Source organism: Rhinolophus ferrumequinum, chromosome 9 (assembly GCF_004115265.2).
Source record: "Rhinolophus ferrumequinum isolate MPI-CBG mRhiFer1 chromosome 9, mRhiFer1_v1.p, whole genome shotgun sequence".
Taxonomy (NCBI): Eukaryota; Metazoa; Chordata; class Mammalia; order Chiroptera; family Rhinolophidae; genus Rhinolophus; species Rhinolophus ferrumequinum.
In genome coordinates, this window is record NC_046292.1 from 15,963,111 (window position 1) to 16,104,842 (window position 141,732).

General features: G+C 48.8%; 4 protein-coding genes across 11 annotated transcripts; all 4 read right to left on the reverse strand.

Moving 5' to 3' along the window:
* Positions 1–2,226: 2,226 nt before the first annotated feature.
* Positions 2,227–36,028, reverse strand: TCEA3 (transcription elongation factor A3). 2 transcript variants are annotated; one of them, XM_033113635.1, is made up of 12 exons: positions 36,011–36,028; positions 35,230–35,352; positions 30,128–30,190; positions 29,263–29,368; positions 28,622–28,766; positions 24,033–24,095; positions 14,265–14,428; positions 14,042–14,098; positions 11,056–11,210; positions 6,337–6,483; positions 4,605–4,676; positions 2,238–2,345 (listed from the first exon to the last, which is right to left on the reverse strand). In XM_033113635.1, the coding sequence occupies exons 2-12, from the start codon at positions 35,296–35,298 to the stop codon at positions 2,337–2,339; spliced, it is 1,050 nt and encodes a 349-aa protein (XP_032969526.1). In that variant the 5' UTR covers positions 35,299–35,352; positions 36,011–36,028; the 3' UTR covers positions 2,238–2,336. The 2 variants fall into 2 exon arrangements, with proteins under 2 accessions (XP_032969525.1, XP_032969526.1); XM_033113634.1 differs by lacking the exon at positions 36,011–36,028 and having other exon boundaries at positions 2,227–2,345; positions 35,230–35,464.
* Positions 36,029–39,156: 3,128 nt separating this feature from the next.
* Positions 39,157–82,390, reverse strand: ASAP3 (ArfGAP with SH3 domain, ankyrin repeat and PH domain 3). Of its 5 annotated transcripts, none has more exons than XM_033113628.1 (26): positions 82,041–82,390; positions 58,985–59,057; positions 58,744–58,889; positions 57,229–57,303; positions 56,141–56,190; positions 50,613–50,762; positions 50,288–50,399; positions 49,975–50,060; positions 49,436–49,511; positions 49,169–49,255; positions 48,891–49,006; positions 47,911–47,980; positions 47,496–47,583; positions 46,370–46,418; positions 46,071–46,261; positions 45,847–45,980; positions 45,519–45,613; positions 45,110–45,287; positions 44,055–44,140; positions 43,772–43,887; positions 43,119–43,186; positions 42,918–43,025; positions 42,588–42,783; positions 41,533–41,758; positions 40,872–40,962; positions 39,157–39,971 (listed from the first exon to the last, which is right to left on the reverse strand). In XM_033113628.1, exons 1-26 carry the CDS (start codon positions 82,167–82,169, stop codon positions 39,897–39,899), a joined length of 2,871 nt encoding a protein of 956 aa, XP_032969519.1. In that variant the 5' UTR covers positions 82,170–82,390; the 3' UTR covers positions 39,157–39,896. The 5 variants fall into 5 exon arrangements, with proteins under 5 accessions (XP_032969519.1, XP_032969520.1, XP_032969522.1 ...); XM_033113629.1 differs by having other exon boundaries at positions 48,891–49,000; positions 82,041–82,389; XM_033113631.1 differs by lacking the exon at positions 50,613–50,762 and having other exon boundaries at positions 82,041–82,389.
* Positions 82,391–97,196: 14,806 nt separating this feature from the next.
* On the reverse strand, positions 97,197–118,781 carry E2F2 (E2F transcription factor 2). 3 transcript variants are annotated; one of them, XM_033114650.1, is made up of 7 exons: positions 118,143–118,781; positions 112,421–112,526; positions 110,086–110,299; positions 109,125–109,283; positions 107,911–108,025; positions 105,056–105,248; positions 97,197–100,591 (listed from the first exon to the last, which is right to left on the reverse strand). In XM_033114650.1, the coding sequence occupies exons 1-7, from the start codon at positions 118,392–118,394 to the stop codon at positions 100,326–100,328; spliced, it is 1,305 nt and encodes a 434-aa protein (XP_032970541.1). In that variant the 5' UTR covers positions 118,395–118,781; the 3' UTR covers positions 97,197–100,325. The 3 variants fall into 3 exon arrangements, with proteins under 3 accessions (XP_032970541.1, XP_032970540.1, XP_032970539.1); XM_033114649.1 differs by having other exon boundaries at positions 109,125–109,280; positions 110,080–110,299; XM_033114648.1 differs by having other exon boundaries at positions 110,080–110,299.
* A 17,704-nt stretch (positions 118,782–136,485) lies between these two features.
* On the reverse strand, positions 136,486–138,114 carry ID3 (inhibitor of DNA binding 3). The gene is made up of 3 exons (XM_033113284.1): positions 137,720–138,114; positions 137,524–137,606; positions 136,486–136,971 (listed from the first exon to the last, which is right to left on the reverse strand). Exons 1-2 carry the CDS (start codon positions 138,017–138,019, stop codon positions 137,547–137,549), a joined length of 360 nt encoding a protein of 119 aa, XP_032969175.1. The 5' UTR covers positions 138,020–138,114; the 3' UTR covers positions 136,486–136,971; positions 137,524–137,546.
* Between the last annotated feature and the right edge of the window lie 3,618 nt (positions 138,115–141,732).

A 141,732-nucleotide genomic window follows, 5' to 3' on the forward strand; every position in this document is an offset into this window, starting at 1 on the left:
GACACTTGGACAGAGGACTAGATAATGCAGAGAAAAAACTGGATCACTAAACCCTTACTCCTCAGTGTGGTTGGGGGCCGGTGACAGGGGCATCACCTGGGAGCTTCTATGAAAAATATCAGGCCCCACTCGAGACCCACTGAGTCAGAATGTGCATTTTAAGACCCGCCCCCACCCCCAGGATTCCCACCCATATTCAAGTTTAAGAAGCTCCTGGGTATCTAAGCAACATCCGGGCACACTTCTGTGGGCAATATTCATACCTCAGGCATGTATCACATCTTGTCTGCTGTGGAAGTGTGTGCCTGTGGTTTCTTTCCCTGCGGGCTGAGGATTCTGGGAAGGTAGGGGCCGAGCACCGTGTATGGCCCTGGATCTCTCATTCCACCAAGCACAATGACAGGAAGCAGAAGACCTGGGTTTCAGTCTTGGTTCTGCCATTTATGGGCTATATGTGTTGTATCGTCTGTGAGAGGATTTTCAATCCTTCCAAAAGACCCACCCCAAATCTGACTGTTGAAAAGCTGAAGATGGTGGCAGATTTCTGTACACAGTTTATTCATTGGCTTCATCTACAGGAGGAGGCACTTGGCGGGTGGAAGCGGGAAAGCAATATCCAATTCAGAGTGGATGATGTCCAGGGCATATAAGGAACTTGGGCTAAAGTTACCCCGAACAGCTGCTCTAAGCGTGAACCAAGGCAGACGGAGACCCAGTGGCCTCTGCACAGTCACCCTATGAGGTAGGCACTAGTACCACTCCCATTTTTACAGGAAATGGCTCAGAGAGGTTAAGTGATTTGTGTAGGCTCCCAGGAGCTCACAGGCTCCTGTACGAGGTCTGACAGTTAAGTTCGCGAACTCATCCTAGAGGAAGTGCTACATACCTCATTGCTGAATATCACTATGGTCACCTTCGAAGTACTCCCCTTGGGAAGCTATGCACCGACGCCAGCACCTAGTCCACGCTTCAAAGCTATTTTGGAACTCTTTTTCTGGAATGGCCATCAGAGCTGTCGTCGTATTACCCTTGATGTCCTGAATGTCATCAAAATGTCTTCCTTTCAATATTTCCTTTATCTTCAGGTAAAGAAAGAAGTCACTGGGGGCCAGGTCAGGTGAGCAGGGAGGGTGTTCCAATACAGTTATTTGTTTACTGGCTAAAAACTCCCTCACAGACAGTGTCGTGTGAGCTGGTGCATTTTTGTGATGCAAGAGCCATGAATTGTTGGTGAAAAGTTCAGGTCGTCTAACATTTTCATGCAGCCTTTTCAGCACTTCCAAATAGTAAACTTGGTTAACCGTTTGTCCAGTTGGTACAAATTCATAACGAATAATCCCTCTGATATCAAAAAAGGTTAGCAACATCAGTGCAACAAGTTCACGAACTTAATTGTCAGTCCTCGTATGTCAGTCATTTTAGGAAACAGAGTCCAGGAGCTCAGTCTGGAGCCGCCAGAAGGTCAGGAGCAGTCAGAGACTGAGATCAGGGTGGGCCCACCAGGACTGCTCCCGAGGCTTTTCCAAACGGTTCCAGCTTGGTCTAAAGTTCCTATCAGCTTAAAAAGCAAACCGATACAGTCATGGGAGAAGCACGAGAAGGCCCCTTGCCCTGCAGACTTCCTCAGAAGCTCAGGCCACAGATGGAGCTGTGAAGAACACATTGCCAGTGCCTGGGCAGGATCTGAGGCTCAGCACCTCCCAGGGTCCACAGAACTGAGTGGCACCACTGTACCCTTCACCCAGAAAGCCTCGGCTTAAGACAGTCTGTTCTCTGCCAGAGGGACCAGGTCTGGAGACTCCCAAAGCCAGCTATGAACAGGGAATAGCAGAGAGTTTGGAAGGAGATGAGGAATAGGGAAGAAGTCTTTCCACCCGGCATGGAAGTCATATCTGCGTAAGCCAAACCGTGTGCCAACTTCTGCACATGTGACTCTGGGGTGGGGTGGGGTACGAGTTGCGTGAGTCTGTTATTTTTCAATTCAGAAAAGGCTGAGAGGTTCGGATGTGAGGGAAGGGACTCAAAGCAAAGGTCTGTCACTGTCAAAGATATGACACCTCAGCTATGAGGCTCTGAAGTCTCTGAGTTTCTACAAGAGGTTTGTCAACACGGACTCTTAGCATCGTATCCCAATTAGGCTTCCCCCATTAGCCAATCATTATTAACAACTGATAATTAATTTGCAAAAGAATTCTCCCCTCTGCTCCCTAATACCCCATTCAGAGCTCAGCATTTTTCTTCATTTTAATTTTTATTTTTTCTCCAGTTATGACGGCTTAGTGCTTTCTCTTTGTTCTTCTTCACCTTGTTCACTGAAATCCTGGCTGGCAGTTCTATCAGCAGAACTACAAAACCAAAAAGGCAACAACATTTTAGAGCTTTCCCTGTGTCACCCAAGGAGGCTAGGGACAGGGGGAGCGGACATGAAAAAGAAAGCAGGGTCTAGAGCCACACAGACCAGACTCCAAATCCTAGCTCTGCCATTATTAGCTTGTGACTTTGAACAAACCATTCATCTGTAAAATAGGGTAACAATGCCAGCCAATGCACGAAGGCTATTGGGTACTGAATGAATGGAAATTTGATATCAGACATGTGGTGAGCTCTCAATTCATAGTCAAGCTATCCCTGGGATTATTACTAATCACCTGAGTGGACTTTAGGACTTCCACGTGGCATTGGACGCTACCTGAAAATGTCAGAAGCCATGTAGCTGCCACCTCTAGTGGGCCCTGCCTCTCCAACTAATAGGAATGAGGGAGGAAGAGTTGGGTTTGGAACAGGCGGAATGTCCTTTTCCCAGTAGTAACGATGAGGCTACCGTTTATTGAGCACTTATTCTAGGCTAGGCTCTATTAACATGCATTAACTCATTTCATCCTATCACCCTAGGAGGCGCTGTGTCAAAGGTAAAGAAGCAATGTGGAGAGGTTAAGGGACTTGCCCAAGCTCCCATAGGTGGGTGACAAACTCAGAATAATAATGGTTTCTATGTAGCAGAAACATATGTACTTCAGGGCTTTTATGGATGGTTGTACAGGTTGTTCACTGCACAAGAGAGCCTGGCCAAAGGGACAAATTGGGGCTGAAACTCAGCCCCTGCTCTGTTTGCCAAGCTCTGCTCTGTACCCTGGTGCAAGGCTGTGTCTACCTAGAGGCAGGGACACCTTTTTTCAATTTGACGAAGATACTATATGAGCTAGAGACCATGTCAATTAATGCTTTATGTGTATTACCTTCCCTAATCCTTAAAACAGCTCTGTGGGCTACATAGTAATACCCCCATTTCATAGATGAGGAAATCCAGGCCTAGAGAGTTCAGGTCACTTAGCTAAGTCACTTTGTAAGTGATAAAGCTAGGATTTGAACCTGCTGCTGAAGCCATACTCTATACTACTCTGTACTGGCGCCATCCCTAAGTGCTCAAAAGATGAATGAAGGAAAAATGCATACTCGTCTGACTTTTACCTTTAAAAATATGGCAGTTCTAATGAGGCCCCAGGGCTATCAAGGTCCTCAGTAAAGCTGTAGAAACAAAATCGATCAGGAATTTGGAGCATTATGTTTCAGTGCTCCCAACTGTGTGACTTGATGCTCATTAAGTATTTTGGTAGCTCAGTTTCCTTTTTTGAAAGTACAGTACTAAAAAGGAACGTTTCTCATAAAGTGTGTGGCATATGTAATAACCTTCACATCAACTATGGAAGAAAGGCATTATTGTCACCCTTTTGCTCAGGGAGGTGAGTGACATGCTCAGGATCCCCCGGCCAGTAGTGTAGAGCGGAGACCTGAAACCGGGGATCCCGACTCCCAGTCCCACGCTGAGTCTTGGGCTCCCTGCGAAGTACCTTAGAACACTGGGAGTACCTGCTGCCTGCCTGGTGGCCCAGACATCACCCAGTGCGCATGCAAGGCAGATGGTACTGGAAACTGACATGAATCACATGACCACACTGAGTTCTTTCAGAAGAAGCCGTGGCAGGAAGGAACAGTCTGGGAGGAGGCTTTGCTTGGCTCTTATGCCTCAAAACCAAACCTCTGCCTTTGCAGGAACTGGGGCAACCCAGCTTACAGCCTCGGGTATTGGAAGCTTTTCCAGAGCTGCCTTGAGAGGGGAGAATGACCTGGGAGCCCTGCAGGGGGAGGCCCCTCTGACAGGGCTCAGACTTCCTCATCCCTGGCTGTGGCCAGGTTCAAAGGAAATACCATCTGGGAAAGCATTTTCCAAAGAGGTGGGGTCCAAATGCAAAGTGCTATTGTTTTCCTCCCCTCTGTGGATCTGGGGGAGGGGGAACGACTGAATCCATCTGTGCTCAAATGACTGACTTGCCCTCCTCTGATAAAATGTAGGCTGCTATTCCCACCAGCTGGGTGCCTTCCAGAACGAAAACATGCACGTGTACTCTCCCCCTGCCTCACCGACCACGACCTGCCATGATCTCCAACTCTGCAGACCCCTCTGCACGGGCTGGTAAGCCCCTTTTCCACCCCCACCCCCGCCTCCCACCCCATGTAAGAGGCCCCTTCTTGGTTGTGGGCACACTACTCCTGTGGGATAGGATCTGTGGATGACAGGGGAGGGAGAAAGACACAGACATACAGACCTTCCAGCGATTGCCGCATTCGTTGCACAAGACAAAGGTAGTCATGGGCTCATCAGCGCTGCGTGTCTGCACCTGAGAGAGGACCGCTCATGAAGAAGTCACTCCCCTGCTTTAGGACTGCCATAGCTCCCACTGTCTGTCTGAGTAGGTCCCGATCCCAGAGCTTGGCACTGTTATTCCCACCCCACTTTGGCAATTCCCTTATCACTGAGAACCCCATAATATGTATTTTCCTTTCCTCTTGCAGGTCTATCAGCTCACTTCAGTATCTCACCGGCTCAGCCTGGCTTTTGCCCTTTCTTTTTCGTTGATCCTTCTGAACTGATCTCTCTTCTCTTTCCTCAAGTCTCATCTCCGACAGGAAGTGGTCCCTGACTTACCTCTGAACACACCCTATTGGATGTGCCTCGGTGATCAGAACTTGCATGAGCTGGAAGCATCCTTAGAGATCACCTTATTTTACAGGGAAGAATTGAGGCCCAGAGAGGAGACGAGTTTTGAAGATCATTGGGACTATTTAATGTTATGTTTTCTAGTTTCTCATCCCCTTAACCAAACCATTCAGGTGCAGGAACTGGGTTTCGCACAGCAAGTCCCTGGCATTTCCAGATTTAACAATTGCTGTTCTAATTTTCTACAGCCAATCCTGGATGGCCATAACATACAGCATGTTGTTACTCTGCTGACACGCAGCTAGGAATGATGTCAGCTGCGAGTCTGTGGCGTGGGAGGTAGTCCCTTGGCTAATGAGTGAGCCAGGAGGACACAGCTTAGCACAGCCTTTTCACTGAAGAGCAAGGACACCTGAGGAAGGATAACACTGGGGTTGCCCCGTGCAGAGAAAACTTTGCTAATGGGCAAATTTCTTCTGGTGGGAGGCGAGGTACAGGAAGCACATTCTTCCACGTGGAAATGTGCTTGGAGGAGAGCAGGAGTTTACACAAACATCTCCAAATTCCTGAATGGGAATTGTCCGAGGGACAACTCCTACTGGCTAGGCTGACTGTTGCTGATGCCACAGATCCCACCAGCAGGGTGCTCTTGAGAAATCTTTCTTGCCGAACAGATGGAGGAATGAATAGAGTTCTAGAAAGACTAGGTGCCAATTAGAATCCAAGAATGTGGGTGCCCCAAGGGCATAATATGTATGACCCAGAAACAGGACATGGTTCTCTGGTTTTAAGTCTTCCAGAAAAGGGGCCTTCACGGCTTTCTGTGTCACCCCACACTGGGCAGTGGGCTTCACCCTTAGGACTCGGGGCTAACTCCCTTAGGCTTGACACACGACGCTGCCTGTATTGCAGGCAGAAAGGTCTGGGTCTGGACTGATTCCTACCTCTGCCCTGATCATCTTTGCCATCTTGGGCAAAGCTGCAAAGCTTGTTTCCTGTCTGGGCCTCAGTTTCCCTGTGTGTCACATGAGGGAGCTGAGTTTTATATTGCTACATACCTTTCCAACCAGCTGTGTCTCTACCGTTCTGTGCCCTGTAAGCCTGATTCCTCTTATGCTTGCTTCAGAGCCAGCCAGAACGTGCTGGCCAAGCCTCACAAACACAATTTTGGGTGCTTGTAGATGCAGAGGAGCATTTTCTGGAAGCCACAGGTGCATCATACTGGTGACTAAGACTTGTCCTTCTGTCTGCAGCCCTCCCCCCCTCTGGATCTTCCCTGAGCTCTCTCCCTCTCTCTCTGGGTCTCCACCTCTCTGCCCCTGTAGCCTCCTCCACCATACCTGGTTATAGGTACAGTTCTTCTTCTTGCATTTGCTGCACTGGAAGAGGTCAGTGGTGGTGCCGCCTGTCTTGGCCATCTGGTGCTCACGGATAGCCTCCTGGGTCATGGCATTCCTCAGTTCCCGCAGCTCGTCACTGGCCATTTCCTGCAGAGAAACAAGTCTGCCTTTCAGGGCTGGGGAGTCACAGGGGCCCTGCCCCACACCTAGTTTCTAGAAAGCTTGAACAGAGGAGAGGGGAACATGATGGACTGAGTACAAGAAGCTGGAGGGAGGCCTGGACTCCTGGGCCTGCCCCCGTTGGGAAAAGGCTATACCCAAAGAGTCCCCATTCTGGCTTTGGGCGGAAGAACAAACTTGGAGGGACTCTGGCTGGGCCAAGCGCAGAAAGGCGTGTATAGGAAAGCAGAAGGCAAACAGCTTCTGCCCAAGGAGGATCACCACTCTTAATTTACTGTGTTAAATTCAAGGACCAGGTCCTCGGATCTAGTGCTCGCCCTGCCTGTCAGGACCTTAGGTCCTGCCTCACCCTTCCTGCCTGAGCTCACTTGACCACTGACCTATGATCTATGACGTCCCCCTTATGCTTCCGTTCTGGACTTGACCCAGGGCTGGTCCAAGCTGTGATCACCACCCAGCCCATTCTGCCTTGTAGGAACCTTGGTCTCACTATAACTTGCTGCTGCTGTGCCCAGCACGCGGGACCTGAAGCTCCTGGGTTCCCACAACTAACTGCTCAGCTGTGAGTGCATCACAGAACCTCTTTTTCCGTAAGTTCCTACAGAACAGAGTGGACTTGTGTCAACTCACCACAGACATTCAGTGTCTGCATGATGTAGGCCCTCCCCGTGAATCATCTCCCTGGCCATTTGACTCCTCTTCAACCTCTGCCAGAGGAGAGCAGAGACGGGACGCTCACACTGGAGCGAGCTCTAGTTAAGGTTGGTGTGGAGGGAGGAGGATGGCAGAAACTAACGTTAAAATGAGGATTTGCTACTGGCTAAAGCATTTTCATTGTTGCTGTCTATCCTGACACCTTAAACCATGGAGAACAGAGTTGGCACAAAGGTCAAATGATTTTAGTGACCACTAAATGTAATGCTGACCACTGTATTATAACCACTTGGGTTTGTTGAGGAAATACAGATTCCTATGAATCCAAAACTTGAAGGGCAGGCCCAGGCATATCCATTTTTACTAGTGTCCACAAATTATCCTGGTACTCACGAATGTTTAAATCCTACTGTGCTAAATTTAAGGACTAGGTCCTAACCCAAGGCGGGGGTATATAGAAAAACGAGTCAACCCAAGGCCATATAAGCAAAGAGCGGCTGACTTTAATTTGGGGAGATTTTCCAGAGCATAATGCGTTCGTTCATTCAGAATCTATTGGATGTCAATTTACTGAATGTCTTTAACTGCATTAGTTTGCTGGTAAACTGGCTTTGGCTGTAGGGTTGGCTGATTTTGTAGCATTTACCTATTTCCATGGTGTAAATACTTCCACCATAGCCAATTTCAAGCTCCTAACGTGGTGTAACTGAAGGCAGAGTTGGGACCAGCTACACATAATCGTCTCTCGAGAGCCGGTAGGAGCTGCTGGCTCCAGCACACCACTGACTCGAGGCCCTCAGCATTCAGAGAAGATTTGGTTCCTGTCCGCAGGTAATGGTAATCTGGGGGAGTAGCCAAGCATTTATAAACGATTGCAAGGTAGAGTTTGAAGTCCCAAAGCAAAGCTATACAAAGTACAGGGAAATCCCCCGAGTGTGGGCGCAAACTGCGTGGGGACAGGTGAAGCTCATTAAAGAAGCTGACACCTTCACCAGTCTTGAAAGATGAGCAGGACGTCCCAAGGGGGATGGCACACTCTGCACCAAGAGAATGGTGGAAGTCAAAGATCAGAGGACAGAAGAACATGTTTGGAGACAGTATTTGGAGTGGGTTCAGGGAGAGGCGTGTGAGAGACATGGCTGGGGTCAGATTATGGGAAGAGAGTCGTGGGTGCCACCTAAGAAACAGAGCACAGACAAAAATCCATTTACCCAGCAATCCACTTGCCTGTCTCTGCCCTGACTCATTTAAAAGGTGTCAGCATCAAAGGCACATGGAGTAAGTACCGTGACATAGAAAATACGGTAGGAAATGAGGAAAATAAAGGTATGGGATGGCATTGCTCACATTGTATGCAAAGTTAGAGAAGGGCCCTAAATGTGAGTTCAATAAATCTTCTTGGAGCGCTTATGGTGTGCCAGGCACTGGTCTCAGTGCTGGGTGAACAGCAGACAAAACCCCTCTGTGTGTGGAGCTGACAACATGTCCGCTCAGCAGCTCTAATGAATATCTCAGAATCTACTCCATTCTTTGATAGAGAGGAACAGGGAGAAGGAAGAGTGAGGGCATCAGGTGGACAAGGAAAGAGACACTAAAAGGGAGTTAGGGGAGCTACAGAGATGCAAATGGGGACACCCATCCACAAGGGCTTCCACTGCCTCGGGCTTTGCCTGACAGCAACTTCCTGTCCTCTGAGTCACAGCACAGCAGGAGGCCCCACCCCAAGCTGTTATTTTTCTTAGTGCAGCAAAAATGGTCCTATATTTCTTACAGAAGCTTCCTGCATGGGGCAAAGACGACCCCAGGACGAGGATCTCCTTGGCATCTGTTGCCTGGGTTGCCGGCAGTGGGGTCCTCGGCGGCTGGCCCTGGCTGGCCCTGGGGAGGGCCTGCTACACTCCTGGCTTGCTCCCCTTGGTCTCGTCAGCCTCGTTTTGGACCTGGGGTGACCAACCCATTCTCTTGCCCTGTTCCAGTGAACAGTCTTTGGGTTGGGGCTTGACTTCACACACCTATCTGGCATGGCCAGTTGCTTTGATGGGACTTCTGGGGCCTGTCTTTGTCCTGATCCAGACCTCCACCTGCAGGGACTTTGCTGGGTTTCGATCAACCCTGTGTCTACACCTTGCTCTTGGTTCTCCCAGGCCTGGTTTCTCAACATGGCTCTGGACTTGCTTGTAAGACAGGTCTTCTGCTAACACACACACACACACACACACACACACACACACACACACGGGTCCCAGAGCCACATAGTGAGGGACAGAGAGAAACACTCACAAGTCTGAGTTTCCATACAGTCACGGCTGCACCTTGCAGGGAAAGAGAAGACACTGGAAAGCCAACTTGAAATTTGTAACTCTAGGTATATACTGCTATTTGCTGGAAAAGGTCAGATGTTTTAATTAAGCAGCAAAATAACCCTGGTCCACCTGTGCCAAGTTCCCCATTTTATCCTAAAGCCAAGGATTTTATCTGTCTTATTTTGAGTATTTGAGGAAACCAGTGAAGCCTCCGCTCAGAAGAACGTACATACACACCACACATCCCACACCTACATATACCACACATACTCTAACCACACACACCACGCACACATACACTAAATACACACACAAGTCACACGCTTACACTAAACACCAAACATATACCACACACATCATACACATACACACACCACAAACGCCCAGAGGCACACTCTTGCCAGACAGTTTCAGAGGATACCCGACACCCTGAGGTACACACAGACTCCAGGATGTCACGCCTTTTCCCTCCTCTCCTCTGGGCCACTTCCTTTAGCAGTGCCATCTCCAGGTGCTTGTGAGGAATCCCTCTGTTAGCCCTGGCAGTAAAGAGCTGCTGAGTGTGTACAAAACGTCTTTCCAAGATGTACTCTGAAATAAACAGCTCTCAGTTCAAATTCTCATCTGTAACTTACAAGTTGTGTGTGGTCTCAGTTTTCTCACCCATAAAATGGGGACAGCATTTCCTCTTTCATAGCATTATGCTGAGGATTACATGAAATGGTTGGTGAATGGGCCTATCTTATGCTAATCCTGGGGAAGACTTTTCATGTATTAACCTTCTAAACACTTCACATATATGAAACTCATTCAATTTTTCATGAGATATCTGTTGTTATTTCCATTTTACAGATGAAAAAACTGAGGCACAGAGAGGTTAAGTAGCTTGTCTAAGATCACACAGTTAAGTAGCAGAGGCAGAATTCAAATTCAAGCAGTCTGGCACAGCCCCCAAGCTTCTAACCACTACACTATACTTCCTCAGACAGGCTCATTTCGTTTTCCTTCCCTAACTGCCCCCTTCAAGCGGGGTCAATCCTTCCTTCCTATAAGTTTCCATCATGGCTCTACCATGACACTTCCCACCTCTGCTTTATACATATCTGTAAGCATGTCTCCCTCCCCATTGTGACTGTCTCCATGGAGACAGGGACTCCTGTTCTGACTTGGGCCCAGAGCTGAGTAATGGGACACAGGACTGCACAGGGCAGAAAAGGGAGGCAGATAACAAAGCAGTGAAGAGCAGGTGCTCTGACGCCAGACAGCTTGCCTCCTGGCTTCAACATTTTCTAGCTGTGTGTATGGCCAAATTAGTTAACTCCTCCGAGCCTCCTCATCTGTACAATGGGGATAATAAACATCTCTTCCTCAGTTGGTGTGAAGACAGAACTAGCCACTGCACCTAAAGCACTTAGCACAGTGCTTAGTACGTATTAGCTGTGTTCACTATCCTGAGGGTCCAGAAGCCTTGAGGGACGGAGAGTCTGAGGTCTGGCTGCAAGAGCCCCCTGGCTCATCTTCACGGAGTCACAAGCCAATGCCTCCCACCCCACCATACAGAGGTCCCGGCCCTCGCCCTCACCTCTGCTGTCATCTTGGCAATGAGCCCGGCAGAGATGGCCCCACTGAGCACGTTCCGCCGCAGGCCGGGGTTCCTGGGGTCCTTGAGGTTGCTGATTCGGCTGCGCACGCGGTTCCGATACTTCATGTCTGTGCTCTTGAGCTCCTGGTAGATATGTGACATAGTCAAGGGCCAGCCAGCCACTTATGGAGGGGCACAGGATGGGGAGCCTCTCCCTGAAGCCCAAGGGGCCCCAGGGCCTTCTCTTCCTGTCCTTGGACCTATACAGGGGTCGGCACTTTTGTGACCTCTGACTCCCTAAGTATGGATCTCTCTTGGATATTTGGGGTCAGCCACATATCAGGGACAGGAAACAGCCTCCACGGTGAGATCAGGTCATAGCACTGTGGTGTCATGGACCCCAGGTTTGTCTGAGCCTCTTGTGTGACCTCAGGTGAGTCACATGACCTCTTTGTGCCTCAGTTTCCTTCTTTATAAAATACAGGGGCTGTTATGAGGATTCAGTGAGCTAAGCTGCATGATGCACTCGCGTGGTGTCTGGGACACATCAGGCGCTCAACAGTTAGGGGCTGTTAAGATGATACTGATGAAGAGCACCTGTAGTAACCCGGAGGTTGAATCCAGCTGGCAGAGGAAAACAAGATTAGGAGGCACATGTTTAAGACTCTAAGAAGTACTGCAATAAAGAAATCGCTGACTTTTGTTTATTCTGGTGCTCCCACTTCTCTGGTGATACATCCTTTTCTCTAGTAACACCTATGACCCTCCCCTGGAAGCTACTTTGGGAACTGCTGATCAGACTTCTGTCTCTCATTAATAGATGAGGAAGCTGAGGCTTAGAAAGGGTGCGGGCCCTTGCTCAAGGTCACAGGGCAAATTCCCGGCAGAGACAGGCTGGAAGCCAGAGCCCCCCCCACTAACGGTAATGCACTCTACACTCACCCAGCAGGAAGTCACCCCTGGCCACGGACCACAGTGAGTTCTCTGTCCAGATGCTGCATCCCAGACAGGCCTCCCACCCCCACTCCCCCTTCTGCATCCCTGGAGGAGCTCAGGGAACACAGCCACATTTTCTTGGTTTCCCAAGCCAAGCAGAATCAGGAAGACAAAGCCTTTGCTGGGGAAAGCCATATACAAGAAAGAGACTGCCGGGAATGTGGAAAAATGGAAACAGCTGACTTGTTAGAAGTGGTGGGAGGGAAGGTAGTAGTTTTTTTTTTTCTTTCTGTTACTGTGGTTTTAATGTTGTTTGTGCAATAAAAATGTAAAAAGAAATATGCCATAATATGCATTTGAAAGCCAAAACGTTTGTTTAAAAATCTGTGTTTGGGATTCCTGAAGGTGTGTGTCTGCTTGATCTCTGGGGGGATGGGAGGGCTGGCAGTACTTCATCAGCCTCTTCCCCACTCTGTCTCCATTTCCCGAGGTCATAGGGGAGGGTGAGGTGCAGCACAGAGCAGGGGGTCACTGACCACTCAGAGGAGCACATGCTAGCATCCCTGGCTGCCATGTCACTCCAAAGAGGATAGAGCTTTGTTAGAACACAGAGAGTTCAAGCCCCCAAACCTATCCTCCCCTGACCTTCCATCACCTAAGAACAAAGCTAAAGGATTGATGCAGCTCTGACTTTCTCTCCTTCAGAAGAGGGACACTCAGTGGAGGAAGAAAACGAAGAGGAAAGGCCGGGAGTGGGAAAATGTCGTGGATCATTCACCTTTGTTTCCAACTGGGCTCGAAGGTGGAAGGGACCAGCTTGGAGGGATGAGTGTCCCAGAGAAAACAAAGATGAAGCTTGTGCTTTTTGTTCCGAATTAATTAGAAGTTGTGAAAATGTACTTGGTGAGGTGCTGGATAGCTCAAGATATGCTGGTTAATAATTAAATGATGATGGAGAGAAAATCCCAGAAAATGTGCCGGAGGATATCAGGGTGGGCCGCGCAGGAGATGGAAGCAGGTAAGTTTATTGTCTACAGATTGGCTCCTGCCACTCCCCAACCCCAGCTGAGCTCCCTAGGTAGAGCCAAAGAGTCACTCACACCTCCGTGTGACACTCTGACCCCCTCTTTCCTGGGGATTCTGTTCCCCTTCCTCTACAGCTCTTTGACATGCAAAGCTTTGTTTCCAGTAAAAGAAATTCTAGCACTCACTCAGGGGGACACAGTGCTGAGGGATTGTCTTCCCCAAGACAAAAATCTTTTGGTGCAATGGGCCCATATCACACAGGTGGTCACCTTCTCTGTCTTCACAAGGCTGCTTTCAGATAGTGGGAGAATGGGGTGTATAAATAACTCAGGACATGGAATCAAAAGACCAAGGTTTGCAGTCCAGTTCTGACACCCAGTAGTTCCTGAGCCTCAGTTTCTTCATCTGTGAAGTGGGAACAACAGCCCTTGCCTTACAGAGATTGTGAGAATTAACAAAGGTAGGAAGTGTCGACTGCCCGTTACAGTGCCTGGTACATGCTAGGGAGTAAAACAATGGGAGCTGTTATCTCCAGAGGCTGGAAGAGGGGAAAAGGCTCAGCATGAGATATGCTGTCCTCCCTATCTACCCAACTACTTGACGTCAGAACCTAGACACACTATGACACAGTCTGTCTGGCACAGCAGTTGAGCCATCAGGATCTGGCATCACACTTTCTGGGTTCAAATCCCAACTATGCCATTACTATTCACTGTGTGGGCTTTGGCAAATGACTTAACCTCCCTGAGCCTCAGTTACTTTACCTGTAAAATGGGATTAATGAGGGGAAACTACCTCGTGGACTGCTCATTGAATGAGGTACTGCTCATAAACAGCCTACATGAGGCTGACAAGTGCAAGACTTAAGTGTTAGCTAGAATTAAGAACTCTGATTCTGGGGCAGGGCAGCGGCTGTCCCCGGAGGCCTTCCCCTCCCTCCTCACTGTCCTGGGTCCCCTGAATTTGGAGGACCTGCTGCTGGACACCCACAGGCACCCACAACCCCGGCACAGCTCAAGGATATGATCTTCAATTTCTGATGCCATCTTGTCACAGTTGACCCCATAGTCCTTGTAGTCGTCTAAAAGAAATTTGGGGAACACAGGAATCAGCCAGACATGACCTTGGCAGTGAAGCCTGCTTGTACCAGGGACTGGAGCGTCCTGTACTACTTCCATGGCATCGAGAAAGACGCCATCTCATCGGCCCTTGGGAAGCCCTTCCCTCCCTGGCCCAGGCCCTCTCACCATCCACCTTCAAGGCTGCTGAGAGCATCTCCACACACTTGTCCCGGACGGAGTCCCCTGTGAGATAGCAGGGCGCCAGGAGGCAGACGGACGGGGCAAAGGTGGGGCTCGTGGGGCTGCTGGGTGTTTTGGGCGTCTCCGCTTTCGATTTGCTGCTGTTTGATCTGAGGATGACAATCGGTAACCAACATTTTGACATGGAGCAAACAAAGCATTTATTGAGCAACATTCTAGATGTTTTTAGAGATGATCTCCTTTAATTCACACGACAACCCTGTGAGGTAGAGGTGCTATTTTAGGCACGTGGTATGGATCATCTCATTTAATCCTCATTAACGACCCCATGAGGTTGGTGTACTATTCCTACTTCCATTTTAGCACCGCATTTTAAAGCGCATTTTAGAGATAGATGCATTTTAAATAATTTGATTCATGTCACACATCTGGAAACTAGGAGAACCAGAATTAAAACCCAGGCAGTTGAACTCCGGTATCCACGCTCTTAACCAACCCCTGTGCCCTACTGGTTACAGAACAGTGTAACAAAGCCGAAGACTCCACTCTGATCCAATAGGCACTGTGCTGGCTGCTCTCTCTTTATGCTCTCATTGCACCATTAATTCACTCATTCAATAAATATTTATCAGGCACCCATTCTCCAGGTACTGTGCAAAGAGCAAAGGATAAAGCAGACAAGTCAGAAAACTTTCCTCCGTCAAGGAGCTGACAGTCTAGCAAATACTGAATGTCCCACCATTTCAGAGAGCTGGCTTTACCACAGTGCCAGCCACTGTGCCAGGCTCTGTAGGAGCATTTTCTAATTTAATCTTCACAGCAGTCCTAGGAGGTAAATACTGTTATCATCCCCATTTGCAGATGAGGACACAAACCTATAAGGAGTTACAGTGCTGAGATTTGAACTCAGGTCTGTCTCATTCCAACAATGCTTATGCTCTAATTCCTACGATATACTGCCTACGAATGATCCCATTTTGGTTTTGGCTTTAAAAAGACAAACAAACTAACAAACAAACAAACATATATGTATATATAAGCACAGATGATTGGAGGGATAACTGTGTGTCTTGGTCTGCCTGGATTGCCGTCATCAAATACTAGATTGGGTGCCTTAAACAACGGTATTGATTTCTCACAGTTCCGGAAACCGGGAAGTCCAAGGTCAAGGTGCTGGTCAGTTTCGTTTCTGGTGAGAGTTCTCCTTCCTGGCCTGAGATGCCCACCTTCTCACTGTATCCTTACATAGAGCGCGAGCGAGTGAGCGCTCAGGTGTCTCTCCTTTTAAGGACCCTTCTCCTATTGGATCCAGCCCCCCCTTATGACCTCACTTAACCTTAATTACCTCCATAAAGGCCCTACCTCCACATACAGTCACATTGGGAGTTGGGGCTTCAACCTATGAATTTGGGGAGGGGAGGCACAAACATTCAGACCATAACAGCATGTTAATAACAATTATCTATCTGAGATGGGATTACAGCAGATTGTCATTTTCTTCTTTTGCTTATACATATTTTCTTAATCTTCTATGAAGAATATATCTACTTTTATCATGAGAAACACTTTTTTTCTTTAACATTTGACAATTATGAGAGGCAACTCCATGCTGAGGGCTCAGACAGGCTTCCTGTCTTCCTGTTCTCAAGGAGCTGCCAGCAAAAGGTGGAAGCAACCCAAGTGTCCATTGATAGGTGACTGGATAAACAAAATGTGGTGGACACGTACAATGGAATATTATTCAGCCATAAAAGGGAGTAAAATTCTGAAACATGCTACAACATAGATGAACTTAGAAGCCATTATAAGTGAAATAAGCCAGATACAAAAGGGCAAATGTCGTATCATTTGACTTGTATGAGAGACCTAGAGTAGTCTGATTCATAGAACTAGAAAGTCAAATAGTGGTTTCCAGGAGTTGAAGGAGAGGAAACTGGAAGTTAGTGATTAACAGGTACAGAGTTTCAGTTTGGGAAGACGGAAGGGTTCTGGAGATGGATGGTGGTGATGGTTGCATAATAATGTGAATATACTTACTACCACTGAACTGTACACTTAAAAATGGTTAAAATGGGTAAATTTTATGTTACGTATATTTTACCACAATAAAAAAAAAATCTATATAGTAAGTTCAATGAATGAAAGTAGCAAGAAAACCTGAACTAGGTAATGATAACTAATCATTATGTTTAGTTTTATGTATGTGGTAAATTTTAATCCATTTGAAAATGATAAAATATCTCTTTTTCCCTCATGCTAAAAAGAAAGGTTAACTCGGCAAATTTTATTACATATATTTTACCACAATAAAAAGTTGAAAACAAAAAGCAAAAAAAATGAAGTACTGATACATACAGCCAAAAAACCAAGCCAAGGCTCAGACTCCAACAGCTTCTTGTTCCCTTTTCGGTCCTCGTGAAGAGGGTGCTGTATGACGCAATGAGAGGTATCCCCCAGCATCCCATGGTGGCCCATGAAAATCAGCACCGTGACACCAGACCTTACCACATGACTCAAAGAAGGTCAAACGGATCACACTGCAGTGTAATTTCGGTCCAAGAAATTCAGCAAGAGATGGGGAGTAGGGTTGGCCACTAGAGGAGTGGAAGGGAAAATACATTCTTGGCAGAAATGCAAGGAAGAGTGAAAGTCCACGTTTGCATGAGTAACGTTGAGGGGCTCAGGGCCGCTGGAGGGTGAGGGTGAGGGAGCTGGAGAGAAAGGATCTGGCCAGACTCTTGGGCTTGTTAAGGATGGTAATAACAAAAGCTACCATCACTGCCTTTTTTTTTTTTTTCTTCAGGACTTTATTGGGGAACAGTGTGTACTTCCAGGACTTTTTTCCAAGTCAAGTTGTTGTCCTTTCAATCTTAGTTGTGGAGGGCGCAGCTCAGCTCCAGGTCCAGCTGCCGTTTCTAGTTGCAGGGGGCACCTCTAGTTACAGCCCACCACCCCTTGGGGGAGTTGAAACCGGCAACTTTGTGGTTGAGAGGACGCACTCCAACCAACTGAGCCATCTGGGAGCTCAGCGGCAGCTCAGCTCGAGTTGCCGTGTTCAATCTTAGTTGCAGGGGGCGCTCCCCACCATCCCTTCTGGGACTCGAGGAATTGAACTGGCAACCTTGTGGTTGAGAGCCCGTGCTCCAACCAATTGAGTCATCCAGGAGGCAGCTCAGCTCAAGGGGTCATGTTCAATTTTAGTTGCAGGGGGTGCTGCCCACCATCCCTTCTGGGACTCGAGAAATTGAACTGGCAACCTTGTGGTTGAGAGCCCACTGACCCATGTGGGAATCGAACCGGCAGCCTTCGGAGTTAGGAGCACAGAGCTCTAACCGCCTGAGCCACCGGGCCAGACCCCATCACTGCCTTTTGCTATTTATTCCTCTCCATAAGCCTCAGAGTCACAAGTTACTGGCTCCATTTTACAGATGAGAAGATGGAGTGATAGTTGCACAACTCCCTCCCTTCAGAGAAGTTTGTGCACTACCCTTGGGGTGGGAGCCAGGCAGTCAAGATGTCTCAGCCTTCATCTCTTGGCTCTGCCCAGTCTTCTCGTTCAGTAACCCATCAGGATCCGTTAGCTAGCCCTCATGCCTCCTAGGAAAAATTGACTCATCAGAGTTGAAGAAATCAGGGTCCCCTCCTCCAGGGTCTTACCACACTGAACCCTTGTGGAAGGTCCCAAAGGACAGCTGCGTTTCCTTCCTGCAGGGGGCGCCATTCACATTGTCACCGGGGTACTTCCTGGCGTATATACCTCACAGCAGGGGCAGCTGCACCAGGCAGCTCTGGAGCTACAGATGCACTACAGATCATCTTCAGGAAGGTGATGTTGGGCTTCTGAAAAGTCAGGCCCAGGGTGCTGTGTCTAAGAGTGAGGCTGACTGAGCTGCCCAGGCTTCCCAGCATTAAACATCTGGGGTTACGAGAGAATCCCATCCAACATCCCGCTGAGCACTCTTCAGTGTGAGTTCTGCTGGCGACCTTCTCGTCCCCGGTCCTTGCTGCTTGGCCTGACCTTGGATCCCTTCTGTCACCACAGATATCCTTGGGTTTTTGTGTGCTCTCGAGCCTTGAGGTTCCTCAGAGGTATGTCAGTTTTGCCATAGGAGTGGGGTGGGCTGGGGAGGGAAGGCTCTGCTCGTATAAAGTTCATGTTTTGAATTTCCAAAACTTTTATCCAAAAGGATTCCTAGCTTTTGTTTGTTTGTTTGTTTTTAATGCCATTTGAACCTTACTGTTCTAGACTAACTTACCCTGGACTCTACCCAACCCTGCCTGACAACTGGGTGGCCTGGCAGCGGGGCACAGGGATGGAGGAGCTGTGATCCAACCAGCTCTCTCCTGGAGTCAGATTTCAGCGGGAGGCAAAGGTGTGGGCGAGGGACAGCTGGGAAGGGTATAAACTGGAGTCTAGAGGCTGCCTGCTGCCAAAATCAATCTCCCTGCATCCAACCCTTGGTCCCAGCCACTGGGCTCTCCCCTGCACCACCATAAGACCCCCGAATCTGGTCTCCCAGCATCCTCTTGCTTCCCCCTACAATCTATCAGCCACACAGCAGCTTGGTGGGAGTGGAAGGGCTTTCAAAAACTCACAGCTGATCCCATCACTTCCCAGCTTCTGACCCTCTAACAGCTTCCAGTTATTTTCAGCATGAAGTCAAACTCCTCACTGTGGCCTTCCAGCCCCTCCACACCTGGCCTCTACCTCCCCTCTCACCTGATCTCATGCTACGCTGTACTCACTGTTCACTGAAGCCCCCACTGCCCTGCTGCTTTCTGTTCCTTAAACACACCTGTCCGCCCACCACAGTGCCTTTGCACAGCTGGCCTCTCCTCCTGGACGGCTCTCCCTCCTCCAGATTTTCCTATGACTCGTTCTTTCCACCACTCAGGCCACGGCTCAAATATCACCTCCTCAGGGAGGCCTTCCCTGACCACCCCAGCAGCACATGACCTAATTTCTAGCATTCATAGCACTTATCCAAGTCTATTATTAACTTGTTTATGTGTTTATAAACATTGTCTCCATCTCCAGATTACAGGTTCCACAGTAGAGGGACTCTATTGGCTGGTTCATCGGTCTTCCAGCACCTGTAACAGTGCTCTAGGGAGGTACTTGATGAATCTTTGTTGATGAATGAATGTAGGATAAGTTGAGGGAACTGGCTACAAAGAGTTGAAAGATACACCCAGGGGGTCTAGACACAGCTGAGTTATGTGGGGGACAGGTCCTCTTGTGAAGGCCAGCGGCCCCACTCCCTGGGCTTTAAAGAAGAATCTCTTTCTGAACCAGCGTGTGTCAGCTACGACCTGGGCCAGCCCATCTCTACTGCTGTGATGGAGCCCCAGATTCTTCCAGATGCTGCCCCTCGCTGGCTTGTGTGCCCCATCACCACATCCTCAATGTCTAGGACTCAGCAGTGGGGAACCACTGGGGAGCCTGAGGATGCTGCTTGGAAGAAGGCATAATAGCAAACAACAACAATAACAGTAATTGTCATTTAGGGAATGCCTGCACTGAAGTGATATATTTATTAAGAACCCAAGCTCCAGAGCCAAACTCCCAGATTCAAAGCCTGACACCACCACTTTTTAGCTATGTGACCTTGGGGCAAGTACCTTCACCTCTAAGTGCCTCAGTTTTCTCACATGTAAAATGGGGATAACAGTAGTACCCACAGAGTTGTTGAGAGGATTGAAGCACCTAAGAGAATTCTAATAAGGAAGTATTAGGCAATTTATATAGATTACCACATTAAGTGAGAGTATTAATGAACTAAGCATTGTGCACATATTGAGCACTTATGTGGGTTGGGAACAGTAATCTCACAATAACCTTGAAAGGGGGTCATAATTACTTTACAGATCAATAGACTGAGGCTCAGAGAACTGATTTGTCCAAGGTTATCCAACTAGCAAATGGCAGAGTCAGACTACAAACCTAGGTCTGCCTGCCTTTCAAATTCTTTTCAACACATCTCACCGTGTCTCTAAAAGGCAGAGTTTTCCAGAGACCCCTTCCTGGAAAACTAAACTGCTTGTTGCATTTTTTCCGCACCTTCCTGGCAGTGCACTCCCAGCCCCGGTCCCACCTCTTGGCTAGGAGCTGGCTGGCTGAAATTGGTTTCTAGGTGTTTTTTTGGGCAGCCACGCTCATTTTGCTTTCCATGCATAGAACTCGGAACCGGGTCAAATTGCAGAGAGGGTATCACTGGCGAGGGTGGAGGAGTTGGATTGATCACAGCTCCCGTCTTCTCCCCGGATGTGCCAGCGCCAGCACCATCCCGTGGTCTGATACCACTAAGCGCTTAGAAAATCCTCCCAGTCCAGATCAGAGCTCAGGCAGCAGGAGGCCCGGCTCGCTGCTCCTGCGCGCCACCTCGAGGACATTTAAGTTACTGCACCGCCAAGTACGCGTAACTTCTAGGCGAAAACAAATCAATTCCCACAGCGGGGGCCTAGGACAGCTGATAAAGTGCAACCTTCTTAAAAAAGACCCCCCCCCCCCCCAAAAAAAAATGCAACCTTCCTTCCTGATACATTGGTGTCCTTCGTAATCTGCTCCCTGGCACTCCAGCTCACCCATACTGCCACACCTTTATATGTGCCGTTCAGTCCCCTGCCTAGGATGCTCTCTCTTAGCTTGTCTACCAGGCAAACTCCTATTCATATCTGTCAGTTCTCAGCACAAATACTCTCTCTTCCATGAGATCTCCTGTAACTTCTCAAGTCATAAGGAGACAGTCTTCCTGTGTTCCCATTGTGTGGTATATCTTTGAAAAACATATTTTGGTGTTTGCTTCTACACCAGTGATTAGCTGTGTGAAAGCAGAGATCATAAACTTAAATCTTTGCCTGGCCTTAGAGGTTGCAAACTGGAGGGCTACAGATACATTTTGTTTGCCCTACTGTGTCTTAGAAAAATATGAATATGTGGCCAATGTTTAAAATTGGGAGTTTCGTATGAAAATCTAGGTTTCCTTAAAGAGCTAGAAGACATGGCCTGCATTTCCATAAAGGGACAACCAGCTGGGGCTAGGTAGAGGGTACCCTCTATAGACGGGCAGGTCCTCGCCATTTTGCCATGGTGTATACTGTTTACCCAGTATGTACACATGCCCTTGACTCCTGCAGGATGTTGTTTGCAAGGAGGTGTTCAACAAAGGAGTTCATCGAATGAATGAATGAAAAGATGAGATAGAGAGGTAGAGAGTGAAGGAAACAGTCTGGGTAGTGGCTAAAGTAGATTTACAAGACTTGCTTCTGCCCCTTTGGGTTGCCCACCCCCAATACTGAACCAGCAGGAAGGGGCACAACTGCTGGAAGGACAAACATTCTGCTTGACTGACCTTCAGGAAAAGAGGGCATGATGAGAGGGAGCCAGGAGACTTCAAGGCCATAGGCAAAGTCAGGAGAGGAATCTGGAGGTATAAATCCTTCCACAAATGTTGTATGTTTACATTACAGCACCAAACACAGAACTGGATTAGTGGTCAGTGTTTCATTTTGGGATAGGTCAGTCCTTTATGCAGGGCTGCCCTTCACAGTCCAGGACATTTTCCGTCTCTGACCCTTGCCTACTAAATGCAGTAGTGCTCCTCCCCTACTCCTGCTGCAGACTGAATATTTGTGTTCCTCCCCAGTCCACATGTTGAAGCCCTAACCACCAATGTGACAGTATTTGAAGGTGAAGCCTTTCAGGGTTAATTAGGTTTCAGTGAGGCCCCAGGATGGGATTATTGTCCTTGTAAGAACCGGCTGGCACCTTGATCTGGGACTTTCCTACCTTCAGAACTGTGAGAAATAAATGTCTATTATTTAAGCCAGGCCGTCCATGATATTTTGTTATAGCAGCCTGAGCTAAGATACCCCCCAAGTCATAGTAACACCCCAAAATGCCTCCACACATTTCTAAATGATCCTTTGTTGAGAACCACTGGTCTAGAACCAGGACGATGCTGGGCCCTCCAGGCCTAGGCCTCACTTGTGGCAGACATTGCTAACTGATCACAGAACTCTTTTCTTCAGAGGCAGGATGCAGCCTCAGACGCCCTCTCCAAGCAGCACTCTGACAATCAGCCTCCACTCGTCAGCTGGAGCTGGCACTCAGCTGCCATGTTGGAATTGGACAATACAGCAGCCCCGACAACACCTCAGACCTTTTGTAATCTTCATTAAGCATTAAACAACCTAATTTTTGTGCCTCTTGTTTTCTCTCCAGTGGCAGTCTTACTGGTATATTAGACCTAAGATAGCTGTGCAGCTCCCAGCCATACTCACCTATAGCCAACACCCTTACTCTCCCACCTGGTTGCCCCAGCGTGCAATATGGCCCCTGGACCCCAATCATTTGCCTCGATCCACCTGTAAGCCACTTCCTGGCCTGCCATGCTCTCCCTGGCCCTGTTTCCCTGCACCGACCTCTGACCTCCCTCTTGGGCCACAATTCACACTTACTCCTTTATCCACAATCTCTCCTTGGTGGTTTCATCCAGCTTCAAATGCTAGCTACCCACTAATGACTTTAAAATTTATATTTCTGGCTCAGACTTTCTTTCTAAATTCCAGCCTGGTATAACCCAACTGCTTATTTAACTTCTCCACCTTAATGACGAGTACACCCCTCAGATCCAACATGTCAGAACCTGAACTCTGGCTCTCCTGCCGCAGCCTGATTTAGTCTTCCCCCTACCAATTAATGGCAGCTCCATTCTTGCACATGCTTGAGTGAAAAGTCTTGGAGTTACCTTGACTCTTCTTTTTCTCTCATACCCCACATCCAATCTGTTAGGAAATCCTGTTAGCTCTCCCTTCAAAATATATCTGGAATCCACCACTTATCCCCACCTCCACTGCTGCCATCCACATATCTTGCCTGAGTTTTCTAAAGAGCCTCCTGGCTGGTCTGCTGCCCCAATAATCCATTCTGGGCACAGCGTCCAGAGGGTTCCTGACAAATTTGGTCATATAATTCTTGCACTTAATACCCTCCAGTGGCTCCTGTTTCAAGTCCAATTCCCCCCTCCTTTATTCATTCCAGCCCCACTGGCCACCTCCTAGCTCCTTGGTTTGGAATGACCCCAAGGTCAGCATGGCTAATTCCCTCATTTCTTTCCAACTTTTGCTCAAAGGTCACCTCATTGACGAGGGCTCTTCTGATTACCCGGATGACCATTTTTTCCCAATACCCCTCACTCTGCTCTATTGTTTTCCATAGCACTTGTCACCTCCTGAACCTCTGTAGAGTTTACTTACATGCTTTGCTGTCTTCCCCTATTAGAATATAGGCCTCATGGCTGCAGGGATTTTTGGTTTGGGGCACTACTGTAATGCTTGTCACCTAGAACAGTTCCTGGCACATAGTAGACCCTCAATAAATATTTGATGATGAATGAATGACTTGATGATTTATGCTACTAAGGGATAGATACCCTAACCATTTCAGCCCAGAACCAGAGATCCCACTCCAGGTATAGGCTCACAGGAAGTCTGTCCTCACTGGGTTCAGTTTGACCTTGAGAATGTTCCCCAGACAGTGATAGGGCAACAGTGATGGGTGAGCCACCCCAGTGAAGGAGCCACAGGTGTGATTGTGGGGTCCTTGGTCTTACTGTGTGGGTCCTAGAATTCAGAGGCAACATACCGTATGAGGTCTCTTTCCTTCCCCCGCCTCGGGCTTCCTCCATTAAAGTAGAGAAAGGGACACATGCTGAACAGGATCTCTGCGGGGAAGTCCGTGGCTTTCCTTACCTTTCCATCGATGGCCTTTTTGGAGAGGAGGTAGCCGAAGACTTGGAGTCCACAGAATCTCTTCTGAAAGGAGAGAAATTGGAGATGAGACTGTCTTGTAGGGTCACATAAGTACTGATCGAGACAGATCAGAGACTGGGGAGACAGCATCCTGGAACCAGGCCTCCTGGGCTGAGGATGTCAGAGCCCATCTGGAACCACAGCTGCCTGGGAGAGGAAGCTCCAGGCAGTGCTGGCTGGTCACTGTCACCTACCCTCCATCAAATGAAGCATCACAAGGGAAGGAAACCGAATACGTGCCAGATATGTTACATGTGTAATGTCATGCATTACTAATTATGAATAACTAATTCTCAGCAGGCCCCTCTCCTCCTTGCTGTCAGGCAGGCCTTGGCTAGCTGGAGTCCATGGAGAGAGGAATTCCTAGGATTGCCTATTCTCACGAGGAGCTGGAGAAGATCAGCTTCAGCCTCCCCTGCAGGTACCACAGGAGGAGGGGAGCACATAGGCCTTAAAAGAGTTGCATTAAAATGGCAAGTGAAAAAGCAGAGTACAAAATTAGATGGATACTCTGCCTAAAGTGTTGAAGAAAACTAATGCTGAGGAGGAAAAAAAGATGGAAAGAAAATACACCCAAATGCTAACCATAGTTATATTAGGGTGATGGGATTAGAGGTGGAAAAATTTCCTCCATTTTCCAAAATGCATGTAGCTACATTTTTTATACAGAATGCATTTTTCCCTTTTATAGATTTTTATAAAATTAATGTTTGTAAATTGCACCCCCACTCCCCATCTTACTTACCCTGCTCTCCTTTTAATTTCAGTGCAGATGTCACCTTCTAACAGACTATATCATTTTCTTACTTATTATAGGTATTGTCCAATCACATCCCCCCCATGTAAATTCTGCAAAAGCCGAGTTTGGTGGGTTTTGTTCACTGTGGTGGACACGTCCGAGCTGAGCCCATATCCCCTTGGGCACTCACTGCCAATGAACTGGGACACAGGGACTTTGTGCTGCGCGCCCCCCTGGGCTCGGCCTGTGGGAGTTCTCTGCTCCAGTTCGCATCTGCAGACCAGTAGGGCAGGAGTGCTGGGTGGATATTTACCCCAGCTTCCTCAGCCCTCAAATGAGTCAACCCGAGGTGTGTTTGCCACTATCCCCCAAGTTCCCCAGCAGGATTTAAGGCCCGGTCGCCCACAGCAGTAACCTGCTCCCCAATACACCCTGTGTTGACTTCCCTCCCTTCCCTGTCTCACTTCCTCACTCCTCTGTCTGCATTTCCTGAAATCAGTTCCCAAGTAAACCCTTTGCACCAGAATCCACGTCTCAGAATCTGCTTCTGGGAACCCAATCTAATATATCCACTGACTTATCCCAAGTGAATAGACCAGTGCCTGGCACAGAGTAGGCGCTCTCTAAATATTTGTTGCCAGATGCTGTGAAAACAAACAGTACAGCAATATAAAAACTAAAAAAGTGGAAAGAGAAACTTCCCCAGAGGTCACAACTATTAAGTTTCATGTCTTTCTTACCACATCACATGCATACAAACATATGTAACATTTATCATGATAAAAAAGGAAGGCAATGACATGAGTTGTAATCCTAGCCCTGCCCTTGGGCAGGTCATCTTCTCTGAGCCTCTGTTACCTCACCTGTGAAACGGGGAGACGAGAACCTGTGCCTTAGGGCTGACTGGCTGGCCGGGAGGAAGACATTAGATCTTTAATGACCCCATAGCAGTTCCCAGCATAAAGCCCTCGAGCTCCAGAATCCCAGCATCTGTTTTCCGGTTTTCCAGACCATCCAATGTTCCTGCGTGGATTCCCAGCTCCCACCTCATCCTCCAGGTGGTCTGGGAGACAGTAGGCAAGGCAACTTTAGGGCCAGCCCTAATGACCCTGCGGACCAGACCCATCTGGCTCCCCACCTTCACCCCAGCTTTAACACAGGGGAGGCAGCAGAGAGGGAGAGAGGAAGAGAGACCTTCCTTTCCATGCCCCTCCAATCCTCTATTTCTATAAGTTTGCCACCACTCTTACTTGTTTATTTTTTTAAAAAGTGCTATTATTTCTTCTCATTTCAAAAGCAATATAGGATCATTGTGAAAAAACCCCGACACTATAGATTTTACAAATGTTATCGTATACTCTAGAATACAAAGCTCTTCTGAATTATAACCACGCATATATTTTTGGTGTTTTAAAAATAGCTTCATTCTTTGTTTTCTTATGTTAAAAATACATTATTTATTGGGAAAAAATTAGGAAGACAGAAATTTGCAGAGAAAGAAGTAAAAAATCCCTCTCAGTCCTATCACCCAGAAATAATCACCATTACCACCCCAGTGAATAGCCTTCTCATCTTTTCTCCTATGCATATACCTAAAATTAACTTATTTAATCTTTATAAAAATGGGATCACAAGATAAAGGATGCAGCTTCTCTTAGTACTCAGTGAACATTTTCCCATGTCATTAAGTATTCCTCTATTCTACAGTGGGTCTCTACTAGCATTTTGAACACGATAAATGGTTCTTCCACATGTGCTGCTGCTCTGTGCATTGCAGGGATAGTAGCATGCAGGGTTCTCTCTGACCCAGTTATTTTTACCAAGCAAAATGGGAGTAGGGTGGTGGAAGCATATCCCCCGGCTGGTAAAGAATCATTCCTCTAACAGCATTGTTTTCTAAAGCTTATTGTATAGGGTTTCTGCAAAATGCTTATTGCATAGGATTATATAATAAACAGTCACTTAAAAAGGGTTCAGAGGAACAAATGTTTTAGAAATGCCAGCTGAAAATGTTACACACAGAATGTTTCACCTGTAAGTTGAATCTGATTAATTCCTTAAAATGAATTCCTTGCAGTGGATACACTGGGTGAAATGTATACACATTAAAAATGTTGATGTGGGCCGGCCCGGTGGCTCAGGCGGTTAGAGCTCCATGCTCCTAACTCCAAAGGCTGCCAGTTCTATTCCCACGTGGGCCAGTGGGCTCTCAACCACAAGGTTGCCAGTTCAATTCCTCGAGTCCTGCAAGGGATGGTGGGCTCTGGCCCCTGCAACTAAGATTGAACATGGCACCTTGAGCTGAGCTGCCGCTGAGCTCCCAGATGGCTCAGTTGGTTGGAGCGCATCCTCTCAACCACAAGGTTGCCGGATCTACTCCCGCAGGGGATGGTGGGCTGCGCCCCCTGCAACTAGCAACCGCAACTGGACCTGGAGCTGAGCTGCGCCCTCCACAACTAAGACTGAAAGGACGACAACTTGAAGCTGAACGGCACCCTCCACAACTAAGTTTGAAAGGACAAACAACTTGACTTGGGAAAAAAAAAAGTCCTGGAAGTAAACACAGTTCCCCAATAAAGTCCTGTTCCCCTTCCCCAATAAAATCTTTAAAAAAAAATACTATTAAAAAAAATGATGTATCATGGATGATATTGTCCATATTATCTAGTATTATTTAGTACCATTAGATACTACTCAGTATTATCTAGTACCACCCCTTATCTATTAGATGAACAATGTAGGACCCCACCCCCACCCCAAAGAATTAAGTGATCTGGCTTGTTACATAGGGAATAGGTAAGACTTACTTATACATCCACGAAGGCTTTTACCGACCATGATTGATAAGGCTTTTAGGCCCTATATGAAGGTTGTCTCATTTTGGGCACCCTAGCTAGGGTGGATAAGGGGGAATGGGCCTGGAGTTGTGTCAAATAACTGTTCTAGTCTTCTCAGAAGAGGTCTGGGGCTCTGACAGACAAGACTGGAAGCCCACTTTGTCACATAACGGCTGTGTGATCCTAGGAAAGCCCCTGCTCCCCAACCTTCAGCTTCCTCATCGCTAATAAAATGGGAATTTTGAATAAAGAGCCAACAAAGCACTTTTCCTTCTCTATGGGCAAGTAGGTTCCTAGCACCACTTTCCTGTAACCTTGACAAAGGTTCGATGCAGCTGCATTACTAGGCAACGTTGCATATAGTGCAAATGAGCGCCGATGGGTAAATGATGTCAAGATGGGGCGGGGCGGGTGGGGGGGGCGCTATGAATGAACCGTAAGTAATTAGTGGAAGACCGCAGCTTTTGGGCTTCCCCGGGAACAGTGACTGTGATTCTTATAACTGGTCAGTGCCCTTGCTGCGATCCTGGAAGCTTTGTCTATGTGACTGTTTGTTACAAGATTTGGGACATGGGCTTCTAAGTCAGGGAGTTCCCAACCATTGTGGTCTCATTTTCCTGCTTCTGGGTGGTAACCTGGGTGGGCCAGAGAATAGCTCGGGATGCTGTGTGGTCCCCTATGAGAACTCTGGCTGATGAGAAAAGTCTGAGGCCGCCCTGTTGGCACACTGCACTTCCTGCCCCTGCATCCTTCTAGCTGAAGCCTGTACCAGAGACGGCCTGTTTGGGTCTTATGAGTCCGTCTGGTTGAGCTCCAGAGGGGGCTCTGTCGGAGACAGTAACAATAACCATCTCCTGGGTTGTGAGGATGAAGTGAAATTATATATAAACAGGACCGCTGGCAGAGGACATGACACGTGTCAGCACCCTTCTCTCCATCCCAGAAAAAAATACCTGTCTTTGGGCTCTTCTCCTCGTTTCTTCCTTGGTGGAGAAAGGCCTGCGTCTGGCTTCCAACTGGAACAGTCAAGCCCCTTTTCTTTCTTCTTTGCTTTTTCTCTTTCCTCTCCTTTTTCTCCTTTGGGGGATCCAGGGGAGTCTGAATACAAAAGGGTGGCAGTGCTTCTCAACTCAGCTCTGTCTCAGTCAAACCCAGCATGACTTTGGGGGGGAAGGAGCAAAAGGCTGGGATAGGGACAGCCACACACCCCCAACACACACACACACACACACACACACACACACACCTTTATACACAGATGCATATACAATATGCACATGGATACAAAACCACGCTCACACTTTCTGGGGACAGAAAGACATTTGCACACACACCTATGCACATATTCATACAAATGTGTATGAACTCACAAGCAAACAGAAATACATACATAGGTACATGTACGTGAAAACTCCTATCGACAAATCTCACACCTGAGTAGACAACACTGGCACTCCCCACTAGAGGCCATCTGTCATTCAGTAAGTCATTCAACAAGCATGCAGTGGGTGCTTGCTATGAGCCAGGCACCGTGCTGTCCCAGGTGCTGGGAGAAAAACATGGCCGAGAAACACATTGGGCTCGCCCCTCTCACCCAGCAGCCGCTTCCAGTTTTTGATGAGGACTTTGGCCAAGGACACGACCTCCTTGTCTGAGCAGTGTTTGCGGACCCCATTAACGGCAACTCCAATCCTGGTTGTCTGCAAAGTGAGAGGGTTTGGGGCTGGTCTGGGAAGGGACGCACAGGCCTGGCCGCCCTAATTAGCAAGACCTGCCCCAGCTCAACCACCCCCTTGCCTCAGCTCAACTTCTCCGGAGCCCCAGCCCTGACCTGTGGCTGCACTAACCACTCTGATCCTATAAGTGAGGCCCTGACCTGCTGCCCTTAGTGAGGGCCAGTGCCCCAGGCCCCGCCCCTTGCACTAATGGATAACTGTGCCTTTGGTGAAAAGCTGAGGTGGTGGTGGATCTCGCAGATGATAAGGACCCCTCTCCATTCCCTGTCCCCTGGTGCCTTCAAGCTCAAGTTTCAGCTTAAGATGCGGCTCTGGCTACTAAAGCTTGTGTCTGGCGACTAAATCTAATTTTGTTTTCAGGGCCAAGAGCTCCTGGTAATGTTTGGGGGTTCCATGGGCAACACAGGGAGGATCGAAAAATGAGGGACTCTTCCCTCTCCCTGGATCACTAGCCTCTTGGATCCCGTAGGCCCAGGGCCTTGGGAACTGTGGTACTCAAGGAAAGCACGTCAGTCTTTCTCCCAGACCCAGAGGGCCCCCTGTGCTTGGAAGGCCCCCTACCCCGTCTAAATGTCTCGGTCCCCACCCTCAGCATACCTCAACATCTCTTCTCGCCCCAACCCATCCCTCAGAAATTCCTCCCAGACCCCTCCCCAGGGTCTTCCCCCCAGAAAATCTCTCCCACCCAGGCAGTGCCCCCAAGGCTTCCCACCCCCACCCCACCTGGAGTAGCTGGATGGACATCTGACAGCTGTTCAGCTTCTTCAGAAGGTCGAGGGCCCCTTCCTGTAGAGGCCACAAGGTGAGGACTGAGGCCAGGGGGTTCTGCCCCAGGCCCCTCTCTGACCACTGTGTGGTCTTGGCGGGAAAGAGGGAGGCAGGAGGTAGGGAGGAGATCATTCCAGGTCCAGGATACAGGTAGACACATGGTCGAGGAAAGGGACGGAAAGCAGGAGAGAGAAGGAAAAACTTCTGCCCCAGACCAACTCTCTGACTTCATCTCCCACCACCCAGCTGTGTTCAAACCCCTCGGAGCCAGGGTCCGGCCCTAACCACTCATCCTGCGCTCGAGCTGTGGGTTCTGCTGTTCTTTCTACTGGGTGTGCTCTCTCCACTCCCCTATCTCTTCCTCTACAATCAGTTACTTCGAGGCTTACTGTTACTGCTTTGGTGTCTGTATTCTCTTCTCCTCATTTTCCAACTGTGAGTTTCGGCAGGGTGAGGACTGTGTCATTTTTTAAAAACAATTTTACTGAGGTATAGTTGACATACAACAAACGGGACACATTGTAGGCTACAATTTGATGAGTTTTGAAATATGTACACCTATGTAACACTCACCCCAATCAAGATAAGAACATAACCGTCATCCCCAAAAGTTTCCTAGTTCTCCTTTGTAATCCATCTTTCCTTGCACCGACCCCAGCTGCAGGCCACCGCTATTCTGTCACAATAGATGGGCTTGCATTTTAAGGGTTTTATATCAAGAGTACTGTAATGGACTCCTTTTTGTCTGGCTTCTTTCACTCAGCATGATTATTCTGAGATTCATCCATGTATATCAATAGTTCATTTTTACTGCTGAGTCATTTTCCATTCTATGTATTGACTACAATTTGTTTATCCATTCACTTGTTGATGGACTTTTGGGTAGTTTCCAGGTAGGGGCTACTGCAAATAAAACTGTTAGGAACATTCCCGTACAAGTCTTTGTGTGGCTATATACTTTCATTCCTCTTGGGTAAAGAGGCCTGTTTTAATCTCTGGGACCTCAGGATTCAGCCCACAGCCCAGGGCTCCCTGAGTGAATGAATGAAGCAGAAAGCAGAAGGCAGGAGGGGAGACCGGGAGGGGAAGAAGGGAGACCTAGATTTGAAAATCTGCTGGCCGTCAAGCCGTGAACAGCCCCTTCTCCTTCCTCCCACCCCCTTCCTAGAAGCTAGACCCTGCCTCCTGTCCTGAGTTCAGTTCCCTGAAGAGTATCAGCTGACTGTATTCTGTTGGCCAGGCTTCCCGGACCACAACCCAAGGGCTGCCAGTCTCTGCCTCCCTTAGAGCTTGGATTTACAGTTATATTTTCAGAGGTGTGACCTGTGGGTTGTGTGTGTATGTAAATTTGTGGGTATATAATGCTGTGTATAACGTGAAAGGTTTATCATGTGCTGGACCCTCTTCTAAGTATATTACGTGCATTATCTCGTTTAACTCTTACAATGGCCCCATGAGGTAGGTACTATTACCAACCCCATTTTTACAGAGGATCCCATTGTCACAGAAGAGCAAGAAACAAAGAGGTTAAATAATTTGCAGAGAGTTACAAGGAACAGAGCTGGGATTCAAACTCAGGCCTCTCAGGCTCGAACTACACAACTGTGTAGGAATGGACTTGGATGTGTCTAGACTTGTACAGTCATGGAATCTCCAGCATAAGTAAGCACAGTGGTATGTTGGTCAATGTTTAATAACCAGTTCTCAGGGGAAAAAACGAAACAAAACAAACCTGATTTGTAGTGTTTGCCAATTTCTAGTGTAAATACTCCTCCCATGGCCAATTTCAAGCTACCCACATGCTGTCACTGAACTGAAGGAGGTACTGGGGAGTAGCACACATATCCATATATATATATACACCATGTTTCCCCGAAAATAAGACCTAGCCGGACAATCAGCTCTAATGAATTTTTGGAGCAAAAATTAATATAAGACACAGTATTATATTATATTATATTATATTATATTATATTATATTATATTATATAAGACCGGTGTTATATTATAGTAAAATAAGACCTGGTCTTATACTATTTTTTTGCTCCAAAAGATGCATTAGAGCTGTTTGTCCGGCTAGGTCTTATTTTCAGGGAAACATAGTATATGTTAGTGCAGAAGTAATTGTGGTTTTTGCAATTATTTTTAACCTTTTAAACCACAATTACTTTTGCACTAACCTACTAGTATTTTCACCATATCGATATAATGGAAGCAAATAACCTCTAGACCATAGTTGATAGTAAAATGTAGTAAAATAATTGGGAAGTGGTGACTTTGGAGAATTATTACCTTTTTAAAATATAATTTATTTAATTATAAGCTTCTGATTTAACTTTTAAAATAATGGCTGTATTTAACAACCAGCTTGCAAAATTCCTAAAAGTTCAAACATCAGTGTTAAGCCAGTTCCATCTCACCCCTGAGCCTGTCTCTGTATGTCCCACTGTATAAGTGGATCATGTTGGAACACAGCCACAAGCCCTCGTTTAGAGCCTTCTGCAAGTATTACCAGGTGTGTCTCTGCACACACGTATGAGATGTGTAGCCAGCAGTATCCCTGGTCCAGGGGTGGAGCTGTGGGTATGCAGCCCAAAGCACATTGTGTTTGTCTTTGTTGTATGCTGCCTGTGTTACAACGGCTGAATGTGTAAGTGTAACCGTTTGTTAAGTTTTTAGTTTTGCATGTCTGGGTGTAGCTTATTGTCTGCATGCACACGTGAAGTTGTCTTTGTGTATCTTTCTATAAATATAATGGTCAGGGTGTCTGTCATGTTATGTAATTATGTTTATAGCTGCTTGTTTAGTTATTGTTATGTGTGGCGGCGTGTGTGTGTCTGTGTATGTGTGTGTGTGTGTAGCTATGTTTGTTGTGTGTAACTATGTTTCTGTCTAGCTGTGACTTGGTGTTTTTATGTTTAAAGCTGTTTCAGTGGTGCATGCTTACAACATCTGACAGAAGCCCTAAGTTGCTGGGACTTCAGGAACTGGCAGTAAACCCCAGGCCTGAGTTGCAACGTGGAGGATCCGTCTTATTACAGGAAGTGTGTCCTCTCCCTAACCACCACTGGGCCGGCCCACTTGCACTCCTAGAGCAGGCCCCACCTTTCTCGATCACATGCCCAGACATCTGTGCCCACCCAGAGGCTGCCAAGAGCCGAGGCGCAGACGTGGCTGCAGACTGGCTCTGAACTACAGGGACCCTGTGACCAGACTTGCGTCTTTCCTGGAGAGAGCTCTGAATACTTCCACAGGAATCCATTGCCAAGGGACACCATTTCCTCTTCCCATTTCATAGAAGAGGAAATCGAGGCCCAGAGAGAGGAAGTACAGTGGTGGACCTGTGGCCATAAAAGGAGTGAGGGGAGGCAAGGGCCAGTTCCTCCCCTCTCAGCCAGAGCTCTGCGCCCAACCAAGCTGCCTTTCTCAGGTCTCCTAAGCTTCCCCACCCCATCCCCCACCCTCCATTCCTCTCATCCAGAGGTCCGGAATCTCCCAATCCAAACCTGGGTCAGCAGGGGGCCAGGCTGGGATAACCTGTCCACTTGCCTTGGAATTTAGCTCAGAGTTGGGCTCTGCCGCCCTCAGTTGGGAAAGTGCCCCTCATTACTTGAGGCTCAGTTTCACTGATTTTAGAGGATCCGGGAATGGGGGCAGGTGGGGGCTGGGAGAAGCTGCCAGCACTCTGCAGGTTTCTGTTTCATCTGGCTGTGCAAAAGCAGGTTTCATTCTCTAACTCTTAGCCAGCACCATTCCAAGTCCTACTACTGAGAGTTTTACATCTCTTTCACTCTTACCACCGCCAGTAGAGACAAAAACCCAGTGACACTCCTTCCCAGGAGGTAGGTGTCTCATCTCCTTCTTACAGATGGAGAGACGGAGGCTCTAGCCTTTATATTAACACCAATTCATTTCTGCTCCTGTCTACACTAGAGCTTCCTGACACTCCAGAGACCCTTCCCTCTTCCCTGTTCTAAAACCTCCCTTAGGGTCTATCCTTTTCCCAAACTCCTTGGGTCACAGAATGCCCTGGAAACAAGTCCTGCTCCAGGAAAGGGCCATGATTTGGGCTATGAGGAGGGACAGATTTGGAGGAGGAGGGACAGAGCGAGATGGGGGAAGGGAGACACGCCCTCTAACCTCCCTTCTTTTCCCTTCCCAGGTGTGCTCAGGACCTTCCCTGACCCAAGGCCAAGTTTGCTCTGGCCTGGAAACCCTGAGGCACCAGCATGAGGCAAAGATCACGCGAAGGATCAAACATTAACTTCAAGTCGACCTGCGCTCGGGGCTCCTGGACCCGCAGGTTGCGACGCCAGCATTGATTGCGGTCAACCTCCGGGTTCGTGCACAAAGGCCAGGCCTTCAGCCGGTCCCTCTCCCCCCGCCCCGCGGGCCGCGAGGGCTGCGGCTGCCCCGCACCTGTTCGGCCCCCGCCAGCGCGGGCTCCACCCTGCGGCCAAATAAAGGGAAAACTGCAAACAGAACCGCTCCTGGCGCCCCAAGCTGTGGGGTCGCGGAATCCGCGGTCTTTCACTCCTCTCTCCCAGATCCACTCCCGGGTGCGGGATAGACGCGGCTCAGCACCTCTCATCAGCTCAAGTTTCTTTGCCCCTTCTGGAGCCACCGGGATTTTGTTTCCCCAGTCCGCCCCCCGCACCCCCCCGCAGTCGCCGCCACTCCCCTGACTTTGCACACGTCGTGCGTCCCGGGACTCCGAAAGTCCTTTTCCAGGTCCTGGTCTCTTCATTCTCTTTCCTGGGCCCTGCACAGGCTACCCCGGGGCCCCTGAACCCTAAGCGTCCAGAGGGACGAGCATAAGTCTCGTCTTCGTGGCCCACACGATTCCCCGGGCGTCCCGAGCCATGCACACATCCACTCGGGGGTGCCCAACAGTCCCCAAGGGGCGCTGAACCCTGCACCAGCCGCACCTCCCTTGGGTCTTGAGTTCAGCCCGCGCCTCCTGGGCGCCGCGCCAGCACGCGCCCCCGGGACTCCAGGGCTCGCCCGCGCCGCGCCTCCCGGGGGCGGGGGCTGTGGCCCAAACTCTGCAGCCTCACCGTGTTTTTCCTGGCCACCATCTTCTCCAGCTTTTTGGCGATCCTCAGCAGCTCCTCTTCCTGGCCCATGTTGGCCTACAACGCCCGGCGGGGCGAGGGGCGCAGGGGCAGCAGCAGCCTGGCCTAGGGGACGAGGCGCAGAGGCGGAGGGTGTGCAACCCGCGCGGGCCGCAAACACACCACACATACATACACACACACACACACCCACACGCCTGGCGGGGGCGGGGCTCTCCCCCCCCCCCCGCGTCCCCCACCCCGGCTGGCCTGCCTCCGACATGGGGGGAGGGGTGGCGTGCACTAAATATAGACTTCAAGGACTCGCCAGGGCAGATTGCCGGAGCCCGCGGGTCGGGCCTCCGGAGCGGGACCAGGCTGAGAGAGAACCGTGTCCTCTAGCCCTTCCCGGGGGACCCGGGGCTGAAGGGAGATTTGGCGAGCAGGGCTATCCGGCGAGCGAGGAGTCTGTCGTCCGGACAGAACAGGCTGTCGTGGGTGCTTAAGGATGTCCCGGGAGCTCCGAGAAGAGTTCAGGGCTCCCGCGTCTCTGCACCGCTGCAGCTCAGAGCGGGCAGACCTAGCTCCGCGCCTGTGTCCAAGTGGAGGAAACTTGGTGGACTTGGATCCCAGTTTTGTACACGATGACTCAAGCCAACTCTGCCCTACCCTGTGCTCACTCATTCGTGCGCGCAGCCTGTACGCACCCGTATCCAGGCCCTCTGTTTCCGTCTATTTCGTTAGAGATTTTGCATTTCTAACCAGGTCCTCGAGAGCTACGTACCGGTGCTGCCGTCCCAGGCCTGCATTCTGAATAGTGAGGGCTCGGGAGATTCTTAAATGCACCAAACTTTGAGAAAATAATAATCCAGGTGCATGGGCGCCCTCTATGCAAAATTAGGGTACTGCGTCTTCCATGGGATGGAGTCTGGGTCATTTTGGGTGGAGGGGAGGAAACGGAATTGTGCTCCCATCGCTGTGCACACATTTGTGTTCCTGAGATAGGACCTTCCAAGGGTCCCCAGCAGACCCACGTCCCTTCCTAAACAAATACATTTAATTGACACAAAATGATCTTTCTGGGGTGGAGGGAGAGGGCAGGGTGCTTAGGAACATGGAGGGGAGACATGAAAAATGGTCTACAGAGTACCCAGCGTGAGGAGCTACGGCTTGGGGCATCCAGCAAAATCCCTAGGTTTTTCTGAGAACCTCAGAGAACCTCAGCCAGGTCACAGAGACACTGTGGTATGGACTCATCAGGCTTCTAACTGCTGCTGTGTGACCTGAGACCAAGGTAGGAAGAGGTGAGGTTTTCCGTTCATTCAACAAATACATGTTGAGCGTCCATGCAACCAACAAGACTCGGTTCCTGCAAGCTTATTGTTGGGTCTCTGGGCAAGAGAAGCCTTGAACAAATATGGACACAATCAATTCTATATTATCACAACTGCGGTGAGGGTCAGTCAGAAGAGGAGGATACCTGAAGTACACACTTGAGAAGAACTGCACCAGTTGGGGTGTCATCTCCTCTGAAGAAATGAAGTCTAAACTTTGGGCAGAAGTGCAGAGTGGGAGTTGGGGAGAGGAGGAAGGGAAGAGAGGAGTGCTCATTCAACATGTATTTATTGAGCACCTACTATGTGCTGGGCCATTCTAGCCCTGGGCATCCAGAGAGGAACAACACAGTCTTCCTGGAGTTCTGACTGTGTGAAGCTTAGGAATGGGAGGGTGTTTGGCATGTCAGGGTTGGAGGAACTGAAAAATCAGCGTGGCTACTGCGCAGAGGCGAGAGGAGTGTGGGGAGAAAGGAGGCAGAAAATCAGAGGCGGGTGGGGCTCCACCACACAAAGCATTGTCGGCCACTTTTAGGAGGTTAGGTTTTAATGGTTTGGGATTTGGTGGGCCTGTTGGCCATTCCCCAGGCAAGCCCCTCTAGGTTGAAAGGACAGCTGTCTGCCTGTCTGCAGTTTCTTAGGATTGCCTTAAAAAAAAAAATTGGGGGGAGGGGAGCTGGCCCAGTGGCTGGAGTGCTGTGCTCCTAACCCCAAGGTTGCGGGTTCAATTCCCACATGGACCATGAGCTGCGCCCTCTACAGCTAAGATTGTGAACAACAGCTCTCCCTGGAGCTGGGCTGCCTGGGCTGCCCTGGGCTGCCATGGGCTACTGTGTGTGCCATGGGCTACTGTGTGCTGCCATGAAGGTGGCCAGTGTGAGCGGCCGGCTGGCAGGCAGCCAGCGAGAGCTGCTATGAGCGGCTCACCCATGACTGGCAACTGGCCACCGACTGGGGGGAGCGCAAGGCTCATAATACCAGCATGGGCTGGGGTGGGGGGGCGAAAGAAGGGGGGGAAGAAAAAAACAACTTTTTAAATTTTCCTTAAACTTCCACCCAATTCCCACTGAGTTGTATGACAACAAAAGAAGCCAAGACTTCTACATCATCAGGGCTCAAAGGACCCTAAGAAAATGAGTCCAACCCGTTCATTGTGCTGATGGCAAGACTGAGGCCCAGAGAGGCCCACGGTTGCACTGCTCAAACCATATCAGACACTGTTGGTACCTACCATACCTCCTCTGCCTACCTGTCCTCCCTGGAAGTCACCTGCAGACAATTCCTGGACACACACACCTCTGACATCTCCCCACATCTCTAAGGGCTTCTGGCAGCTTGGAAGTACTTGGGAATTGACACCCCCAGGAAAGAGCCTTCCAAACAACAGGAGACCAGAGTTGGTGATAAAGACACCGATTTCTTCACTCTCCGTGGGATAACTTGAAGGCATGTTCTTTCTAATCAGTCTGGTCCTTCAAACTCCCCAACAAAATAAGCCTTAGATGCTCACGGTGGTAGCCCCTCATTAACACACCCCATTGCTTCTTGACTCTCTCCCTTCTCCCTCATTATGCTTCCTGGGATCACCTCACAAATAAACTACTTGCCCCCAAATACCTGTCTCAGGGGAAATCCAATTAAGACAGGAACTGTGGCAGCGCTAAACTGTAGGTCTCCGGACTCCTAGTCCAGTGCTCTTTCCTCCACACCAGGTTTCTGACCCATGGCACCATTAACCTTTTAGATGAGATCATTAATTGTTATGGGGGACTGACCTGCTGCTTATTGTAGGATGTTTAGCAGCACCCCTTAACGCTAGCCACTAGCTGCCAGTAGCATCTTCCTGTTGGGAACAACAAAAAGAAATGTTTCTGCATTGCCAAGTGTCCCTTGGGGCAAAATCACCCCTGGTTGCAAACCACGGCTCCACACCAGACTGTCTCCCTTACAGGGTCCAGGGAAAGAATTCCAAGCCCTAAGATGCCCTCCCCTTTCCTCTTGCTCTTCAGATCATGTAAATAAAACCACTGGAATTTACTCACACACAAAAAAAATCTTTTATTAGAGATGAGTGAAAGAACAAGTCAGAGAGGAACAAAACCAGACACGGGCTCAGAAGACAACCTTGTGTCTGGGGATCACAGAGCAGTCAGGTCTCCAGGGTAACAGCCCAGCCTCTGGGCAAGACTGCTATGTTGGCCATTGGTACCCTCTGGCCTCCCATTTGGCCTGGCCCATCCCTGCCAGGGCCCAGCACCCAGCGACTGTAAAGCTGAGGTGTTAGAGACTGATGGTGACTTGGGTAGATCTGTTTTCTAATAGGGAGCTCAAAGCCAGGGTGGAATTTCTGGCACTGGGAAGCAGAACCTTTCAGCCCCCACTCTCCCATTTTTATCACTCTCCTTTCTATTTTCTTGGCCCTTCCTCCCTGAGACTGGAAGGCTCCTGAGTTAACCAAGAGAAAGAGGAGAAAAGTGAATCCATCATCCGGGACCATTCCTTTCCTCCCTGCTAAGTCAAGGAGAGCGGGCGGGGTGGGGGGTTAGGGAGGTGAGTCCTACTCTGCTTCCTGGCTGGGGAATATAGTCGAGGTCCCGGGAAGGCTGTGTTGTCCTTCAAAAGCAGTGATATGCAGAATGTTTCATTAAAAGCCAGTACAGAATGGGCACTGACCAACCAGAATGGATATGGGCTGCAGACGACTGCCGTGTCATACCGGTATAAACCAGCTGCTTGTCAGTCTGCCCCTGAGCCCAGAACCACCGGCCCTGCTCATTCCTAAGTCCAACCAGCAAGGGACCACATCTGCAGGACCTCTTGTCTTATTCATGTGGCATCTAGCACAGGTCTGGACATAGAGCCAGAATTCAGTAAAGGAATACTAGATAAATGAATGGTCAAGAAGATGGTCCCTATTCTGGCAGAATCCTTGGTCTGGATGTGGAGAATGATGAAAGTGGGTTGGTCCGATTCTCGTTGAGCCCCCAGACCGATGGAAGAAACACAGTCCTGGTGTGATGAGGGATTGAGAGTTCTGCAGCTGAAGCTAGCTCAGAGTCACTCAGATCCAGCCATAGGGCTCTCTGGTCCCCGGGGGGTAATGAGACAGAGGGGAGAGAATGGCCATCGGCCCTAACATGGAAGGGCCCAGTGTCCTTGGCAGGGACATTGGGCCCATGACAGGGAAGAAGGCCAGCCACAGAGGCACCGGGGACAGAGAGAGCAAGACCCAAGGAAATGAATGCCTCGGCTCCCCAGTTCTGTGGGCTCAAGTCCTAGTTCTGAACATTGGGGTCCAGCGTAGGGGTGATTCAGGCACGTAAGGGCCAGCAGGAGCTAGTCTTGCAAAAGCTGCACAGAACTTGCTGGGAGAACCCCAGTTCTTGAGCCCTCTCCTTCAGTGAGGCTAGTCTGGGGAGAGAAGGAAGAAAACTGTCATATACCAGCTGTTTATCTCAGTTTCACAACTATGCTATGCTGATGAAATTATATCCTAATGTGGAGGTAGATGAAAGTATCCCCATTTTATAGACAATGAAACTGAGGCTTGAAGAAGTGAAGACACTTGCCCAAGGCCTCCTCACTTGAAAGCCGGGGCTCCTCTTATCATACACGTTTCAACGACAGGCATCAACTAAGTGCTAGGTGATGGATAGCTGTTTGCAGACACAAATTTGTGTTTGGTGCCTGACTTGGATGAACTGAGGGTGACAATTCCTCAGAGAGACCCAGCTCCTGCCTCTGCCATCCCCCACTCCCAACACAGATAACTACCACCATCCCTGAGGAATCCCCAGGGGAAAAAGGAACAGAGGAGGCTTCTTCCGTTGTGGGGATACTTTTATCTACCTCCAGGCAGGCACTACTGTCCTCTGGTCACTACCAGGTTTCTCAACTAAATATATGCACTTCCTGTCTGATTGGGAGCTGGCCGTCTCAGCAGATTCCAGGAGACGCCTGTAGAAGGGGCAAACCGAGGGCTGGTACACAGCCACCCGAATGCTGCCACCACTGCAGAGAGGCGAGTCCTTCTCTGAGCAACCAGGCTGCCTGACACAGCTTTGCTCTTCCTCCCCTGGGAGCGGCCCCAGCTTGGGGCTCATCACCTCTGCCATCCCTCATGGCCTGGGCTGTCCCAGCCTCACCGTCCGGGGCTGGAGTGGGGGAGGGGAGCACTAGGACAGGGACTGGTCAAACTGGGGCCCCCTAGACATGACGTGGACGCTAATCACGGGGCCCACTCTTGACCAAAGCTACCTCCCAGGTACTCTGCCATCTCCCCTCAAACCACAGTCCAGAGCTCCTACCTACCGTCATGTTCCTTTTGGGTAGAGGTTGCCTAGTCGAGGCACCGTCTTCCAGGCTCCGGGCCCCCCGCCGATAGGAGCGCGTGCTCTCAGAGCTGGAAAGTAGGGGAAGGCCAATGTGATCCCCGTGCCCAGAGAGCCCCTCCGAGGGGGGAGAAAGGGCTCGGGTGTGGAACAAGGCTGGGGGCTCAGGACGGGTAGGTAGAGTCCACAAGGCCCCCAGGCTGGTCCATCACAGGCCCCAGAGGCCTGGAACTGACTCCCAGAGAGCACTGGGGGTTTTTCCATGTCTACTCCCCAAACTCCACACTGAAAGGGTTTGCAGGAAGGGAGGACTGGGTTAGAGGTGTGGACAGAGTAAAGACCCTACTGACGGTCTCCAAAACAAGCCACACAGGTGGGGCTAAGCCTCTACTCCAACTTCAGCAGTCTGGGCTCCAGACTCCTACCCAGCTCTCCAGGCCAGACTTGGAAGCAGGTGTGTGAAGGGGAGAGGGGTCCAATCAGCCTCCACTTAAGGTCTGGCATTTCTGCATTAGTCATGGGCCTCAGAGCTGGAAGGTGTCCCAGTCTTCAGGCAAGTACCATTTAGAGACTGGGAAACAAATGGATGCTCAGAGAGGTCAGGACACTTGCCTAGGTTGCACAGCTGGGCTCTCACCAACCTGAACCTGACGGGGGGATACATCTCCGCAGGGGTGGTTCCAGATGTCAGGCAGGGTCGGGAGGTGCCTGGGGGCTCCCAGAGGCCCTCTTCAGAGCTGGGTGGGGATTGGTTGGCACTTCCAAATTCCACAGGACTTGTGAGGCTGGAAGAGGAGGAGGCTGGACTGCCCAGGCTCTCAGGGGCCTCGGGAGGCTCTGAGTTCAGGCTGGGGACTTCAGAACGATCTGGAATCAGAAGTGATAAAGACTGTACTTATCACTCTGCTCAGTTTCAAATCTGTCTTTGGCCCCTAGGATCTATCATGGGTCTCTCCCCGCTTCCTACTCCCCATCTACCTCTCCAGCCCTCTTCTTCAACTCTTCCCCATTATGCTGCAGTCTGTCACCCCTGGTGCTTGTTCACAACAGCCAGGGCCACAGTGATACGCTGTTTTGCTTCTGCTCACACCTCCCCAGTCTGGACTCTCCTGCTCACCCCTCAGGCTCAGCTCAGATGCTATCCCTACCAGGAAGCCTCCCTAAACCAACTTCTAGCCCCAGTGGGACATGCTCCCTCCCAGGACAAGTCTGTTCATTCATTCAATAAATGATTCTGTGCTAGGTGCTGGAGAAATAATAGTCAACAAAACACTCAACGTCCCTGTCCTTTTGAGATGTCCCTTTCATATTACATTGTGCCTCATAGCATAAGGGACTGCATTCCAGTTTTTATCTCCCCCACTCGTGACTGTGTCTCAGTAGCCCCCAAAGGACTCAGGACACCGTGGATGCTCAGTAAATGCTGCTCGCTCTTTTTATCTAAGTGAAGCAACATTTGGAATAAGACAGACCTAGGTTTGAATCCCACATCAGGGACTCATGAGCTGTGGGATCTTGGGCAAGTTCCTTAACATCTCTGTTCCTGTAGCTGTAAGGGAGAGCTGATAACCCCTGCCTGACACGTGATGGTCAGGATGACATGAAGTAACACATGTACTCTGAGCTCAGTGCCCTCGCACACAGCAAGCCTCCAATGAATGGCATGACGAGCATTTTTCTGAGCAGCCAGCCATACCTCCGCTGGCATGTCCTGCACGGCCTTGGACCATGGTCCGAGAAGGGTTTTTGACTGGCAGTGGTGGGGGGCAGTCCTCACTCTGGCTCTGAACGGCAGTTAGGCCCAAGCTGGTGATGGTCTCATAGGTCTTGTTGCTGATGTCCATCCTCCCACTGGCCCAGCGGACCTGGGCTTGGGGCTTCAGAGGGCAGCGCTGCTGGGGCAGAAGTGTGGGGGAGGGAGGACAGCTGGTTCTTCTAGTTCAACCCTGCCCCTCCCCCCACCAGGTCCAATCTGACTCTTTCCTTCTGCTCTCTAGAGGCCAGAAAGGCAGGGGCTGGGACCTACCTTCTCTTCCTCGTCCTCCTCACTGTCAGAGCCAGGCTCTGTGGCAATTCCCCAGGAGTAGTCCACATGCAGAGGGAAGGCCAGCACCCCAGCCTGGGCCTGCTCCAGCTGCCAAAAACAAAGCCTTGGCAGTTCAGAGAGTCAGGGCTCAGTGGAGAGAGAGCGGGGAACAGGGGCTACCCCCCCTTCCCTAGAGCTCACCAGGTCCTCACACTCCTTGTGCTGCTTCTTCCTGGCTACGTCCAAAGCTGTTTCTCCTGCCTCATTCACTGTGAGGGTTAAAGTCAGAGGACACAGTTAGGCTCAAAGCAGCGTTACAGCTTAGAGGTTTAGATGAGGCTCTGAAATCAGATTGTCTGGGTTTGAATCCTGGCTCAGCTACTTCCTGGCTGTGTGACCTTGGACAAGGTCCTTAACCTCTCTGGGCCTTAATTTTCTAAGCTATAAAATGAGTATGATACTGTAACTACCTGACTAGGTTGTTATGAAAATTAAATGAGTTAATACGTGTAAAACACTTGGCACATTACCAGGCACATATTAAACAGTAAATGGTGGCTATCATAATCACTATTATTCAGGTTCAGCTAATGTTGAGTTGGTTAATACTTTCAGAAACAATGTTTTATTTTACCCTCTTAGCAGGCCTATTAGATCAGTGGTATTATCCCCATTTTACAGATGAGGAAGATGAGGCTCAAGAGCTGAACAGACAAACCCCACAGTCACAGAGGTGGTCAGAGGCAAAAGCCAGGACTAGGACCCAAGACTGTGTGTGAAGTCCATGCTTTTGACCAGTGTGCTCTGTCTGGGAAAAAGGCAAAAGTGCCACAGGAGGGGCAGTCGAGTCCCACCTGCGCCAACGGAAGCTCTCCCCTTCAGCAGCAGCTTGAGGCAGTCGGGTTGGTTGTAGAGAGCAGCGTAGTGCAAAGCGCTGTTCCCATCAGCTGCCTTGGCATCCGGGTGACCGCTGAGAGTGCATGGTCAGGGAGCATGGACGGGGAACAGATAGGTAAGGGGTCACTGTCAGGGGTAAAAAGAGAAGAGGAGGGGAGGGGAGGGAAGAGAGCGGGAGAAGAGCAAGGCAAGGGGGGCAGTGTGAGGATACAGATGGATAGATGGTAGGGAGGTTCTCACCCATTCTGGATGATGAAATCCACCAGAGGCAGGGAGGCCTGGTTGGCGACTCTGACAGCCACGTGCAGGGCAAGCTCTCCAGGTGCCTGAAGACACATCCACACACCTCTGAGTTTCCCCCAGTTTACTTGCCCCCAACTCAGTGTTACCCTCTTGAACTCTTGCTGCTCCTTGACAACTCCAGATATGAAGAGGTCGGAACCCCTGAGAGATGAGCCTGAATGGATGGAACCTCGTGTCTGGAGGAGGGTGAAAGACCATTCCTTGATCTCTTCCTTGAATGGCTCTGGCTCCTCTTGTCCCCAGTAGACGATGTTTCCCAAAAGTGGTCCTTGGCCCTGGGCGTCTCCTCTCTCTGATCCTCTCTCACGGCCGTCCAGGACCCCAGCTAACCCCATGCTTTCAGCTATCACCCCTGTAGGCCATTTCAAATTCTTACTCATCTACATACTGCACTCTCACTGCCCACTGGACGGCCCCACAAAGACATCAGACAGCCCAGAGACATGACATCCAATTCTGGATGTCCAAACAGTCCGCAACTCCTGTTGATTTACTCTTTCAAATGTCTCTGATATCCTCCCCTCCGCACCCCCACCCCCCTAGTTCACATGATGTTTGTTACTAGAAAAGTCATACAATGGCCTTCCCTGCTCTAATCTGACCCACCCTCACCCATTTCTAAGGCTATCAAGGAAAATAAAAGATACTAACAATTTATTGTACCCATATTATGCACCAGGCCATTTCCATATATGACTTAATTCTCACCTCAACACTGTGGGTGCTATCAACCTGTTTTACAGATGAGAAAATGAAACTCAGAGAAGTTAAGCAACCTGCTCTAGGTCACACAGCTAGGAAAAAACAGAGCCAAGATTCTGGCTCAAGTCTACTTGACTGAGCTTGTGTTCTCTTCCATTTATCCCTCTGAGGGGTGGGGTTTGAATAGATGTCAGAGGTGGGCAGAACGGAGTGATAGCTGGTCCTGGAGAAGTACGAAGGAGTATGTGGGTTCGGGTGGGTTATGAGTGGCCCTTGGAGGGAATTCTCACCTGGCCATCAGGCCCTGGAAGCGGCTGTCCGAAGTCCTGCCCATTGGCGAAGGCCTCCAGTACTGACAGCAGGTCCCGGTTGCAAATGGCGGTCCAGAGTCTCTGCGGCTCGGGCGTGGACCGCCGGGCAAACCTACGTTCTACATACTTGGCCACGATGTAGTCCCTGCGGGCGCTCCTGCCAAAGACAACCACAGGATCTCAGAGCAAACCCTGTTTCCACCCAGCGGACCCCTGGAACCATCCTACGAGAGGTACGGATCTCCCTTTCTCCAGAACCTGTCCTGGACTCTTCCAGATCTGAGGCTCCCCTCTTCCCAGACTTCTGGTCCAGGATCCTTCTGAGACCTCGGGAGCTGGAGAAGCAGAATCCCCCAGCCAGACGCCCTCCATCTGAGAATCCTCTTACATGTCACTCTCAGCTGAGGGTTTAGGACAGCCGTGTGAGGGCAGCTGGGCCTCCATGACCTCATTGAAGCGCGTGTTTCCGATGTTTAAGGCCAACTGGAGCGGCGGGAAAGTGGTGGTGTGAGACTGGGAGGTCAGGACAGTACCCCTGGAGGACTGAGCCCCCAGAGGCACTGTCCTGATCATTCCCTTTTCTGATTTGTCTGGATCCCACCCCACCTCGGCTCGGCCCCACTCGCTTCTACAAACTCTGGCTAAGCCTGTCTGCCCAAGCCCCACCCCAGATCAAACCACACCCCGAATCCCCTCTGTCCCGTCCCCGCCCTCACCAACAACTCGGAGGGGCCCAGCAGGTCCAAGGTGAGGGACTGCATACGCGAGAAGCGCACGCCCAGCTCGCGGTGGACGCCAGAGCACTGGATGCAGGTGAGCACGCCCAGGTTGGTGCTGAGCCACGTGGGGTCTGCAAAGGATAGCAGCTAGTGCCTGGAGGTGCGGGCCCCTCCCCTCCACTTCCACCTCCCTCCTCGCCCAAGCCCCACTGGTCCCAAACCTGCAGCCCCGCAGTCGCAGCACTGGCCATTCCCAGGCCTGCTCTTCACCTCCGCGATGAGCAGCTTGGTGATATCCTGGGGCTCCCCGTCCAGCCCGGCGCCCCCCCAGGGCCCCGGGCAGCCGCTGGGCTCCCCGAGGAAGGCGCTGCTCAAGGCTTCATCCTTGCTGTTCTGCAGCACTGACACCCACCTGCAGAGAGAGTATGGGGTGGCGTGGGGATGATATCCACAGCGGTGGGGTCCTGTCCATCAGGCTCCCCTGCTCCCACCCCCAGGCTGGTCATGGGGGGACACTCACGCCTCACACTCATGTTCGTCCTCCGCCTGGAAGTGGTATGTCCTGTTGTCTGTCGGGAAAGGAGGAGATATCTGGCCCACAGAAGTCCTCCTGGCCTTCCCTGGGCCCAGGGATCCCTCACCCAAACCGCTGGGTCCACATGGAGATTTTGTTCCTGTGGGGCCAGGGTGGTAATGACAGTGGCCAGCAGAGGGGGCAGTTTCTCAGAAATCACCTACGAAGTAGGATCCCTGCAAGGCTCTCTAGGTAAAGCCAGGGCTCCAGGGTCAGGGGAGGTCTCCCAGGGCACAGGACCCTACCCAGCTCAGACGCAGGATATCCTCTGAACCTACTGTCACCACCCCACCTCCTGTCTGACCTCCCTGCTCCCCATCTTTCCCGCTTCCCCCAGCCTGTACCAGCTGCTAGATTGTTGTGCCTAAGGTTCTGCTCTAACCACACCACTCTCCTGCTCCAAGACTGCCCCCCACCCCGCTGGTTCCCTACTGCCAGGAAATAAGGTCCAAACCTTTAAGAGGCATTCCCAGGCCACAGCTCCTACTACTTTTATGTGAACTCCGCACTCGGCCAAACTGGCCAGACCCACTCTCCTGCTTCCATGCCTTTCCTCATGCCAGTTCTGTCTCCTGAAATGCCCTCCCCATGCTCTACTTCCCGTGTCCTTCAAGGCTAACCTCAAATGCTCTCCTCCGAGCAGTCTTTCCTGATTCCCCATAGCAGGGCAGGTCTTTCTCTTTAATCTTTGATGGTGCTACATCTGTACCTCTCTTCTGGACACTCCCCCTCATCTTATAGTCCTGGGTCCCCACATTACATTCCTGCCAGAGAGGGCTCCTTGAGGATGAGACCTATGTCCTTCTCAGCCCCCAGGGAAGCCTGGCACCCAAGGCTCCAAAGGATGAAAAGTGAACATTTTAAAGTAATAACAATTCCAAATGCCAAATCTCCAAATCCATTCAAATATGTTTTACAGAGAGTGTCTAACGAGTCTTTTGCCTGCGATAGCAGCTGTTTGATAAACAAGGGTGGAATTGGACACAGGCTCCTAAATTATAGGCTCTGAGGAGCTGACAAGTCTCTTAGAGAAGCCCTGGGCAGTTGTGGGGGAAGGGCAGGGACTACTCACGGGTCACCAAGTCAAAGCACTTTTTCTCCTCAGGGTTTGGCCTCACTTGACATGTCAGCAGGGTCAGCTTCACGGGGGGCCGGTTTATCTGTGGAAAGTTGGGGGTAGAGAATGTACATGTTACCCTCTGGGCCTCCCCAATTCTTAGGCCTCTGTTTCCCCATCTGTTAAATGGGCATAATAATCTGGTTCCAGTCTATGGCTCCCCTCTTCCAGCATCTCAAGGATGTGGAGTGTGGGCCCAGACTAGGTTGGGCGCTTTAGGTCCTAGTCTTCCCTCCACAGGGAGTCTCCAGCAACCTGGATCTAGGTTTGGGGCTATTCTTAAAGAGAGGGCTTGACACTTTCTGCTCAGAACACCAGGAGGAGAGGGAAACCATCTTGCTTTGAGACCCCCCACCCCTTCAGGCCTCACCGTGCTGTGTGAGATGGTCAGGCAGCCATACTTGACTCCACACTTCCTTTTCTGCCATACTCTTCGAATTCTAGGGCCCAGAGGGATAGAGAAACATTGACCCAGGCTTACTCGTAATTCCCCTATATCAGAAAACAGAGTCCTGGACCAGGTCCGTGGCCCATCTGTATGACTCCCCAGCCACACCTCTTCACCTCTTCCGTACCCTGATCCCTACACCCCCTACTTTCTGGGGCTCCCTTCTCAGGGAGGAGACACAGCTCTGCCCTTAGGAAGTTCCCAGTCTGATGGGGAAACAGCCTCACTTTCTGCGAATCCTTATTCTAAAGGAGACCATGTGACCTTGAACCTCTGAGAGCTTCTAGTCTGATGGAGGAGACACAGCTCCCAACGTTAGTAAGCTCCTAGTCTGAGAGGCAGAACAGGCTTGTGACCACAACAGATGAATTATGTTTAAGACAAAGCAAGATAAATACCAAGGCCCCCAAAATACAATGAGTAAATCCATGCTCCAAAGCTACTTAACACTTCTCCTGTAAGAGGTAAACATTAATTGGTTTAACAGAGTTATTCTTCTCTGATAAAAATTGATTAGAAACATGAACAAAACCCCTAAGGGCCTTTGCATTTCACAGACTGATTGTTTTCTGCCAGGAAGCAAGGCACAGGCAACATTTTCCTTTCCAGGCATATTCAATATATTGTAGAGGTTAGGGGTGAGGGCATGGAGACTGTCCAGGGCGTAATAAGTGCTCAGAAAGTATTAGCTGCTGCCATTCTTCTTCTTCAAGTGAAGGACAACTTTTAGTTCCTGTGCCCAGGATTGGGATGATTTTGCATTGCCAGAGTGGGGAGGGTCCTGGAACCCTCAGGGTCCACAGAAGCGATAAGAACAATCCCTTTGGGGCAGCAACTCCAATCCTGTCATTTACTGGCCGTGTGGCTTTGGGCAAGTTACGTAAGCTCTCCGAGTCACTTACCCATCACTTTTCTTGTATAGAAAGCCCACCTTCTCGGTCCCAAACTGCTTGTTGCCTTGGTGCTGGTGGATGCTGTAGCCACCTCCTGAGTTCTTCCGGCTCAGATTCTCCTGTTCCTCAGACATGCAAAGGGGACCTCAGGGCGGGAAGAGTCCCGTTCTGCAGGGGTCTCACTCAGGAAGACTTCTCAAGGGGACCCTGTGGGGTCTTCCTTCTTTCCCCCCTCCATGGTGGCTCTTGGGGGAAGGCCTTCCTCCTGGGGTGATTCAGGGGCTCACCTCTCTGCTCTCGAGCTGCAGTGTTCCTCGGAGGGAGTCCCGGAGCTGGGTCAGCTTCTGTAGCTCTTCCTCCTGGGCTTGCCGTAGCTATGGTACAGAGGGCAGGACCCTGTCATCAACCAGCAGATGTGCCAAGTGCAGAGCCCAGACCCAGAGTAGCAGGGCAGGGGCCTCACTCTCTGGGCAGGAGCCAGCTCTTCCACACCTCAGATTCTCCCGGAAGGACATGGGGCTTGACCACATGCCAAAGGGTGAGGCCCAACTTACGGCGTGTACCGAGGCTGCCAGCTTCTCGATGAAGGGAGACAGGCTCTGAGCAGCCTTCCAGCCATCTTGGAAAAAGCTGAGAGGTGCGAGGCCAAACAAGGGACCAGAGAGAAATGAAAATGAGAAAAGCGAGAAGTATGGGAGAAGGTTCTCCAAGGATCACTGGGTAGTATAGTCAGATGGTCAAGAACAGGCACTCTGGAGTTAGAGTGTCTGGGTCCAGATCCCACTTACTAGCTGTGTGATCTTAGTAAATCTGAGCCTCAGTTTTCTCATCTGTAAAATGGGGATAATAACAATCCCTGATCACAGGGATGTTGGGGGCGTTGAGTGAGGTCAAGTGAGTATAGTGCTTAGTACCTGACACATGGAGAGTGCTCAGTAAAGGAGAACTGTAAAAAGCATTACCAACAATGTACAGACGTGCCAGAGTCCTTGAGGGTCTACCAGACCCTGGACATGGGCCTTGTTCTGTGTTGCCTGAAGGGTTAAGGGACGAGGAGCCTGGGGGTAGGGTGGGGACGTGGGGCGAAACCTACTTGTGCTGCGCGTGGAAGAACTTGATGAGGCTCTGCAGGAAATCAGGACCTTGCTTCATCTGGCTCTCCCCAGCTTTGAGCAGATACTGGGGGAGAGGGAGGGCAGGGCAAGATGTGCCATGTGAGCAGAAGCTGAATGCTGGGGACAAGGAGCTGCAGTCCCCCTCCCAAGCTGATCCTCTTGGCCATGACTGAACCTAGTCACCTCCCAACGCCGGGACCTGAGCTGAGCCTGTGACTGGGCCCCTGAGGGTTAAGGAGACACAGATAGGAAGACACATCCCTCCCACCCTCCCCCTGGAGCACCCCTTACCTCACACATGTGCAGCTGGAAGACCCGCCGCTCTCTCTGTGTGTCCTGGGCCACCTCCCCAGAGCTCCCTCCTGTCACCCTAGCCCGGTCCCTCTCCTTCTCCAGCCTGGCCCTAGACCCCAAGGAAAGAGAGGCCTGAACAACTCTTGCCAGCCCCATTCATGTCCCACATCCCTCCATGCTCCTCGCCACAGGCACACCAGAGTGAGGGGGCCCTCCTGCGTGCCAGCTCTGTGGTGAGGCTGGGGTAAAATGGCAAACCAGGCAGGTTCAGAGAGTCCACAGGCCATGAGGAGTGATGGGAGAGTAAGACGGGGAACACAACCTTTTCTGGCTGCTCAGGAAGTGATGTTTGAGCTGGGATCTGAAGACTGAGAAGTTGCCTTGGAGGAAGCTAGGGCTTCGTAGGAGGGTCAGAGCATGTGACGGTTGGAGGCAGGAGGGGTCACGAGCCGAGATGGAGAGGAAAGTGGTTCTAGGTGAGGTAAAGAGGGGACAGATCACGCAGGGCCTAATTCAGACCTTGTCAAGGGTCTTGGTCGTTATCCCAAGAGCAATTGGAAGGATTTGAAGGTTTTTATGCAGGGAGGTGATGGGCTCAGATAAAGGCCAGGTGGGAACTGGGGTGACCACTTCTGATTTTGCTGGAAGGGATTTAGGACCATGGGGGTTAGAAGACCACACGGTGCTTTCATCCTTCTGAGCCATGGAGCTTCCCAGTTAAAGCTTAGAAAACCTTTGTTCTTTTCTTTGTAAATGAAGACAGAAAGCACTTCCCATCCTTGTAACTCAGAGTAACCTGGGCCTTCCCCCCGCAGATCTCGACGGTTGGCTGCTTTCTCTCTTTGGGGATGGGTGGAACTGTGTGTACATGGTTTCCTGGAAATCCCACACTCAGGAGACCACCCACTCCCAGGAAGGAGAGTATGTCCACATCTGAGGCTGGTGCATGTGACCACAGATCCCAGATAGAGACATCTCCCTTAACAGTTCTCCTATGCACTGGGTGCCAGCCCTGAGCAGAGAAGTCAGCCATGGGGATACATTACGAGCTGCATTAGTTCCCCTCTCTGAGCCTTGGTCTCCTCATCTGGAAAATGGGGACCCTTATCTGTACCCAGATGAGATCAAGTATGTAAAAGACTTAGCATGCAGAAGACACCGCAGCTATTATAATTATAGGCCCTCCCAGGTCTGTTTTCCATCTATAAATTGTGGAAGCAATGGCCTAGAACGAATTCTTGGCTCCCTGCTGGCTCTCAAGCTCCAGGCTTTACTGAGGCCAGATCTCTGGGACCATGTTTATATACGGAATCTGTCCTCAGAGCGGTTTTTCAACCTTGGAACTACAGACATTTTGACCAGACAATTGGTGGTGGGGCTGTCTTGTTAATGTAGGATGTTTAGCAGGATTTCCGACTGCTACCCAGGAGATACCAATCTCCCCAGTTGTGACAACCAGAGACCATCTCCCGGGGGTAAGGATGGGGTTGCAAAATCACCTGGGTGAGAATCACTGCTCCAGGGAGGGGTTCTGCAGATTTATTTTTTTTAAAAGCTTTTCTCCTAAGTGAAAATTCCATGGGGGAGTTTGGGCAAGGTGGTTCGTGGAGTTGGGGTGGGGACCGGCTCTGTGAACCGGGCCTGGGGATCAGGGCAGATACTTCTTTTGGGATCTGAAGATGAGCAGCAGAGAGAGAGGCAATGGCTGGGACAAGCCAGCTTGCTAAGGACGGCAGGAAACTGAGTGGGAGAGCAGCTGGGAGGGGGCAGGGGACTCTCCCAATTATACACTGTCACTATATCTCTCAATAGTGAAAAATGAAAAATAAGCTAAGTGTCTATCAATAGGAAGTAGTTAAATCAATTATGCTATGTCCCTAATATAGGAATACTATGAAGCTGTTAAAAAGGAAGAGGGGGATCTATATATCCTGGCATGGAAAGATGTCTGCTCCAGAGTAAATGGACAGAAAGGAAGCCACAGTGCAGTACAGAGGCTAGAAACGTGCATTCTGGATTTGAATGGCGGCTCCCTCACTTACTTAGCTTTTATACATCTTTCTAAGCTTCAGTTTCTCCATTTCAAAAATGAGACTAGGACTGGCCTGGTAGCTCAGGTAGTTGGAGCGCGGTGCTCCTAATGCTGAGGTCACCAGTTCGATTCCCACATGAGCTGCGCCCTCTACAACTGTAAGACTGTGAACAACGGCTCTCCCTGGAGCTGGGCTGCCGTGAGCAGCTGGAGGTTGGCGTAGGCTGCTGCGGGCTGTCGCAGGCTACCGTGTGCCACCGTGAGTGGCCAGCAGCCAGCATGAGCTGCCGTGGGCTGCTGTGTGCTGTCATGGGCTACTGTGTGCTGCCATGAGCGGCTGGTGGCCGGCAGCCAGCATGAGTGGCCAGCAGCCGGCGAGAGCTGCTGTGAGCTGACGACCGACTGCCTCATCCAGGGGGAGCGCAAGGCTCATAACACCAGCATGGGCCAGGGAGCTGGGTCCTACACAACTAGACTGAGAAACAACAGCTTTAACCGGAGTGTTGGGGGGGAGGCGGAAGACGGGGGGGAAAAAATGAGACTAATACTGCCTAGTTCTCAGATGATGTAATTGCATGGGAAACATTTAGTACAGTCCTCAATAAATGGTAGGATTATGATGCTAATGACACTGCTGATTATAGTAATAACTATTGGTGATTGTTTTAGATCTTTTTTTTTCAGCATAGGGTACTTCCTTATTTATTTATTTAACATGTATAATACAGGGCCGAGTAGAGATTAAAGGACAGAAGCTAGTTAGCTCAGGATGAAGATAAGCTGTAAAGTACCTTCCCGGCTTTGTGAATTACCATAAGCTCTGTCCCTCAGTTCCGACCACCCTGCCCTGCACCCAAACAAAACTACCTGCCTTTTCTGTCACCTCTGTGCTGTTACTGTCATATGGCTCTATCACTTTGTGTTTCCATTATTTACTAACCCAACTCTCTGCTCATTTACAAACCCGCGGGATCCACGAAGGCAGATATTGTGGTGGTGTTTTTTCCCTCACTACGTACTGACTATAAATTGGGGATAAAGCAGCACCTTTCCCTGCCAAGGGGGGTAAATCTGATAACAGAGGTAAACGGCTGATCGCAGTGCCTGGTACAAAGGAAGCTCTTAAGTATAAGCTGCTATTATTACTAATTATTCTTTTTAAGCACTAAATTTTGTGCTGGGCACTCTGCTAGACCCTTCACACACTAAAGCAATAACCCTGTGAGGTAGGAATCATTACCCCATTTTCCAGATGAGGAGCCTGAGGCTGAGATAATAAGTCACTTGTCTAAGTATGTTAAGTGGTAGAGCAGGATTTGAACCCAGGTCTGTTCGGTGCTAGAGCCCTGGGGACAGCACTGGTAACCAACATGGTGCTCAGATTTGTTCCATTCCTCCTTCCCTGCTTGGTTTCCCCAGCTGGTGACAGTCGCAGTGTCTTTTCTAATAGATCATGGTCAGGAACAATTTTACAGATGGTGAAGCTGAGACCCAGACAAGGGAAGTGATTGCCCGAGATCCCAAGCTGGCCAGGGGAAGTGCTAGCAGCAGAGGTCTAGGCTCCTGCTTCTTGGCCCCTTGCTGTGTTATTCTGGTCCCAGTTCTGGATCAGGAAGATGGCCAGTGAATACTTGATGAACTGCAGTGCCAGATGCTTTATATACACTGCACTTATTTCATCCCCACGTCAACCCTGCAAGGTATGACTGGCCCCATTTTTCAGATGAGGAAACAGACCTGCACATGGAGCAGCCTAGATAAACTTGGCCCCTGCACAGAAAGGCATAAACTTGAGATGCCTTTCTCAGCAGCCCCAGGTGGAGAGGGGAACCCTCCTCCTATATGAACAACTCAGGGATGAGACTTCTGGTGGTATCAGATGCTATCAGGGCCCTGGGTCCTTCCAGATGCTGCCAGGACTGGTTTGGTAAGAATGACATGGAATTACTCATAAATTCATGGCTCATCAATATCTAGCTGTACCTGGAGCCCTCATGAAAAGGCATGCACACAGATACCTGTGCCAGGACATGTAGCTCAACCCATGTAACATGCAGGGCAGGAGCCAGGAGATCCCGGAGCAAAGCAGGAAGAGCACTGGACTCAGAAGCTTTGCGTTCTAGTCCAGGCCCCCTTGATAACTCACTGAATAACCCCAGCCATGACCCTTTCCCCACCAATCACACACGGTCTTTTCTTTAGATGAAACCTTACAGGCAAGCTCAATATATAAACCTGGTAAAAGCAGAGCTGCTTGGGGAAGGTCAGCAGGGGAGAGTTTATTCTTTCCATTTGGTAGATGATGTCCCACAAGGCTAAGGGCTTACTTTAGCGAGGGTAACTCAGGAAGATGAAGGTCATGTGACCCACATCAAATCTTAAAGAGACAGGTAGCCTCCATATCCACACCTCTCCCTGGGCCTCTTAAGGCAGCAGATGACCACGCCCATCACAGCTCCCACACCCATGGCCACACTGGGCTGGTAGAGGGAGAAATTGTGGCCTTCCTTCAGACTCGGGGCTATCCCCATGGCCCTGGCGCCCTGGGAACAATAAAGCTCCAGGATCTATTTCTTGGAATTGACACTACAGAGATAATTATGGGTGGGAGCAAAGATTTATTTTGCTAAATCTTTGATGGATGAAATACATTGTGGATTATGCATTTGCTGGCACAGTATACACCCATTTAAGCTACGTTATATAAGAATATGTAATGGTGTAGAGAGATGGTCACAATATATTTTTAAGTAAGAAAAAAAGATTATAAAACAGCATCATTATTACGATCTCGGTTTTGTAAAAATATTTCTTTATATATAGAAAAATGGCTAGACAGATGTTAATACTTTGGTCTTGGAAATTAAAGATTTTCCTCCTAGCTTTTGGTAGTAGTCCCCCCCTACCCCCCGCCTCTTTTTAAGCAACAAAATTACTGGGCCAGGCACACCATGTTAAAAAGAAGGAAAAAAAAGGAAACCACAGGGAAGTTCTAGATATTCACCACATGACCCTAATCCTCTCCTAAGGATGATTAATTTTTTCTTTCACTTCATATTTTCTAAGTTATTCTAATGAACATGTAATGCTTTTGCAAAATACAAGAGAAAAAAGATTTACAAAGAAGAGCAAACAGTGCTCTGAGGTACAATGGGCCTGGCAGAGGGCTGGGCTGGGACCTGCACCGAGTCCAGAAGGCACAGCCCGCCTCTGCTCAGGGGCAGTTGGTCACTGGGAGCCTGGGGCTCCTTCTTTCCCCATGTCATCGGGAGTATCACATCAAATCCTTTTCCTTCTCTCTGTCCAACTAAATGTTTACAGATACCACCTCGTGTTGCAAAAACATAATCAAGGAGCATGAACACTAGTTCTGCCTCTGCCTAGCTGTGTGGCCTTGGGCAAGTTATGTAACCTCTCTGAGCCTCCAATTCCTCCTCTGTTAATTGGGATACTACACCTCCCTCACAGGACTTGGATGATTGTGAGGGTTAAGTGACCGGCATATGGAGATGTTCAGTAAACGGTCGTAGCTCTTCTCCATCTCTGCTACGTCTGACACCACCAAGCAGATGGGTCTCTGAGAGCAGCATCTCGGGGTCGCTTCACAATAGCTCCCCTTTGGTGGTCTTGTGGCCCAACGCCCAGACGCCCATCAGGCCTGGGCATAAACCATCCCTGTAAACGCCTCTAGAGAGTGACATGTCACGCACTTTTGGGCAACATGTCCTGGCAGCATTTAGTTTCTTCCCGAATCCAGCCTCCTACTGCAACATAAACATCACTTTCCTGGACAAACCACCCGGGTCTCAGCCACTTACATTTTGGCTTCATAGTCCTTCCACGCCTTGTCCAGCTGCTTTTTGGAATCCTGCGGTTTAAAAAGAACAATTTGCCTAAAGGGGCCCTTGGGGTCTGGAATCAACAGTACACTTTGCTACCTTAGGGGATCCTGCCTGTGTGCTTCCCTATGCTGCTCGGAGCCTTACTCCAACCAACCCCTGCTCCCATAGCCCTGACTGCAAACCTGTGGGGAGATTTGGGGGGTCTGCCCTGAATTGCCTCCCTCAGAAGACGGAGACGACCATGAGGACAAGTGTAGGGGTATGCAGGTCAGACCCCTCCCCTAATTTTATCCCACTGTTTTCTCCGCCTGGTATTAGATCATCCTCTCAACAGGAAGGGTACAGGTAGAGGAACACATGCACAGAGAGGCTAAGAAGTCAACCCAAGGCCACACAGCAAGCCAGTGCGACCTGGCTGCTCCCTGGCCTAGTTTGCCTGGGCCTGGCTGCGCACACCCTTCAGAACAGTACTGACTTCCAAGGCGCCCCAGTCAGTCAGGTGAAAAAGCCTGCCTGTCTGGTTTGGGTGGTTCCCAGTCTGGTGTCCAGCCTAGGGCAGGAAAGGAAGCCTCTGGGGGGAGGACAGCTCCTCCCCTGGGCCTTCTGGGGCCTTCCCAGGGAGATTATTCCATTCCCTTCTTTGAGCTCTACTCTGCCTTGAGCCAGGCACTGCCTGGTGCAAAGTAAGCAGCAAAGCATGGGCGTCGGCTGTTGGGATACCACACTGGCTCCTCCATTGACTAGCTGTGTAAACTGTAAGCAAGTTACTAAGCTCTCTGAGCCTCGATTTCCTCAGCTGCAAAATGGGATGATAGTCCCTACGGAACCCACCACATGGGGTGGTAAGAATTCCACGAGCTCTTTCACTTAAGAGCCCTGGCAGACAGTAGGTCAGCCATCCTAGGCTGACCCCAGGGCCAGTTCCTCCCATCCTTCCGAGGGTCAGGAATATGGAGTCAGACCCCCGCCATGCCAGCCTCGCTTGGCCTCCCCTGTGGTCTCCTGCCCACCTCTTTCTTGCTTCATCCCACCACCGCTGGGTACCCCCACACATGGAAACTTACCTGTCGCCCATCCCTCAGCTGCCCCTTCAACAAACTGTCCAGGGGGAAAGAGACGATGTTGTTTAGGTTCTGAACCTGGAAAAAGCAGAGACCCCCACACCCCACCTTGTGTGACTGTCTGTCCAGCCCCAAGGGGCTCGGGTACAGGGAAGCATCATGAGACAAAGGCCAGTGCTGGGGGTCAAGGAGGCAAGGGAGAGAAAGATGAGACGGTGGAAGGGTAGAAGGAAGTGGCGGAGTTGGTCTCCCATAAAAGCTGCTACCCTCCCCTGACTGACTAAGCCTCAGCTCCTCACGGCCAGTCCCAGGTCTGTTCTTTTGCTAGGAGCACCCTCCCTCCCCGCTCTGACTCCCTGCAGTCCCCCTGTAGTGCTCGCCTGTTGTTTTTGTCTGGCTAGTTTGTTGTCTCCCCATTAATGTGGGGAACCCTTTCCCTGTGGGCACATGGTGTGAACACAGGAGTCAGAGCTGACCAGAGTACCCCATTTTCGGGCTACAGTGATTGGATCAGGAACAGCCACATGACCCAAGCCAGCCAATTAGATCTTCCTGGGACTTTTCTGCCAAAGTTGTGGGAGAAAGATGTTGTATTTCTTCTGGTAAGATGTGACCCTGGGCCTGCTGGGCCATTTTATCTTGCCCACTAAGTAGAGACAGAGAGAAACTAAGAGAAAGAAGGAGCCATCAAACCAGTCCAAGGAAGCGTGGAGGGAGAGAGGCTTTCCTGGGAGGAGGTACAGCCAGGCTTATGCTCAAGATGCTGGAGCCAGACAACCTGGGTTCAAATCCATCTGTATCACCTCAGACAAGATGCTTAACCTCGTGTCCTAGTTTCCTAGCCTGAGAAGTGGGGACAATAGTGAAACCAACCCCACCGAGCTGTGCTCCAGGATTAAATGAGTTAGCACGTGAATTACTGGGAACCAGGCCTGCACACGGAAAGAGCTTGTATCTTGGATGGCCTCACGATGGGGACTCGGAGGACAGGGGAAAAGGCAATCTCAGGATGGAGCCTGAGGCCACTGGGCCCCCACGCAGGAGCTGACAGGCTTGCAGAGGCAAGGCAGGTTCTAGACTTTGAAGACAAAGCAGATGCGCTTGGGAAAACAGAGGACAAAGAGGAGAGGCTGTGGAGCAAACACAGGAATCCCAGAGTCTGCCCTCCCTTCTCCCAAACCTCCTCCAGGCAGCCCTCCCTGGTGTGGGACTCTGCCCTACGGTGAGACACCCCCCACCCCCACCCCCACCGCTCCTGGGAAGTCACCACAGAAGACAAAGAGGAGGGCGAGAGACAGAAGACGTGGGCGAGAAGTCAGAGAGGAAGAAGACTGCAAAAAGTAGGTCAAAACTGGATAGGGACCTCAAGTCATGGGTCAGAGGTCAAAGGACACTTGAGGTCAAGAGCAATCCTAGAGAAAGGTGGAAACTAACCCTTTCCCTGTCAGGTTCTTAAGCCCACCGGATTTACCCTGAGCCTAGGCTAGGGGGTAGTTGAGAAAGGACCAGGGGCCTCACCAGGTTCTTGAAGAGTGCAGCCACTTCACGGGTGAATACGGCCAAGTTCAGGAAGCCGGTGGACAGCTCATGACTGTTTTGGGACAGGTGGCTATTGCCTAAGGACTCTACGGCCTCTCGGTACTGCTCCTCATTCTCCACATGGCCTGTGAAGGTAGGGAAGGGAGCTCGGAGTTAGCTCCAGGCTGGGCCTGCGGAAGGGGCTGCCTGGCCAGGGTGGGCATCAAGCAGACTCACTCACCAAGGCCAGAGCTGTGGATGGCCCGCACAGCCTTCTTTATTCTCTGCAGGATGGCCTGGTCTCCTTCCAGACTCTGGAAGCAAACGCGGACAGAGGTTCAGGGGTGCTCAGCTGCGGGGGGGAATGCCTCACTCCACGGTCCCACCCTCCAAACACACGCTAAGAGTTTCCTCCAGAGGGTACCCCCACAGCCTTCTCCAAACATAAACAGACCACCTTCTTCCACCCAGACCACGCGTGAACCATAGTCCAGTCACAGCACTCCAGGAGGACCACAGACTTCTCGCTGACTCCAGTGCAGGCCAAGTAAACGTAGCGATTCCACAGCATGTGGCACAGTGGGGTATGCCAGCCCTGGCTAGAATCTTGGCTCTGGCACTAACTAGTGTGCCAGCCTAGACAAACCTGTTAAGTTCTCTGAGCCTTGGGTGCCTTATCTGCAAAATGGGGATGATATTATGCACTCCAGAGTTGCTGAGAGAACTAATGATTTGATGAATATGTACAAAATGCTCAGCAAACGACCAGAGGAGAGAACACGACATCTCTATATTCTTGAAAGACACAGCTTGTTCCCTAAATCCTAGGCTCAATAAGCAGCCACGTGAGGAGGAGGCAGAGACAGGATTCCATAGATGGGCGGTGAGGTGAGAGAGGGCAGAGGGACACACTCAACCCCCAGAGAATTGTGGGATGACATCAGACAACCCCAAAGTCCAGGGACTGCAGAACAAACAGCAAACTGCTGGGAAGGCCAGACGCTGTGATGGCGAGAAGCAGGCCTCCCACGCCCCAGGTGGACTCAGCCTCATGGAAACCTCCCAGACGCACCCCTCTTTCAATGGGGTGTGGAAGCTGCGAACCTCAAGAAGCCATTATGAAATACATAGTTAACGTGGAATGTCATAGAACGTTAGGGCTGCAAAGGGCCCACAGAGCCACCGATGAGGAAACTAAGGCCGAGAGGGAGGGCCGTGCCCAGAGTCAAACAGTGGGCGGGAAGCAGAGCTGACAGGGCTCCACCCACACACCATGGCCCCGCCCTGACCCCAGCCCCACCTGTTTTGTCCAGTGACTAAAATGGGGTCAGAGTTTCATCTCCAAAGAGTTACTTCAATGCGACAAGAGTTAGCAAACACACTTGGATTGGTACCTACAAAGATTCTAAACGTCGCTCCCCGGAGGACATGCACAGGGCAGGCAGACCTCGGCGGCCACGTGGCGTGTTCTGGGAAGCCTCTGGACGGAGGAGGTCTGGTTTTGAAGCCCAGCTCCCCTGCCCAGATGCTCTGTGACCTTGGGCAAGTTGCCTATTCTCTCTGAGCTTCCTAATCAGCTATGTGTAAAATGAAGGAAATAATGCCCACCTGTCAGGGTTGTTATGAAGATTATTTTGTGTGAGAGGATGCACCTAAAGGATTTAGCATGGTGCTGAGCACACAGTATGTCCTTAAAGAACAGTACCATCAAATTCTGGATACTCTCCCTACACGGATTTGAAACCTAATATCCTCCTTGAGATATGACCTTGAGATACTTCCATGTTTGGGACCAGTGGAGGCCCATCCCAGGGCTGAGGAAAGAAAGTCAAGGAATCAGGGAGGTTGATATTTGAATCAGCTTAAGAACCAAGACACTTCTTATGGGAGAAACAAAGATAAGAGAAGAGAACACAGCTCTACAGTTCCCAGAGATCCAGGTAGGGAAACACATGTTCACCAAAGCCCTTGATCCCCACCTTGAAACTTGAAAAGGGAAAGATAAGAAGTGATTAAATTAAGGAGCTATAATTTCACTCCAAAAGATAGTGTAGGTTAAAGACATGAACAAATTACAAAGAGATTTAGAAAACTCCCTAAAAGGCAGATCCATGTGCCTAGCATACAGATGGTGCTCAAAGTTGTTTACCTAAATAAATGATGGTTTGCAAAGTCCTGAGGCATGAATCTGAGAGGACTATATCCACGCTCTAGATACCTTTTGGGGAATCTTCTCATCTTGTGACACCTTTTCTCTGAAAATGGCCCCCCTCCCTTCTATAGGTGGACCCTTGCCGCCTTGTTTGTTCTAGGCAGAGTTGATTGACCAGGGTGGACATTTGACTCAAGCTCAGCCAATGAGATTCTCTCTCCAAGGAATTTGGAATTGGGCTTTTGGAAGCTAACTAATCGATTGAAAGTGCTTAAGCTGGGACATCTTTCCCATCATGTGCAAAGAGAAAAGAACAAAGCAGATATGTAGAAAGAAGCATGAGACCCATGCTGCCACAGAACGGTAGAAGAAAAGAGCTGCCCTGGTTTCTGGAAATTTTCCAGATCCTGCACTCTGAGAGACCCTTCCATACTTCCTGTCCTTGGGTCTCCATGAAATCCCCCTGAATCCACTCAACAAATTTCCTTTAGTGCTTAAGCTAGTTTGAGAGGATTTCTTGTCCCTGCAATGTGGCACAGACAACTGGCTGGCTCCCAAGGTCCATTCTCTCTTCTCCCTTCGCTATAAGAACCCTGATTTTTCAGATGGCCACTTAGTTACTCAGAATAAAGACTACATTTCCCAGCCTACTTTGCAGATAAATGTGGTGGTCATGTGACTATGTTTTGGCCAATGGAATGTAACGGATATTTCATTGTTAGCTTCCAGAAAGTATTCTTAAAAGTATTCTTAAAGAAGGGACTACATACCTATTAGAATGGCCAAAATCCAAAACACTGACAACACCAAATGTTTGTAAGGATGTGGAGCAACAGGAACTGTCATCATTGTTGGTGGGACTACAAAATGGTACAGCCACTTTGGAAGACAGTTTGGCAATTTCTTATAAAACTAAACATACCCTTACCATATGATCCGGCAATTGTACTCCTTGGTATTTACCCAAATGAGTTAAAACTTATTTCCACACAAAAACTTGCACATGGAAGTTTATATAGCAGCTTTTTTCATAACTGCCAAAACTTGGGAGACAATGGAATATTAGTGTTACAAAGAAATGAGCTATCAAGACACAAGAGACATGGAGGAAACTTAAATGCATATTACTAAGTGAAAGAAGCCAACCTTAAAAGGCTCCATACTGAATGATTGCAACGCTATGGCATTCTGGAAAAAGCAAAACTATGGACATGATAAAAAGATCAGTGGTTGTCAGGGGGTGGGGGAAGGGAGGAATGAACAGGTGGAGCACAGAGGATTTTTAGGGTGGCGAAACTATTCTGTATGATACTATGACAGCAGATACATGTCACTACACATTTGTCAAAACTCATAGCATGTGTACCATCAAGAGTGTACCCTAATGTAAACTATGGACTTTGGCTGACCGTGATGTGTCAGTGTAGGTTCACTGACGATAATAAAGGCACCATTCTGGTGTGGGATGGTGACAGTGGAGGAGATTGTGTATGTGTGAGGCCAGGGGGTAGATGGGAACTCTCTGCTTTCCACTCAATTTTGCTGTGGACCTGAAACTGCTCTAAAAAAGAAAGTATTTTTATTTAAATAAAGAAAAGAAAAGAAAAGGAAGGGAGGGGTGCCCTCTGTCACATCTTTCTCCTGGCCAGAAGGCATTTGTGATGGCTAGCGCTCAGGCAGCCATCTTGGACCACAAGGTAGAAGCCACGTGTTATGAATGGTGAAGCGATAAAATTTCTAGCCTTGTCCTGGTGATTGGGGAGCCACCCTAACATCCCTGGACTCCTTATTTGTAGACTTCTTTTATATGAAAGAAAAATAAATGTCTATCTTATTGAAGCTACTGTTATACTGGGTATCCCGTCACTTGTAGCTGAACCTAGCTCTAACTGGTACAGACAGGCAAGTCACCCACAAACTGTCCCTTGATGCCCTTGTCAGACATCTATCAGGAAACTGCTTCCCGGCAAGATGCCACTCCTATCCCTACTGCTCTTTGCAACCAAGATTCACACACCATTCATTCATTCATTCATTCAATGCCTGCTATGTGTTCAAACCCTGTGTAAAAGACACAATCTCAGCTCTTTCCCTGCTGCTGCAGAGTAGTGTGGGGCAGAGGCTTGGGTACATTCAAGATTCAGCTCCACCCGGAACCCAGCACCATGGCGGAGGTGCAATGGACATTAATACTGCTTTACAAGAGGTGCTGAAGACGACCCTCATCCACGAGGGCCTGGCACGTGGAAGCTGTCACAGCCTTAGACAAGTGCCAAGCCCATCTTCATGTGCTCGCATCCAACTGCAAAGAACCCACGTGCGTCAAGTCGGGGGAGGCCCTCTGTGCTGAACACCAAATCCACCCAATCAGGGTTGATGACAAGAAGCTAAGGGAGTGGGTCGGCCTCCATCACATCGCCAGGGAAAAGCCCCGTAACGTGGTTGGGTGCAGTGGTGAGTAAGGACTGTAGCAAAGAGGACATCAAACGCCAGAAATGAACAAATACACTTGGCTTTGTTTTTCAAAAAATAAAAAGACACAATCTCAGCTCTCAGGGCATCACCATCTAAGAGAAGAAACGAGCCAAGTAAATAGATACTTGCAATGCAATGTGATTAGGATTACAGTGGAAGGTGGGGAACCCAGGGGAAGCAGAGCCATGTCTGCTTGGCAGGAACAGGGAAGGCTTCCTTGAAGCCGTGATGCTTGACTCTAGGACTGGTCAGGCAGAAAAGAGATAAGAGCCTGTGCTGTGAGGCGCTGTGGGGAGCGCTGGATATGATCACGGTGGGACTGCTAGACAAGGGAGGCTTGCTCTAGGAAGAACAGGCAAGGAGAGGAATACAGTTTGTTCATCCATTCATTTGTTCATTCATTCGTTCATTCATTCATTCATTGTTTGCTCATCCATCCATTCATTTATTCATTCATTCATTCATTTATTTCAACAAGCATCTATCAGTGCCACTTTTAGCCAGGCATGGTCCCTTCCTTCAAGAGGCTCACAGACATATAAACACACAAGAGCCTGAAAGGGGCACAAGAGGGGAGAATTCTAATCACCCTCTTCTCAAGAAAAATACCTGAAAATCATTCACACTGAGGTATAAAGGACCGATCACCGCTATCCTCTGTGATATAATGGGGCAAAGATTGAAGCTAAAGAAATACAGTTTTAAGGAAATTGTGATCATAGCCTGGGGACGAGAAGGTAGTTGGGGAAGGCACGGAGGTGTCCAGAACACCTGCAGTGATGCTATGATAAGTATGAGTCACAAGCCCCAGTCTCCGCAAAACTACCTCCCTGGGAGAGACAAGCCCAGCCAGTTCTCCAAACCTCCTCTTCTTTAAAACGGGAGGAAAATAATATAATACGAGGGGGGGAAAAATCCATCCTCCACTTAACACACAGAGTTACTGTGAGGTTTATATGAGATCGCAGACATGTGCCAAGGCTTAAGGCATTTGGAAAATATGAGTATGATTCTTACTGTGGTTTATTTTCTGCTTTTGTGTGAGATCAACTCTCATTCCCCATGCCTGGGCCTGGGTAGGTTAGAAAAAACAAAGTCAGCCGCTGGTTACGGGTGGGCCCATTGAATCCCCAGGAGTCAGTCGTCCTCAAAGCGGGGCCCCTCCGCAGCAGCAGCACCTGGGAACATGTGAGAAATGCACATTCTCTGGCTGCATCAGAAAATCTGGGGGTGAGGGGGACTAGCGATTTGTGTTTTCACAAGCCCTCTAGGTGATTTTAATGCAGCTAAAGTTTGGGAATCACTGGTCTACTTCTACCCTTCAGAGATGCAGTAAATCTTCATTGCTAAAAGTATGGGGCTGGCCCCAAACTACCTGCTTTTGAATTTCAGCTGCTGTGTGACCTCTCTGTGCCTCAGTTTCCCCATTCGTGAAGTTAGGATGATAATAGTTCCTGTTACACGTATATAGGGTTTTGGGGGAGATTAAATGAATTCACAAAAAGTGCTTAGAACATTATTATTTGAAGCTAATGTTATCTACTTCAAAATGAAACTGAATTTGGTTTAGGAATTTCTCAACTTTCTCTGAGCTAATTAAAGATACTTCCCCCACCCCCCAATCATCCTACTCAGCAAGATGTGGGAACCAGAGGTGCAGAGGGGCCACAGTGAAACCTCTGCCACTGGGCAATCGCAGTGCAAGATGTTACATGTCCTGAGTGCCTGCTGAGCCAGAAACGTTACTTGTCACTCTCCCAGCCACCTTTTGAGGTCGGCATCATCATTCACATTTTATAGGAGTTGCCAGGGGCAGAAACATGTCCAGGGACGTCCAGGACATACAATGCCGAACAGTGGCAGAGTCATGATTTAAACCCAGGTCTAGCCAATCCGGGGCCAATGTTACATCCATACCACCAAGCTGCTCCACAAAGGTTAGGGGACACAGCTTCTTTGATCCTGGGACTTAGATTGCCTCTGAACCTGAACCTCAAGTCTACCACTTCTACCACATCCCCTCACCATCCTCACAAACTTAGGGGAAGAAGGAGGGAGTGGAGAGGGAGACCTACCCAAAGAAAGCAAAATGGACAGCAGTGATGGGCCCCAACTACAAACACTCCAAGGGCTATCCTACTGAAGAGAAAACAGATTTCTTCAGGTTGGCCCTGGAAAGGTTTCCCAAGAGTGAGAGGTGGAAGTTAGGGAGAGAGAAACAGATTTCAGCTCAAACAGAATATCCTAAGGAAGAATGTGTGACCCCTGTAGAGAGTGAGCTCCCCGTCACTTGAAGTATTGAAGGACTTCAGGTGGTAAAGTGTGATTCAGGGACTGGAGTTTGGGTTAGTATTGGTGGCCCTTTAGCTATCTCTCAAAGCTAAGAGTCAATGGCTCCATGCAAGAGCCTGGTCAGGCATTGGACAAAGACAGGTGAAACGCAGAGCGACAGGGACATGTCACTTAGAAAACCAACTGGAGGCCTTTGGGAAATCTTGTCTGGCTGGGCCCTAGACAAAGCCTGAATTCTAGCTGGTGGCACTGCCCTTTGTACCCCACCCTACCCCATCCAAATGACACACACACACACACACACACACACACACACACACTCTGCCATGGCTCTCTGGTTTGTGTTCAAAAGACCACAGATGGCAGCACTAGGGCCATGCCCAGCTGCCCTGCTTGGAAGGGCCTTCTGCATGCCCCCCTCCTGAGTCAGGATTCATCAATAGGACCCATTCTTCATTCCTGTGATCTCTCAGAGCCAGCTGTGGTTGCCATGGCAACTCAGCCAAGGGGGCAGAACTGCTAAAGCTCAGGCCTTGGGAGCTGCAGATTAAATTTCACCATTAGACATTCACTCCTTTGGACTATTATAATACAAGGCATAGGGACCACTTTTGTGGTATCCCATGACCATAACAGCTATCATTAATCAATCACAGTATTTTTCCCATGGACCCTGGGCTTGGTGCATCATTCTGCTAGGACAGCTCTTCGGGTAACCTCTACCAATTAGCCTAGAGTTGGCATAGGCAATGAAAACCATTTATCTTTGCTTTGGACCATGATGTCGTCCCTTGAGAGATGAAATCACAGAATATTAGAGATAATCTAACATTACCTCCTCATTTTACAGACTGCAAAACAAAGGTTCAAATGAGTTTCTTGCACCAGGTCTCATTGGAAATGAAAACAAACTAAAAAAAAAAAGAAAAAGAATACAAACCAAATCTTGTATAGGGCTTTACAGTTTGTAACTCAGTTTGACATCCACACTTTAACACTCACAACTTCGCAATGAGGCTGTCGCTGCTTTTGTTCCCATCTGGCTGATGTGTCCATGAGGCTCAGAGATGTAAAGAAAGTTGCCTGAGCTCACACAGCCAGAAAGTGGTGGAGATGGACCTGGGACCCAAACTGTTAGACTCTAACTCTCTCGTTCACTCCCCGTCTGTGAGCCCCAGTCCCTGGAGACCCATGGAGTTACTACTACCAGGGCCCTACAAAGCCACACGTACAATAAACCAATAAAAAAGAGACTAATAAAAAAAAGTCTCAAAAATCAGTCTGACCAAATACGTCTGCAGATGTTATGATCAATAAGATCCAGAAATCTTTACAATTGTTCTTGAATTCATGGTAGCTTTTTGTCAATCGACCAATACTAAAAGTACAACTGTTGAGGGAAGGTCAATGAAAGTCTGACATTAGAAAAGGCTCCTCCTGTGAAGTGGCGGAATCCTGGCTCCTTTGATCTTCAACTCTGATGTCCACAGGATTAAGTTATATGTACCACATATTAAATGTGAAAATTAAAAATACGATATTTTAATGAGCAAACCAAGTTAGACCTAAAACATTTAATGAAATGATATTTAAAATGAAAAAAACAAACAAACAGAAAACCCTGCTGCTTCTCATTTCTAGATCCAACTACCAATTTACATGAAGTGCAGAAACTACACTTGTTAAACTACACCTGGGGATGCAACAGTGAGTCTATCAGTCTGTGTGAAACTACAGGTTTCTTTAACCAGTGGACTGCAAAACACAAAAGCAAAGGGGCAGCCAGATGGCTCAGTTGGTTGTAGCGTGAGCTCTTGACAACAGGGTTGCCGGTTCGATTCCCACATGGGTCAGTGAGCTGCGCCCTCCACAACTAGATTGAAGGACAATGACTTGGAGCTGATGGGCCCTGGAAAGACACACGGTTCCCCTATATTCCCCAATAAAAAAATTTAAAAAAAAAAAGCACAAATGATGGAGTGGGACACTTAAGAGATGTAAACACATAACAAATGGCAATGCAATGCACAGACCTTGCTTGAATCCTGCTTTTAAAAAAATAAACTCTGAAAGAAGTTAGGAGAACTATGAAACGACTGGAAATTTGAAAACTGGATAGTTCATTTTTTACAGATTATTGTTAATGTTTTGGGGTACAATAATGGTATCATAGTTATGTAAACAAAAAAAGAAGTCCTACTGTTTAGAGATACATATTGAAATATGTGAAGATGAAATGATATGATGTTTGGAATTTGCTTCAAAATAAAACAAAAGTCGGGGAAGCAGCTGGGAATGTGGAGAGGCTTACGGGTAAATGGGGGTTCATCATTCTGTTCTGAATATCCCAAATTCTCTATTGTCAGAAAAAAGTGACGGCGAGTAGATGAAAAGATTGGCACAATGTTAATAGTTGAAGCTGGGTGAGTCTACTTTTGTGTGTTTGAAATTTTCTACAATACAAAGTTAATAAAAGGCAAGAGGTTCTTACAGTCAGAAAAATTGGGAACCTCTGTACTAAGTTACCTGGAACTAGTCTTTAACACCTTAGGATATTGAACTGGCCCCTTTTGATGGACAGCTGTCAAGGCACAGCTTTCATCAAGAGGGATGTGATAGGAGAGAGTGGGGGAGTTTTGGAGAAGCCAGCCTGAGAGACTTGCCCCAGCGCAGGGCAAGGATAAGGCAGGAGGGTACTTGAGGGGAGGCAGGAAAGGGTTAAGGCTGAGCTGCTGGCGAAAGGTGGCCACCGAGCTCTGTGGCCTAATTACAAAGAAGGCACATAGTAGATAGAGCACAGGATGTGAGTGAGGAGACCTGGGTTTTATTCCAGATCCAATGCCTAACTAGCTCCAAGCCCCTGAGCAAGTCCCCTGCCCCTCTAGGGGAATTGGTACCTGTACAATGGGAATGACAGTTGCTGCTGGTCTAGCCACCCCCACTGAGAATCAAATCACATAAAGACAGGGAAAGTTTGTAGCCCGAGCAAACATGAGCTGTGCTGTTGGCGTCATGCGCTAAGTTTGCTTTTTCTCACCCACCTACCCAACCACCAGGTCCAGAGCAAGGCAGGGAGCCCCACAGCGCCCTTCCTGGGTGGCCATCAAGGAGGGGCATGGGTGGGACTGAGAAGAATCTGCTAGCATCCCACCTCCGGGCAATCCAGCTCAGCTCCACTCCCTTCATAGCATCTGCTCCAGAGTCTCAAATCTGCAAACCTGCCCTTCTCCACCCTGGTGGGGTGGAGTCTCTAACAGTCACTGGCGCTTAATAGGAGCTACCGAGCGCCTGGCTGTACCCGAAGCGCTGTGCAGGTGTGGGGACCCCGAGGGATGGCAGGCTCGGGCCCTGCCCTCAAGGTTCTCACAGGGAGACAAGGATACTTCACCAGAGCCTCAAAAAAACTGAGGAGACATTGATAAAGCAAAGCAGGCCAGGGCCAGATGACTAAGAGAAGAGGCTCCTCTGTGAAGTCCCGGGTAGGAGTGCTCAGCGCATTTGGGGAACAGCCAGGAGCTTCCTGGAGCAGGCACTCACCAGGGTCAGTGGGGAAGAGGTGAGCAGGGAGGCCTCAGGGTTCAGCACGGCCCAGAGTGACCCGCTGGGAGACCAGGCTCCTAATGAGAGCTGCATGGACGCTTCTGTGTCGTCCTTGCCACGTGCCAGGTTTAGTCTAAGGCCGCAACATGCTGTATGTTATTTCATGTAATCCTGTCAGCAACCCCAGGTGGCTTTCCAGATGAGGAAACTGAGACCCAAGGAAGTTGTAGCATTTGCCCAGGCTCACACAACTTGTCAGTGGTGGAACCAAGACTGAAACCCAGGGTTTCAGGCTCCAGAATCCATGCTTTTAACCAAAGCCTCTACGTTTTTATCCCACAAGTGTTGGGGAGCTCCTGCAGGGTTCTGAACAAGAGAGGAGTGACTTGATAGATTCTCGTGGGAGAAAGGTCAACTCCGGGGCTCAGCTGCAGACTCTTGTCCAAGTGGGGAAAAAGGGGTGTGGCTTTGTCCCCCAGGCACAACAGGGTAATGGGGAGCCCAGCCCAGCCGGGCCCAAAGCAGATCACCCAACAGGAAGGACTCAGATTCCAAGCTCTCAGGGTGAGTCTACTGAGGAACAGGAATCCAACCTCCGCCCCCCTTCCTGAGTGCCGGCTTTGGGGCAGGCGCTTTATGTTGGTTACCTCTTCTGTTCCTCCTAACAACCCGTGAGGTAGTTATTATCCTCCCCCTTTTACAGATGAGCAAATTGAGGCTGCAGTAGGTTAGGCAACTGGCTCAAGGTCACTTAGGAAGTGTAGAGCCAGCCTTCTCTCCAGAGCCTTCTCTCACTATCACATTACAGCAAATCACGAGGTAAATCCCACCTCGCTGAGCCCCAGTTATCTCTGTAAGGATCACCGTGAAGATGAAATTAGGTCATATTTTTTCTAACAGTGGATGTCGGGCATCTTGAGAGTCAATGTAGAAACATTTTGAGGGAAGGGGGTGCTGCATTTTAGGCCTGCCTCTGCCATTAGCTACCTCTGTGTCCCTCTAAGCAAGTTCTTTCCCTCTGTGCTTCAGTCTCTCCATCTGTACAGTTCAGAACTGACGGACATGAACTCTAAATCCCCTTGCAGATCAAGCCTCCAGGACTCAAGAGTCAAGGTTAATCTGACCTGCAAGGCTGCTCCAACCTCAGCCACCAGCAGGAGCAAAAGTCTCCAAATGGTTTTCATCTGGATAAGCCCTCACCGCCAGCTCCCTAGGGTCTGGGTGAGGACAGTCAGAAGGAGGTGGCAGAGGAGAGCAGGGCACTTCCCAGCTGCCCTCTGCATGGTCCGTCCACAGGGAAGTGCTCTCAGCCCTGCCTGTTGCCCGCAGCCCCTGCAGTGCCTACACCGCAAGGCCAGGGAGCCAGGACCTGGGGCCAACCCCTTGCGCAGTCTCCTTCCCTCCCTGGCTCTACTCCTCATCTGGAACCAAGAGGTTGGGCGGTAGCGTGGAAGGCTCCTGCCAGCTCTGACATTTATTATTTCAGGATCCCTCAGCCTCTCGCTGTTTTCCTTCCTGCACTGCTGGAACCCGTGACTGGCCCTGTACCCCCTCGATGGGGCCCCTGCACATGTCTCCCCAGCCCGGGAGCCTGTCCAGTCTTGTCAGCTCAGCCTCACCAGCTGCCCCTTGCAGGGTGGTGGGAAGCAGGGAGGAAGAGGGGTTGCAGGAAGACAGCCGCACCCTCACTGTATGCTGAGGCCTCTGCAAACCCCAAGTTTCCTGGCTGGGACTTTCCTCTGGAGACTGCTCGGCAGTGATGAGCTAAGAGGTCAAGAACTCTGCAGATCAACCCCTGAAGATTCCCTTCCGATCCCAGCCTGAGCCGAATCCCTGAATTCCACCCAACCCTGGGGAGAGCCTGGCCTGCCCTCCTGGACAGTGCTGCAAAGGGTCCCATGCTCCCCCATCCTCTGGGCCCCCTCGTAGGCCTGGCTGAATGGCTCCCTGTCCCGGACTTGGACTTGATATCCATCACTAATCCCTTAAACCCCAGCCCCGTCCAACTCTTTGCAATTTCCCAATATGCCAGACCTTTACCCAGGCTGCTCCTGCCTGCCTGGAGAGCCCTCCCCCATTCTGCCTAGTAAACACTTCACCTGTTCTGACTCAGCTTACAGGTCACCCCCTTCCTACCACAACAGAACTAACCCCTCCAGAACTCACCCCTCCTGTCTCTATGCCACCCTGTGCCCACTTTGATCAGGGCACTCACGGCCCTTATTCACCACATTTCTGACTTCTCTATGGGGCTGAAAACTCCAAAAAGGCAGGGACTGGCTCATTTGTTTTTGCATCCACAGCATCAAGCACAGCACCCAGAACATGAGTAGCAATAAATGTTTGTGGAATGAATGAATGAATGGGTATGAGCAAGGGCCTGTGGAACACAGAAAAGACAGTAGGAATTAAGGACTCTGGCTTTTACATCACACTGTTCTGAGGTCCAAATTCTGGTTCTAATATTCTTAGCTGGGTGAACTGGGGCAAGTGACTTAGTTTCTCAGAGCCTCCATTTCCCCATCTGTTGAATGGGATAATAACAGCACCTATCTCATAGGACTGCACCTAGCCCAGTGCAGGGCACACAGGGTGGACCACAGGGTAGCTAACCTGCCCAGCAGACATCTCTGTATTCCTGAGTCCTGAGACACACATCCCCAGGCTGCCCAGGGGAGTGACCTGGAACGCTTTAAAAAGTAAGAATGACACCAACAATAGGTTTTAATGTAGATGGGGTTTTTTTGCCCCCATGCTGTTGGTTGCTAAATGTAACGGTCTTATCATGACACTGATTAAATGTGTCTTTAAAAATAATAATAATCATAATAATAAGGGTGCCAGAGCCTCACTTTGTTAAATCAAAGGCCCTGGGGAGGGGGAGGAGAGCCAGGCATCACCTGTGGAGTGAGAGGCGAAGCACTCCCAAGTGCTTTGTACTGCCCAAGTCCAAATCCTGGCTCTGCCACTTACTGCCAGTAGAGTCGCCAGATTCAGCAAAAATAAATATAGGACAAGCAGTTATATTTGCATTTTAGATAATGTATAAGTTTTTAGTATAAGTATGCCCCAAATATTGTATGGGCATCCTATGTCACTTGGCAATCCTGTTTACTAAGCTATTTTATCTCTTTGTGCCTTGGTTTCCCTATGGGGATTGTATGAATCAATATATGGGAAATGCTAACAACATTGACTGGTATTTGCTATTTTTATTTTTATTGCTTTTAAAGCAACCCGGATGACACAGAAGAACCTTGAAAATATTATGCCAACTGAAAGAAGCCAGACCCAAAAGGCCACGTACTACAGGATTACATTGATATGAAATGTCCAGAATAGGCAAATCGACAAAGACAGAACGTTGTCAGGGGCTGGGGGAGTGGGAGTGGGGAGTGACTGCTAACAAGCACAGCGTTTCTTTTGGAGCTGATGGAAACGTTCTGGAATTAGACAGTACTGATGATTGCACAATACCATGGATAAAGGCCACTGAGCCGTACAACTTTAAAATAGTTAAAAGGTGAATTTTATATTATACGAATCTTATCTCAATCTTTGAAAATGCACCTGAAAGCAACGCAGGGGATTGTAACCTGCGGCCAGGACGGAGAACTGGGTAGGCTGTCAACAAACGTTTGATGAAGAAATGACTGGATGGGAAAGAGCAAAGGGCAAAGCTGAGGGAAGAACCTGCCTTGTCAGGAACAAGGCTCAGCTTTTCATTCCTGGACATCTGCAAGGTATCCAAGATTTCTCTTTTTGCTCAGGTACAGGACTGTATGGTACAATTTTAGCAATCACTCGTAGTAATTACCTCATCCCTGTTGCAATTATCTCCCCCCCTTTCTCTGTACAGTTCCCGATCTCTTTAACTATCCCAGGTACAGGTGTACTTATGTTTTTAGTAGAAGGGAATTTTTAAAAATTACCAAGTGTCTGTTATGTGCCAGGTATATGCTACATTCTTTATATGTAATCCCCTCAAACAAGTCCATATAGTTATTACCACCCCTGATTTACAGATGGGGAAACAGATTCAGAAAGAGTAAGTCATTTGCCCGAGGTCTCATAACCAATAGGAATTCAAATCCAGGTCTGTCTGATTTCAGTTACTGGACTGTCTCCATAGACCTCAGCCATGTCCCTATATGCTACGGGTTGTCAATCATCTTTCCACGGACACAGTCCTTCTCCTTCCCAGATGGGGGACTTGTCATCTCCATGCCCTCAGTACCTACTATCCCATCTTTGTACACAGCAGGTGTTCAGTAAGTAGAGTTTAATAGATTACTAACCGTAGGTGGGCACGCGATAGCTCACCACAATAGTTTTCACCCTGACAGCTCATCAGGGTTGCCTGGGGAGCTTCTGATTCCGTAGGTCTGGGTGGAGCCTGACGTTCTTAAAAAGTCAGTCAAGGTCAAAACCCAGCTGAGTTAGAGAACCTTTAGCAGCTGTTCCCAGCTGGGCCTTGCAAACCCTCCACAATGAGGCCCACTCCCTGACCCCAGTGAGACCCAGTCACAATGTTCCCAGAACAAATGGAGCCCAGAGCCCTTCCCTAGAGCCTGGGGAACTCACTGTGCCTCTGTGGGCCTTCACGTGCTCTGGGCCAAAGCACCGGGCCCATCAAAGGGACCTCCTAGCAATAATCCTATCTGAGGGGTGTACAGGCACACCTCATTTTATTGTGCTTTGCTTTACTGCGTTTCACAGACGGTGCGTGTTTTAACGAATGGAAGGCAAGACTCACCACCAGCAAAAAGATTACAACTCACTTTATTGCCATACGTGCTTTATTGCAGTGGTCTGGAACTGAACCCTCAATACCTCCGAGGTATACCTGTCCTACCAAATGGCCTTTGGGGAAGAATTTTCCTTCTGCTCTGACCTAAAGTTCCCACACCTGCCTATGTCACCGCGGTGGCCAGAAACAACTGAATATCAGGCAAGGAAGGAAGCACCGAAGACTAACATTTGGGGACGGGAGGATCTTTGGAAGACTGGGCTCGAGGCGGACAAATCCGGGAGGACCCTCTGCCCTGTGCAGAGCCAGCCTGGTATGGGAGAGACTGAGCTCGGCAGAGCTGCGTTCTAAGTCCATCCTAGAAAACCTTCCTGGCCCAGGTCCCGGGTCACCATCCCATGTCTCTGCTCCTCTATGCGGGGAACTTTTCATCTACCTCCTCCTCCAATTGGTCCAGACCAATGTGAAGGGGGGAAAAGCACTCAATCTGTCCAGTGCCAAAGCCAGGGGTCATGTCTGTCATTTTATTTTACCTCTAGACATCTAGGGAGCATCTGACAGAGCTCCCTCATTGAAACATTCTTCTTATACCTTCTGAGGCACTATAGTCTCTTGATTTCCCTCCTTTCTCATCGGCAGCTCCTTTACAGTTTCCTTTATGAATTCCTCTTCCCGTCCTAATCTCTCAATACTGGAGCTCCCCAGAGCTTGGGCCTGGGCCCTCTTCATTCCTCTCCCTGGGTGATCTCATCCATTCCCACAGCTTTAAATACCCACTAATGCAATGTATGCATACGTGGTTTGGATGGCCCGCACGAACATTTCCTGGGCTGCTGGTTAAAATTCAGGTTCCTAGACACCTTCCCACATGCTGGCAAACCTGCCAGGAACATTTGGTGTTTTTTGCCAATCTGGTATCTGAACCTCTTTCCTACATCTGGGAAATTACTTGCTGCACAAGTCTTGGCAGTGTTTGCCTCTTTAAAAAGCCAATAAGATCAAATTCTTGCTTTTCCAGCCTCCCTTGCAGCTAGGGTACAGGTGTATGAGTGAAGTTTGGCCACTCAGAGGCACTCACTGTTGACTTTGAATCAGGAGCAGAGAGAGTAGAAGATCCATTCTTATGCTAGTGGCACCGGCAGTGAAGGTGCCCTGTCTCCGAGGACAATGGAGTACAAGCTGTGACATTTACTGTGTGGTAGCAGTGTCCTTGCCAAACTGGCTCAGTGGAGTAATTCTGGCTGAAATCCTGCCTGATGCCTTACCCCAGTCCACCAGCTTCCCAGAAATTCTGTGAACTACTGAATATTCCCTTTCAATGAACTCCTTTTCTGTTTAAATCAGCTCAGGATGGCTTCTGTTACTTGCAATAATAAGTCCAAGTAAGATACAGCTACTGAATCAGACTCTCTGGGAATGATGCCAAGAGATTATTACACAAATGCAAGTTTAAAATCCACTATCTCAATACTGACAACTCTCAAATGTATATCTCCAGCTCCCTCCTTTGGTCTCCAAACTCATATATCCAAACTCCTTCTTGACATCTCCACTTGGATGTCTCGGAGACCCATAAGATGCACAAACAGAATGCTTGACTTTCCCCCAAACCTGTTCCTCTTCCAGATTCCCCTTTCTAGGAAGGGTAAATGGCACTCTACCATTAGGACTGTAGGAACCATTCATGACCACTCCCCACATGCACTCCAGCAATAAATCTTGATGTTCTTACAGTCGTGTGTCACCTAACAGGTACACATTCTGAGAAACGTGTTGTGAGGTGATTTTGTCCTTGTGTGAACATCAGACAGTGCTTATACAAACCTAAATGAATAGCCCACTCCACGCCTAGGCTGTATGGTGTAATCCATTTCTCCTAGGCTACAAGCCTGTACAGCATGGTACTGTATTAAATACTATAGGCAACTGTAAATACGCTGTGATATGTACGTTACAACATCTAGGCAATACATCACTAGGCAATAGGAATTTTTCAGCTCCATTATAATCTTTTGGGACCACCACCATATACACAATCCATCATTGACCAAAATGTCATTATGTACAGCGCGTGGCTGTACAGTTGACCCTCAAACAATGTGGGGGTTAGGGGCAGGGATCCCCTCATCCCCGCACAGTAGGAAATTCACATACAATTTTTGACTCTCCAAAAACTTAACTACTAATAGCCAACTGTTGACCGGAAGCCTTACTGATAACATAAACAGTCAATTAACACATATTTTGTACATTATATGTATTATATATTGTATTCTTACAATAAACTAAGCTAGAGAAAAGAAAATGTTATTAAGAAAATCATAAGGAAGAGAAAATAGTTACAGGATTTACTGAAAAACATCCATGTATAAGTGGACCTGCGCAGTTCAAACTCATGTTGTACATAAAATATTTCGAGCCCGCCCACCTCTCTCTCTTCCACCAATCACAGCCCTATGCACACCACCATCGTATCATCTCTTCTGTGAACCACTGCAATAGCCTCCTTGGGTCGTCTCCTTTCCCCTTCAATCTAGTCTCTACACAGGAGCTGATAGGTCTTTCTAAAATATAAATTGGATCATATTGCTTGCCTGCCAAATAAATAAAACCCAAACTTGTTACCACGGCCTAGGAGGTGGAACGTGACCTACCCCTGCTTACCTTCCCAAACTGTCCTGCGTTTCTCTTCCATTTGCCCACCCCTATGCTCCTGCTCCTCTGGCCTCTTGTCAGTGTCTCAAATACTTTAGACTCTTTACTGCCTCAGGGCCTTTACCTAAGCTGGTCCCTCCACCAGGAGCACCTCGCACCAATATTCTCTATTAAAACTCCTTTTCAGTTTTCTTCTTTTATTTATTTGTTATCCAACCAATATATTCTGAACACCTACTATGGTGCTATGGCAAATACTAGGGATACAATGGTGAGATGGATTCTAGTCTCACGGAAGTCAGAAACTTAGTGAGAAATCAGATTTTAATAAAAGAATTCTACAAATCAATGTAAAATTTATGTATGATGGGTGCTGGTAAGGTGCTGTGAGGGAGAACTGAGCTAGCGTAACCATGGAGAAACAAGTTAGAAGGCCACTGCAGTGTTCCCGGGGAGAAATGATGGTGGCTTGGACTAGGGGAGGGAAATAGAGAAATGGGTAGATGGCAGAGATGCTTAGAATGGAAGACTGATGACCCTTGGGGATGACGTGTGCATGTGGAGGTGCGAGGCTTCTGGCTTGTGTAACGGTGCAGGTACCACTCACTGAGAAGCGAACACCGGAAGGGCCAGCCAGGCGAGACAGTCATGAGGGTGGTTGTGGACGTGCTGAGAAGTCTAAGTGAAAGAGCCACGTGAGCAATGAATGGAACACGAGGGTTTCGGCTGGAGGTGCAAATGTGTGAGTCGCCTAAAGATGGGAAAGGACTGAAGCCCTGGGTGTGGGTGAGATGGCCTGGGGAGAGAGGCTAGGGGGCAAAGAGATGAGGCCACAGGACCAAACCCCAAGGAGGGCCTTGATCAGGAAGACGAGCCTTCACGTCACTTATCATAACACGCAATTACTGACGTACTTGTTTGTTTACTGCCCGCCCCCCCAGAAGACTGTAATCGCAATGGAGTAAAGACTGCGTCTCTTCTAGTGAGTAAGGTGTCTCCTCAGCACCTGAGCCAGGGCCTGGCATGGAGCGGACCCTAGGCACATGCTCACGCTGTCCCTCAGCAGGCTGCTCTCATCCATTCCAACACCATTGGGACCAGTGGTCCCCACTGCGCAGCAAAAACCCCAAATGCCTAACCGGAATACAAGGCCCTCTGAGTCATGCTGCACCTCCTGAGCTCTCCAATCCATCCTTTTAATTCCCTTACACCTGAGTTTTCCAAACAGGGGGGTCATCTATACCTGGATAACGAGGTGGGCACAAAACAGGATGAGCACACTGCCGCTCCCTGGATCTTAGTGTGCCAAATGAAGCAGAAGTGCTGTGCATTTGTCGGGGAACTTCCTGGCCGTGCCTCTCTTCTCTGAGAAGTGCACCCCTCCACAGTGTAGGTCTCTGTGCCACGTTTACCCTGCCTGAGTCTATCCTTCATGACCTCTGTTGATGAAACCAGGGTGGAGACCCAGCTTCTGGAACCAATCCAGAAGCTGGGCCAGGCCATTAACCTCTCTGCCAGGAACCTGGAAGTGGCACACAAGACTGGCCTGGTTACCTTTAGATGCTGGACCCATGAGGTCACGTGAATGTGGGGGCTGAAGCTGCCTATCTTCCTCAAAATACTGTGTTATGCCCTTTGGGGCCTGTGTGATGACAAGTGATCAAAAGCACTGTTCAGATATGCAGAAAGCAATAGAGGCAAGAAACAGCGAGAATGATGAAGCAGGTGCTTTTGTTTCCGATGATTTCCGAGCCTCCACTGAGGCCCTGGTGAGGTTTACTTTTACTGACTACTCTTCAGTCCCATGAGGCACCTCTAATTCCTTAAAACAAATTTCCCTTCAACGTAAACACGTTTGAAAGGGTTTATGTTTCTTGCAAACAGTCTCTAAGATTACATAATGTTTATTATTTTTTGTAAAACAAAAACTGTATTTTTTGGGTAACATTCACAAAATATTAAGAACTAAGAATGAAATCCTTTCTAAAGCAGATTCAAAAAAGCAAAAGTCACAACGGAAAAGATAAAGTTGATGCCAATAAAATTTAAAACTGTGCATTATAAGACATGATACCAATTTAGGTAAATATTCCCCCTAACAAGCACCCCCTGATGGATGATATATTTTCTCTGAGGACCCACACAGGGAAGCATGCACATTTCCACAGCAATTACCTCGGGGGAGAGCAAAGGGATCGTGAGACATGGTCACAGGTGACTTTAGCCTTTTTGGTAATGTTTTTAAATTTTTTAATTAAAAATTTTGTCCTTTGTGCAATTAAAACTTCATTAAATCTCAAAAATATATATATAAAACACAAGGCTTTGACGATCTCCTATTTGTGGCGGACTGCTTCATCCAAGGTCCACTAGGAGATTTCAGTTTCACTAGTAGTTTAGGATGTACACTATAGCATGAATTCTCAGCATTGGTCAAAATGGCTTCCTTGGGTCCTGAGTATGCTCTCTTCCTACCAGTGTCCAAATTTACTCACTTAACCTCTCCACTTAATGGAATTGTTCCATCCTTCAAGGCTCACCTGGAAGTGTCACTTCCTCCAGGAAGCTCTCCCTGATCTCACCCATCCTCACTGCTCTTTTTCTGCCCCGCTCCACTCGCCTCTTATGGCACTGACTGTACCTTTCTCTGGGCACTCAGGACAGACTCCTACGGTTCCAATTTATCTCCCTAAGATGGGCTACATCTCCCCAGCCAGCAAACGAGAGCAGCATCTTTATGTCCTTGGTGCCTAGCACAGAGATGACATGGAGAACTGGACAGGCCTTAGAGTCAGACAGACCCACTATGTGACAAAGGCAAATGTCTTAACCTCTCTCTGCCCATTTTCACCTGTGTTATTGAGAATATCAGTGAGATGATGGATGTAAAGGGGCCCAGGACAGAAAGAAGATGGTTGACAGAATGATTATCTGTCTTAATACTCCCTTGCATTTGTACCGTGTTTCACAATTAAAACCAAAAAACCTTTAACAACCGAGAGAGGTAAGCAAAGAGGGATGATTAGACCCATTTTAAGGGTGTAATAACTGAGGTTCAGAGAATTTACATAGGGAGGGCAGGCAGTTGGACTTTAGAAGGACAGAGAATAGGACCAGGGGTTAGAACATTTGGGTAGAAATACCAATTCTTCCCCTACCCAGAAGTGTGAACTTGGACAAGTCCCCTGCATTCTCTGGACATCAGTTTCCCCATCTCAACTGAGAACGTTCCTAGGTGATCTCCATCTTAAAGGATCCCTCAGCGTTGACATTCTAGTTTCCTGTGACCTGCCCAGGACTGCAAAAAAGGGCTACAAGTCCCAGGACAGAGTCCCTAGTTACTCCCAGGAAACCAGCTGGGACTGGAAGACTTGCTTTAAGAATCAGTTGCATTTTGATTCAGCCAAATTCATCCTGCTTCAAGCCTGGGGGTGGGTTAGTCATACCCAGGAAAGGGGAGGGGGATGCCAGCATCAAACTACATGTAAATATCAACACGAATGCAAAACCAAACAGGAAACCTCAGGAGAGTCCAATCCAAAGGTCAGATTCTAACTTTTTGGGCAGTGAAATGCTGAAGAGAAAAGCTGTGTTTGGGTGTCACAGGCTTTCTGTTGTTAAATGAACCTTGCGTGCACCAAACCGAAGTCCCAAAGACAAAGGAGACCAGGTTTAGTCAGGTCTGAAATGGGACAAAACTGAACCCTGACCAGAGCCCACTGTGGCCTCCAGACCCATTCCAAGGGCTCCCTCCCCACTATCCTCCAGACACACAAGTGCTTACACACACCAAGCCAGGCAAGGCCAGATGCACGGGCATAAATGGGCATTTCTGTCCCAGGAGAAGGGTTCATAGTGCCCCTTTCCCACCCCTGCTGTGATTTAACATTTTAATGAACAACCCAGAGAGGAGGGTGAACTATGACAGCCCTAATGGCACTGAACTCTTCCGGGTCATGAAATGTGAGCCTATGAAGACAAACCTCGGGAAGCTCTCCTCAGAAAGAGGCTCTGTGGCAGTTTCCCTGTGAGCCTCCCAGTAAAATACAATCCACATGCATAGGTGGCAAACTCCAAGCTAGTGGCTCTGCCCAAAGAAGGAAGCCAAAGGCCATTGGCTGCTTCTTATTTTAATTTAAACCTGTAACCCTACTATGTGCAAAGCATTCGGCTGGGTTCTGTGAGGGAAGTGGACAAAAGAGACCCAGTCACTGTGCAGAGAGATCCGTCAATTAACCTGATCATCATTCCATTTATCAAGATGCATGCTTTGCATGCATTGCCTCATATAATACCATAGTGCTGCGAGGTAAACATTATTATCCCCATTTTACAGATGCCAAAAGTGGGGCTCAAACAGATCAGGTCACACGCCTAAGGTCACACAGATGGCAAACTTCAGAGTCACAATTTGAACACAGGTCTGCCTCCCCCAAAGTTCATGCGCTTTCCACAATCCTGTCACTCCTACAAAGCGATACACACAGACTCTGAGATGGGGGTTCAGCCTGAGAGGAGAAGGAGAGATTTCCCAAGACATTGACCCAGGGTATTATGAACTATTGAGCTTTGTATCAGCCACACAGTAGGTGCTCAGTACTCTTACGGTGAAAGACGGAAGGTGAGTGCTGCCACTGAGGTCCAAAATGTCACCCAAACTCTGGGCATCCTCTGAAAGGGAGTTGCAGAAATACAGTATTTTCCCTTGGCCCAAAGCCACACGGTGTCTGCCTTAGAATATTACCTGCAGGGGAGGCCCGGGAAAGTGCAGCAGGTCGGAGAAGAGGAATGAACTCCAAAGAGCAGGGGAATGGGGTGGGGCAGCCTGCAAGAGCCAAAGAAAGGCCTGGGACGCGATGCTGGGAAAGACAAAGAGGAGGGGAGGGGAGACGAGACGAGAAACTTGCCAACAGCCTGGCCAAGGTGAACCCCAGCTCCTGGCGCCTACTCATTCGCATTCATTCCTCAAACACCGGCCAAATCTCAGAGCCAGCAGCCAGGGGGAGGGGGCCTCCCTGCAGCCAGGGAGAAGTAAGTTCAGGACCGAGGCGGGAAGGCCTGCTTCCCAGAAGGGGAGTGACTTGAGGACCAAACTTGTGGGGCTCCGAGTATGAAAACCGAAATACCTGCAGTGAGTCGCTGAGCTAACACATGCAATGGGGCAGGTCACCGAGAGCATTGCGGGCATGTCCTCTGACCTGTGAAGTCTGTCATCGAGGTGACCGCGAGGCCCCCCACAAACAGACCCTCGGGCCCTCCCCCGGCCTCGACGGTGAGGACGCGGATGTTTGTGATGCACTCGGTTCTCACAGATCCAGAGAGAGGGCAGATTTGCGGGGAGCGGTAAGGGCCGTCGTAGCTCGGGTCACGCCTATGAACGTCAAGGCGAGACCCTTCCCGGACTCGTGATCCCTCCCGCCTCAGCCCCCTCACCTCCTCCCGTGTCAGTGCTGCCCCCCGGCACCGGGACATCTTGGCGGCGAAGGCAGCAGCCCCGGCTGGGGAGCTGAGGTCCTCCGCTGTGACGGCCAGGAACTCGGCGACGCTGAGCTGCTCGGGCATGGCGGGTGCGGGGCGGGGGCTCCGGGACTGCCGGAGCGGGTCGCGGGAGCTCGCTACACAGCGCGAGGCTGGCCTCACAGCTAGCTTTCCTCGGGCGCCTTCAGGGACTTCGCACGCCCCACCCCTTCCGCGTCGCCCCGCCCCCAACTGCCTTCGCTACCTACCGCCGAGCCTCTTGCGCCCCAGAACCCTCGAGCTTCCCCACCCCGTCCTCTTCTCAGCCCCTCGCCAGCCTTCCTGCTTCTCTCTGCACCTTGCCTGGACAGCGGTCCCCGACACTCCGCCGGGCTCCTCGGCCCCGCCCCCTGGCCTCTCAGCCCCTGAGGGCTCCGCCCCTTGCTCACTGCCCCGCCTCTGGCCTCTCGCTGGCTCCTCGGCTCCGCCCCATACCTCATTGCCCCGCCCCCAGCCTCCCTAGAAGATCTCCCGGCCCCCTCTCTCCCTCTCGGAGCCTCCACAGCTCCGCCTACTTTCTGCCAGCTCCCTGGCCTCCTAAGTTTTCTCCCCCACGGGCTTCCCTTCGTTCCCAGCCCCCATGACCTGGCCTCTTCAGCTCAGCCTTACCACCCCCCGCCCCAACGCCTGCCAGTGTCCTTGCCCCGCTCCACCCGGAATCGCCCCACCTCTCCCGTGCTCCCCACTCCCAGCTGTTTGCCTTGGGTTCCGCCTGCCTCCCGGGCTGCCCACCCACCTCTTGGCTCCGCCCCCAGCTGCGTGCCCCGCCTCCGGGGTCTATGTGGCTGGGCGCCCCTAGGTAACTGTGATTTGGGGAAAATTACATCCCTTCTTGGAGCCTCAGTCTCCTCTGCAAAATGGAAAGTCTGATGCTCACTTGGTTACGATGTTGCGAGGAAAGAACCTTATGTGTGCGTGTACCGGATAGGTGCTCAGTAACCCGCTCCCCCTTACCTGGCCCTCTCACCGCAGCCTTCATTCTTCCTGGGCTCACTCTGGTGACTTTCACTCTTCACCCCCTCTCACCATCCTTACCAAGCTAAAGACTGCCACGCCTCCCTACCCAGTAACCTCTTCCTCTTGGGAACTGTCTATATCCTTGGGTGGATGAGAGATGGGGTTCAGGACAGAAATCCACTAAGTTTAGTTCTGAAGCTGAGGCCCTCTGGGAAAGAATCCTTCAGGTGAAAATATCAGGGAAGTACCAAAGTGAAGAACATTGGCTTTGGAGTCTGATAGATCCAAGTTTCAATCCTGGTGCTGCTCTTAACCAACTGGGAGCAGCTGGGGAAATTGCTTGCTTCTCTAAGCCTGAATTTCCTCCTCTTAAAATGTCCTGATGGTATTTTACCCCATAAGGTGATTGAGAGAATTATACAGTTTTCCTAGAAAAAGAAAATCTCAAAAGACATACACTAAAATATTACCAGCCGAGGACATTATGAGTAATTTTTTTTTCTTTTGGTTAATCGGTATATCTTAACTTTTCTGTAAGGAACATATACTACTTGTGTAATAGAATCAAAAGTTGAAAAAATATGTCCAAGCTGGTAGAGAAGACAGCATGACTATGCTGTGGAATATAACTCTGGTTCACCCCTCAGTCACCTTTCAACCCTCTCTCGTCTGTTTTCAGCCCCGACTACCCAAAGAGTTATTTCAAGGTCAACTAGGATCTCCTTCTCTTAAAATGCAACAGGCACTGCTCTTGTTCAACTTCTAGGAGCATCTAGCAATGTTAACCACTCCCTCCTTCTTGACACATCCTTTTCCTTGAATTCTAGGACAACCATTTTCCTTGGTGATCCTCCTTTCTGGGACTGCTCCTTCTCCAGGTCCTTCCTGAGATGTTTGTTCTTTCTCTGCATGTATCTTAAATGCTAGAGTGATTGGGAGCCCTCTGCTGGCCCCTCTGCTCTTCTCACTCTACCCAGTCTTCTTGGACACCTTCATCCAATCCCACCAGCTTCCTTTATACCATCAGTGTTGACGTTTTCTGTATTAGTTTCCTATTGCTGCTATAACAAATTACTGCAAATTTGGTGGCTTAAAACAAAAAGAGGTGTAGAGAGGCTTTAGGAGAGCATTGTTCCCTTACCTTTTCTAGCTTCTAGAACTGCATTCCTTGCATTCTTTGGCCTGTGGCCAACTTCCTCTATCTGCAAGGGCATCTCGTTTCTATGTTATATTGCCTTCTTTTCTATGGTGAAATCTCTCTTGGCCTCGATTTTATAAGCATATTTGTGATTATATTTAGGGCCCACCTGGATAATCCAGGATAATCTCCCTATTTCTAGATCCTTAAATTAATTACACCTGCAAAATTCCTTTTGCCATATGAGATAACATTTACAGTTTCCAGAATTAGGACCTAGATATCTTTGGGGGTCATTATTGAGCCTACCACATCTTCCAACTCTCCATCTTCAGCCTACGACCTTCTGTGGTTTGAGATCTATGTATCCAACTACCTATGGGATGGTTTCACATGGTTATGTCACAGACAGACACCTCAAATTCTACATGTCCAAAACTGAACTCGCTATCTTATACCCTGCCCTTAACCCCAGCTTCTTTTCTGTCCCTGTGAAGGCACCACCATACATTCCCCGGGAGTCATCCTCTCCATCTCCTTCCACAGATCTCCACTCAGTCATCAAGTCTTATCACTGCTTCCTAAATGTCTCACAAATGAGGCCATCTTCTCCATCTCCAGGCCAACCCTAGTCCAGGCCATGCCACTTCTGACCTGCTCACTGGTCTCCCTGCCCCTAATCTTGCATATCTGATCCATTGCTCCTTTGCTTAGAACTCTTCAGTGGCCCCCATTGGTCTCTGGATGAAAGACAAACATTTTTTCATGACTACCTGGTCCTGCATGATCTCCATGCTCCTGCCATTTATAGCCTTATCTCTCACCATTCCCTCCCTGCCATGATCTGAGCCCTCTCACTATTCTTCTCTCTGCCTGTAACACTCCCCACCTCCTTTCAGCTGGCCTAGTTAGATGTCAGTTCCTCCAGGAAGCCTTCCCCAATATCCCTGTAGAGACTCCTATAGCTGATATTCCCTGCCACAGCACTTCTCATTGTGAATTGTAATCACCTGTTTGCTGGTCTGGGTCTCTGGCCCATTTATTTATTTCTTGAGTGCTTACTATGTACCAGTTGGGGTGCCAAGTGCTATACAAGCAATAGCTCACTCAATACCCACAACAATCCAATGAAGCAGGTAATATTATTCTTCCCATCTCTGTATTATAGGTGGGATAACTAAAGCTTAGAAAGGTTAATTTCTATAAAGTCAGAATGAACAAGTAGTATAATCAAGATGCCGACCCAGGTATACATGACTCCAAAAATCTTTTTTTGTTTTGGTTTTGGTTTAGTATTAATCACTGAACTATGCTACCTAACTAGAAAATATTGCCTCTTACAAATTAAGTAGATATAACTGTTCCACATATTTTCTCCTATAATTAAAATACGCCACCCACCAGATGCTGAATGTTGTCATAATATCTTGCAGGCTAACAAATTCCTTAATATTTTGTTAAGCAACTACTTTAATGTCAAATCCCGTATCAGATACTCAAACTAAGAGACACATGCTACGGATGGTGAGCCCCTTTCTGAAGCATAAGTTTTATTTCAAGATTTTGGGGAGAAAATGGGAAAACAAATGGTAAATAAATTGCAGTATTAAATGGAAATAATATAAACCCAGAGCTATGTCAGAGTAGGGTACAAAATTTTTAGGAGTTTTCAGAGAAAACATGTGCCTTCAAGGAAATTTCCAGTTGCTTCAAACTATTTCCCCTATGTAAACATTCACTTTATTAGGCCTATTTCAAGGGAAGAGTTTGAGACAGTCTACTTATAAAATAGCTTTTTCTAGGTCCCTGGACCAGCCTACACAAATCTGGCTCCCCGGAATTCAACTGTTCATGCAACAAACATTTATCAAGCAGTTCTAGGTGTATTCTCCTGAGTGGAAAATGAGGAGTGGGAAGGCTGCAGATACAAAGATGGGCAAAACATGGAGCAGTTCTCAAGGGACTTGTAGTCAAATAATCATAAGATGCAAATTGTAAATGCCCTTAAAGAGATCCAATGGGAATTAACGGTGGGGAGGATAAAAGAGAGCCCTTTTGGTATCTGGCTCAGGGAAGCTGGGGAAGCTTCAGTGAAGAAGGGGCACCTGAGCTGAGTCCTGAAGAGTCTGAGGGAGCGGGGGACAGAATGAGCAAAGATAAGAAAGACGATACAGAAAAGTCCATTCCCATCAGCATAGAAGCATGCTGTAACATTTCCCATAATAAAACAATTCCTCTTGTCCTTAGTTCTCCAATACTGCTCATTTCCCTGTTCCCCCTTCAGCAGGAGTCATTGAAAAGTCACCACTGTATCAGACTGCCACCGTGACACTCCCACCTGAAGTCTAATCGGACATCTTGAACTAACACGTCCAAAGCTGAAGTCCTGATTTCCCTCTCCAAACCACTTTCCCCACATCAGGAAATCTGTTGGCTCTACCCGCCAAATAGATCCAGAATCCACCACTCCTCATTACTTCAACGGTACCAGCCTGATCCAAGCGACCATCACCTCTTATCTAGATTACTTCAGGAGTCTTCTAATTGGTCTGATTCCACCCTTGCTCCTCTACAGTCTATTTGCAACAGAGCAGCAAGTGATCCTTTAAAATATCACGTCAGGGGCAGCTGGCTGGCTCAGTTAGTTAGAGCGCAGTGTTCCTAACACCAACGTCGCTGGTTCGATTCCCACATGGGCCAGTGAGCTGTGCCCTCCACAACTACAGTGAAAACAACAGCTTGACTTGCAGCTAACGGGTCCTGGAAAAACACACTGTTCCCCAATATTTCCCAATAAAAATTAAAAAAAAAAAGCTTTCATGTCAGATTACGTAATTTCACTCCTCAAAACCCTGTAATGGCTCCTCATTTCACTCAGACAAAAGCCAAGTCCTTGCATGGCCTGCAAACCCTTACATAAACTGTCTCCTTCTGACCGCATCTACTTTCACTCTCCCCCTTGCTCCCCACCTCTGCTCCAATCACACTTGTTTCTCGAATGCACTAGGCACACTCCTGCCTCAGAACCTTTGCATTGGCTGCTCCCCGTGCCCAGAATCCTCTTCTCTCAGATATCCACACGGCCACTTTTTTTTCAAGTTACTTAGCTCAACTGTCACCATCTTAATGATCCTTATCCTGACCATCCCATTTGAAACTACAGTCACCTACCTCTCCCCCACACTCTCTATCACCCTTCCCCTGCTCTATTTTTTTCCTATCTATCCCGTGTACCTTTTAACACATTGCTTTTCTTATTTGCCTATTGTTTATTGTTCACTCCCTCCATTAGAATGTAAGTTCTGTGAGAGCAGGGGCTTCTTTGTCCTGATGAGGGCTTTGTGGGAAACCAGGTTCAGTGCCTAGGCTTTGGAGCCAGACTGCCTGGGTTTGAATCCTGGCTTTGCTATCTACCTTGGGCAAATATTATCCCTTAATCTCTGTGGGATTCAGTTTCCTCATCTGTAAAATGGGAGAATAATAGTACCTCCATCACAGGGTTATAGAAATGGTTAAATGAAGTGATGGATGCAAAGGATTAGGCAATAGTGCCCAGCACACAGTATGTCTTAGCTCGATAGTGTTACTTATTGTCCCTACAGCTTGTCCATTGCAGGTACGCAATAAATATTTACTGGATCAAGTAGGTGTTACTACCCCCATTTTCTGATGGCCAAAGTTACATGAGCAGTGAGTGGCAGGAGCAGAATTAGAATCCAGGTTTATCTGATGTCAAAATCCCTGCTTCTTCCACTGCTCCATGACTCATCCTCTGGAGGTAGGTTCTAGGCTCACCTCCAGGGAGTGGAGAATTCATGTTTCATGTCATGGGGCGAGATGAGACCAAAAGTGAAAATGAGGATCACCAAGGGAAAATGGATGCAAAGAGGGGTTCCTCCTCACCCTTAGGATCAAGTCCATGCTCCTTTATATGATCTAGCCCCTGATCTAGCCCCATCTGCCTCTTCAATCCTACTTCTCAGGTAAAGAAAACCAACCACGTCTAGTTCCTGAGGCTACCAGACTGCCACCTCTCTGCTCAGGCACAGGCTGTTCCTTCTGCCAGCATTAGTCTTCCAGCTTCTTTATCTGGCCATCTCCTACTCATCCTCATGACTTGGATGTCATAGATGTCGCTGCCTCAGGAATTCTTCCCTGATGCCGTGAGATGGCTTGGTCCTTCCCATAGGCCCCTGTGCTGCCCCATCATGTTTCATTTTGTTGTTTTTCCCTCACTTGCTGTGTGTGCCTTTGTGTATAAAGACCCACCCGAACCCTTTACTAGACTGGGAGCTCCATGATCCTGTGGCCTCAAATTGTGTAAGATGTTTCCTACCCAAAGGTCCCACAAGGAACCAGAAAGTACCCAAGAACAAAAGGCAGCTACTCTCCAGGGCAAAATGGTCTTTGCGTATCTCCAGTTTAAGCCACCAGCAGACACTAATCTTAAAATCTCAACTCTTAAATTCCCTTGAGAGTTGAATTGCCCCAGCCTGCAACAGAAGCTCACGAGGCTCCAGGTTACACAACTCCAGGATATCTATATCCTGGCGTTCCCTAGCATTGGGTAGTACACAGGCTGCATAGCTGGAGGGCTGGGCGAAACAGCTTTGAGTACTCACTAGGGTGGGCTCGACTTCCTGTGAGCTATGGAGGCCCACCAACACCCACAGAATATAAGTATACTTGCGGGGACCTACCCCTGTGCACCCAGGGATAATTTTCAGAGAAAGGTGTAGACTGATCAGATATACAAAGGTCTGCAGTTGTCATCAGATTCCCAAAGGGTGCACAAACCCAGAAAAGGTTGAAAACTCCTAAAGAGATATTTGGTGAACATATAAAAATACTCATATTAAAAGGGTATGTACGGGAACCTGTCTGCACAGCCGATCACCACCAATGTTCTTGGGAAGAGGGCTTGGGAGGGGGTGAGTCTCCCGTGACATGAAATAATAATGAAAAGAGTTATCAGAATTACTCTGTGTAGGTACTATTCTAAGCCCATTACATACAATAGCTCATAGTACACTCTCAAAGGTAGGTACTATTATTATCCCCATTTTACAGAATAGGAAACTAAGACAAGCAATGGTAAAGAACTTGCCCAAGGAAATTACCAGTAAGCAAGTGATGGAACCAGGAAACAAATGCAGGCAATTTGGCTGTGAACAGATGCCCAATGTCTGGGCTTCTATTTCCCTTGGCCGAGGTGAAAGCAGACCCAAGCCAGCGGGGAACACTGAAAAGTTCAAGTTTGTCTTCACCAACTTCCTCATTAGAGGGGGAGGATCTCCAGGGTCCTCCAACGCCTTGTCCCCTGCTCCATCCAGGAAAGGCCTCCAGCACTGTTGGCCGAAACCCCTCCAGGTAACCTCAAATGGAAGATTGTCAGAGGTGGTCTAAAGTCTTTTCTCAAGCTTAGTGGGAACAAGCTTTGGAGATAGCTCTGGCTTTCAATGCTGGCTGTGCTCCTTATTAGCGTGGGCAAGCCTCAGTTTCCCCATATGGACAATGGAGATGATAATGTGTCTCACGTGGCTGTTGTGAGGATTAAAGGAAGCATGTTCATAAAGTACATAACACTGTAAACACTCAGAAAATGGTGACTGATGTTATTATTTGTATTCGAAAACTTAGAGTTTTCTGGAGGTCTATCTAGTTCTGAAGTCAGAAGTCTGACATGGGTCTTACTAGGCTAAAATCAAAGTGTTGTCAGGGCTGTGTTCCTTCAAAGGGAAGAATCCATTTCCTTACCTTTCCAACGTCTAGAAGCTGCCTACATTCCTGGCTTGTGTCCCCCTCCTCCAGCTTCAAAGCCAGCAGCGTAACATCTTGAAATCTCTCATTTTTACTGACTCTTCTTCCTCTTTCACTTGAAAGGACCATTGTGATTATAAGGGGCCCACCTGGATGATCCAGGCTCAGCTCGCTATCTTGAGGTCAGGTGATTAGCAGCCTTAATTCTGTCTTGAATCTTAATTTCCCCTTGCCATGTAACATAAGATATTCACAGGCTCTGGGGATTAGAACATGGACATCTTTGGGGGGTTCTTTCTTCTATCTACCACAGTGGGTAAGTAAGAAAACGCTGTTGTTGGGCAGTGACCTACTGCGATTTTGAGCTATGACCACTCATGTGCTCAAAAACCTTCCATGGCTCCACACTGCCTTTAGGATAAGGGTTGGACCTCTGATCCTGGCAGGCAAGGCCTTTCATGAACTGGCCTCTATCCCATTTATGAACAGGTGCTTTGTGGCCTCCTTGCCTCTGCTCTACCTAAAAGGCTTTTTCTTCCATTTATGATCTTTAAAGTCCTTCCATTCATCATGGCCAAATTCAAGTGTCATCTCTTCCATGAAACCTTTTCAGAACCCCCAGAACGACTCTTCCTCCTCTAGCATATCATAGAATGTCTTGACTAGAGTTATTGGTCCCCATCTGACTGTGGACAGTTATAGCGATGGTCTGTCGTTCTCATACTACTTGAGAATCTCACAGAATCACCCGAAAGACTTGTTAAAACACAGGCTCCTGGGCCCAACATCCAGAATTTCGGATTTAGTACATCTGCAGTGGGACCTGGTAACCTGCATTTCTAACAAGCGCCCAGGTGATCCCGATGTGCTGGCCTGGGGAACACACTTGGAGAATCGCAGGCACACAGGTTGAGGAGTTGGCATGAGGCTCGACTTGGGCTCGAATCTCAGCTCTGCCTCTCACTGAGTGACTTTGGATACATCCTTTGCCCTCTCGGAGCTGCTTTCTCATCTCTGAAAGAATTCATCCCCGTCCCCCCTTTGGGTTGATGTGAGGAGTCAGGCTTAGGACAGTGCCGTGTACCTTGAGGCTGCTGAATAAATGACACAGTGCTCTACCTCTGTAATTTCCCTCTCCCTGGGTTTTTACTTCCTAGTGCGTTCTCAAACACATCACACAACTTGTGAATTGGTTTTAGGTTAAACTACTGACTTGGACCCTGATGAAAAATGCTGGCAAAATGAGAAGAGCTAAAATAGCCCAACTGGGTATGTCTGGGTCAAATTACGTTCACGCCGATGAGAATTTTCCTTCTATGTCTCGTGCCCACCCAGTACAATAACAATCATGTGTATCATCACAATGGACAGCGGATCAACTATCCAACTGGATAAATTGTGGTAATTTATCCAACAAACACTTCCCCAGCACCTCCAAGGAGCTTACCTGGTGCCCACTGGCTTGTCTCAGGGGATGCACTGCCTGGGGAAGAAGACTCCTTGTGGCTGGGACACTGCCTTCATACTTCCCGGAGACCTGTTCCTTTAGACCACACACACACACACACACACACACACACACACACAAATCATGCTTCCTTTGCTGTTTCTGGAGCAAGGTGTCTTCACACAACTTACACTGGCCGGACACGAGTCATGCTCTTCATGGGCAAAGGGCTGTGTCTTTGTTTCCCCAGCATCTAGTATTGTACACACAGAGAAAAGTCCAAGGTCAGAAGGGAACTTCTGTAATGCCAATTAGAGGCTGGGCCACGTGGTGGTTAAGACCATGAACCTTGGAGTTTGGCTAACCTGATTCCAGTCCCATTCCATCACCAGAGCTTGGACTAGGAGGAGGCAGGTGAGACTCCTTTCTTGCCTCATCCTACTACCTCTTCCTAGTCATGGCTACTCATTCCTAGTCATTCCTACACTACTTCTAGCTGTGTGACCTTAGGCAAGTAACTTTACCTTTCTGTGCCTCACTGGGAATAGTAATACCTATTCAATAAGGTTTGGGGGAGATTAAATAAAACAAAACCTCGTCCTTAATGATCCTTAACAGTCTCAATAAAGGGTAGTTCTTTTCCCAGTTTCAGCATTTATCAGTGGCCACCAGAGGGCAGTGGTCTCCATACTGGAGAATAACTTGCCGGGTGATCAGTCACGCCGCGGAGACCGTGCGCGTGCACACACACGTGCGCACACGCGTGCCGGGAGGGGTGTGTGGCCCTGCTTGAGTCAACACCGCCACCAGCCAACAGATACACTGGGAACCTTGCTGGTCACTCTCCGCTGCAGTCACTTGAGGATTGGCACGAAGCTGAGACCAGTGAATTTTCTGGGATACTCTATTTTATAAACTCAAGCCGTAAAGCCACCTGGCCTTTTCCAGAGCAGCTCCTTCTGCTTGCTGTGCATCCTTCTCCCTCTCTTTCCTTTGGCAAATGTCTCCCAATGTGATCTCTGTGAGTTCCTTCTTCCATAGATGATGTCCATCTGGGTTACCAAACCATTCTAGTCTTTCCTAAATGGTAGCATTTATAACACATCACTAAATTATTGATGTGCAGTTTAACCAGAGGTTAAGGACAGGGACTCTTGGGGACCCGGAGTCTGGGATTTGTCACATATTTGTAACCATGTGCACATCCCCTAAACTCTCTGAATCTCAGTTTCCTCATTTGTAAAAGCGGGGCTACATCCAGCTCATAGGGTTTTCTGAAAACTAAGTGACAACATCCATGCAAGGCCCTGGTTTGTTGAACAAATGAGTGAGCGCATGACTATCAAACCCACTGAGCTATAAGCTCCTCAGTGGTACCCTACCATTTTTGTTTTTACATTGTGTAATGCCCGGACCCAATGTGGGCACATGGGGAGTGCAGTTTACAAAGTAGGGTACCTGTGAACAGCTGCCTCAGCATTACCTCGGGGTTTGTCAGAAATGCACATTTTCAGGCCCATGCCTGACCAACTGAATCAGAAACTCTGGGGAGATGGGGCCCAGCAATCTGTGCTTTAACAAGCCCGTGAGTTGTTCCTGATGAGGGTTGAAGTTTGAGATGCCTCAGCCTAGAACAGAGGCTCTAAAGTATTTGTTTAAATGAATGTACAAATCTGTACAAATCTGTGATTTGAACTAGAAAAGGCTATAAGCTCCACAAAGGCAGCAGGGGGTATGGTTTGTTTCCCTAGCACCTAGCAGATGCGGGCACATAGTAGGTGCTCAAAAAAATGTTTGTAAAACAAATGAGTGAAGACCGATCCCTTCTGGTTCTTTTTGTGGTTCTAAGTCTCTTAGGCTTTCCAAACTTCAGTTTTATTACCTGTTCTCTCTTCTAGGATTGATGGAATGGCCGAGGCAAATGAAATATATGAATCTACATAGCAAAACAGTATTGTCACACTGCTGAGCCCTGTGAGAAAGTCTCCTTTAGAACCCCCAAAGACGTCTGGTCTTCTATCCTTGATGTAACCTAGAACTTCTGGCACCTCAAGAGTTGTGCTGCAGACACACAGCTGCCAGCCCTTGTCCATCCACGAAAAGAGGAAGACAGCTCTTAAAGCACGTTGATAGCCTTGACAAAGAAGGAGCAATAGTTATGAGTCCACCCTGGCACAAGGTAGATGCTCAATAAATGTCTGATAAATAAATGACCCTTGTCCAGGAGAGCATAGTAGTTAATTGCATGGGTTTGGGGCAGTCAGATCTGGCCTTTTTTTCTCCCCCTTGTCTTATTGCTTTGTCTGAGATCACCAGGATGATGTTGATTTGTAAAACTGATAATAGGTCTCCTTGTCTTGTTTCTCTAAGGTTTTACCATTAAGTATAACATTTGCTGTAGAACAGTCATTCCTGTGCATTCTCATTTATCCATCAGGTTTCTAAAAATTGTGAGTGTTGCATTTTTCGAGTGTTTTTTCTGTATCTATGGAGATGGTCACATGGGTTTTTCCTTTAATTTGTTAATGTGGGGGATTGCATAGGTTGCTTTCTTTCCATTTTTGAAGGCAGGAATTTGTGTTATGCACTGGTGTCACAACAGAACCAGCACTTAACAAGGACTGAAATATTTGTTGAATGAATAAATGAGGAACAGATTCCTGGGCAAACTTCCAAAAGAATAGCATTTCTGTTTCACATTCTGTACATAAGCAAAGCTTGGAGTTTTGCAGCAAATGTGCTAATAACGTGCTTGTATTCCTGGGATTAATCCAATTTTGCTGTGATTTATTTTTATTTCACAAGGCTATCTTTCATTGGCTAATTTTTATTTAGAATTTGTGCCTCTATGTTTAAGAGAATTACTCTATAATTTTGTTTTCTTGTATTGTCCTTGTCTGGTTTGGGGATCAAGTTTATTGTAGCCTCATAAAATAAGTTAAGTGACTTTCCTTTCTTTCCCATTCTCTGAAAAATGTATAAGTTCAAGATTATTTTAATAAAGTTTGCCTGTAAATCCATCTTGCTCCGGCATCGTTTGAGTCAGAAACTCTTGAATGCCAATTCAGGTTAGTTAATGATTTCTGTTTCTTTTTGCACAACTCTATGAATATCCTAAAAATCACTGAATTGTATACTTTAAATAGACGAATTATATGGTATATGAATTATATCTCAATAAAGCTATTATTTTACAAAGGGACAGAGGGATCTTATGGGGGGCACAAAAACGTTCTGCAACTGATTTATGGTAACGGTTACTTGATAAAATTTTTAGAAATCATTGCATCGTACACCTAAAATTGGTGAATTTTATATTATGTAAGATATAGCTCAATAAATTTGTGGGTTTTTTTTTAAAGCTCCCAGGTAATGCAGCCAGTGGGAGACAGAGCTGAAAATGTATGTAAAAGGGACATTTTTTTAGAAAAATAAATTTACCCAAAAGTCCTTAGGACTTTCTATACACAAGATCATATTATCTGCAAATAGGATGTTTTTAATTCCTTCCAATCTGGATGCCTTTTATTTCATTTCCTTGCCTAATTGCCCTGGCTAGAACCTCCAATACAAGGCTAAACAGAAATTGAGGGAGTAGACATCCTTGTTTTGTTTCTGATCTGGGCAGGAAAGCATTTGGTATTTCATAAATATGATGCTAGCAGGTTGTTCACAGATGCTCTTTATCAGAAAATTTCCCCTTTTTTAATCATGAAGGCGTGTTGAATTTTGTTAAATGTTTTTCTGCATCTATTGAGATGATCATGTGGTTTTTGTCCTTTATTCTACTTGAATTTTCAGATTCTAAACCAACCTTGCATTCCTGAGATAAATCCCATGGTGTCTAATCCTTTTTGTGTTGCTGTATTTGGTTTGCTGGTATTTTGTTGAGAATTTTTGCATATCTGTTCAGAAGAGCCCTCATGCCCATTTAGTTGATCTCATCCCTACCTTTAATTTCAGGTAACCACTAATTTACTTTTTGTCTCCAGATTTGCCTATTTGGACATTTCATATGAACGGAATCAACAATATGTGATCTTTTGGGACTAGTTTCTTTCATTTAGCATATTGTTTTTGAGGATCCATATTGTATCAGTACTTCATTCCTTCTTATGGCTGAATAATATTCCATTGTACGGATCTAACATTTTGTGTCTGTTCACCAGTTGATGCATACTTAGACGTTTCCAGTTTGGGGCCATTATGAATAATCCTACTCTGAACATGAATGTGCCAGTCTTGTCTTTGCGTGAACATGTTTTCATTTTTCTGAAGTAGACACCTAGGAATAATTACTGGGTTGTACGGTAGTTCTACGTATTATCTTTCTGAGGAATTGCCTGTTTTCCACAATGGCTGTACCATTTTATTCTCCCAGCAGCGAAGTGTAAGGGTTACCTGGGAACTTATTTAAGTTGAGGCCTTCCTGATCTACAAAGTGGTGATAATAATACTACCTTCATAAAATGAGCATTAAATGAGATTATGATGTGTAAAGGGTGTTTAGCACAGCATTGGGTCCAGGCACAGGTAAAAGCTTAATAAATGGTTTTTTTGATGTTCCCTTATTTATGCTAATGTCCCCAACCTCAGACCTTGCTTTGCTTACCTGGATGAGACTGTCTTCATGCTTTCCATGTAAACTGACTTTTTAGTGTCAAGTTCCAGATCCTTCTCATGAGTCAGTTAGCCCCTGTGGTCTAACAGAACCCCCAGACCTTGTCCCCTCATTCCACTGCCCTCAAGGTCTGTGTCAACCTCATTGGTTCAGTGGGCTTTTCTAGGGCAAGAGCGCCAAATTGGCAGAGTTGGGGCAGAAAGCAGTGCTCATGATACCTACCCTTGTGTTGGATCACAGACCAGAAGGTACTGACGACTCTACTTGGGAGGACTTCTGGCCCCCATATGCCCTAAGTCCAGGCTACTCCTGTTTATCCTTTAAGACATCACCTCCTCCAGGAAGTCTTCCCTAATGACCACTACCCCCTAACTCCTAAAATGTATATTACTGCAACTGTCACATCATTTGTAATTATATTTTTATGTGTTTGTGTCTTGTAAGCATCCTTAGGAGGGGGACTATTATTCATTTCCATCAGAAAACTGATAAAAAGTCCCATGTGGCCCTGGGTGGTGCGAAGGAGTGGCCAGTGAGGCTAAGAAGGGAGGGTAAGCCAGTTGTCAGGTTGTAAATGGACTTTCCTGCCAAGCGAAGGGGGAAACTTCATCCTAAGGGCAGAGAGGAACCATCCATTGAGTAGGGGAGCAACATAATTAGAACTGCATTTTAGAAGGATCTCTCTGGGGTAGTGGAGGGCAAGGGTTCCCAAACGTCAGCTGCATTAGAAGCATCTGAAGGGCTTATTAAGACAGATTCTGGGTCCCATCCCGAGTTTCTTCTTCAGAAGGTCTGGGATCGAGCCTGAGAATACGCATTTCTCAGAACTCCCAGGTAATGTTGAAGACCACACTTTAAGAACCACTGATAGAGGATGGGATGGAGAGGAGTGGGTAGCAGCAAGAATATTAAGGAAGCTATTGAAATAGCCCAGGTGAGAGGTGATGGAGGCAGAGCAGGGCAGGTGCTCACATTTCAGATCTGTGTGCTGCCAATTTTTTGGTGTTTTAATGGTGAGAATTCAAGCATGGTAATAGGCCAATGTGGGAAAGAGACGCTGTTTCTGGGGAGAAATTAACAAGTTGGTCAGGAGTCTCCATGCTCGATCTGGGAGGACCAGACCCATACTTCGTAATGACACTCAGAAACCACAACAGACAAGTTGTTTAATGCCCAGTTGTCATAGTACAAGGGGGTTTACATGGCGTTCATCAAGGTAGGACCGAGGGCGAAACCAGGCCGAGGTAAGTGACCTGTACGGAGTCCCAGCACCAGGACCAAATTCCCTCAGGCTCTCTCACCTTCAAGACACATGGGCTACACAGGGCTTCTTCATCCACCCAGGAGCCAGCAGGCTGGCAGGGTTTCTGGTCACTGAGGGTTCTCATGGGAGAACGGAGTCCCGGGATGAGGTGGGGACCTCGGGACACAATGACAAAAACCAGAAGCCTGCTTATGAACAACCCCAAAAGGCTTTCACTCCAAATGCATTAAGCCACACACTGCTCGGATGGCGGACATCCAAACTCTTTCACTAAAAACACTAAACATTGTGCAGCACTGATTCTGAAAACACGTAGGGACTGAAAATAAAGCCCAAACCATCCTAGAGCCAGTTTTACAAGCTTCACAATTACCCCCTTCTTCTCTGCAGCCATGCTAGTCAGACTAGCATTGCAGGGGAGAAGAGACACCACTCTGGTCTAGCTGACACTTTCAACAGAAGGGACAGACCAGTATGCCCCTGGTTTTAAGCAATCTCTTAGAATCTCCAACACTATTCAACAATTTAATGCCACTGGATTCCCTGGAGCCCCTGAGCCCTTGCTACCCCTGGGGACACAGGTAATTTGGGGCTGCTGGTGGGGCTGGGGAATTTCCTAGCAGAAATAATGTACACTGGTTTTTCTTCTGCCCTACATTTAAAGTTTACGTGGCCTCTAAAGGAAATACCCCTCAAAATGCAATCTCAAAGCACTTGATGGAACTTGGGAGGTTTCAAGTGTCACTGGTAAGAAAGAGGCTCAAACTTGTTTTCCACCCCGAGCCTGAGGCTTTGCCTGGGCCAGGCAGAGTGTGGAGTGAACAGAAGTGGGCAGGCACACGTGCGCAGAATACAGGCTATGGGCCCAAGGGTAGCCCCTCCGTCCAACCTTAAGGCTGGGCATTTGGAGAATGAGTTTGAATTCTGGCCAGATTTCACCATTAAACTCATTCCCAATGGGTCCTGCAGGCCTCTTCTCTTTTCTCTGATTTAATTTTAGGAGAAAGCTCTAGACAGAGCCCAAGGCCTGGAAGTTCAATATCTCTGTCCTCAGAGATAGTGAATGGCTAAATGGCAGCCCCACAGAGACCTCAGAACAGCAAAGCCATTTCTAGCCTTACATGCCCCAAACCAGGTTCCACGCAGCACCTCCTTCCCCCACCCAAGGGCCAAGTTGATCCCTTGGTCCTGGGCCCATTGCGCTTCAAAACAGGCTTTTGGTGAGAGCCCCGTGGAACTGCTGAGGAGGGGAGACCAAAGGCATTTCTGTAAATCATACGAAATTAGCCCTGTTTACAGAGCTGGGCACCTGTGACCTGCTGACCATTCCTGAGAGGGCACTAACTCGGAGGCCCAGGAAGTTGAGCAAATGACAAGGCACAACTGACCCCAGCTGGACTTAACTGACATCAGAACCCCACCCTTAAAGAAGCCCACCTCCCAAACTTCAGATGCCAATAGGTCAGCTCAAGAGCAATCGCACAAGGCCAAATTCATATTTTAAACCAACTTAATGCTACAAACTTAAAAAAAAAAAAAAAAGTGCTGTCTAACTGAGCCCCTGAACCCAGCTCCCTGAGGGCAGGTGGTGGGCTTCTCAGACCGCCACCCATGGCTGCCCCTCTCCAGAAGGCACAACCTTGGTTCAGCCCAGAGCTCCCTCATCCCAGGTTAGATGGGGGAAAGCTGACCCCCCACACCCAACTGGGCTACAAGGACAATATGGGATAGTCAAGTCTCTGGGGGGTGGGATGAGGCCAGAAGAACTTCTCAGGACCCCAAGCCTAAAGAGGTACCATGAGCTCATCTCCCCATTAGCTGCCAAAGTCTGGTCTGCAATAAAGTCCCCTCTGTCACCCCTTCAGCATTCCTGTGACAAAAGGAGGCAACATGCCAGCAAGCCGTTGTCACCTCTGTCCCTGGGGGTCTGTATGAGAACTGGGAGGGAAGGGGAAGTCCTTAAAGAATCACCCCTTTCTATAAAGGAGGCAAAAAATATATATATATATTCTCCAGGGGAGACTGATGCCGGCAGTTACCAGAGGGGGCGCGTTCCAGCAGTTGTCTTAATCTCATCTTTCTCTATGGCGCAGCTACCTGCCTCTGCCTCCCAGGTCCTCAGTGTAAATCAGCTTGTCCCAGCAAGAGGCAAACACAGAGGAAAGGTGCCTGCAGCAGCCATTGTAGCCTCTTCCACATGTGTTTCCTCAGGAGCTCTTCCCTGGAGGATCATTTTTTACATTCTACGGTAGGGAAATAAGGAATTCCATAGGGAAGGGGTCTCCGTACCTGGCTGCCTCAGGAGCCTCAGTTCCACCTGCACTGGGATGGCTCCCTGGAACCATCTCTGGGACAGAGGAGACCAGGAATCCAAGGCTGGTGCCTCACCTGCCACTTACTAGAATTAGGAGGCCTAAGTGCGATAAGTGTTCCAGAAGACTAGACAACCCCTCAGAGACCCAGCCCCCACCACTGTGGGGAAATCAAGGAGTTGGCCTGAGTCCCTGAAGCCCCATGGCTGCCCTTGGACAGCAGACAGTGCTCGGCCTGTCTGAGAAGTCTTACTAGAAACTAGAACAATCTCCCTGCTAAAACTCAGGGACGACAACACAAACAAAACTCAAGCTGAAATAAATACAAAGATATTAAGTGCTTCTCGATAAATTGAGGGTCCTAATTATCCCTCAAAAGGCAGTGGCAAGGCCTGTCCCTGAACCTGGTCATCTCGCCTGAGGCCCTTCGCATGAGAGGTCAGAGGTCAAAAGCCTGAATGGGCTTTCCCGGGCCCAGCTTTCATGAGGAAAGACAGGACCAAACCCTGATAAGTTCCTCACCTGCATCCTCCACGAACCCCCTAGACAGCTTCAGCTGGCAGTTGGATAGGAAAGGAGAGGAAGCCCCCCAATACCCTGAGGGCAGCAGGTTGTGTGCAATGTCCCTGTGCAGACAGAGGACCTGTCAGTCTGTCTGTAAGGAGGCAGGGACAGGGAGAGGGCTGCTGGGGGTAGGCAAGGTCACTCAATCAGCAGGTCCCCAAGGTCATAGGAGTCAAAGAGATCACTGATGCCCTCACCCCCATCCAGGCCCCACAGGTAGTCATCCTGGTCCAGGGGCGGAGAGAAGCTGATCAGAGGGGAGCTGCCTGGTAGGACTGGGGACAAGAACTGGTCTTCAGTCTGCTGCAGAAGTGGGTATGGCAGCTCCGGCATGCTGTCAGTAGCCTCCAGAGGAACAAGGGATGGCGGTGGTGACAGGACCTGCTGGGAAGTCAGCGCTGGCGCTGGAGACAAATAAACAAGGGTTATGCCTGGCCCTGGTGCCCAAAAGCCTCTGGTCAGACCTCCGAGAACCAAAACAGCCTTGCAGGTCTCTGGATGACTGGGCACCCTTCTCTTCTCTCTCCCACCCTGTTCCATACCTAATGGGACAGGAACACCCTCCCTCTCCTGGCACCAGCTCTAGCACCACCCTCATTCTCCCACTCTCTCCCCTCTCCTCTGACAGTGGATGGGGTCTCCTGCTCTCAAAACTCACTCTCCACTTCTCCACTCAACCCTACCCCCTTTCACCGCTGAGGATTTTGCCCCTGAAATCACTTTCTTTTTATTGCATCATCAATTCCCCTCATTCTACTAGACCATTCCCATCCACACACAAACTCTAATAACTCCTGTCCCTCACCTCATGACTCTGATTACCAGCCCATTTTACCTCTCCCTTTCATAGTAAAATTTCTCAAGAGTTGCCTCTCTACTTCCCTGCCATTATTCACTTTTCAACCACTCCACCCTGGGGTCTGTCCCCACCATGTCACTGAACCAATGCCAATTTCTAACCCTGAAGGCCCTGGGCCTCCACCCTCAGATTTTTCTCTCCTCTGGTCGCACTCCTCCCCAGGTGCTCTCAGCTGGCCCCATGGCTTTAAATCCCTCTCTAGACCTACTGCTCCCAAGAGGACACTCTGACATGTCCCTGGCCCCCGCTGTGGGCTCCTGCAACATCTCTACTTGGATGTCTAAGCTACTTTAGCACTGAGCATGTCAAAACCAAACTTCTGGTCTTTCCCTAAACCTATGTCCCCTCGCCTTCCCCCACCACAACGAATGAACCGCCACCCACTCAACTGCCTCGGCCAAAAGGCCCACGCGTCACCTGCAATCCTGCCATTTCCCCTGCAGGCAATCCAGCAGCAAGTTCAGTCATCTCCACATCCAAATGAACTCTCTAAGCTGCCCTTTTCTCTTCAGTTCCACTGCTGTGGTCCGGGTCCTACCCTCCTCCTCTCCCACCTAGACCACTGCAGAAGCCTCCTGACCAGTCACCTTGTTTCAACTCTTGCCCCTTGCCATCTGTGCTCTGACATCTGACAGGAAAAGGGCTTAGGATAAAATCCAAGTTCCGACCCGGGCTGAGAAGGCCCTGCATGATTTGGCCCCCACCTACCTTGCTACTCCCTCTCTCATCCTCCTCCCACAGCTCACACTCACCCTCTCTAGCAACACTGGCCATCAGCTATTCTTCAGCACAGAAAGTTCATCTCCATGTAGAAGTGAAAAGGTGATTTTCTACACAGGGACGTGGAATAGGGCACCAAAAATCCCCTACCAAATATATCCTGACACCAGAGTCTCACTGTTTGAGTCATTCCTTAGAGCCTAACCAAGCATCACCTTGAAAATGCAACTGCGATGGTATGCCAGACTGCCTGATCAACCTCGTACTAGCTGTGTAACTGCGGACAAGCAACTTAATGCTCATGAGCCTCCGTTTCCTCACCTCTACAATGGGCATGATTATACCGCCCTCACACGGTTGTTGAGAGGATTATATGGTAAATACAGGTAAAGAACAGCTCGTCTGCAGAAACCCCGCATGGGATCTGCATGCTGCCCTTGTCAATAATCATGGCTCCCATTTCCCAAGGGCTTACCAGGCCTAACTCTGCTCTCAAGGAGAGGTATGTTTCACCGCCTCTGACACTCAAGCGGCAATGTTGTCACCCCTATTTACAGATGGGGAAACTGAGGCTCAAAAAAGGCAATTCAATGTATTTGAATGAAAAAAAACAAACCAAAAAAAAAACCTGAGGGCTGGTCAGATGGCTGTTGGTTAGAGCTAGAGCTCTGAACAACAGGGTTGCTGGTTTGATTCCCACATGGGCGAGTGAGCTGCGCCCTCCACAACTAGATTGAAGACAACGAGCTGCTGGAAGGACGGTCAGATGGCTCAGCTGGTTAGAGCGTGAGCTCTCAACAATAAGGTTGCCGGTGGTGGGCTGTGCCCCCTGCAACTAAAGATTGAAAACGGCGACTGGACTTGGAGCTGAGCTGCGCCCGCCACAACTAGATTGAAGGACAACGACTTGGAGCTGATGGGCCCTGGAGAAACACACTGTTCCCCAATATTCCCCAATAAAACTTTTTAAAAAACCAAACAACCTGAATGATTTTTTAGCACATTGAAGAGGCCCGCAGGTAGTGTAATAAGAGGCCTGGCTTGGGAGTGAGGACATGGGCTCAGATACCAACCCCACCTCACCAGCTGTAGGACCTGGTGCCTCCGTTTTCTCAAAAGGAAAAATAAAGATCTACCTGAGTGGCTGGAAATAGTAAGTGGGATAGCACACATGAAAGCCTCTGCTGCAGGACGGACCTTGCTCTCTCTTGGCGTTTATCACATCCAGAAGATACCTGCTAATTGCTAATGGTAATATCTGTGCCTCCACTGTAGTCTAAGTGGTTCGTGTTCACTTCCATATCTCCAAAGCCACATATACTCCAAGGAGGTGCTCAGTTCACATAAGCTTTTTAAAAAAATCACATTCACGCTGTATAATCTCCTGTAACCCACTCAGGAATCATGAGGGAGTTTGAAGTGTCCCCATTTTAGAGATGTGGGAACAGAGGCCCAGAGGGGTGAAAGCAACTCGCCCACTGTCACCAAGTAGGTGAGGTGCAGACTCACGCCCACATCTCCCAATTTCAACTCCTGTGCCATCAGCTACATTTAGGCTTACCTCAGAATGTCAGCACCTGGAGGGATGTTAGAGTCAAATATTGTTCGAACCCCTCCCATTACAGATAAGGAAAACTGAGGCCCCAAAGGGTTAGCAATTCCCCTGGTGATGCCAGAGCTAAGCTAGAACCTAGGTCCCAAGACTATAGTGGTCTCTTCTTTGGGCATGGCCCCTGGCCCTCAGACCTCAAAATGATGCTGTTTTAGGCCAGAGCATGGAGAGCGTGCATGTGCGTGAGTGCACACCTTCTGGAAAGCTTCCTCCTGCTCTCTTCAACAGAGACAACACTAACAGGCCACGTGGCAAAAGTGGTGAGGGGCAACCATGGCACGAACCTTGGCACAGAGCTGGCTTCTGGGCTGGCCCCACCACCAACTGTTCTGGAAGCCTCTATTCCTTTCAGGCCTCAGACTCTTAATCTGTACAAGTGAGGTGAAAACCTCGCCCTTGCTTACATTATAGGATCCCCACCTCCGCCCAAGGTCTCAAAGGACAACTAAAGTGAAAGTGGTTCTAATTTTGGAGAGCTGTGCATATGTTGACAGTAGAATGAGAAGGCAGATGCAGCAGGAGGAGGGAGAACAGGGTGGGGCACAGGTCTGGAGTGGGAGATAGGCACTGGGAGGTGCCCAGAGAGACAGATGGCTGGTGTAGGGAGAAGCCCTGGTCCCCAGACCACGCCAGGACAGAGGAGAGATCCCTAGAGAAGAGTTGCGAGTCTGGGATCTTGGCCAAGCTCTACCACTAACTTGCTGTGTGACCTCAGGGAAGTCACTGCCCTCTCTGGGCTTCAGTTTTATTCATATGTAAAACGAAGGGTTGAGTTGGATCAGGGGTCAGCAAGCTTTTGTATTTTAGGTTTTGGAGGACACTTACGGTCACACAGTCTCTTTTCTTTTCTTTTTCCTCCTACAACTCTTTAAAAATATGAAAACCATTCTTATTTCATGAACCATATAAAAGCAGGCCACATTTGGTCTGCAGGCAATAGTTTGTCAACCCTTGAGTTAAAGAAATGGAATCCAACCTGTGTTCTGCCTCATGAAGACAACTCTAGGCTAGGAATATGGAAACCAAGGTTCAAGACACAGCTCTGTTGCCTCCCAGCTGGGAGACCTTGGGCAAGTCACATCACCTCTCTGCCTCAGTTTATTAATCTCTAAATTGGGAATAATAAAACCTACCTCAAGAATTGCTGTGAGGAGTAATGTGAAAATGGATGTACCGGGTACAGTCGTGGTTCAAAAAGCCTTAGTTATTATCTCCCAAGAAAGTGTTAAGCCTTCCTCAAAAAACCTATAGTTTCCATTTAATGTGGGCTTATTGAGTGCCAGGAGCTTTGCTGTTAGTCATTGCCATAGAAGCTGCAGTACTACTGATAGTGGCAGTAATAATGACAATAATAGCTAAGAGTTATTGCCAGGCACAGTTCTAAGGCTTTACGTATATTAACTCATTTAATTCTCACAACAACCTATGCAGTAGATACTATTAATTATTATGCCCAACTTACAGATGAGGAAATTGAGGCAAAGAGAGCTTAGCCTGCCAGTGAGACAAAGAATACGCATGTGATTTATAGGGTGTAGAGTACAATGCACACACGTGGGGGAGAACTATACCCCCTGCTGCTGGGTAGGTCAATACCCAAAACAAATGTTGACATGGAAGAGGAAACTAAGGCTGGTTGTTCTCCCCACCTCCTGTCCTCTGGATAGGGGACCTTACCTGGGGGTACCATGGGTTCCAGAATTCCAGGGTTGGTGCTGCTGCTGGGCCAGGTGGAGTCAGGGCTGGGGCTGAGAGTGGAGGTGGAGGGGAGGGGTTCCTTGGCAGGGCTGTCTGGTTCTTGCACCTCCTCCGGGCACAGGTAAACTTCAATGGGCCCTTGCGTGCTCTTCAGATGTAACTTCAGGTTCTCCTGGAGGTAGAGAAACTAGATCATGGCTCTGGACAGCTGGACACATACTCACAGGTCAGTGTGTATGGATGGACACAGGTGGCTCCCACCATCAATGAAAGCAAGCAAGCTTAACTCCTGAGCTGGATGCTGAGGCCTGCCTCATCCAGCCATTGGTGGACATCTGCTGCTTCTGCCTGTCTGGCCCTCAAGCCCCTTCCTTTAGGGAGAATGCCTGGATTTTCCTTTGGGAAATCACTCCTCCCCCCACTGTCAGGTCATGTAGTTGGAGTAGGGAGGGGCCGCACCCTTCCCCAACTCCAATGGGTGAGCTTGGGATGCTGGATGAGAAAGGCAGAGTGACGATGACTGGTTTAGGGTGGCACACGACTCAGGTCAGTCCAATCAGCATCAGGCCCAAGCCCAGGAAATGGAAGCTCCCTTCGCTTTGGGGTGGCTGAGCTGGTATCAGGAAAGCTATCTTTGCTACCACAAGGGGAGCACCCACCTGGGAAGAGAGTCAGCACGGAGAATGGCACAGTGACAGATGGAGTGTGAGGCAGACTTAAGGCCATAACGTGAGCTGCTGTGGCCAGCCTTGCCTGCAGTCTCCAAACCTTCCCCCTGGACCTGTCGCTGAGTTCTCCCCCTTCCCCCTCACTTAAGCCACTGGATTTGTCTTTCTGTTACTTACAACCGAATGTCCTGAGACTTGGCCTCCCCACCCTGCCTCTTCTCTACCACATACCCCCAGCTGAAGGCATGACTGACTACACACATGCCTTTCCTGCCCGCACTCAGGTCTCTGGTCTTGTCATACAGCACCTCCACCTACCCCTACTTCACCTGGCAAAAATCCTATTCAATAATATTGAGAAAAGTTTACACGGTGACAGATGATCTCTACACTTAGTGTGGTGACTACAGTGTAAGGTATATAGTTGTGGAATCATTATATTACACACCTGAAACTAATACAATATTGTAGGGTGGGCCGCTTGGCTCAGTTGTTCAGAGCACAGAGCTCATAACACCAAGGTCTCCGGTTCAATTCCCACATGGGCCAGTGAGCTGTGCCCTCCATAACTAGATTGAAAACAACGACTGCACAACTAGATTGAAAACAAGGAGCTGCTGCTGAGCTGCTGGAGGGCAGCCGGATGGCTCAGTTGGTTAGAGCACGAGCTCTTAACAACAAGGTTGCCAGTTCACTTCCCGCATGGGATGATGGGTTGTGTCCCCTGCAACTAAAGATTGAAAACAGCGACGGGACTTGGAGCTGAGCTGCGCCCTCCACAACTAGATTGAAGGACAACGACTTGGAGCTGATGGGCCCTGGAAAAACACACTGTTCCCCAACATTCCCCGATAAAAAAATTACAAAAAAAACCCCACCTTACAAGAGCCCTGAGATGCGGGAACTATTATTAAATATATACATATATATATATATATGTATATAGATGTGTATATATATGTATTATACCAACTATATTTAAATAATAAATAGTATAATAACAAATAAAATAAAAGACTTAATTTTTAAAAAATTCTATTCATTCTTTAGGACCCAGATTAACTGTCACTTATGGGCTCTTCCTCCAACTCTCCTTTTTCCAGGCCCTCAAAGTACATCTTCAGCCTATAAATCACAGCATCGCCATTTGCTTGGGTCTCTCCCCCACTAGGTTCTGAGCTCCTCCAAGCCGGGGGCAGGGCCTTATTAATCTTAATATTCTTTCATTAAACAAATTATTTCTTGAGCCCTCATGAGGTCCTGGGCTGGGAGTACCACATGAGTGGAACATGCTTTTGTGGAGTTTACACTCTAATAGATGAGGCAGAACATAATCATGTATGGTGGAAAAGCTCAGGTGGTTATCAAGTCTGAGGGTGATCAGGAAAGGCTTCCTGGAGGAGGTGATGTTCAAGTTGAGACCTGTAGGATGAATCGCAGTAAACCAAGCACAGAGATGGAAGAGCATTTCAGCTGGAAGGAACAGCATGTGTGAAGGTCCAATACTGTGGACAAGTTTAGTGTAGTGGGGAAACTACAGGCAGGTCGGTGTGGCTGGAGCAAAGACAGTGAACAGGGACAGCATGCCAGAGGAGGTTGGTGAGGTCAGAGCATGGAAGGTCTCGTAGGGAGTGTTAAGAATTTGGGTCTCTAACCTGGGAGAGGATGCTTAGCATGAAAGGATTATTGTGAGTACTAACACCGCTGTGTGTGGACACACGTGTGTCCGTGTGCAAGAATACAGGGACTGACAGGACACAGAAAGAAACCAGGAATAGAGGTTTTCTCAGGCCAGAACCTGTTGCCCATTGCAGCTTCTGCCATTTTTTTTTTTTAAACTTTTGTTTATTTAAGTGTGTTTTTCCAGGGCCCATCAGCTCCAAGTCAAGTAGTTGTTTCAGTCTAGTTGTGGAGGGCGCAGCTCACAGTGGCCCATGTGGGGAATTGAACCTGCAACCTTGTTGTTAAGAGCAGGGCGCTCTAACCAAATGAGCTAACTGGCCACCCCGCTTCTGCCATTTCTACGCGAGCTCAGAGACCACTGATCTTACTGTGGGCATCAGCATGGACCGGGGAAGCTTGGGGCTGTGCAGTGCCAGGGACAGAGCCCACAGGGCTGCCCAGGACCCTCCAACCTTGCTCCCTACCAAATGCTTCCCCTCTCACCTCGCTCATGCCGAGCACTTCCAGTCTCGTCTGTGGAGGGGCTTTGACAGCAATCACCGTCTGCTCCTTAAAGTTGCTGACAGCACGGAGGTCCTGGTAAGTCACATAGGCCAGTGTAGGGGCAGGAAAGTCAAGAGAAGTGACTGGTCAAAATTCACACCCCCGGCCCGCCAGGCAGAACTCCAACCCACCTCTCCTAACCCCCGAACATCTCTTTCTCACTCTCTATATAGCTTAGAAATAACCAAAATCTGTAACCCGTTCTTTTAATATCATTAGCTACCTTGGGTCCCTTTAGAAAGCAAATGGGGGTATAAATTATATTTTTAAATGATGCTTTTGTCAGTTTTTTTATATAAAGACTTCATCTCTCGAACTAGATGATTAGTTCTGAGAAAGCAGGGAGGCATGTCTTATTTCTTTAAATTTCTCACAATGCCTAGGATCCTTGAAGAAAATACAAGATCATATCCAAAAACCCGTTCGATTGTGAAATCATTTTGGAAAAATGTATGAAAAGCCTTAGCAAAGTCCATGCTCTGTGACCTCATCATTTCAATCCTAGGAATCTGACTGAGGGAAATAAGTCAAAAAATAGGGAAATGTTCTATACACAAAGGCATTCATCGTTTTGTTGTTTTATAAAAGCAGAAACCTAGAATCAATCTAAATGTCTGTTGTAGGCCTATCAACAAACAAGAGTGCAGTCTGGGTAGGAAATTCTCAAACCATTTTAAATATGAGGTTAAACCCTATGAGATGCTGTTTTTATAGATTTTTAAAAAATGGTCCAATATCAACAATTTCATGTAGATCCACCAAATAGTTAGGAAGGATTTGTAACAACAAAAAACGTCTATGTGATATACTACGTGCAGAAAAGCAGGATATAAAATGTTATGTACAGCAGTCACGCACTAGATTTAAATAACACATACCCTGTGTACAGTTAAAGAACAATGGCTACTAAGGTGGCAGCTATTTCTTTCTTTTCTCCACTTTCCAGATTTAAAGAAATGTACTTGTCTTGCTTTTATGAGAAAGTTAACCTCAATAGAGTCGAGAGGAAAAGCCACTGAGAAAGGAAAGAACAGATATGCCAGAACCTAAAGCTGAGTTAGTCCCTCCTGGGCCGTATGACATCAACTCTGAATGGATATGAGTACGTAACGGGCCCCAGGTCCCCGACCCCTTCTCCCAATTGAAGAGGATATCTCTTGTTGGCCTTTTCCTCAGTCAGGTGCTGGAAGTTCAGAGAGCAGCTCTCGATGAGCTGGTCCAAGGCCTGCTCCTTGCTCATCAGCTCCTTCAGCTCCTGCCCCAGCTGCTGCTGCTTCCCAGGCCGGGTGGGATCTTCAAACATTCCCTTGCTTCTGGGAACAGAACATCCCCCAGTGTCAGTCTCAGCCCACACTCAGGAACCCCACCCCCAGGGCTGCTGTGCAGAGCTGCACTCATGGTGCAAACCCCGGAGGAGGCCATTCACATGTTCTACGATGGTGCTCCTGGGCTGTGCAAATCAGCGGTCCTGTCCAGCTCCTAGGGAGCTGCCAGGGATTGAAACTTGAGGTTTGGGGGTTGAGCTAGGTGAAAGAAACCAGGGAGTAACTCCACTTTTGGGGGCTTTCAACTCTGTACACCCTATGCCCTACCATCCCCCAAACAGCAGGAAGCTGGAATGACCTCAGTCCTGACGCCCCTGCCTGGGTTCTCTTAGAGTTCATGCCAGGGGCTGCAGGGCTGCTATTTAAGACCTTGTAGAAGTGAGGAGAGGAGCCTGGAGTACTCATATCCGAACTGGAAGGACTCTGGGTTATTACCGCCCAGCTAGAAGAGGGGAATCTTGGGATCCCTGACTCAAAAGTATGGAGTCCTCTCAGGCCTTTACACAGCCTAGAAATCATTCTCCACCCTTTCCTCCTCCGCCAAGCTTTCCTACTATTACTCCAGCATATACACCTGCTCTTCCAACCTGCTCTTAAATACATTGGCTCCGCCCCCAGCATGTAAGCCTATTGGATGTTGCTCTGGGTCCACCCCCAGCACTTGTGGCCATTGGATGTTGCTCTCAGCCCCACCCCTGACATGCACACCCACTGGGTATTGCCCCTGGCTGTGCCCCCTGCATGTGTACCCATTGGTGCCAGCAGCCCCAGCCCAGGCACTCACACCCACTGGATGTTGTTCTTGGCCTTCTTGCGGATGAGCTGGATGCCCTCCAGCACGTTGGTGATGTCATAGATGCGCCGCTTCTGCACATCCAGTACCTCAGCAGCCCAGTTCAGGTCCAGGACCCCATCCTTGGACTCTCTCAGCAGGTAAATGAACTTCTTGGTGAGCAGCCCCAGCGACGTGTCATACCGAGACTTCTCCCCAGGGGACTTAGGAGCTGAGGAGGAAAGGGGCCCAGTCACCGCTCAGAAAGGGTCAGCCAGTGAACCTCCTCCATTGACCTGGACCCATTAAGTACCACCCTTCACATAAGCACCCACTTTCCAGTTAAAGCACTGTGAGGCAGGGGGGTCATTCATCACCATTGTCCAAACAGGGAACCTGATACCTAAAAAGGGAAAGTGATGTGCTTAAGGTCTCAGTCAAAGGGCAGTGTCAGGGCTGGAAACCAAGTGTCCTAACTCCTGGGTCAGAAGAACTTGCCGCCACAGCTTAGGGCCACCACCATCACCACCAATAATAATAAATGCCTCCTGTGTGTAGGTCATTGTTTTAAACACTTTCCCATATAAAACAAGTTTAATCCTTACAACACACTGTAAGTTTGGGGTATAACCATCTCCATTTTATAGAGGATAATACTGAGGCACAGACAGATTAAGTAACTTGCTCAGCTCACTCAGCTAGAAAGTGGCAAAGCGGGGATTTAAATCCAGACAGTCTGGCTCCAGAGTCTTCCTTCTTAACCATTACCCTATCCTGCCAGTTATTGCAGGAATTTGGAATTAGGGTAGGGAGGGAATGATGACCTTGGCTTTGAGAACATTTTTATAGACTTGCCTTTTCTTTTCATGTGTAGCCTAATGGTTATCTGAAAGGAGTCTATCCTATAATATCAAATGGGGCAGATTCATGAAAAAGGTCCCTTTCTTAATGAAGCTGGTGTCACAAGACCACATCTCAGCTGTAGCATCTTAAACCACAAGAGGACTTTTGCAATCGAATGCAATCGAGTATATGACTTGCAAGTCATATAGCAAGTTAGTGGCCAAACTAGTTTAGGAAACTGAGTTTTAGAAAGTCTCAGATTCCTCTAGAAGGGGACTTTAGACTAGCTTAACATACAGATGACTGGTATTTGGCACACCGGCTGTTTTTTTCAACTTTTGCATCCATGACAGATATTACTAATTGATCAGTGCACTTAGGATTCTTTGATTAAGAGCTTTGGGCAGCCTCTACCAATCAATTGGAAAGGAAACTTTTTTGCTATTCCTGATCTAGCTGTACTTCATTTTAAAGATGACACAACTGGGCAGCTGGTTGGCTCAGTTGGTTAGAGAGCAGTGCTCATAACACCAAGGTCACCGGTTCAATTCCCACATGGGCCAGTGAGCTGTGCCCTCCGCAACTAGATTGAAAACAACAACTTGACTTGGAGCTGAGCTGCGCACTGCACAAGTAGATTAAAAACAACGACTTGACTTGGAGTTGATAGGTTCCTGGAAAAACACACTGTTCCCCAACATTCCCTAATAAAAATTGAACAAGAAAAAAAAAAGATGACACAACTAATGTTCACAGAAAAGGAGTGGCTAGTCAGGTCAGAGCACAGCCCTGCCCAGACCCCCAAATTCCTGACTGTCATGCTTCCCACCAGTCATATACCTTCTTCATTAGGTTTCTCACCTCCCAAATTAGCTTTCCTCCTCTTCCCTAACACAGGTGCTGAAACTCCTGCCCAGAGACCAGGATATTAACTGAAAATATGAAGAGGTGGAAATTTGTTGCAACTTAGCTTTAGAAAGTCACCACCTAGGCAGCCTCTGGATCTTAAAAACTCTGAGGTAGCATGGATTGGATTAATCCAAGCTTCACTTCCCTATGAATCACTTATTTAGCTGTCTGCATATGGGAGAAAGACCTTGCTCTTCTCTGAGCTGGATTCTCTCTTTTAGAAAAGGTCAGATTGAACAAAATGTAAATCTTTTTTAAACTAGTAAGCTCCCAAATAAATCGTTGGTCATCACAAGAGCTGTGTATGGTGCGAGAAAAGCAGTACAAGACTAGGTTCCAGTCTTGGCTCTACTAACTAGCAGTGTGACCTTGGGCAAGCCGCTCAAGCTCTGAGTCTTAAGGTGCCTCATCAGTGAAAGGGGTAATCCTACCTACCTGGCAGGGTCCAGTGAGAGAACACACAGGAAACTGTTTTATAAACCGGGAAGTGTGCTACAAATATTACTTCTGATGATTTGGGCAGGGCTGCTGCCCTCTGCCCCTGCCACCCCACCCCCGGTATCCTGAGCCCGCCCCTAGATGTCCCATCAGCACAGCTTACTTTGGGGGCTGGGAAGGCCATCCACTCTAATGCACTTCCCCTTGGGAGTCTGAAATTCCAGGACTGCAGGCCTCCCGATTCCCTCCAGGTCCAGCTTCCTTTTGGCCTTGGAGAGGGGAAGAGAAGCAGAGTTTGAGAAGCATTCCTCCTTCAGCCTTTCCCCAATCTGGGGCCAAAGCACTGAAGCCACCAGCAGCCACCTGTTGCCTCAGTTTACCACCAGTCCTGGTGAAACATCACTGTACTTGGTACGGAAATAGCAGTGACCTGAAAGGTGAGCTTTCAGGGGAAGGAAGTCCTATTTTCTGAGAGACACACGACATTCCCATCCTCTGAGGCCCAGGCACTTGAGACCCTACCAAAGTCAGTCTGGCCTAGAGCTCAGGGTTCCTTAATCACAGGCCCCAAGGCCACTTTCACATCTGCCCCCTCCCTCCCCCACCATACACAGAGGATGATGCAGGGAGGAAGGAATGGGTGGGGCCTAAACCACATCAGGCTGGGGAGAACCCCCCCCCCAGAAGCAGCTGGCCCAGCCAGACTGGGTGCCCATCACAGCTCCACAGCTGGCGCTTATCAGGGTGGGGCTGGGCATCCGCCCAGGCCCAGGGGACTTCCTGGATCGGTGCCACACCCCAGGGAGGTGCCAACTTCGGGAAGCAGTGCAAACATCCCTCACCCCCATGCTTGGGCTCTAGCTCAAGGGCCTCAGGACCTCCTGAATAGACTTCATTTGCCATTCTTTCTTTGCAGAGAGGAGCAGACAATGAGTCCTTCCCCAGTGTCTTAAGGACAAGCAGCTGACTTCCCCCTGCTCCCCCTCCTTGTTCCCGCCAAGCTTGGGAAACACCTGCTGGGGAAATCAAACCGCAGACCCATCTGCTCCTCTCCACCCCACTGCCACCCAGCCCCAATTAGGCCCAGAAGCTGCACTGGCCCGGATGGGGCCTCTCTCCTGGCTAGGGCTGGGCAGGGACAGGGCTAGGGCACTGGGTCACTGGGGTCAGAGACCTGGGTTTGCATCTCCCAGCTCCTTCACAGACTCACTGTGACTTGGGGAAATGCTCCACAGCTAGGAGCCTCAGTTTCCTCTTCTATAAAATGGGGCAGAAAATACCTCCATCAAGGGTCCATTGTAAAGATTCAAAGAGATAACTTCTGTAAAGTGCTCAGCCTATGGTTTAGCACACAGTAGCTGTTCAGGAAATGCAGAGTCCCTTTCCTAAAATCCAATTTCTGCCTCTTTCTTGACACATCCTTCTGGGGGTCGCTGAGCCCATTTTCTTCCTCTCCTCTTTCCCCAGTCATACAGTCACCCCTACCCTGGTTCGGACAGAGACGCCTATTTTAACCTTTGGAGGTGAGGTCATGCTCGACAGGGCTGAGACTTCTAACCGCTGCTGAGCACAGCTGGGCTGACAGGTGTGGGAAATGATGACAGTTCTTCCTGCTGCCGGCTCCCCTCTGTACTGCCCTCCACACCTCCTCCAGGAAGTCTTCCTGGGCTGATTTGAGGAGCCCTGCTACTTGGTTTGAGGAACCTGGATATGATGCTTCTCTCTTCCACACCTACCCAGACTTGGACATAATCCAAACACCTCCTTACTCGTTCCTCTTGAAGTCTTTCTGGAATATTCCTTTTCTAACCTCCCAGCTGGTAACTTCCCAGATTCTAGGGAAGGTGACCTGCTCTAGCCCCATCTTATCTCTAGAGAAAGACCCAATCATTCACTGAGAACTTCCACATGTCCTGGGCCAACCTCCAACATTCATCATCTCACTGAAATCTTCCCAACACCACTAATCCCCATTTTACGGTTGAAGTAACTGAGACTTGGTGAGCCCCGAGGCCTTTATCAATCCTGACGGAGGTTATTTATTGATCCCAGAATCCTTCATTCCTCAAAAGGAACACCAAGGGCAGGAAGAATAAGGGAAGTCAGGCTGAGTTCTGAAGCAGAGGTGGGGCAACCCAGAATCCCCCCGACCCCATCTATCTCTCCCACCCGACAGGAGCCAGCCCCTCCTGAGTTCACAGAACACACCAAGAAAACCTCACGACCTACAGAGCGGGCAGAAGGAGGGGAGAACCTTGAACAGAGGACCTGTGCTGGGCCTGTCACATGCTCATCAGTCCTGCAACATCAGAACTGGCAATCGCTCTTGGCAGACAAGAAGCGGAGACTCAGAGAGGTTAAGCCATGTGCCCAACGTCACACAAAGGGCAGAGCCAGACTTTGAACCCAGGTCTATCTGATTCCAAAGCCATGTACCAGGCTGCCTCAGCTCCATCCACACACATTGCCCCAGAATTTGCTGGAATTTGAGTCAAGTCCTGGCTATACCCATCTGCCCCCATCACTTTACGTAGTACACACACCAGCCCCCCGCTTCCCTCACTCTCCCTCACCCTTACCCAAGTCCCTAAATGTTCTCCCACCCAAGAACATCTCTGACATCTTTGGGCACTGCGCAGAGAAAAATCAGCTCATGGATGGGCCTCAGCATGCAAACAGAAGTGGTAGAGGACAAGGATCAAGTGACAGGAGGATGAGGACCCAGGAGAGGCTGAGCAAAAGCCTTGGCGGCAGACCCACCTGGGTGCCTATCTCGCCCCCCTACCCCGCTTCTTAGCTGGGTGAGTCAGGCAAGTCAGATGACCTCTTGAGCCTCACCTGTAAAATGGGGATAATCTGCTCAGCCTCTGCTGAGGATTCAGTGAGACAGTGCCAAAGGCTGTCACTTAAATGTCAGGGACATTAGCAAGGGGAAAGTTCAGAGGTAAGCTGAAAAGAGGGGGTGTCCAGTTTAGCTCTAAACTGGACCATCTGAGGCAGCCCCTTTGGCCGTTTCCTAAGGACCTGGTTAAGATTCAAGGCCACCCGGCCAACCCCAGGGGCCAAGGGCAGAGCTCCTTCCTCAGGTAGCACCAGAAGCGGGAGATTCAGAGCCCACCAGACAAACCCACTGCAGGCAGCAAGATGAGGAAGCCGGGGCTTGGAGGAAGGGAAGTGACTTGCCCAAGGTCACACAGGGAGTGGAGCCAGGCCGCCCCTAAGCCCCAAGTCCTAAATGAGACAATGGGGGTATGAGCAAGTGTAAGGTGTTGAGAGCCTCGCTTCCAGATCCCCGATCTGTTGCTGGGTAGCCTAGGATTCACTGCCTTGCCTCTCTGAGCCTACATTTCCTCATCCGACCCGCCTTGTAGGATTGTTTATTAAAGTGTTCATTTTCTTTCATGATTCTCAGAGAAAATTTGGAAAATACAAATTAAAAGGAAAGGAGAACTGTGCAGAATCCCACCCTCTCACAGGTTCCTGCAGGTATGAAACACAATGATGCAGTGTGCCTGGCCAGAGTAGGAAACCAACAGACGAGCTTCTCAAGCTTTCTTCAGAGAATGGTGGAAAGAACACTCGACAGAGGTGAGGCGACCTGGGCTCTGGCCTTCATTCTGCCATTGAACTTGGTTGCCATCCATGGGCAGTGCCTGAGGTCCCTTTAAACAGCAGCTTGCTGACAAATCCTGTTCACCCTGCACTTTGCAGCTTGGCCACAAAGCAAGTGGCCACACCCAGGGTTGGGTTTGGAGCTGCTCCAGGTCACACCCTGGTAAATGAGTAAGCAGGGGGCCAAGGCCTGTCCATGGGGCTGGGAGCACCAGGCATCTGGAGACTGACAGGAGAGGGGGCTCTGGGCCTGGTAGGCCTTTAGGGTGGTCAAGATACAAGGAGACTCTCCCACCTCTTGGCTTGTGACTTCGACAAGTGACTTCACGTCTCTGCTCAGTTTCCTCATCTGTAAGATGCCCCATGCCAAGCATCTTGACCAAGATAACAAACGTGAAGAGTGCCAAGCACTGCCTGGCACACGAGTGACATTCAGTAAGAGAGAGCCATTCTTGCTGTGAACACTGAGCCCCTCAGGGAGGGAGGTACAAACAGATGCACTTGGGCTCCTCTGGAAGGGAAGCAGTTCAAAACCACAGCTGTTACTGAAACTCTGCCTGGGTGCCTGAAAGCAGCTGGCCAGAGGAGACTCGGCCAGTCACTGGGCCCCTTTCTGGGGGGTACCTCGCTTCTACGTCTGGCAGTACTGGGGAAAGGCAAGGCTACAGAGAAGAGACCAATGATCACCCGCCTGTATGACAGGTCACGTTCCCTCTCTGAGCCTCCATTTCTCCCTGCAACATGGAGCTACTAATGCCATCTACTTCACAGGGTTCAAAACTGTTTTAGGCTTGAAGACGCTGAACACAAGACAGATACCCAGTTATCCTCGGCTGCCTGACCTGTAAAATGGGGAGATACCTCTTCTGCCTCCTTCCTCCTACCGTGTTTCCCCGAAAATAAGACCTAGCCGGAAAATCAGCTCTAATGCGTCTTTTGGAGCAAAAATCAATACAAGACCCATTATTATATTATATTATGTTATATTACATTACGTTATATTATATTATATAAGACCCGGTCTTATAGTAAAATAAGACCGGGTCTTATATTAATTTTTGCTCCAAAAGACTCATTAGAGCTGATTGTCTGGCTAGGTCCTGTTTTCGGGGAAACACCATAGCTGGAAATAATTTGCAGCAAGAGACTCTGGGAAAGCTGAAGCCTTGAACATGGGCGAAGCATGATTCCAGTAGCAAGGAGTAGGTGCTCTGCCTACATCCAGAAATGGCTAGTGGGGGGAGGTCTGTGCCCGTTGACTGACACAAGTCTGACCAGATGCCTCTAGGGGGTGGTCACCACTCAAGACTAAGGAAACCTGAAACACTCCCATCACCTCTCCCTGGATCCTGCTTCCATAATCCAGGACCTGGAGCTGGAAGTGATCTGAAATGAGTTAGCCCCACAGCTACCTCATGCACACACACATTTTCAAGAAAAAGAAACTGAAGCCCAGACCGGGGCCAACACTTGTCCAAAGACACACAGTGAATTAGTGGCAGTTAAGACCAGAAACCAGGCTCTCCAACCACCACCCCCACGCCCCTAGGGCTTTTCCCACTGCACCCCCACCCTCTGGTTTAGATTCTCTTGGGCTCCATCCAGGAATTCCACTCCCACAAAACACACCCTGTGCCTAGTGCCACCACAATTTGGGCCCTCCCCGGCAACAGGCCTGGGGGCTTGAGGAGGGAAGTCAATCTGAACAGGAACACCAGGGGGCTGCCCCCAACTTGCACCTGCTACTGGCTTTCCAGGAGGAAAGACTAGGCCAGGGGAGGACCCAGGGCCCATAATTGGGAAGGAGTTAGCTGGATAGAAAATTTGGAGTCTGTCAAAGTCAGACTGGACCTGAGAGACCACCCCCCATTTTAAAGTGCCCACAGTGTCTCCAGGCCTAGCTCTGTGCCAGCACAATAGCAGGTGCCCAATCCTGGTTTCTGAGCCAAACAATGAATGAAGAATGAATGGATGACAGTAAAGTTGGCTCCCTGGACTTCCCCCAAGGTCACACGGTTTCGTGGGGGTAGTGGGTTAGGTCTCCACACTCCCAATCCAATGGATGAAGTTGTTTCATCCCAAGTCTGAAAATGAAGGGCTCTTCTACTCAGATATTGGGGTGATGGGTTGTTCTGAAAGCTGAAAGTTTTGCTTCTCCCTCCCCAAACTTGACCCGCTTCACTCAAACTGGGTCCCAGGCGCCCCTCCCTCCTTTCCCACACCAGGAAAGCATAGGGGGAAGCGGTAGGTGGGTGGGGGGTCCCCAGAATTACCGGCAGCCGGCCAGCCGGCGCGCATCGCACAGCTTGGCCCTCCGGTCGGTGCGGGGTGGCGTCGAGACAGGTGCCGGGCGCCGCAGTGGGAGGCACAATCTGCGGGTACAGCGGGGTGTAGTAGGTAGTGGTGACGGGGTAGAGCTGGGGGCTGCCGAGGCAGGGCGGCCACAGCTCTGTGGGGCTCATCGCGGGCAGCCCCTTCAGGGGCGGCCCAGCGGCCGGAGCCAGGGCCCGGGGCCCTCGCAGCATGGCAAGTCCAGCGCCCCCTCCCCTGGCGCGCCTGCCTGCACCTGCGGGCTCCGGATCCTGCCGCGGCTCACACGGCCGGCGGCATGGAGCGGAGGCCGGGGTAAGCCGCCAATGGGCGCCTGCGGGGCAAGGCCGGACCCTCCCCTCCTGGCCCGCGGCCGAACCGAGCAGCGCTTGGAGATCCCCGCTTAGAGATCGCCCGGCGGCTGCGGCGGCCGCACAGCCAGGGGCTGCCCCACCCCAAGGCTGGCGGAGACCCGGGACAGCCCGACGGCCCTGAAGGCCTCGGCGCCTGGGGTCCGGCCTGCTCCGAGGAGGGGTCTCTGGGGTGCCTGCGGGCTCCACGGAAACGCAATGCGCTCTGACTCGGGAAGAGAGAGCGATTGCACCCACTCTCTCTCGCCTCGCTCTTTAATCCCCGAGCTTTTCTCTGCCTTCTTCTTTTTTTTTTTTTTTTTTTTTTTTAGCGCCAAACTGCGTGCCGCGAAATTCGGATCTCCCGCGGAAAATGCCGCCCTTCCGTTGGTCGCTGCAACAAGCATAGGCTCCACCCCCCGGAAAGGACCTGTCCCCAGGCGGCGATTGCAACACAAGCTTTGCTGCTTAAAGGGGCCGCCACACTTGCTGTCGCTCAGGAAACAGACGGGGGTGGGGGTGGGGGTAGGGGTGGGGATGGGGGTTCACGTACTATCCTGAGGCAGCGGAGCAGTGCGGAGCGCGCTGGGGAATGGGCCTGAATTCCCTGGCGGGAAGAGGGGAAGGGCATTTTGGTACCCCCGCCTGACCGGAACTCAGATCCAGCAGTACATTATCCAGGCCGCAGGGCCCTTTATTAGTTGGCAAGATTGCTTAGCTAGCTTATATGCATTTCTTTTTAAATTAAAGTTTATTGGGTGACAATGGTGAGTAAAGTTACATAGGTTTCAAGTGTACAATTCTGTAATACATCATCTATATATCACATTGTGTGTTCACTACCCAGAGTCAGTTCTCCTTGCGTATATGCATTTCTATCCCCCCCCCCCGCCCCCGCCCCCAACTCAATGAAAGCCCTGAACCTGTTCTCTCTCTTGGCACAAAGGCAAAGGGCAGAACCTAACATTTATACCTCTTCATGGGGGAAAACTAATATCTATTGAGCGCCTACAGTATGCTCAGCACCCTGCTATGATTACATGTGTTTAATTTAATCCAACAATCGGGAAGAGGAATGAGGATCTTCGTGGAGAAGATGCAGAGTCTGAGAAGCTAGGTAACTTGCCTCAGCTCACACAGAGAGATGTGCTGATTTGGGAACTGGCAATCCAATCTGGGACAGGCCAGCTCCTGAGTCCTTGTTTGTTCCAGTAAAAGATTCCTCCCCAACTCTCCCAAGCTGTGGTCTGCCCCTTGTAGGCATGGATAGGGGAGTGGGTGAGGGTCCAGAGTGCAGAGTTCTGTCTGGTTCACAGTTGTATTCCCAGAGACCAACACTCAGTAAATATTTGAATATCTCCAGGTTTCTCCTGAACAATCCTTTTGTCACAGAGCCTTTATCCCTCTTTAAAAACCTTCGTTATTGATAATCCACTTACATTCATTTTTCTCTCCAGTTTAGAGAGAACTGAGGCTCACTTTGGCTAGTGCTGCTAGAAATTGCTGTTAAATTCCAGGTCTGCTGATTCCTACCTGGTACTGTGTGATTTTTTTTTTAAATGTCTGAGCCTGGTATTTAAAGCCTTTCAGAATCAGTCCCCAGCTTAAGACCTGGTCCTCATCCTCAGATAGTGAGGCTGAGGTGGCAATAATGCATAGTGATTAAAAACCCAGATTTTGTAGCAGCCTTTGCTTTAAACCCAGGCCCTATCACTCTCATTAGTCGTGTGACCCCAGGCAAGTTTTATAAACTCATTCCTAATAACACCCACCTCCTTGGATTCTGGGGAAATATAATGAGATAATGTATGTAAAGCTCTCAGCATAGAGCCTGGTTCATAAGGAACCTCAAGAAATGGTAGCTGTGGTTACATCTCTGGCCTTATCTCCAGTACACAGACCTCTTCACTCCAGTTGACATATTTCACTGATCCTTCAAAGCCCAGTTTAAACATCACCTCCTCCAGGAAGTCTTCCGCGCCTGCCTCCCCTTTACCAGAGTGCCTCTTGCACTCTTTGGCCCCCTAAGTGTGTCACCAATAAGGCTTTGTTTTATGCTTTGTTTATCAGTAGGGTTCTAAGCTCCCTCAAGGGATCAGGGGGTATCTCTTTCTGACTGCCCCTCAGCATTTAGGGCCTAGCTTTGAATGCAGTTGGGTATAATCAATATAGATTATATGATTAGCTCATCTTCCCAGCAAAGAGTGGCAAGGAGGCCCCAATTCAAGTCCCATTCTCTACTTCCTAGCTGAGTGACTCTGGACGAACTGCTGTTCCACGTCTCAAATAATGCTTCCACTCAGCCTATTTCACAGGACTTCAGAGACACTATGGAAATAGTGGTGGTGGTGATGATCATTAATACAGAGGGTGCCAAAAAAATGTATACACATTTTAAGAAAGGAAAATATTAAAATTGTTAATACTTAATATACACCGATAACAAAAGATGAGTACAAGTCATATTTGACTTCTGCAATTACAAGAGGTGTTCATAGTGGTTACCATCAGCATCCAGACACTTCTGATTACAGTGAACTACTGCTTGAGCAACATGGACCAGTGTCCACTTATATACGTTTTTTTTTTGGCACCCCCGGTGTTTATGAAAACCTACTGTGTACTGGGCTCCAAGCTCTTGGGCACCTCCCCTGATCCTCAAAGCACCCTTCTGAGACAGGCACTCTTTTTATCCCCATTTTACAGATGTGGGAACCTGGAAGGAATTGTGGCAGAACAGGTCTGAGTAAGGAGCAGGGCCCCAGGGCCAGGAAGGAAAATGGGGGTGGCAGGGTGGGGCTGAGACAAAAGAAGGGAGCCAGCAAGGGGGTGAGAGCCAGCTCTCTGTGGTTGAGTTTCAGGCAGCTGGGGCTGGCTTTAGAGTTTCACTGCCTGGGAATTGATTCCTGCAAAAGATGTGGGGCATAGATCCGCAGTCTGTCACCCTGAATTTGAATTCCTGCCCTATCTACCTCTAGCACTGTACTCTCCGTTAGCCGCTGGACCTCTCGGAGCTTCAATTGCCTCATCTTTGAAATGGGAATGGCAAAAGTGACCTTTCCACTTACTGTGAAAATCAATAAGGTGTTGGATATAAAATCCTCAGAGGGGTGCATGCGTAGTGGGTACTTGAATCTTTTAGCTGAAGTGTGAGATGAACCAGACAAGGCCCTCACATGGAACGGTACTAAAATGCTTGCTGTTTTCCATGGATACCTGTGGATGGATAAAAAGGGATTCTATGGAAAGTAACCTCACAGGATGATCTGATCATAAATTCTTAACTGGGCAGGCGATGTAGTCTTGGGTAGTCTTGCCCCAGGCATATAACTTCTTTAGTGAAAGGTTTAAACCAGCCCTGTCCATTGTTCTTGCTAATCTAGGTTAACACGCTTTTGAAATGCCAGAATACCCCTCAAAGGGGGTATTAACCCTCAAGAGAGCACATCACTATCCTGTAATCCAATCCTCAACTTGCTTTCTCCCATGTCCTTCTACGTGCAAATGCATAAAGGAAGCTGCAAAACTGTTATTCTCTGGAGCATTTGAGATCTTGCCCCATCCCTACCCCACCCCACCCCCAGCATATGGCGTCAGTTTGGCTCAAATAAACTCATAAAAATTCTCTACAGGTTTGGACATTTCTTATGTTGACGTGCTCTACACATTCCCATGTCCCAGGCTTTGCTTACATATGGCTCCATATACACAAGGCGCCGCCTCTCTTCCATTTCCATGTGCTCAAATCTGATCCATAATCCTTTAAGGCCCAAACTCAAATGGTGGAGTGACAGGAGCAAAGAATCCGAAGTCAGACATCCAGTGACACTTCAAACTCCTGGGGAACAGGACCCAGGCTCTGTTTTCACCTTTGTGCCCCACTCCTTGAGAGTGCCAGGCACATAGTAGGGCTGCAGTCAGTGAGGATAGTGATAATAGCTCATATTTCCCAAGCACTTTCTCAGTATAAAGCACCCAGCCAAGTACTTTACATGCATCATTATGTGGAAACCTCCCATCTACCCTATAACATAGGTGCGATGTGGACAGTTGAGGAAACTGAGGCTCAAACATGTAAAGGGACTTGACTGAGGGCTGGTTAAAGATGAAACCAGGATCAGAACTCAGATCTTTTGTCTCTTAAGGCACGAAGCCATTGTGAACAAAGAACATAGCTCCAGTACCCAATGTAAAGGAGGATACATTCTGCCAATGAATTAGGGTTCCAGTGCTGCAGACATTTGTGGGTGTGGAGTGTGCTCCACAACTAGGTAAGTTAGGGATGCATAGTCCCATTTTCCAGATGAGGAAGTGACGCATAGGGGACATTAAATGACTTGCCTGAGGTGCACAGCTGGTAAGGGAGGAAGCCCCTGTTCCGGCCAGGCCCAAAAGCCATGGAAAAGCCCCCAAAGCAAACTTCTGTTCCAGCTGCTGTCCCTTATCATCCCTGGTATATCTTCTCCTGAAAAATGCCTCAGATTCCCTCTGTTCAAAGTCTAATTAATCCAAATTCTAAATGCTGGCTAGAAACTTCCTGAAGATACAGACCTCTTGTTTCGAGGCTCCCCAGTATGTTACCCGTTTACATGAATCCAAAATCAGAGCAAAGCCATGTTGAAGGGATGGGAAGAAAGGGAGAAAACTCTTTGTGCTTCTCTGTATAGTTTTTTCTAACTATTGTACAATAAGCATGTATGACTTAGGTAATTGGAGAAAAAAGGTTTTCTGCAAAAAAGAAACACGTTGCTACTTCGAGGAAGTTCTGCTAGTGATAATACTTTTACTGTAAAATTGTTGAAATGTAAGGTTCATGGATTCTCTGGACTGACACGTAGTAAATACTACATGAATGTTTTTTAAATAAATAAAATTCTGGACCCAACATTCCTTAAGTTGTGTGCTCTTGAGCATATTATTGCACTACTCTGGGCCTCAATTCCTTCACCTGAGAAATGGGGCTAATCATGGCTGCCTCATATGGTTATTGTGGGGGTTGAAGTAAATCTGGAATGGTATGTGAATGTGCTGTGGTGTGTGTGTGAGTGTGTGTGTGTGTGTGTGTGTGTGTGTGTGTGTAGTATAATATTATCAAAACGTATCGCGAAAGTAAAGGATTTGAATGGACAATTCTCCAAAGAAGATACACAGAGACCAAATAAACACATAAAAAGATGCTCAACATCATTACTCATTAAGGAAATAAAAATTAAAACTACAACGAGATTCGCACCCACTGGGATGGCTATAATCAAAAAGACTGACAATGACAAGTGTTTGGTCAGGATATGGAGAAATTGAAACCCTCATATACTGCTAGTGGGGATGTAAATTAGTCCAGCTGCTTTGGAAAACAGTTTGGCAGTTCCTCTAAAGTTATACACAGAGTTACCATATGACCCAGGAATTCTACTCCTAGATATATACCCACAAAAACTGACAACAAATGTTCACACAGAAACATGTACATGAATGTCCATAACAGCATTGTTCATAATAACCAAAAAACAGAAACAACTCAAATGTCCATCAAGTGATTAATGGGTAAACAAATGTGGTGTATCCATACAATGAAGTATTATTCAGCCATAACAACGAATGAAATATTGATATATGCTACAACACGGTTGAAGCTTAAAAACCTTACGCTAAGTGAAAGAAACCAGACACAAAAAGCCATATATTGTATGATTCCATTTATGTGAAATGTCCAGAATAGGCAAATCTACAGAGATGGAAAGCAGATTAGTGTTGTCAGGGGTGGGTCAGTTTCATCTCACAGATAAGGAAACTCAGGTCAGAGAAGCAGAGTTCCACGGTGCCTGTCTATCTATGTGACTTCGGACGGGTGGCTTCACCCCTGGGAGGCTTAGTTTTCTCAACTGTAAAATAGAGAGGGTGGGTGTGCACCCTTCCTATTATTTTCTTTTCCCTTCTCTCTGGCTTCTGGGAGGAAGCTGAAGGGGTTTAAGGGTTAAGGCTGCCATCTAGAGGTAAGTGCCGGTATCTGCCAAAAGCATGCGAGCCTGTCTAGTCTAGTCAACAAGTTAACCCCCTGTGGGCTTGGGGAGGAGAAAAAGGATGTGAAAGATGCAGCCCTGCTGGGAAGGCGAGGGCTACCAGATTGGCCAGATTCTTCCCAGATGTTTCCAGACCTTGGAGATGTTTTTCACAGATGTTGATCCTGTGGTGGTGGCCTCACATTGGAGGAGGGCAATCGGATTCAGGTCCCAATAGGGGTGCCCAGAGGAGCTTGGGGAAGCACCACCTACAGTTCCTGTGACTATCAATGTATTCCTTCTTTTTCCTGCTGGAACTCTTTAAAACACACACCCGACCTTGTTACTCTCTAGCTTAAGGTCTGGCAAGTAGTTCCCCACTGTCGCCTGGCTACCCCAACCCCAGCCCCTCTGATCTGCAGCCACCTTCACAGGGGGACCTTAGGCTCTGATCACACACACTTTTTCAGACTCCGCCTCTGGCCTCCCTACTCTCCCTGTTTGATGCTGTTCTTCCTGCATGGGGTGTCTCTCTCTACATCTTCCACCAGGAAAAAAAAAGGTCTGCCCTCAGACACAAGTTTTTCAGATACACAAGTCACTGAGAATGCTGTGTACCCCATATGCTCACATGAGTTCAAACAACATCAATAAGAATGGGTATATTTTAACTCTTCAGACTAACAGAATTGAAACCTGGAATGCAAAATCAAGAATCCAAATCAATTACGAACATTGAGAAATAAGACTCAGAATTCTGTTGAAATAAGCAAGACACTCAGTCTTTGGAGTCCAGGTAGTATTGACAGCTTACACCACCCACTGCTCAGAAGCTGATTCTGACCCAGCTTTCCACCTCCTGTTAGGAATCTCAGTCTGTCATCATTTCACATTGTAATTACAGTTGTTTTTCTGTTCCATCTTCCCGACCAGATTTAAGATGCTCATTTTCCTTTTTTCTTAACACCCCCCGATGTGCAGCCCAGTGGCCATCACAGGGTAGAGCATAAGCATTAATTACTGAACTGAACTCAGTGAAAGGTTTTTGCAATAGTTGAAAGACCACTCCCAATCTCTTCCCAGGAAAGTCTCTGGCCACTGTCAGTCTCTTTGTGACTCTGCATGGGGGGAAATGGGCGACCCGAATGCTCAGGTACCCCCTTTTCCTGAGTTGTGGAGAAGCATAACTTCTCCTTTTCAAATCTCATCCATCCCCACCCCCACCCCCATGATTATTCCTCCCTGCAAAGGCATATCCCCCCCAAAAACGATGCTAATAGTAGCAGAGTGAGCACATTCCCACCCCAAAACCACTTTAATTACCACCACAGCCCTATGAGGACATCATAATTAGCCCCATTTTAGGGTAAAAGAACTGAGGCCAGGAGTAGTTCCATGATCCATAGCTCCTGGAATTTTATTTATTTACTATGTGCCGTCCCAGTTCTGAAGGCTTATAAATCTTAACTCATATAATCCTCATAACATCCCTATGAGGTATGTATTATTATTCCCACTTTACAGATAAGAAACCGAGACTCAGAGAGTTTAGGTAATTTGCTCAAGGTCACAGGGCTGGTGATGGTGGAAACAGGTTCACCCTGTTAACTCCTCTGCTCTGTATCCTTCCTTCTGCATAACTTCTGAAAGCCTTGGTTTCGGCAGGTATAAAGCTGGATAAGAACACCCACCTCATAGGGTGATTGTGATAATTCGATCTAATGTGTGTGGGCATCTGAACACAGTAGCTAACCCGAGAAGACGTAAATTTTGTTCCTCTCCAGAGCCTCAGCTGAGAATTGCAGCAACTGGCCACCAGAGGGAAGTCACGTGCTGAGGACCTCAGCCCTTCCCAGGGCACTAGTGGACCGTTCAATGGTTAAAAACTCTGCTGAGCCCTTTTTTCCCTATGCCCAATCCTGCAACCAAGGACATATCTCACCAGTGCGGAACCTCTTGGAACTGATCTTCTTGCAAAAGAAATAAGGTTTAGGCCTTAAATGCATCCAAGGCCTCTCTGGGACTGGGGGTTGGGGATTGGGGGAGGATGTGTGTGGAGGGGAGCCCAGCTGTGTCCCATTTGATGGTGGTAATGGTAGGGGGCGGCAATTATCAGCCATGCCCCTTCTGCTGGAGGCTGGGTTCCTGGAGCCACAGCTGCAGGGTGGAGGGTGGCAGGGAGGGCTTTGGAATTGTCTCCCTAGGGGTTTCCATGGTTACAGATTGTTGAAGGCAGCCCACTAGGCTGGGTCCTTTATCTGTATTGTCTCCAGGAGAGACAATGGGCTAGGAGCGGTGGGGGGTGGGGTTCTCCATGCAGATAACCGCTGCAGCAAGGGCCTTGTGTGCCCTGCTATGTGAATCCCCTGACCCGCTATTGCTGGGGCTGAGATACTGGGGTGTGGGGGTCAGCCTTGGTAATCACTTCTTGCATTAGGGTACAACACTACTGCTGCAGAGACTCAGGATAGGCCATCTTTCTGAGGCTCCAAAAGCTACAGAGGCCCCAGGGTAATAAATAAAAAGCACACATTTTAGAGTCAGCCCTGATCAAGTCATGGTTTTGTCTCTTACTGCGGTCTGACTTGGGCAAGTTATTTTACTTGTCCAAGTCTCAGTTTCCTCATCTTAGGAAAGTGGGGACACCTGCATTATAAAAATACTATGAGGGAGCACCAAGCACAAAACCTGTCGTCAAGAAGGTGCTCAGAGAGTACTTGGGCTCAGACAGGTTCAACAAGGCCCTCTTCTCTCTGGGCTTTAGCTGCCCCATCTGTGACTTGGGGAATTTGAAACATTTATAAAAGGTGAGATGAGATGATGATAAGAAGATGCTTGGAAAAATAGAAATCAAACCCCTAACATACAACCCTGCCTTCTTAGAACAGGCAACACATGATCACAGGTGACAGGCATGGGGTATTTGGGTGAGCTGACTCTTTAGTGCTGTGACAGATAAGGGAGATTTTTCTGAAGAAGTAGGACTTGAGGGTCTCAGAATCAGGGAATTATTCCAGAAAGATCTGCCACCCTGTGCCAATTGTTATTCATCTGGATTGGCCAAACGATGTATAAGATTCAAGAATAAAATCAATTTATCTGCAGTATGGAAGACAGAACTTGCCCAAGGGAAAAACAAAACAATCCCTTCACCTTTAAATAATCAGCAGAGGGAACCAATAACTTTTAAATGTCTATCACTCATCCTTCCATTACAGTGCACTTAGCCCAGAGCCCCACACACAGTAAGTGTTCAAGAAATGAACGTTCTTATCACCATCACCATTATTAAATTTATTACTATACATTCAATGCTGGGATCCAAAGGTAAATAAAACTCCTTGTCTTTGAGGAATTCAGCCTAGTGAGAGGGAAGGGGGCGGGGTGCAAAAAATTATCTTACACTTGTTCAACTTTATAATTTACAAAGCACTTTTACATTCATCATCTCATTGAATTCTCAAAAAGACCTCAAGAGGAAGGCATTTTTCACATTCTAGAGATTAGAAAATTGAAGCTCAGTGGGCTTCGATGACTCGCCCAGATATTGTAAAATATGAATAAAATATGAAAAAAATTTTAGAAGGACAAAACACCTTTATTGGATCAATAGATTGGTGTTACAAAGCAATAAAGTAAATTATGTAAGGCCCTGTGGGAACAGAGCCAGGAGACCAGTTTTGAGGCTCTCGACCTCACGTGGAAAGGTACTGGCTCAGGTAGTAGATGGCCATCAACTGTGACGAGTTGGCCATCAACCGTAACCAGTTAGCCATTAGCCACTAATATAACTGCCGTGGCTACATTGGTACGGGGGTTGGTTGGCAGAGAAGCAGACTACGGACTGCGGGGTTAGCAAGCGTGGATAGCGGATTGCCGATCGTGTGGATCCTTCTTCCTGTGTCTCGCCCGGCCACCAGCGAGACTGGGGTGTAGGAAGACCCCTCGTTGGGGTACTGGCGGATGTTTGCTTTTGTGTCTCGACCAGCTGTCATCGAGAATATAGTGGTGTGAACCCCCTATCCATGGCTCCATTGTTGTTCTTTTTTGCCCTCACCAAATCCTGCGTTCTTGTGCAGGGAGCGGGAGCTGAGTCCCTGCATTACAGGCCCACAGACCATAGCCCCGTTTTACTAAAGAGTAATATAAAAGATAGTTTTTAACTGAATAATAAAAAAAAAAAACCAGCCAGTCTTTTAGGAGCTATCACTTATGGAGAAATGACTATATGCCAGGCACTTTTTATGCATTTCTCCAATTCTCACAACAATCCTGAAGGTAAAAATGGTCAGCAGCCTTTCACAGATGAGAAGCTGAGGATCAGAGAGGTGAAGCTATTTGCCCAGGGTTGCACAGTAAGTTGAGGCTAGAGCCAGGACTGGGACCCAGGCTCTGACACTCAGGTTAAGAGCTGGAGCCAGGACTTCCTCCCAGGCCAATTTTGCTAGACTCCCGCTAAGAGGTGAGCACCCTTTCTTGCCTTTTACACTACAGAGCATGATGAGAGGGAGGGAGAGTGCAGGCAGCTCTCCAAGATTAAGAGGGCTTGTCTCTGCCCAATTGGGAAGCAGCATAGCGTAGTATGGCCTTCTCAAAGTGTGTGTCTCCATGCACATCTGTACACATGCACATGTGTGACTGTGTGAGAAGCTGGCTGGGTGCCAAGTCTCAAAAAGCCGTGTGATAAAAATCTGTACATCTTCCTGAACTGTCAATTTTACTTAATAAAAAAAAAGAGAGAGACATTATCATTTTATATGAAAACACAGATGGCTATAGAACGTATAACACACACCTCACAGGGTACAGTAAGATAATGAATGACAACTAGCATTTGGGGGTTCCTATTATGTGCCAACCACTAGTCTAAGAGTTTCATATGTTAACTAATTTAATCCTTACAACAACTGTCTGTGGCAGGGACTTTTATTACTCCCGCTTTATAGATGCTGATACTGAAGATGAAAGAAATTAAGTAACTTGTCCAAGTTCATACAGCTAGTAAGTGGAGGCATATGGGCACACACAGGCCCATATTTCAATAGCCAAATATTAGAGCATCTGTAGGATCCATTGTTTGTTCAATTTAAAGTTTACAAAAAGATTTGAGTCGAGGATGATGTTAAAAGAAGCAGCTGGCTCCCACTGGACTTCTTGATAAAATTATAAGGCTGCCAATTGCTAGCAACTTAGGTTCTCTACCTCTTTTGTCTCATTTAATTCCTACAACAACCCTATAAAAGAGTTACTATGGGGAGTTTTACTGATAAAAAACTGAGGCTCAGAGAGGTGGTGTCACTTAGCTGGTCACACAGCTCAGAAGTGGCAAATACAGGATTTGAGCACAGGTCTGTCTGCTCACAAAGGTGCTGCTCACGCCCATAATTACATCACCTCTGGTCTCCAGGCCCTCTGGCCTCTGGGTCATGCCCTTCCTACCCCCATTCTCTTCTAGAGAGGAGTGCCTTTCATGAATGAGCTGGTTCTGGCTCAGGCTGAGCCTGGACAGGCTCACAGCGTCCGAAGCTCTGTCCTTCCATCAGCTGATAACACAGTTGTGATGAAATAATTACAAATCCCAATATTGGGAAAGTAGCAGCTGGGCCCTGACTGGGAGCATGAAGATCTGGCTTTTTTTTTTTCTTTCCCCCTTCTTCTGCCACCTCCCCCCCCACTCCGGTTCAAGCCGTAGTTTCTCAGTCTAGTTGTGTAGGACACAGCTCCCTGGCCCATGCTGGTATTATGAGCCTTGTGCTCCCCCCTGCTGAGGCAGTCAGTCGCCAGTGGTCGGTCGGCCGCTCACGGTGGCTCTTGCTGGCTGCCGGCCCCTCATGATGGCTGCTGGCCACTCATGGCAGTACAAGGTAGCCCACGTGAGCTGTGAGCTGAGCTCTGGCTGCTCACGGCAGCCCAGCTCCAGGGAGAGCTGTTGTTTACAATCTTAGCTATAGAGGGCGCAGCTCCCTGGCCCATGTGGGACTTGAACCAGCGACCTCAGCGTTATGAGCACAGCACTCCAACCACCTTAGCCATCTGGCTGGCACAAGATCTGGCTTTTAATCCCCAGGTTTATGAAGGGATCTTTCCACGTGACAGTGGCTGAGTCACTTCTTCCTTCTGGTACTCAGTTTCTCCATCTGTGAAATAGGAATAGTAATGCTAGCTGTGATTTACTGAGTGCCTACCATGTGCTGCTGGCAGGCTTCTAGGTGCTTCACATCAGTTCCAAACTAAATCCTCACCACAACTCTGAGGACTGGTTCCAGGGTTCTGGCACGGGAGAAACTGAAGCTCACAGAGGTGAAGAGATTGCCCATGGTGGCAGAGCCTGGGACTGAGGCACTCGGCTGGAGCCCTCCTTTTAGTCCCTGAGCTATTCCTCAAGGTTGTCCTGGGTGTGTGTGAAAAGGGCTCTGATGAGCACAGATGCTGGACAGGCAGTGCTGAGGTGCTGTGCCTGGATTATATCAACAATACTGATGAAGGAATTATGTTAGGAATCTGACAACCATGCCCAGCCAGATCCGTGGTTGGGGGTCACACAGGACCTACCAAATGTCAGGTGCTTTACATATGCCATCTGATTTAATCATGCAGTGAGGTTCTGAGAGGATAAATAATTTACCTGTGATGGCACAGCTGATACATGACAAAGTAAAGATTTCAATCAGCATCTCTTGGATTTTCAGACTCGTAGAAATTACTTGCAGGGCTGAGGTGCCTGGGAGAGGCCAATTCTATATGACCCATTGGTTTGTACAAAATTTTAAAAGAGCTGCAGACATTAAACGCACTGGATGTTCCAAATGCCTGCATGTTCAGGCTGTGTTGAAGACCTGGGCTCTGACACTTATACCAGGGTCACTTCTGGCAGATCCCTTAATATCTGTGAGCCTTGCAGGGGTGAAATGGAGGCAGGCACCCGCAGCCCCTTCCAGCCCTATTATCACATAGACTAAAATGCTGTGCACTAGTGAATGGCCTCTTTTGAACACTTCCTTGCCACTCTCTTTGTATGCAGAGTCAAATATGCAGTGGAAAATGCGATTGAACCCTCTGTGGAAGCTGGGATCAACCCTTCATATTTCTGGACCCACGGCAAGATTTGTCACGAACCCCTGGTGTGAGTCAGGGTGTGTGTGTGTGGGGGGGGTTGGTGGTCCTGATGGTCCCCAAGTTCTCTTCTTCTCTTTACATAACCTATAGTGACCCAGTAGCCTGTATCCCAGAGTCTTGAACACCCCCCCACACACACCTTTTTAGGCTACAAATGGCATAGACAAAACAAAACCAGGTTTAGGAAGAACCTGGATCATTGAGCTGGCAGGTTATTCTGAGGGTGCCTTGGGTACCCTCATTGCCACACAGCACACACTTTTAGCCCCAAACCAACCAACTGCCAGCTGGCCAGCGACCACCTCGACTTAGGGTAATGAGTTCCATATGTTTCCATAAGAACCCAGCTAAGCTTTTCCCCAGCAGTTCTTGAAAAGTGTTTTCTCCCTCTCCTGGCTTCCAATTCATACTTGGCCACCCTTGTTTCATTTGCTCCTAATGAGGGCAGGAGTGAGGGGGCTGGGTGGCAATGACAAGGAGACAATGCTTTGGGGAATTACCATTCTCTGACTTCACATTTCCAGAACCTAAGGGTGAGGGGCTGTGCGGTCCACCAGCGCCTTGCAGTCCCTCTGCGACAGCTGTAGGTGAGGCCTCAGCTGCCCCATCTCTTAAATGGGACTACCCTGCTCAGGGTAGGCAGAGTATCACAGTAAGAGCCCTAGATAGGAAGCCAGGAGGCTTGCATTTGAGTCCTCTTGACTACTATTGTGCTGTGTCCCTGAGCAGGCTCCTTTCCCTCTCTGGGCCACACTTGTGACCTCCAAGGGCCGTTCCATCATTAACAGGCTTTAGATGTATGACCAAATGACAGAAGGTACAGGGAAGAGCATCATCTTACGTATTAAACATGGGTGACTCCAGACTTGGGTCCCCAAAACCTAAGGCCTCCCTACTGTGGCCATTGTTACTGCCAGTCTGGGTTCCCTTTGACCACAGTCTGGCCCAATGAAGGCTTCTGCCTCCAGCTTCTGGCACAAAGTAGGAGCATAATGGTATTAAGAAGAGAGTGTCCCCAGATGGCAAGTCAGCTCCACTACTTGGGTGGTGAAGGAGGCGGCTATGGTCAGCCACCAGTCATGAAGTGATGTGAATCTGAGTTCAGAGAGCTACAGGACCCCCAGCACCTTATCTGGCTTCCCCAAATCCTGGTCTTAGGGTGACCCACTACGCTGATCCCAACTGTCCACTGACCCTACCCAAAGACTGACTCACTAACCTTGGTCACTGATGCTACTCAGACTAACCCTCACACCCTATTAACCCAGGCCACGGACTGAGTGCTGCCAACTTCTACTCACACTTATCCCCAAACCCTACCACAGTCTGAATGAACCCCAACTCTGGCCCCTCTCTGACCCCCAACCCTACTTTAATACTGACCCCTGATTTTGGTCACAAAGCGACCCCCTGACCCTGCCACTGACTGACCCTTAACAAGAAAAATAATCAGAAAACAATTAAATGCTCAACTCTGTGAGTGAAATAGGACATCAGAGAGGAGAGGCTGAGGCGGGGTGGGGAGGGAGACTGGTGCAGAGGGCAGAGGCTTCCCGGAGGACCCCTAGTGGGCCTGGGGCCACACTCTGAAGGTCGGAGAGGCCTTGTGCGGGGCGCGTCCCAGGCGCTCGAGGAATGCGAGTTGCCTGAAAGAATGAAGGAAGGAAGGAACGGGGTGCGATCCAGGGCGGCCGCCCAGCCGGGGCAAAGCTGCCGAGGCAGGAAGCCGGGTGGGGGAGCACCGAGGCTGCAGCGGCCCGAACGCAGCTGGGGGCAGTGGGAGAGCTATCGGGTCAGCGACTCCGCTGGGTGGGGGGCCCCCCCAGGCCGGGAGGCTGGGAACCGGGAGGCCACGCTGCTGGCAGAGTGGCGGGGGCGCCGCGAGGCTCCGGATGGGCTGGGAGCCCCGCCCGCAGGCTGCGGAGGGAGCCGGAGCCAGAGCGGAGCCAGAGCTCAGACATCCGGGCGCCAGCGAACACCTGCGAGCGGCCCCCAGGGCCCGCGGGGGGAGCGTGGGTCGCCAGGCCGGGGGCGGGACGAGGGGCGGGGCCGGCCGGCTCCGCCCAGCCGGGCTCCGGGCCACGTGGGCCGAGGCTCCGCCCCTGCCCAGGCGCCGACAGGCCGCCGGTGGGATGCGGCTTTCTTCTTGCAGAGCCAGGACGGTGCAGAGGGTATCCTGAGAGGCAGCTCTGAGAGAAAGAGAGCGACAGGAGGCTTTTAGGGTGTAGCCTGGGGAAAGGAGAAGAGTGGTGGCGATGAGAGATGATGAGGCCAGGAAGACAGATAATTGAAGGTTGTCTCGCGCATCCACAGGTAGGGAGAGCTATAACTGGCCTTGTCGAAAGGGCCCCACCATCTCCGGTGTCACAGGCATAGATTCGAATCCCTGCTTTGTTACTCAGGAGCTGTGTGGCCACGGACAAGTTACTTCGCCTGTTCTGAACCTTCTTCTTCTTTTTTTTTTTTACAAAGTAAAAATCCCAAATGATCTTGTTTCAGACCTGATGTTACAACGAATGTTAAGACACGGAGTTAATAGTGAATCTTGTATTTCAGGGAGCCTGGTAGATGCTTTAGGTGTGTTATCTTTAATTTGAACCACAAACCTGCAAGGAAAGTACCATCATTTTACAAATGAAAGGAAGACCTCGGTGGCCTTAGGTCTTTCCTTGAGCAAGCACCCGCTGGGGACCAAACATGTGCCAGGCGCAGGGAAATGGCAAGGGAAAAGGGCTGGCCTGGAGTAGAGGTGAGAACATGGACTCTGAAGCTAGATGAAGTTGGGTTTATTAATCCTTGCTGTGCCACTTCCTTGTCATGTGACCTAGATGAAGTTCAGCCCCTCTGGATCTGTTTCCTCCATAAAATAGGAATGATACTTTGCTAGGGTGTGGTGAGAATGAGAAAAAATTAAGATAAATAATAGATCCTGGCACTTGGTAGGCACTCAATAAGTGATTATGACAGGAGACGCTATCCTCTCTGTTTTCTGACCAAAGGCCAAATTGCTTTCACTCTCTAATGACTAATGAATTGGTGTGCTGGTTTCAGCTTTTGTCTCAGCCACCTGAACAGCTCAGCCTCAGCAGACCTAACAGGCAATTTCCTTGGAATTAGCTTAATAATACCTGGTAGGTGTGTGATGCATTTCAAAGAACTTTCCCACCATTATCTATGTCCAGGGAGGCAGCAGTGGCTTGCTCTTTCTAGCCTTCCACAGTTCCACAACGTCTGAGCAAGCAGGAAGCAGCATGCTGTGGAAGAAAGGGTACAGAAAGTTGAGTTCAGTGCCTGGCTGTACTGCCATGCATGGTGTAATGTGGTGCCTCAGAACTGTATCCTTTAAGATCAGCAGTTTCTTACAGATGTTAAAACTGAGGCTCAGTTAACACAGCTAGTATGTGGCAGAACAAGGATCTGCACCCTTGTATGGCTGTCTCCAAAGCCAGCACGGCACACCTAATGATCCAAGGTAGACCCAGCTCGGGTCTTGGTTTGAGGAAAGAGTTCCTCACATGGGGACAGAGGGCTTCCCAGGGCATTGGAGGTTTGCTATTATGGCTTTGCAAAGTTGTATGTGTGTGTCTTTTCTGAAGGGAGTGTTCATACCTTCCATCCGATCATCAGAGGAGACCAGGAAACAGGTTAAGAACCACTGGTCAGTTGAGAGGAAGGTTGGCAGATAACAGCGGTTGCCTCCCCACTACATGCCCCTGTTCACCCCTGGAAGCTCACCAGAGTTAAGGTGTGAAAGGTGATGACGTGAGCTGTTTGTTATGAAATATTGAAGTAATTCATGCCAGGGACCAACACACTGATGAGATCATATCATAAACAGGAACCTGGTGTGGCCAGGAGCCTGTGGAGCCCACCTGGGGAGCTGCCAGGTGGGGGCAAAGTGGTGTGGGTTGGGGGCCTGGCACCATGGAATAGCCAGTCTCAGGCCCTGCTCCTGTCCGTTACAATGTTGGTCACTGTAGTTAAGGTTAAAATTATGTCTCAAGGGGCTGTGAGAACCTGGCTCAGACCTATTACCCACTGAGCCTCAGTTTCTCTGTTTCTGAAATAGGGATAAAGATATTTACAGAGTAGGCTCCCAATAGAGGTGTTTGGGGAAGGAAATTCCAGAAGGAATGAGGCTATAGGGCCTCTTCCTCAAATGCCCAGTCCAGCATAAGTCTTCAAGTACCTGATTGATGGTAGAGGATGAATAGGTATCAATATTACCCAACCAACACCAAAATCCTTCTGATCAGAGTGGCTGGGGATTTGAAGGAAGAGACCCGTTTTCCAATTTTGGAAGCTCAAGGGGAAGACAAACCAGTGAGCTGAGGAGGGAAATGAAACCAGACCCAGTGATCTGTTTATTCATCTCTGAAATGGGTCTATGAACCACCACCCGTCTGGGTACCAGGTGAGGCTCCCTTGCCACATCCCCTGCTAGAAAGACATCATGAATAATTAACGGTTGGAGAAGACAGCCATCTGCTAGAGTAGCACAAAAGCACTAAAGGGACTTTTAAGAGTTAGGACTCAGACCTGGTTTCTAACCTGAGCTCCCAACTTGCTGGGTGAGGTGGTGCCAGTCACTTCCCCTAAGTCTTCTAAGTGTGTAAAAATGAGGGGTCAGGGCCAGGATATTCTCTGCACCCAAACCTCAATGGGTGTAGGGCTCCCATCATGAGCCCTTTCCACACCCCCCTCCAGTCTTAGCTGGGCATTTTCCCACTTCCTTTTTAAGGGAATAAGCAAGTTTGCTTTTCCCAAGCTCCAAGGACATGTATTTTCCCTAAATTTAGCCCTGTGGGAAAGTTAGCACTTAAGGAATCAAATTATATACACAAGTATTTAAAAACTGTTTATTATGCAAAATGTTAACTTTTATAAAAAGTTTAATAACATACATCGCATGGTTACAGAAAGTCACCTTCCTGCAAAAAGGTACAAAAGCTATATACTCTATTATAGAGTTCATACATAATCAGGGCAACAGAGCCTTTTTCCGAGACCAGAAGACCAGCTCTACCGCTGCCTTGGCAGAGTTTGGAGAGCAGCCACTCCCCCCCACACACTCTGAAAGGCAGTCTTTAAAACTTGGGGATCGGGTGGGGCTGGGTGACGTTGCCCAGCTGGTGCCCAGAGCTAGCTCTGGCTCTTTAGGCCACCCAAGTTCACAGTCCTTCGCTCCGGGGCGCCAGGTCCAGCCTCGAGGCAGGGGTTTGGGGAAGTCAACTGGGCAGGGAGAGGTTCGGGCCCATCCATGCCCTCGGGCTTCCGGCTGTAGAGGGTCCCGGGGTCCCAGGCGAACGGGCGCCAGCACCTGCGTTCTGGGCGGAGGAGGAAAGAAGACCAGAGAGCCGTCAATTTCCGCCGAGCGCGCCGAGGAGGCCGTCCGCAGACTGGCCGGCGCCAGGGAGGAAACTTGGTCTCTACCTCCAGCTGATAACTCCGCGCCCCACGCTGCCCCCACCCAGTTGGCGCCAAAGGACCACAGGCGGAGCTTGTACCACCACTCCCCTCTTGGAATAGACACTAGTTGGGAGGGGGCTGAAGAAGACACACAGCTCCCTTTACGATTCCAAACTACAAACAAAACGGCTATTTTATTTAGTTGGACCTGAACGTACTTGCTTGGGTCTTTGGCCACTGGGGGAGGGCAAGGGCAACGTGCGTTTAAGATTCAAACGCACATTGGATTGGTTCCGTCATTCATTTGATATGACCACCGGCAAGTTACCTGCCCCTCTCTGACTGTGGTTTCCCTAAACAGAGGGGGTGGTAATCCCTTAAAAGGCCTACCAACTCCCAAGATTTACGGTTTAAGCACCACCACACCCCCACTCCCACCCCCCCACCCCTGAGAAGGTGGGGATCCTCACCTGGAGGCTCCAGGACGGCCAGGTCAGTGGCAGAAACTCCTCTTGTCGTTGGAGATCACAAGTTCCGGAGAGAGCTCGGCTGTCTGAGAAAAGGAAAAGAGGAGTTACGCATGGCACTTGGGAGTTCGAGAGTTCCAGCAGCATCCCAGCGGTGGAGCTCAGCCCCGCCCCGGCTCCCGCGCACACCCACGCGTACCTGGATGGAAAGATGCGGGCCGTCTGGGGGTCCAGGGGCGGGCTCGGCCAGGACCACCTGCAGGTCGAGGATGTAGTCGATGACGCGCTGCAGGATTTCCACCTGGCTAAGCTGAGTGCCTCGCGGAACTCCGGGTACCAGTTCCCGCAGACGCGAGTAGCAGTGGTTCATATCGTCCAGCAGGCTCAGCGGCTCCTCGGCTGCAGTGCCCTTGCTACGCCCTCGCGCGATGGCCAGGCTGCGTTCCGACAGGCAGCACACTGCCTCATAGCAGCCACGCACCGGGCTTAGCGCCTTCATGATGAGGAATGAGGTTAGAGGTGCCAAAAGGACGAAATAGGCAAAGGAAACCCTGGAGCAGCTAGCAATGCACGCACGCTCACCGCGGCTGGTACTTATAGAGCCTGCCTTGAAGGCACGCCCCTTTATGCAAAACATTCCGCCTCAGCCCCGCCTCCGCCAAGCCTGGGCGTTCATAACCCGGTTAAATTGCAAACAGGCTTTCTCCGGCTGGTCTGACGCCGAATACCGCGTAGTAGTGGATTCAAAGAATGAGGAAGCGTTGATACTGGTTACTGGGGAGAGGCGGGACTCTTTGCCAGCAAGGATTTTAAAAATCACTTAAAACCATTAAGTTTAAGAATTTGCCTTTTCCTGGCAGCGCCCCAGATCTTTGAGCTTCCCTGCCCCCCTGCCAGTCCACCCACAGCCCCACACTGGTTCGAACCCACAGCTCCTCCGAGGTCATAAATCCCTGAACAGCAAAGCTTTTTTTTTTTTTTTTTTTTTAAAGCAAAAGATTTTTCAAGGGAAACTTGTAAGGAATTAGTGCCGCCTTGTTCCCCAATTTGCTGTTCGTCTGACCTCCAGACTCACTGGCGTCAGGAATTATCTTGTGACCAGAGGGGAAAAAAAATTAATTGCGGTGAAGCTGAGGTTACAATGAAGAAAACAGATTTGGGCTAGGCGCTGAGATTACAGAAGGAGGAGGGGAAAGAGGTTTGAGCAAAAAACACTATTTATTTGAGCAACAGGGGAAAAGAAAAAAAAAAGAAGAAAGCAGCTTGAATCGATGCTTTTTGCATAGGGAAGGAAAAGAGCTCCCACCCTCTGGCCCCACGCGCTCCATAAGGAGCCAAATATATGCCCAGTTATGTTTTGGAAGTGAGTTTGATTAGAATTTTGGACCGGGTTTTGAATGTGGGGGGAGAGTTGACAGAAGGGGATGATTTTTATATAACCTTTTTAGGAGCCCCCTATGGAATCAGCAAATCTCTTAACTTTTGCTTCCTCCTTTCCCCCACTCTCCACACACCTCTATGTGTGGAGAAACAATAGTTTGGTAATTCCATCCCTCTATTGTCTGTCCCTTTCTGCTATGGAAGGGAAGGCACCTGGAGTTGATTATCCTTAGCCTTGCAGAAATAGCTTCAGCTCTATTTGAGAACCCAGGAAAGGGACCAGAGGACAGACAAGGTAATAAGCCCTGTATTGCAACAGGGCATTGCATTCAATATTCTTTGCTTGTCTTATCATTTCCCAGGACTTTTGGGAACGTGCATCCTTAAAATGCTGGTTGCCATCTTGAAACTGACGAAGTGGGATCCCCCAATGCTTAATCAGTTAGTAAATATTTATGGAGTCGCTTCACATAAAGCAGTGGCTCCTGCTCTCAAGAATCTCACAATTTGGGGAGACAAGATTAACACAGGAAACAAGAGTTCTATAGTATGTGGCACTGATTAACAGGACATTAGGAGCTCAAAATAGTCACAGTAAAAAGGACATAAAACTGGAAATTAGGAGCTCTAGGTTCAACATCCCAGCCCTGCCAATAATTTGTCATGTGATCTTGAACAAGCCCAGCTACTGTGGCCCTATTTGCCTTGTGAATAAAATGGGGATATGGTGCTAGGTGATTATTTAAATTCCTGTCCAACTCTAGAAGTCTAAGGCTTTATGAAATTTGGACAGACAGGTGTGGGATAGTAAAGGGCACAAAGAGGGGCTATAAAACATGTCCAATGTCACACCATAAGTAATGGCAGAGCCAGACCTGAAGTCTTGTTCTCTGCCATCATACCACAGGGCTCTGTGTCCCAAGAAAAGTCTTCAAAAGATAAATGTTTTCAAGGACAGCCTCTTTAGTATAAGAAAAAGGAGGAAAATAACCTGTGAGTGGACAAGTCAGTCTGTACATGCTATAGATGTCAAGTGAAGAGCCAGCTATTTGGTCATGGGAAGGGAAAAGGGGGGCTATGGGGACTCTTAAATGACCAAATAGAAAGCCTTTTCCGTTTCTACCATGCAGATTTCCATGGTTTGTGCAAAATGGTAAAGTCCAGGAGGTTCTGGAAAAAGCATGACTTTCAGAGCCAGGCAGATTTATGTTCAAATCCCCATTGTCTTTTACTAATGATGTGAACTTTGGGTAGGTCACCTCTCTGTGCCTAAATTTCCCAGTTTATAAAATGGATCTCATTCCTACAACAAATAATTATTGAGTGCCTCTTCTCTGCAAGTCACTTGACATTCTCTCTGCATCTGATCAGTGAGTCTCCTGGGTGCCTGGGGACTCGGCATGGACCAGTGTGTGGTTATGTGCATATCCACAGGTCCTTACAAGCTCTCCTCTCTCCTTTTTCCTCTTCTATTACTACTACAGATGCCTCAAGCTTGTATAGCCATTAACAAAGCACCTTCATATTTATTATTTTCCAAGACGCTTTCAGATTGAAATACTTTTGGGCTGTGTGACCTTAGACAGGAGAGGGATGCCGTGGAATTAGCAAGCCACCGAATTGTGTCCTGGCCATGCCAGTAACTTGCAATGTGGCCCTGGATGAATTTCCTTCCTTCCTGGGCCTCATTTTCTGTCAAGTTGGGGGCTGGGAAAGAAAATGACCTCTAAGCGTAGTCTCCAATGTAAGATTCTAATTCTGAAAGAAGCAGGTTAAGGTTGGAACACTGAATGAATTTTGAACCCTAAAAACTTCTTTTTCCCCGTCAGGGGACTGAAGGGCTAGCTCAGGCCTTCTACAACTTGTGTAGTGGTGGCGGGGCCTCAACCTCTTATTCCAAATGCCTCTGAACTTTCTGTTCCCAGTTCTGCTCCTTTTACCAGCTTTTTCCCCCCTCTTGCATTTTTTATTTTTATGAAAGGATGTCATTAAGGCTTTTGTCTGCGCTGTTTTTGTTTCAGAACTTTTCTCACAATCCTATTTTTTGTTGAGGAATCCGCTCCTTTGCCCAGCTGTGGGTCCCGGTCCCACAGCTGTGTTGATCTAAGACTCAGCCCCAGACAGCCTGGCGCCAGGGTGGGACGTCATGCGTTCACACAGGGATGCGTGTCCCAGGCAACCTTTCCTCAGGCAGTCACCGGCCGGCGACGGCCTCCCCCACCAATGAGCGCCCGACACCCGAGAAAGGGGCGGAGTCTGCGCCACCACGACTCGCGAGCGGCTTGTGAATTGCAGATGCTGAGAACTTGATAACGTTCCTTGAATTGGGGCCTTTTTTTTTTTTTAAGTCTTTTTTCCCCCTCTTTCTCTTCTTTCTTTGTTTATTCCTTTCTTTCCATCGTCTTCGTTATCTATATAGGTATATAGTTTCTGGTCGTCGTCGTCGTCTTCCTTTTTTTAACTATCTCCTCCCAGTGTCAGGAATTATTTTGTAAGCGTTTCCAGGAACTGAATCTTCCTTTGCCAAAATTAAAAAAAAAAAAAAGAGAGAGAGAGAAAAGAAAAAAAAATTCAGTGTTGTGCTCTCTGGTTTTTTTTGAAGAGTTGGCAGAACCATTAAGTTATACTGTTTTGTCTTTAAATTTTAAGAAAGTGGTGGGGGGTCTCTGAGCTGTCGATTTCAAAGCCAAAGTAATGATGATGAGAATTGCAGATGTCTTTTTGCCTAAACTGAGCTTCTGTCTGTCTATCTACCTTTTTTTTTTTTTTTTTTTTTTGCCATTTATGTTGAAAGTGGGGATCAAGGAAACTTCAGAAACTTGCCCAAGATTA

Excerpts from the sequence above, each read along its gene's own strand:
- ID3 (XM_033113284.1), bottom strand. The coding sequence starts at position 138,019 with ATGAAGGCGCTAAGCCCGGTGCGTGGCTGCTATGAGGCAGTGTGCTGC. Across the intron at positions 137,607-137,719 it reads GCCCGCATCTTTCCATCCAG|ACAGCCGAGCTCTCTCCGGA; the intron begins GTACGCGTGGGT and ends TCCTTTTCTCAG.
- ASAP3 (XM_033113628.1), bottom strand. The coding sequence starts at position 82,169 with ATGCCCGAGCAGCTCAGCGTCGCCGAGTTCCTGGCCGTCACAGCGGAG. Across the intron at positions 59,058-82,040 it reads CAGCACTGACACGGGAGGAG|AGTCTGGAAGGAGACCAGGC; the intron begins GTGAGGGGGCTG and ends GTTTGCTTCCAG. Across the intron at positions 39,972-40,871 it reads TACCCAAAAGGAACATGACG|ACTAGCCTCACTGAAGGAGA; the intron begins GTAGGTAGGAGC and ends TTCTCTCCCCAG.
- E2F2 (XM_033114648.1), bottom strand. The coding sequence starts at position 118,394 with ATGCTGCGAGGGCCCCGGGCCCTGGCTCCGGCCGCTGGGCCGCCCCTG. Across the intron at positions 110,300-112,420 it reads TGGCCTTCCCAGCCCCCAAA|CTCCTAAGTCCCCTGGGGAG; the intron begins GTAAGCTGTGCT and ends TTTCCTCCTCAG. Across the intron at positions 100,592-105,055 it reads GGAACCCATGGTACCCCCAG|CGCCAGCGCTGACTTCCCAG; the intron begins GTAAGGTCCCCT and ends ATTTGTCTCCAG.
- TCEA3 (XM_033113634.1), bottom strand. The coding sequence starts at position 35,298 with ATGGGCCAGGAAGAGGAGCTGCTGAGGATCGCCAAAAAGCTGGAGAAG. Across the intron at positions 24,096-28,621 it reads GGAGAAGAGCCCAAAGACAG|AAGAGATTCTGTGGACTCCA; the intron begins GTATTTTTTTCT and ends CTCTCCTTTCAG. Across the intron at positions 11,211-14,041 it reads GGCATCAGAAATTGAAGATC|ATATCTACCAGGAGCTCAAG; the intron begins ATATCCTTGAGC and ends TGACTATGTCAC.